General features: G+C 36.0%; 15 protein-coding genes, 1 long non-coding RNA gene and 1 pseudogene across 35 annotated transcripts in view; 8 read left to right on the forward strand and 9 right to left on the reverse strand.

Moving 5' to 3' along the window:
* The first annotated feature begins 9874 nt into the window (after positions 1–9874).
* LOC149386322 (benzoyl-CoA reductase subunit C, putative (DUF630 and DUF632)) lies at positions 9875–13839 on the forward strand. 4 transcript variants are annotated; one of them, XM_089625816.1, is made up of 6 exons: positions 9876–10030; positions 10136–11144; positions 11239–11429; positions 11717–11940; positions 12243–12573; positions 13126–13839. In XM_089625816.1, the coding sequence occupies exons 2-6, from the start codon at positions 10418–10420 to the stop codon at positions 13552–13554; spliced, it is 1902 nt and encodes a 633-aa protein (XP_089481942.1). In that variant the 5' UTR covers positions 9876–10030; positions 10136–10417; the 3' UTR covers positions 13555–13839. The 4 variants fall into 4 exon arrangements, with proteins under 4 accessions (XP_089481945.1, XP_089481942.1, XP_089481943.1 ...); XM_089625817.1 differs by having other exon boundaries at positions 10390–11144; XM_089625818.1 differs by having other exon boundaries at positions 10398–11144.
* On the reverse strand, positions 13806–22608 carry LOC149386323 (ABC transporter C family member 12-like). The gene is made up of 26 exons (XM_089625815.1): positions 22041–22608; positions 21275–21468; positions 21027–21066; positions 20144–20303; positions 19938–20052; positions 19755–19835; positions 19648–19672; positions 19468–19524; positions 19287–19352; positions 19074–19148; positions 18860–18967; positions 18649–18783; positions 18452–18558; positions 18273–18366; positions 18019–18186; positions 17783–17923; positions 17442–17645; positions 17232–17330; positions 16978–17130; positions 16541–16899; positions 16270–16450; positions 15864–16187; positions 14769–15525; positions 14576–14697; positions 14254–14499; positions 13806–14150 (listed from the first exon to the last, which is right to left on the reverse strand). The coding sequence occupies exons 1-26, from the start codon at positions 22395–22397 to the stop codon at positions 14019–14021; spliced, it is 4500 nt and encodes a 1499-aa protein (XP_089481941.1). The 5' UTR covers positions 22398–22608; the 3' UTR covers positions 13806–14018.
* A 2117-nt stretch (positions 22609–24725) lies between these two features.
* Positions 24726–34806, reverse strand: LOC149386324 (ABC transporter C family member 12-like). Its single transcript, XM_089627231.1, has 27 exons — positions 34599–34806; positions 33898–34314; positions 33112–33290; positions 32945–32984; positions 32692–32848; positions 32458–32572; positions 32269–32349; positions 32154–32178; positions 31936–31992; positions 31771–31836; positions 31568–31642; positions 31363–31470; positions 31152–31286; positions 30963–31069; positions 30792–30885; positions 30394–30702; positions 30113–30319; positions 29926–30024; positions 29678–29830; positions 29208–29593; positions 28937–29117; positions 28286–28609; positions 26900–27656; positions 26635–26756; positions 26290–26535; positions 25115–25541; positions 24726–25029 (listed from the first exon to the last, which is right to left on the reverse strand). The coding sequence occupies exons 2-27, from the start codon at positions 34228–34230 to the stop codon at positions 24932–24934; spliced, it is 4881 nt and encodes a 1626-aa protein (XP_089483357.1). The 5' UTR covers positions 34231–34314; positions 34599–34806; the 3' UTR covers positions 24726–24931.
* A 1990-nt stretch (positions 34807–36796) lies between these two features.
* LOC149386325 (ABC transporter C family member 2-like) lies at positions 36797–48515 on the reverse strand. The gene is made up of 28 exons (XM_089625878.1): positions 48375–48515; positions 47123–47517; positions 46757–46935; positions 46626–46665; positions 46291–46447; positions 45808–45922; positions 45644–45724; positions 45533–45557; positions 45211–45267; positions 45042–45107; positions 44695–44769; positions 44394–44501; positions 44146–44280; positions 43847–43953; positions 43669–43762; positions 43262–43429; positions 42644–42784; positions 42159–42359; positions 41557–41655; positions 41307–41459; positions 40404–40792; positions 40078–40258; positions 39427–39750; positions 38567–39323; positions 38272–38393; positions 37917–38162; positions 37408–37834; positions 36797–37298 (listed from the first exon to the last, which is right to left on the reverse strand). The coding sequence occupies exons 2-28, from the start codon at positions 47453–47455 to the stop codon at positions 37201–37203; spliced, it is 4878 nt and encodes a 1625-aa protein (XP_089482004.1). The 5' UTR covers positions 47456–47517; positions 48375–48515; the 3' UTR covers positions 36797–37200.
* A 2636-nt stretch (positions 48516–51151) lies between these two features.
* EDA35 (temperature sensing protein-like protein) lies at positions 51152–52569 on the forward strand. The gene has a single exon (XM_089625011.1). It carries the CDS (start codon positions 51462–51464, stop codon positions 52461–52463), a length of 1002 nt encoding a protein of 333 aa, XP_089481137.1. The 5' UTR covers positions 51152–51461; the 3' UTR covers positions 52464–52569.
* A 111-nt stretch (positions 52570–52680) lies between these two features.
* DDB1A (damaged DNA binding protein 1A) lies at positions 52681–59783 on the reverse strand. The gene is made up of 19 exons (XM_089625010.1): positions 59463–59783; positions 59005–59053; positions 58604–58663; positions 58418–58509; positions 58275–58326; positions 58064–58126; positions 57901–57950; positions 57393–57468; positions 56627–56836; positions 56431–56537; positions 56195–56303; positions 55854–56054; positions 55548–55763; positions 55293–55403; positions 54871–55146; positions 54396–54670; positions 53934–54285; positions 53553–53837; positions 52681–53474 (listed from the first exon to the last, which is right to left on the reverse strand). Exons 1-19 carry the CDS (start codon positions 59564–59566, stop codon positions 52893–52895), a joined length of 3270 nt encoding a protein of 1089 aa, XP_089481136.1. The 5' UTR covers positions 59567–59783; the 3' UTR covers positions 52681–52892.
* A 4370-nt stretch (positions 59784–64153) lies between these two features.
* Positions 64154–65095, reverse strand: PSAK (photosystem I subunit K). Its single transcript, XM_089627570.1, has 3 exons — positions 64860–65095; positions 64601–64681; positions 64154–64512 (listed from the first exon to the last, which is right to left on the reverse strand). Exons 1-3 carry the CDS (start codon positions 64941–64943, stop codon positions 64285–64287), a joined length of 393 nt encoding a protein of 130 aa, XP_089483696.1. The 5' UTR covers positions 64944–65095; the 3' UTR covers positions 64154–64284.
* A 2998-nt stretch (positions 65096–68093) lies between these two features.
* Positions 68094–71410, reverse strand: LOC149386329 (Carbohydrate-binding X8 domain superfamily protein). The gene is made up of 4 exons (XM_089626661.1): positions 71099–71410; positions 69871–70185; positions 68969–68999; positions 68094–68861 (listed from the first exon to the last, which is right to left on the reverse strand). Exons 1-4 carry the CDS (start codon positions 71157–71159, stop codon positions 68759–68761), a joined length of 510 nt encoding a protein of 169 aa, XP_089482787.1. The 5' UTR covers positions 71160–71410; the 3' UTR covers positions 68094–68758.
* A 448-nt stretch (positions 71411–71858) lies between these two features.
* Positions 71859–73543, forward strand: LOC149386330 (uncharacterized). Its single transcript, XR_016301394.1, has 3 exons — positions 71859–72471; positions 72886–73102; positions 73202–73543. It is a non-coding gene; the product is annotated as an uncharacterized LOC149386330 (long non-coding RNA).
* Positions 73544–78603: 5060 nt separating this feature from the next.
* On the forward strand, positions 78604–87797 carry LOC149386331 (uncharacterized). 16 transcript variants are annotated; one of them, XR_016301307.1, is made up of 18 exons: positions 78604–79119; positions 79180–79458; positions 79561–79643; positions 80003–80045; positions 80110–81311; positions 81382–81428; positions 81888–81971; positions 82361–82684; positions 82794–83268; positions 83876–83934; positions 84096–84191; positions 84325–84460; positions 84847–84906; positions 85005–85155; positions 85321–85647; positions 85731–85803; positions 85964–85999; positions 86238–87797. XR_016301307.1 is itself a non-coding variant. In XM_089625959.1 (3 exons), exons 1-3 carry the CDS (start codon positions 84067–84069, stop codon positions 84923–84925), a joined length of 303 nt encoding a protein of 100 aa, XP_089482085.1. In that variant the 5' UTR covers positions 83950–84066; the 3' UTR covers positions 84926–84961. The 16 variants fall into 16 exon arrangements, 1 of the variants encoding a protein (XP_089482085.1); XR_016301306.1 differs by having other exon boundaries at positions 85321–85803; XR_016301305.1 differs by having other exon boundaries at positions 85731–85999.
* A 12739-nt stretch (positions 87798–100536) lies between these two features.
* Positions 100537–103494, forward strand: PID (Protein kinase superfamily protein). Its single transcript, XM_089625918.1, has 2 exons — positions 100537–101599; positions 102154–103494. Exons 1-2 carry the CDS (start codon positions 100980–100982, stop codon positions 102914–102916), a joined length of 1383 nt encoding a protein of 460 aa, XP_089482044.1. The 5' UTR covers positions 100537–100979; the 3' UTR covers positions 102917–103494.
* Positions 103495–113107: 9613 nt separating this feature from the next.
* Positions 113108–114664, reverse strand: LOC149386333 (putative F-box/LRR-repeat protein 23). Its single transcript, XM_089625625.1, has 2 exons — positions 114221–114664; positions 113108–113831 (listed from the first exon to the last, which is right to left on the reverse strand). Exons 1-2 carry the CDS (start codon positions 114526–114528, stop codon positions 113240–113242), a joined length of 900 nt encoding a protein of 299 aa, XP_089481751.1. The 5' UTR covers positions 114529–114664; the 3' UTR covers positions 113108–113239.
* Positions 114665–117297: 2633 nt separating this feature from the next.
* Positions 117298–119420, reverse strand: LOC149386334 (putative F-box/LRR-repeat protein 23). The gene is made up of 2 exons (XM_089625624.1): positions 119028–119420; positions 117298–118109 (listed from the first exon to the last, which is right to left on the reverse strand). The coding sequence occupies exons 1-2, from the start codon at positions 119351–119353 to the stop codon at positions 117512–117514; spliced, it is 924 nt and encodes a 307-aa protein (XP_089481750.1). The 5' UTR covers positions 119354–119420; the 3' UTR covers positions 117298–117511.
* Positions 119421–123590: 4170 nt separating this feature from the next.
* LOC149386335 (cullin-1 pseudogene) lies at positions 123591–124774 on the forward strand (annotated as a pseudogene).
* A 526-nt stretch (positions 124775–125300) lies between these two features.
* Positions 125301–127186, reverse strand: LOC149386336 (F-box protein SKIP19-like). Its single transcript, XM_089625626.1, has 2 exons — positions 126797–127186; positions 125301–126677 (listed from the first exon to the last, which is right to left on the reverse strand). The coding sequence occupies exons 1-2, from the start codon at positions 127096–127098 to the stop codon at positions 126155–126157; spliced, it is 825 nt and encodes a 274-aa protein (XP_089481752.1). The 5' UTR covers positions 127099–127186; the 3' UTR covers positions 125301–126154.
* Positions 127187–128323: 1137 nt separating this feature from the next.
* On the forward strand, positions 128324–135457 carry LOC149386337 (glutamine--tRNA ligase-like). Its single transcript, XM_089625690.1, has 23 exons — positions 128324–128619; positions 129231–129281; positions 129414–129485; positions 129568–129667; positions 129830–129925; positions 130059–130120; positions 130216–130317; positions 130413–130505; positions 130858–131010; positions 131094–131149; positions 131665–131755; positions 131830–131916; positions 132242–132439; positions 132526–132624; positions 132819–132950; positions 133042–133178; positions 133278–133377; positions 133464–133559; positions 133912–134012; positions 134081–134186; positions 134297–134386; positions 134476–134605; positions 135059–135457. Exons 1-23 carry the CDS (start codon positions 128482–128484, stop codon positions 135151–135153), a joined length of 2385 nt encoding a protein of 794 aa, XP_089481816.1. The 5' UTR covers positions 128324–128481; the 3' UTR covers positions 135154–135457.
* A 1172-nt stretch (positions 135458–136629) lies between these two features.
* Positions 136630–139372, forward strand: part of RH1 (RNA helicase 1) — a 3794-nt gene continuing 1051 nt past the window's right edge. The window contains exons 1-7 of one of the 2 annotated variants that reach the window (XM_089625645.1): positions 136630–136781; positions 137170–137292; positions 137469–137703; positions 137835–138089; positions 138185–138339; positions 138804–138981; positions 139081–139268. In XM_089625645.1, coding sequence (XP_089481771.1) covers positions 137177–137292; positions 137469–137703; positions 137835–138089; positions 138185–138339; positions 138804–138981; positions 139081–139268 — 1127 coding nt within the window. In that variant the 5' untranslated portion in view covers positions 136630–136781; positions 137170–137176. Of the gene's footprint in view, positions 136782–137134; positions 137293–137468; positions 137704–137834; positions 138090–138184; positions 138340–138803; positions 138982–139080; positions 139269–139372 lie in introns of both variants that reach the window. The other variant, XM_089625647.1, reaches the window with a different exon arrangement.

Consider the following 139372-nt stretch of genomic DNA (forward strand, 5'->3'; position numbering starts at 1 on the left):
AACCATTTGAAGACCCTGTGCATTCACCTGTGCGTTGGTGTGCGGTGCACAAGCTGCCCAGAAAAGACCTATGCGACGCACAGGAAAGGGTGTGCGGCGCACAGGCCCCGATTCCAACTTATTTGTTGCGCGTTTTAATTGTAATCCAAACCGTTGGACACGATCCGACGGCTCATATGAGCTCCGAAAAACCTAGGAAAACCTACAAAAACACTTTAGTTTATTTAGAATCATATATTTGCTTTTGTTTCTAGTGTTATTTTTCATTCGGCCGCAAAAATCCCGGGAGAGAATAAGCATTCAGAGAGGATCATCGTCGCCACAATCTCGTTTTCACCATTCACAGTTTTCATCTATATTCTCTGAATCTTTGGAACTCCCGTTTTTATTAATATAATTCAGTTTTAGTCATGATTGCTTTATATTCATCGCCGTTTATTGTCTGTTCAATCATGCACTAAATTCGTTAAGGGCTATGGTGTAGCAAGTTGGGAATATGGTTATGGATTCAATCATGTCAAATTAATATTCATATGCTCTATCATGTTTGTTTATTTTAATTCTGTGTGTAATGCTTGAATTCGATTAGCTACCGTGTTCATGATATTAGAATATTGCTCGATGCTCGGAAGAGATTAGGTTAGTCGTGCACAATGATTAATTTACCGGGATACATTCCTAGGCTAGACATAGCTAGGCTGTTTCGGAGTCGTGTGAACGTTCTTGTTTTTAATGCTAGCCGTTGTTTTTAGAGGTTGAGATCGAGAGAAGATATCCCGGCATAGGTTTAGATTCTTAGATGTTCGAGAGAAATCTTAGATTACCATTATCGTGAGCGTGATTAGCAAACATAAGAGTGTGTGTTTAGTGCTTAATTTCCGAATCCAAACCATATGAATAACTTGTGAAGACGTAGTTCTTGCTTTCTCATTATCGTAATCTATCATTTTTTAATTGTTTTTAATTCTCGTTCGTTTTGACAATCATCAAATCATCGGTTCAATTCGTGCTAGTAATCTTGTCAATTTAATTAAACATTTTCCTCGTGGGATCGACTCGTACTTACGAAATCTGCTACTTGAGCGACTACGTGCACTTGCGTACGGAAAAATTGCAACATGATACTCTCGCCAAGTTACTTATTCATTAATTTTGTTCTCATCTTAGCATCATTTTAGCAAATTCATAATTGATTTTACATCTCTTGCTACAAGTAATGAGATTCTAATCAAACATGGTCCCACATAAAACAAACCTCACTCCAAATTATAACACAGAATAATGAATTAATATGTTAATAAGCCACATTCTTCAACTTATTCATGATGTATTTATTAAAATATTATCTCTAGTTTTCTTTTTGGGACCGTTCTTTTTCGAGTGAATATATATACACACGCACACACGGGCGTACTCTTTTACTAAATTATTTTACATCATTTATGTTGGCAACTGATTTATTTGTCATCATTTTTCTATAATTTTAGATTGTTTATTTGCATATTTATTTTAGATCAAATATATTATTTTTAACTTTTTCTTTCATTTGTTATTTTTATATATTAATAAAGTTAACATTCCGTTAAATAACGTGTAATATAAGATACGAGTCTAATTGCAAATCCATTAGAGAAGTCAACTACCACTTGAGTAAAATTCTTAGGTATATATCATAGATCGTGAGTGAGTAAGTGTGTTAAATAATGTAACGATACCTTTGTTTGAAGCTGGCAATTTCACACATGATTGAATGCCAAATTAGGTGAGAAGTATGTTGTCTAGGATTACGATGGATGATCAAATAAATTAGTCCTAATAGCAAGACATAATCGTAGGATTTGAGAATTTTGATATCGTATGAGCTGTTGTGTTGAATGATTAGTTATACGGTGGTGGCATCAAAGACACAGCCATTACATCACATGTAGGATTTAAAAACTGCAAAAATCCCCTTGCTAATATATGAGAGAAATCTCATGTTTTTAGCATTCAATACTTGAAGTTGTTTTCCTTTTACAAAATCTGGCTGAAATCTATTTATCTTTTATTTATTGTTATATTTTCGAATTCAAACTTTCATATACCCAGTAGAAACTTATAAAATAAAATAAACTCGTCATTAACTCGTCTTTTCCAAACTCGATTGCGCTTTGATTATTATTTTATATTTTTCACTGGATTCGACTGATTATCATTTCTAACTTGTGTTCCGGTCTCGTCTACACCGTCTATTGTATAGATAGTTGGGGCATACTAATTATATTAGGATATTGATATTGACAACTATAATATTATTTGTTGCGCATTTACCAAAAATCAATCAAAACTCAAAAATTCAAATATTGACATATTTAATAGCAAACATAATATGTAAAGACAATTATACCCTCAACTATCATTTAAACAAATTTTAAAAAATTCGCTCAATTGACTATAGTGTTCGATATAAGCTTCGGTGAAGAACCGTCATACGGCCGTATGGACGACCATAAAGGCGACGACTTGACTTGGCTCGCAGAGATTTTCGGAGTAGAAAATCCCTCCGAAAATGACTCCGATGATGTTGTCGTTTTGCGTGAGGTCAAGGCCTCGGAAAAGTCAAAGTCTTCGATACATGCGGTGAAAGACAAAGACGATTGTGTCATTTTGCTCCTATCATCGAGGAGTCGAATTCGAGAAGTGACTCCCATGAATTGCTCTTCGTCATTGACAAGGATCAGGTAAGAATCATCAATATATGTATTTTTTTTCTTTCCCTTTCTTGAGTTTTGCCTTTGGTTGAAATTTCAACGTTGAATTTGGTTTTTGTTGGACGATAAAGATCATGCTAATGGGTATTTCAAGTGGATTGTGGGACTTGAATAGGAATGAAAAAAAAAAAAAAAATGCCCATCTTTAGGGATAATTTTTTCTTCCGAACAATAAGCTATAAGCTATATACCGTACTAATCAAACTTTCTCTTGCTCTCTTGCCAATGCCCAAATTTACAGATTGAAAAAACAAGCTATGTTTTTTTTATGAGTTTGCTCGGGTTTGTGGTTATTTATTATGCCGTTTGAGTCCGCTCGGGTTTAGCGACGAGGCTGAGTAACGATACCCGAATCGGTGTCTCTTTGAAGATGCGACGACGAGGCGACTTGAGCAGGCGTGACATAGCAGACCAAGACGAGGACTCAAGCATGAAGTCGTGATCTTCGTTTTTCTATTGTTCTCTTTCTTTTCTATTATATTAACTTTAGTGTTGACTTTAATTAGTCCGGACTCAGAACCATATGCTCATCCCATAATCAGTGGAGGAAAATAAAACTTTCACTTTGCTTGCCTTGAAGCTGAAGGAAACGGTTTGTAATTTCGATGTGCTATTGGAATTAGTAAGCTATAAATTTTTTATTAGAGACAAATACGCTTCGCTGGCCATCTGAATTTTTTTAGAATAAATGACATATTTGCCCCCTATATTATGGCAGATATTTCAAGTTAGTCCCCGAATTCTGAAAACGATCATATTCATATTTGAACTTTGTTTTTGGACCCATTTAGTCCTTCCGTCAATATTTGCATAACTCTGTCAGTCAAATAGACACATTTTAATCACGTGACAATGAAACAAGGGGCAATATAGTAATGATGCATATGAATAAGGAAATTGTTTTAAGGAAATTGTTTAATAAAACGTTTTCTTAAAATAACAATTAATTAAAAAAAAAGAATACAAAAAAAAACATTGGATTGCGTGCCATTCTAATCTCTTTTTAGATCTTCTTCTCGATAATAACCTGTGTTTCGTTTTTTCCCGGGAAACAAAAAGAAATCTGAGTTCGTTTTTCCTCCGGATTAACAGAGAAATCGTTTAACTTTGAACCGAGCTTTCATGGATTCCTCGGCGGCTCAGCGTCGGATCAAAGCCATCAACGGCCATTTAGTTTCTTCAGGAGACTCTGACTCTCTTCTCGGGATTAACGTCACCGCCGGCGAGTTTGTTTCCGGTACGGACGTTCTCAGAATCGTTGAATCTGTATATATGTCTATGGATTTCGCATTAACAATCAAAGTCTCTCTGTCTCTCTAACAATCTTTTGAAACTTCGATTGAGGTGTAAACCAAAAGCTTTGTCTTTTTGAATTGGTTTTCAGTTAAGAATATGATGAATCCAATTAATTTATCAAGAATATGTTTTAGCCTTTAGAAATGACTGAGGATTCTTTGGAAAAAATAAGTATTCCTGAAATTTGAACTCGTATTTTGATATGCGAAATCTCTGTTAAGATTTTATTTTTCGTCGTTCACTTTAAAAAAAGCTCGACCCTCCAAGGTATGATATTGACTTTACAGTTATAAATAAACTTGTATTGTAAAGGATATATTTCTGGTACTTGTGTCTCTTGGGTTTGGGAGAGTAATGAAGCTGTAATTTTTATTTATTTTTGCTTGTTATATCTAATGAAGCTAAGAATGGTATTTTGTAATTTCGTATGTGTGTGTAAATATTCCCACAGATCAAGGCTACAGTGTTGTTCTTCCGGAGAAGTTGGACACCGGAAAATGGAACGTGTTGTTCAGATTTTGGTATTCTTTTTTTTAATTAATTGTTATTTTAAGAAAACGTTTTATTAAACAATTTCCTTAAAACAATTTCCTTATTCATATGCATCATTACTATATTGCCCCTTGTTTCATTGTCACGTGATTAAAATATGCCTATTTGACTGACAGAGTTATGCAAATATTGACGGAAGGACTAAATGGGTCCAAAAACAAAGTTCAAATATGAATAAGATCGTTTTCAGAATTCGGGGACTAACTTGAAATATCTGCCATAATATAGGGGGCAAATATGTCATTTATTCATTTTTTTATTACCCGTGTTATAAATTTTCTTTTTAATATTTTTTAAAGGATAAAATAGAATTCACGAACAATTTTGACTTTTTTTTTTTTAATTGTCTTGGCACTTTGCCAATCACTAATTTCACTATTATAAATTTTTGATGAAATGACGGCAAAAATACCCAAAATTTTACGTTTAATTCTACTGTTACTACTAGATTGTTAAAGTTATTACCTTTTTTTTTTTTTTTTTCAAAATATCATTTATATTTGTTTTTAAAACAAAGAAAACTTGATTTTGATTTTAAAATTAAAAAAAAATTATAAACATTCCCAAATATAAAAACTATAAAAATAAATAAATAATCGGGCTTGAAAATAATTTTTGAAAATTTATAATTAGTTTTCTAAAACATCCAGAGCGTATTTTCTTATAAGCTATATATAAATAAATATGAGTAATAAATTTTTAATTTTAAAATCAAAACCAAGTTTTCTTTGTTTTAAGAACAAATATAAATGGTATTTTTTATTAGAATATAAATAGTATTTTGTAAATTAAAAAAAACCCTTAGATACAAATAAATAAATCAATAATTGAGCTAAAAATTAAATTTTGAAAAAACTTATAATTAGTTTTCTAAAACATTCATAGAGTATTTTCCTATAAGTTATTAGTAAATAAGAATAATAATTTTTTTAATTTTAAAATAAAAACAAAATTTTTTGTTTGTTTTTAAAACAAATATAAATGGCATTAAAAAAACACCCTCTTTTATCGTGACACGTGTCATTCTTTTAACAGATTAATAGTAACGGTGGAACTAAATGTAAACGGTAGATATTCGAAAAAAAGAATAAGTAACCAAATGTATCCATCGTAAAACTTTAATTATTTTTATTGCTATTTTTATTTTCTCTAAAAAAAATTAATTGTTTAAATATCTCTGTATACCATATATTATAGATTACTTCAAGACTTTAACATGTAATACTGGTTTTACAAATTAGAAGTTCTTATATTAGTAGTGTTGAACAACTAATAAACCACCCCGCAATAGTTTTATAATTTAGTATGAGTGGCAAGACCTTATACTTGTGAGGTGATATAGCGAAAGATCAAGAGTCTAATCCCAAACAAAATATATAAAAAAAATTTATATTGAAGATTAAATGTTATTCTTTATAATTTATGATTAAATATATAATGAAGTTGGTGATGTTTTGTGTACTGATGTAAGAATAAAAATACTAAAAAAAACCTTATAGTTATGAATTAGCATTTACCAAATTTAACATTATGAAAATGATAAAAATAATCGTGTAAAATATTATCTGATTAATGAGGTCACATCATCAAATATGGATAGATTTTAAACATGTTTAAAACGCTGGATAGATTGCAAATACAACGTTTCAAGTGGTCTAGTCCGTAGATTTTCTTAAAAATATATCTCCTAATTTAAATTAATAAGAAGAAAAATAAGTAGACTTGTATTGAAAATTCCTTTTTACATAGTTAGTAAATACACCTTATACATAAATTATAATAAGCCTCATTTACTAGATAAAGAATTTATAGTTATTGAATAACGACGCCGTCTCTGACCTCCTCGCCGCCCTCGTCCTCCGCCTCGTCTCCTCCTTCGCCCACCACACAAGTCCGACCCATTGGTTAAACAGGCTAAGCAATGGCAAGGCTCCTAAAAATTGGAAGAAAAAAGGGCCAATAATTTACACTCAATGAGCCTTGAAATTGTGGCAAAATCTTATAATTTTGTTCTTCCTATTCTCTTATTTTAAGCTAGTAATTGAATTCATATAAAGCTTACACTTTTTGCAGGCCCAATGTGTTATTTCCATTAATAAAGAAAAAAAGAGCCGATTTTCTCTCTTAAACGCTGAATCAAATTGTGCGTGATCACTGACCTTTGATCTTCTTGGAATTTATCGTTAACACACTGTGCACACACACATCACAATTGCACGACTTTTTTTTTTTTTTTTTTTTTCGTATCCTTTTGCTTGCTGAAACGATTTCCTTCACAGGAGCTTCAAAGGCTTAATCTTTAAGGTAAATTTTGTTTAATAGAGTTTTATTTATTTATCTGTTATTTTCATAATCACCAAGTTGTTTTTCTCTCAAAATTAGTGATCATTTGAGAGGTTTAGAGACAAATACATTGAATCACCAAGATGGGGGAAAGCAAAACAGAGAAAGACAATCATCTATTGACTTTCAAGCAAATGTTTTCTCTCTAACTTGATTATTTTAAGCGTTGGTATTTTTAGCTTATTGCATCGAATTTAGTGTGTTTTTTTTTTTTTTTTTTTTTTTTTTTTTTTTGTGTGATTTACTTCTTAGAGCATAGAAAAATCATGTCTTGTCGAAAATATCATCCGGTTATGAAAAATTAAAAAAAAAAGATGAATAATTGGTTAACTCTAAAAAAAAAACTCTTAAAAAATTTCTAACAAAAAAGATACAGTAATGAATGAAGAAGTGTATGCGTATGAAAATGGTGAAATGATGATAGAAAAATTTAGAGATAATAATGGATAAAATAGAAAACGTCGGTGATTGTAATGAAATTGAAATCGAAGCTGAATAAGAGCATCTTTAATGGTAAGCAAATACTATATTTGCTTAACTTGCCACATAAACAATTTAAGCTACAACTAATTTAAGCAAATTTGTTCTCTATTGGTAAGCTAAATCACTCTCCTAGCTTAACTTTATCCCACATGTCAATAATTAATATTTTATTATTATTTTCTATTCAATTCCCACTTATTAAATAAAAAAAATAAAAAATTGGTCCATTTAATTTGCTAAGCTAGTAGCTTAGTTAAGCTAATAGATAAAATGCAAAATAATGGTAAGCAACTAGCTTACAACTTTTGCTAATTGCTAGCAAGTCCTCACAATTGTTAAGCTACAAACCATTAAAAATGCTCTAAGAAGTTAGCAATCATACTAATGTTAGAAATATCTTGACAGACACTATCATTTTTTTCAATTTTAAGAAGACAATGTTAAAAATAGTTGTTAAAAATTTATACTATTACTTTTGGATTTTATATTTATTTATTTTTGTAAGGGATTATTCCTAAACTATTATTTTCTCAATATTTTTTTTGACCAAAATCTAATATGTCAATATTAATCCAAAAGTATGGCTTTTTTAGACTTGTTGGTACAAAACTACCCTTAGTGAAATATCCTTTTATTTTTCTTTTATATTTCGTCTGTCTAGTTTATTCACATGATCGTCGATAATCTATATGATTTATTAAAATTCGTTTGAAGATTTATTGACATTTTATGAATGTCAATAAATCTTCAAACGAATTTCTAGATTCTTCAAACCAGTTTTGTTTTTGTTTTTGTTTTGTTTTGTTTTTTGTTTTTGTTTTTTTTTTTTTGTTTTTGTTTTTGTTTTTTTTTTTTTTTTTTTTTCAGATTTCCCAAATTTTCCAATTTTTTATTTAACTACATAGACAAAACGAAAAATGATCTCTAACTTTACTTTTGTGACCATTTAGTAAATAACAAAAGTAATAAAAAAAATGATATTTCATTAAGGGTATTTTTGTACTAATACATATAAAGAAGTCATGCTTTTGGATTATTTTTGACTTATTGGATTTTGGTCATAAAATATTGAGGATGCCATAGTTCATGAATAATTTTTTTTGTAAGGTCTCATTTTTGTATTTCGCTTAAGGCCTCGACAACAATTGGGCCTGGCCGGCCTTGCTGCCGCACCCGCACCGCCTCTCTATGCCTCATCCGCCACGACCACAGCCTTGGCGGCCATGAGGTCGTCGTCTCCTCTACCATCAATCCCCGCATATTGCGCCGTCTTCCTTCACAGAGGCGGGACGGGAGGTGGCCGAAGTCGAGGACGGCCGGAGAGTTTTTTTTGGCACCAAGACTATCGGAATTGTACCAAGGAAAAAATTATTTTCCAGCTATGGATATGGGTAATTTTGGGACACAGAAATTATTTCGTGGGGATGAGGAATTTTTAATACAATGAGAAGAATGAAGATAGGTGAATGAGAATTCAACCGGAATGGATGGGAATGGTTATTTCGTTTTTATAATGATTTTGCTTACATTATCTTCAAAACATTCATCATTCTTTTTCTTTTTTCTCCTTAAAATCATTATTTTTTTTTATTATCAATTTTCATGAATGCAAATCGATCATTGAGTAGAAATACACAGACTCAGGCATAGGAATAAATTGTGTAATATTGTTTGCAAAAGTGTAAGTACAATTATTATTTTTGACATCTAAATTTGCAATGTAGGAAGCATGTGATTGAAGTATTTATTTCCTGTTTTTAATTCATTATTCCCAAACAGGTCGCTTCTTTTTCATAAAGAGACTTTTTATCCGTGCCTACATTGACTTGTGTTCTGTTCTGTTCTGTGTGCCATGGAATAATTATTATAAAATTTGATGGAGTCACAATGAAAAAACAGCTAGTTGAAATAAAGATGCAAAACATTCAAGGCCATATTCACTCGAGACCTAGAAGCCTAATAAATTATTAGTAATAAATATTACTTATCGGTAAAGAGGTTTTTTTTTTTCATCAAAAGGCAGCAAAAATATTAAAGGGAAGTAAAAAGAAAAAAGAAACTTTTTTTGCTTTCAAAACGTTACACCAGCCATGAGTATCCACATATCACAGGTTGGCACGAGATTACTTTTCCACTAGAGTATCGTGTTTTATTTTTAAATAATTAAATATAATTGGTATCCACATAATAGGTATCAGTATTGTCTTTAATTGGGACAGTTATTATTTACTATTTCTTCAGCGAGAAAACAAAGCATTAATTTGAGGGCCTATTAATTGGACTTAGCTGAATATAAAGATGATAAATTGTTATTTAAGTCAAAGAGGGAACTTTAGGTTTAATGCCGATCTGTTCTGTACAACTACTACTACTTACTATCTAAGCAAAACATTGCTTTAGGTAGCTTAGTTAATAAGTAATATAATAATATACAGTACATAGCTCTATATATTCTTTCTTCGTATATTATGCACATAAGAAAAAAAAGGACAAAATAAGGAGTGTTTTTTTTTATGAAAAAAAAATGTACTTCTTTAGAGCTTTGGATGCTTCTCTTTGCTCTTGGGTCTCGAGCTCAAAGTTCTCTTCTGGGTTTTGCGTTTGAGGTTTGACCTCTCTCTCTCTCGACAAACTTTTTCCCTTGAGATTTTATTAACGAGAAGAAAGAATAAAAATAAAATATAAAGACAGAATCTTTTTCTCTTCTATAGCGCCATTCCCTGCTTAAGTTTCTTCTTCAGCTGTGTGGTTTCTTTGCTTCGGTCTCAGAATTTCAGCTAAATACAAAAAAAAAGTGACAACTTTAAGCTTTGTTGGAATAGAGAGACGTGGATTTGGGTCAATGGGCATGGAATATCTCAGCTTTCTTTTTCATTACCTGGAATATCTATCAAAGCCACGTTGAAAGTGAAAAACCCTTCCATTTTTTTTTTAACTACTTAGTTTCTCTGAGCACTCAATCTAGTTTGTTAGGTCTTTTGAAGAAGAAAAAAATGGGTTGCGTGGCATCGAGGATCGAAAAGGTCGAGAGAGTCCAGGTTTGCAAGCAGAGAAGGAAGGCGATGAAGCAGTTGGTAGGGTTTAGGGGAGATTTCGCCGAAGCCCAGTTAGCTTACTTGAAAGCGCTCAAGAACACCGGAGTGACTCTCCGCCAATTCACCGAGTCCGAGTCCCTGGACTTTGACAGCGTCTCCGTCTCCGCCGCCGAGACCTTCGCTCCTCCGCCGTCGCCTCCGCCGGCGTCCCCGCCGATGTCCTTGCCTCCCTGTCCGCCGCCGCCTCCGCCGCTCAGCCCCGACCCGAGAAAGACCACCGGCGAGGATACTCGGAAAGAACAAGAGGAAGAAGAAGAAGAGGGCGAGATCGAAGAGTGCGTATCTCCGCCGATGCCGGGGTCGGCGTGGGCCCCGTGGGACCCGTTTCTGTCGGAGGAGGCCGAGGACTGGGCCGAGACCAAGACGGAGTTCGAGGGCGAGGAAGAAGAAGAAGAAGAGGAAAAAGGGGTCGAGAAGAGCGAGGCGGTTTCGGAGAAGGCGAAGAGGACGGTGGTGATGTGGAGAGGAGAAGGAAGAAGAAGAAGAAAAGAGAGCTTGGAGAGCGTTGTGAAGGAGTTGGATGATCATTTCTTGAGAGCCTCGGCCGGGGTCAAAGAGATCACTGTGATCATGGACTTGAATGGGAGTCACAGGCTTCTTCCGCACGGTCTCAATCACGGCAATGGTAGTAATAATGGCGATGCCGAGTGCTTTATATTCCAATTTTTTTTTACGGTTCTGAATTTCGGTAATTTGATTTGATTCGACATGATATGCAGCAGGGAAAAAGGGAAACACGGCGAAGGTGTTTAGCGCGTTGTCGTGGAGTTGGTCTTCGAAGTCGCTTCAGTTTTCGAGAGACTCCGTTGATTCCGGCGCTGGGCTCAGTGAGCCGTGCAGGCCCGGAGCCCATTGCGTCACACTCAAGAAGTTTCTAGAAGAGGAGCAGAAACTCTACAAGGATGTTAAGGTAAAGAATATAGTATTTTTTGTTTGCAGGGACAGAGCTAGACAACATATTTAGGGGGGACTAATTTGAAGAATTCTTAGGTAAACTAATAAAAAAATGTAATCGAAAAGAATTAAGATATAAAAACAAATCCACATTTGAGGCTTGAGCCCTACACTGAATTGCCAAATGCATATAAGTAGTGCATCCGACATTGAAACTGGGTCTTGACACTGATACTATGTTAGAAGGATTAGGATTAGGTCATAATCTCTAAGATTGATTATAACCTGTGATTATTTGTGTAGGAGGAAGAGATCGTGAAACAAGAGCACGAAAGGAAATCGTCATTGCTGCAGAAACTAGATAGTGAGAACCACGACTCGACCAAAACCGAAAAGATCCGATCGACCGTCGAAACTCTAGAGGCCGACCTTATGCGTCTCCAAGAATCAATATCCAGGATTTGTTTGTCCATTTTGAATCGCATAGACGATGAACTATATCCTCAGATGGTAGCCATAACTTCCGGGTAAGTTATTGATATTCTTATTATTTTTTTTTGCATTACAACTCGGCTCCGCTATTTATTCTTGCGGTCAAATAAAAGAAGAACAGATTTATAGTGTTTCACACTCAATGCGAGAGCTACGTTCACTTTTCCGTTGCTGATTTCACTATCATAAAAAATCGGGAGTTTGTGTACAATTCTCTTTCATTCTGAGTATATAGAAAACTAGGGCGGACACAAAACAAGTATACCTGTACGATTGAACATTGATCTATTTCAAAACAAAACCGTAATTGGTATATCTTCCATTTTGGGCGTTCCAGTTTGTTGCAGATGTGGAGGACTATGCAGGAGAGTCACGAAGCCCAATACAAGATCTCACAGCTGCTGAATCATCTGAGCGATGATCAAAAGATGGACCCGAGCACGGCTTACCATCGCCAAGCGGTGGTGGAGCTCAAAGCTGAAGTCAACCGTTGGTACAACAGCTTCTGCCAGGTGGCGAGCTCTCAGAAAGACTATGTCCGAACCCTCTCTCTCTGGCTCAGACTCACCGACGGCCTCAAAGAAAACGGTCGACACAGTCTTCACTCAGCCGCGGTCGCGGGGTTGTGCGACAAGTGGCTGTCCTCTCTCGATAAATTACCCGACAAGGTACTTCTTTTCAATCTCATCACATCCCATCCTACCATAAATGAATTTTCACTTTACCTCCCTAATGAAAAAAAAAAATCGGTGAAACTACTCATCAAATAATACATTTGTGATAAATTGCAATATTTAAACATTACTTTGTGCACAAGTTTGGTAAATCGTTAATATTACGGCCCTCGAGTTACAAACTAAAGAGAATAAAAACACAAAATCATCACCAAAGTCTCAAAACTCTAAATTGTCGATATTAGATTTTTTTTTTCTTTTCTTCAGTGTCCAACTCAAACATCGATTAAATTAGCTTTAAATCACCATAATATTTATAAATATTAAAGATGTGCATTTTTATTTATTTATTATCTTTGTGTATATAGCCGGGGAAAATTTATCACGTATAATTTGAGGATCAATTTCATCGTTTTTTTTCTTCCTTAATGGGGTGAACCAGATAAGGTATAGAAATCAGGGGGAAAAAAATTACAAAATTTATTCATTTATACGATCGAATTGGCGTGTATTACATTCAAGAACTAAGTAAATAAACTCGACCAGGCAGCGTCGGAGGCCATAAAGGGCCTTTGCTCTGCGGTCCAAGCGATCGTGGTCCAGCAAGAAGAGGAACACTCGCTCCAGAGGAAATACGAGAAGGCCGAGAGAAGGCTTAACAGAGAGCTCGAGTCTCTGAAGGATATGGAGATGAAGCTCGAGGGAAGCGTGTCGGTCTCCGGGGACGAGAGCTCTGGTCTGAGCCCGAAGCACCCTCTGGTGCTGAAGCGGGCCAAAGCCGAGGCCCAGAAAGCCACGTACTTCAAGTCGGTGCAGGCCACAAAGGCCACTCTGAACGGCCTCAGGACGAGCCTCCCCGGCGTGTTCAAAGCCCTCACTGATTTCTCGAGGGGCTCGGTTGAGGCCATCGAGGCCTTGTTCACCCACGTGAAGCCCGAAGAAGAAGTCGGCTCCGAGACCCCACACACAGAGTAATAGAATTATAATTTTTTTATTTATTTAAATTGTTACTTTGGTTGGGAAGTTGTCTGCGAGTGAGCGAGCAAATTCTTATGTGTAAGTTTTGTTTATATTAGGTGAGTTAATTATATAGTTACTTTGTTCAGGCATGATATGACTAATGTTTTGACTACAAAATTTTCCACATTTCTGTTCTTCTTTGCGTTTGAAGATCCTGAAATGCATTCAGATGTGAAACTATGAATGGAGAGTGTGATTGCTATAAGTAAAGTGAAGCGAAAATCAACTAGCTTCTCACAATTGGCCGATCAAAGAAGTTGCGAGATCGCGTTCTGATTTGAACGTTCAATCGATTAGGATCGAGCTTAGTACAAATATGGTTTTCCATCTCATGATGAATTTTCTTTGTTAATGGAGGTGATTCGATTGTTTTTCATAGTAAGCGGGTTGGTTTCTTCTTCTTCTTCTTTGTCTGATTGTCAGTGGTTATTCTCTCCTAGCACTAAGCCGTGTAAGTACTCGGAATTCGCTGGCCCTGTGCTCTGAACCATTCTAGAGAATGCACTTTCTTTGTTTCGCAGTAGGTTGATTGGGGAATCGTATTCGAGAACCTGGAGAGAAGGTCAGAAGGAATTCTCATTTTCACTTTGCAGTCACAGAAAAGAACAAGTAGGGTTTGAGGAATTCAAAACGGCGCAAGTGATTCATACACACCTCGCCGGAATCGAGAAGAAGAATCCTATCTGTGTCGATGATAGTGTTCAATCTGTGAGCGACGATCAACATCGTGCGAGACTCGAACTCTTCGCGGATCGTCTTTTGGATGAGAGCGTCGGTCCCGACGTCCACAGCCGACGTGGCCTCGTCGAGAACAAGAATCTTTGATCTCCGAAGCAACGATCTCGCCAAGCTTATCAGTTGCCTTTGTCCCACGCTGAAATTCTCTCCTCGCTCCACGACCTTGAAACCCCAGCTTCATGATCAACATGGGAAGCGAAGAAGATTATATACCATTTGATTATATCATTATACATACCTTGGCGTAGAGGCCAAGAGAGTTTCTTCTGATCACATCTTGAAGATGTGCTCTCTCTAGAGCCTCCCAGACATCACCATCGCTGTGCTCTCCGAAAGGATCGAGGTTGAATCGCACGGTTCCTAAGAATCGAATGAGACTCGTGTTTAGGGTTCAAGAAACTGATTCGATTCATTCATGTTGAGCGTTTTACCTGAGAAAAGCACCGGGGACTGGGGTATAATCCCGAGGACCTTTCTCAGATCCGTGAGCCCGAACTTCGAGATATCCCGACCGTCGATCGAGATCCTTCCCTTCTCGATCTCGACGATCCGAAACAGAGCGTTGATCATGCTCGATTTCCCTGCACCGGTTCTTCCGACCACGCCGATCTTTTCGCTCGGCGAGACCGCAAACGACAAGCCGTGGAGGACCGGAGGGAGGCCGGGCCTGTAGCGGAGGACCACGTCTAGAAACTCGATCGAACCTGAGAACGGCCATCCCGGCGGGACTTGGTTCCTCTTGATCGTCTCGGGAGCCTCGGGTTCGAGCTCGATGTACGAGCCGACCCGCTCGACGGAGTTCAGGCTATTCTCGGCCAGGCTCGCCTGCCTCAGAACGCCAGCTAAGTTTATTTTGATGTTCAGGCTGTAACTGATAAGCAAGCCCATCGTGGACGCGAGCACTGCAGGGTTTTCCGACCGTCCGATCTGCAGAATCGCGGAGCTCGTGATCAGCCAGACCATGAGACTCCCCAGCGTCTGAAGCCTTATGAAGAGCCAGCCGGTGGAACTGTTGTTCGAGAGCGTGAATCTGATGTTGTTGTCCATGGCTTTCCCGTTCATCTCGGCCATCCGATCGTAGGCTTTGTAGGCGAGGATGGTCGATAAACCGTTCAGGGCTTCACTGAATTGTGCGTAAACAGGCGATCTTGTGACCGAGTCCAAGCGCTTTACTTCCCGGACTGTGCTCTGTAAAGGCAACAAATTTGATGTGAGCTTCTTTTTTTTTTCTTTTCGAGATGACCGTTAAAATGATCAAATCTTAAGGGTATGTTTGGAACTTGGAAAAAATGAGAACCCGGCAAGAAAAAATGTATAACTAAAATTGGGATTTCATGGAATAAAAAATGCCAAAGAATTTCTCATGACCCTCTTGCCATTCTCTTTGGCTCAAACTTTCCTTTGACTTCCAAAAGATTGTAGAATTTTTTCGATTTTCCTCACATTTTTCCGAAAAATCTAAATAAAATTTCATTTTCGATCGTGAAATTCGAGTTCCAAACATAGCCTTGTAGTATCGAACCAACCTGATAGTATAGATAGACAATGTAGAACAAGACCAGAAGAGGCATGATGGCCCAGAGGGACATTGTGCTCACAAACCCTATCAGAACAAAAGTCGAAAGTAGCTGCCAAACCAGTCGAAGAAAAAGGTTTATAAGGTTAGCAACGTGTCGATCAATGTCACTCAGGTCCTTCGAAAACCTATTGATTATTCGTCCGGTTGGATTAGTTTGGAAGAAAACCATAGGAGCTCTCATCACAGACTGCAACATGGTATCGTGCAATCTTTTTGCTCCGCGGAAACTGGACGCGATCAACCAAAAGGAATTCGCAAACATTATAATCACCTGAATTTCAACAGAGAGAGGGATCTCAGATCTTCTGATCAGAAACAGTTTCTATTGTGTTTAATGATTTGAATCAACACACCTGTCCAGAAGAAAGAAGTGCATATACGAGAATGTAGAAACCGGGTCGGTAATCTTTTGAATCGCTTTGGTCCGTCCAAACGCTCAACCAAGTGCTGCTAGAAATCCGAAGAGCTTCTGTGAGTGTATATAAGAGGAAGAGAATCATGACCACCCACAAGCCACCGAGCGCGTCTTTGTACCTATACAAGTATAAACAGAAACTCAGAAGTTTAGTGTGGTTTTCGAAAGATTTGACCAACCGATAGATAAGGCTTGTTGAATGCGTTTACCTAACCAGAACGTTCCAACTGACGACACCTGTTTCTCGTTCCTCTTGATTAATAAGAACAGATTTTTCGAGTGTTCTCTCTTTCTTTGCGTTGCCCGAGTCTGTGATCAGTTCATTTACCTCCCCGTCAAAAGCTTGTTTCGGATTTTTTTCGTCGTTATTGTCCATTTTCCCTGCATTTTCCATCAGTTTTTGAAACAGCTTTCCGTTCCTAGTCAGCTCTTCATAGGTTCCGTCCTCTTTGACCATGCCATCCGAGACCACGATGATTCTATCCACTTGCGGAAGAAAGTGCAACTGGTTCGTGACGAGCAATCTGCTCTTCCCTTGTAACTCTTCCTTGATACAGTTGTTGAACACCTAGAGAACGAAAACCCAATACGAATCGGAATCGAAATTTCGACAATGATGAGCTCTGTGCTGATATTGACCCGGTACCTGTTTTGCAACCCGGGCGTCCAGAGCGCTTAAAGGGTCATCGAATATGTACAAATCTGCATTGGAATAAACTGCTCTGGCCATTGAAATTCTCTGCTTTTGTCCACCGCTAATGTTCACTCCCCGTTCGCCTATCTCAGTTAGATCGCCGCCCTTATAAAATTACCACGAAAAAAAAAACAATTATGTATATGGTTAGCCGAGTCATTAACTAGAACATTCTAAAAATCATACACGTCATAAATCAGCTTAACTGGAAGCAAATCTAGATCGTGTAGTAACTCGGTAACATCGATGGCCTTCCAATATCTCGCGGGCTCGAATTCTGATCCGAATAGTATGTTTTCGCGTACCTGAGAGAACAGTTTCAAAAAATTTATGTGTATACAACATAGTTCCTGTCGGAAAGTGTGTGACCAGCCAAAAAGGTTAAAAAAGAAAAAGAAAAAAAAAATTAGACTCACTGTTGCATTGAAAATCCATGAAATTTGGGGAACATAAGAAACACTTCCTCTTACTATAACATTACTTTCGTTCGACACGACTGGAATCTCTCCCAACATTGCCGATGTGAGCGAAGTCTTTCCTTCTCCGGTTCCTCCTACAATCGCAACCAAGCTTCCAACCGATATGTCCATGTTAATATTTGATAAGGTAGGCTTATCTGTCTGAATTAAAAAAAAAAAGTAAAAGAAAAAAAAGAGAGACTAAAAACCAGTGTGGATCTGTAACCAGATTAAGCCCCTTAAACTGAAGCAATTTTTCTATTATTTTCATGCATTGTGAATATATATTGAACTTTGACCTTTGGGCCCCATGAAAAGTAGCCATTTTTTATTGAGATAGCTGGAAGTTCTGGTTGAAGAGGCGAGTTTGGTTTGAGAATCATCTCCTCGGCTATAAATAGCTCCTCTAAGCGCTGTAACGACAACTTTGCAATCACGATCTAACAAAAAAAAAAAAAAAAAACAAACAGTAACTTTAGAAAATAACTTGTGCAGCAAGTTACCCTATATATGTTTGGAAACAAATTGGCAGCACCTGATTCAAAAGATTCGGAAGCAAGCCTAAAGGGTATCGCAGCACTGCGAAGAGGGAAATAGAGGTGAACGCTCTCGCAGGTGTCAAATCTCCGCCGAGCAATGTGAACATTCCAAACGAAATCACCGTCGCAACTACTGGAATACTGTTTACTACAAAACTGTTGGACTGCAGGCATAAATGAAAGCAAATCATGTTAAAGCTATAAATATAGATACAGCTACGCGAATTTAAATTTTTTTTTTCCAGCGTACGGCCGATAATAACTGAGCACTTCGGAGCCAAGTTAGCTCTTCATGTCGTATGCTTCGAACGCGGGATTGGAAGCTTGATTCCCACGCGTAACATCTAAAGGCATTTTGAGAATAATTCAGAATTATAAAAGAAAATCGGTTGAAGATTTCATTGGTGGTGTGAATTGAAAAATTTGTACTTCACTATATCCATTGCTGTCAAGATTTCATTCATTAAACCAACTCTCTTGTCAGTCTGCATAAGCCCTTCCTTCGTCAATTTTCTCATTTTCCGAAGCACAAATGTCTGTCCACTCAACAAAGGGAAACACAAATCTTCTCCGTTATTTAAAAAAACTTTCATAGAAAGAATTTTATCTTATATTGTTTAGATTACCTGTATTGGAAGCAATAGCAATAGCACTAGAGCGCCAAAAAGAGATGAAACTCCTAATTGCTGGTAAAGAAGAATCAGCGATATGATTATCCGAATCGGAGCTGACCATACCCCGTGAAGTATTTCGCATATTTTCTGCATAGCCGTCACATATCACAAAATGCGTACGATGTTTTTTTTTTCTTTCGTTTATTTACGTCGATGTGCTTACCTGAAGCGCATCAGCGTCGATGGTAATCATGTTTGTTATTTTTCCAGTCGGAAATTTCCCGTGACCCTCATGAGTCAGTCGAAGCGATTTTCTGAAAATGGCTGCCACCTAGAAAATAGAAAAAATATAAATAAATAAAGACAATGTCCCAAAAACTAAACCTGAGAGTAATTAACATTTTGATTCATAACAGAAAAAAAGAGACTTATTTTACCAAGGTTGATCTGAGCTGGAAGCCGACTCGAAGAACATTCTGGTAATAATGAGCTTCGCATATCACCCCGGCAGACTGCAAAAATTCAAAACGGTCAACTATAAAGAAGCTTTCCAGTTACTTCTTCGCTAAGTAACTTATGTTTCTCATTCAATCTCAAACTTAAAAGCCATAACACATAATCCAAATGAAGAAGAATGTCTATGCATATACCACTCCAACAAACATAAGGAAAGCGTAAATATGACCAATCCAAGCTGGGTCGCCTCGTTGCATCGACTGCAATTCGTTAAAAAAGAAAAAAGACATTATAAAATTGCATTTGTTTAGAAGAATTATTTTAGGAAGAATTTAAAATAAATAAATTATGAAAGTTAATATAATAATATATTACCTGTAAGAGACGACTCAAAATGAGAGGTCCTACAAACTGAGAAAGATCCCATCCGAGCTACATGATTTGTGTGAAACAGCTCTTCTTGAGTCATTATATATATATATATATATATATATATATATATATATATTTAACCAACAGTGTGTATATATATATTTGTATCAATGAACATTTTACCTTAAAAACTCCTCCAAACCAAAACCTATATAAATTGAAATTTGGAAACACAGAGTTAGGCGTTGGTCATGGGAGGAATAATGCAAATAAAAAGCAATATTATTAACCTTCCTCCAAGGCTATTATTAAGTGCTCTCAAAAGATATGGTTTAGGTTTCTTAGATTCTTCAACCCAACACCTCTGGAACCTGAGAATAAATGAATCATCTCGATACCAAAAAAAAAAAGAAAGATAATATAATGAATCAAAAGAAGCAAAAAAGTAACATGAAGCTCTAATTTATGTATACTTGTTGATCAGAGTATGAGTTTGGTCTCTCTTGTCCAACTTCCAGACATCATTCTCAGTGATAGGCTCTCTGTAACCCTTTTGAATAAATGGAGTCACCCATCCGAAATAAATCTCTGTCCATCATATAATATTTCATTTTTGTCAGGACCGGTATTTGAACTACACAATGATGATGAAGCTGATATATATATAGCATTTACTTACTGGAGAATATATTAACATGTGTCTCGGGACAAACTTGTAATTCTCCACTGGGCAACGCTTCATATCGAGCATCGTGTATGGAGTCGAGTCGGGTCAAAACGTAGCCCGGATAAGGATCCAAATCAGGAAGGTGTATGAGAAGGAGAATTCCAAACAACACCTATATATGAATTAGTGGGCAAATTTGACAAACAAATTTCAGAGGGGGCATATATGAAAAAAAATATATACTTTTGGGGGTAAAAATATAAAACTAATAAAAATTTGAAGTAAAAATTATAATTTTTTTTTTAATTTTTTTTTAATTTTTTATAATTAACTTCAAGTTGATTTGTATGTTAATATTTAAAGTAAGACCAAAACATTCAAAACAAAAATTTTATACTTTCCATGTCTTTTAAGTTCAACTGGGACTCTAGAGTAGTTGGATATCCAGCGTAATTTATCTCATAATTAAAACAAAAAATTAGAAAAATAGCCAATTTAAACGTTTGATGTTGCTAAATAGCCAATGTTTGGTAAATAGCCGTAAATGATGACGTGGTTTGATATGACAGTGGCTATTTACTTGATATTTACGTTTGTAAATATATAAAAATGGCTATTTACCTAATATTTACCAAATCTTAGCTATTTAGCAATTCTCAACGTTTAACTTGGTTATTTTGCTAAATTACCCATAAGAAATTTGTTATTTACTTATGATTATTTTATTATAATAAATTTTGCAGAATGACAGAGCTTACTGTCTTCATTTGAATTTTTGAACATAACATTGATTATATAATGATATTGTTTGTTTGTAACTGTAAACCTGAAGAAAATCAAGGATACGACAAGTGAGCCTAAAATAAATAATAAAAGCTATAAGGCTGTAACAAACCTGGAAAAAAACCGACGTAATGTACAGATACAATGCATATCTGCAAAGAGTAAAAAAAAAAAAAAAAAAAAGGATAGCAATATTATATCCATTTTCAATTTCAATATACAACTCTAGTGAAAACAAACATAAATATTATTAGTTGTTTGCTTGAAAGCAAGTCTGTTTTATCACATTCACAGTTATTGATAACTAAGTTAAATATAGCTAATTTCAGTTAATATATGTATATAAAATGAGTGACTGACCCAAAAGTAGGAGCGTAGAAATGTTGATGATAAGCGGAGAGAATGAGAGAGATGAGTAGAGCGTGAGAGAGCAAAACATAAATGGTTCCAAATCTGACGTACCACCTGAATTCCCTAACGTAAACCTTCGTTTCCAATCCACTCATTACCGTTACAATCCCCCATGCTATAGCTTTCACTATCAAACAACTTATCTGCTTAATTCAAAAAAAAAAAAAACACTCATCTGCCTAAATTAAATTGAAACAATTATATTAAGTAATTGCATGGCTCTTAAATTTATCATGTCACGTTTTTTTTTTTTAATTTAATTTAAGGCCACTGCTGACATGTCATATAGTGCATATGGGCAAAGATAAAAAAAAAAAATTCTCGGAAACGTTTTTTTTCTATTTTTTACTTTTAGTTATAAGAAAATTTACTACAAATTAGCTTGGAAAATGGGTCTAAAATGTATAACGTGACGACTCCGGTTTTACCGGTGTGCATTAAGGGCTTATAATTGTTCGGATGGGTTGTAATAATTTCATAAAGATTGCGTCATTGGTAGTAAATTATATACATATATTATTGACTGCGTCTTAATTATTTATTCATTTAACGAACTTAAAATAGTCTTACCCTCAATATATATAAATTCAAGTAGTATATATATATATATATATATATATATATATATATATATATATTAGTTTCTGATTTGAATAAATAAGAAATCACACAAATGTACGAGTACATACATGAGAGACAACAAGATAAAACATACCTCAAAAGGAGCAAAACCAGTGTCATGAGCATTATTATTGTGGAAAATTGATTCACCAAGGAGAAATAATCTGAGGAGAGGCTCAATGAAGCCAATCCCAGCTAGAGCCACCAAAGCGTAGTTGTAACGGTTCGATCTGAGACGAAACCTCTGTGCTTTTGGGTCTTTTAGGATGAGCCATATTCTGTAAGAACAAACTCCGAGGAGGGCAAAATGGGAAACCGAAACCACGCCAGAGTCGATCGCACATGGCGTGTACGGACCCAAAGAATAACTGTCCACTGCTTTGCCCCAGAACTCGTTCGCTTTTGGCTCACAGTACCAATCCATTGCTGGTCGTGGATCCAAATAATCCATGGTCGATTTTCCTTTGCTCGTCGTTTTGTCAAAATGTCATGAGAAGATGATGTGTAGATATAATTATTTATGTCCGAGAGAGAGAGAGAGAGAGAGGACAAGGAATTAGGTTATTGATATTTCTGAGATAGCTTGCGACTCACACAGGAATTAGGTTCTTTAATTACTGTAAAATCACTCACTCACACAGGAATGAATTAGGTTGCTGACGTGTGGTATTTGTAAAGATGTTCTTTAATGCAATGGAATCTCTCGTGTATTACTATTCTCACCATCGTGGGCAAAATTACTACTTTAATTGGCTCGTTCTTTAATATATGGGAAATTGACATAAAGACGACGATTTTATAAAGTGTTCAATTTTATTTTTTTATTTGTATTTCAAAAGGAGACTGCAAAGTAATACATGTAATTGTGGGGTACGTATATTCCAGGGGCTTTTGGATTATATAATACTAATAGGGCGGCTGTGCGTGTTTTATTTTATTTTATTGTTGGAGTTCTGTGGTGGGTGACTGTGGGAAAGAGTGATGTTATATAGTTGAGTCAATTATTATATAATTTTTTACGGAATTGATTTTTGTCTCGATTCACGATTAGTGACGATCCACTCACGTGTTGACACGTGGCAACGAACTGCCACGTGTCAACACGTGAGTGGATCGTCACTAATCGTGAATCGAGACAAATAGTATTGCTCAATTTTTTATGAGAATTTGTGCACCTAAGATTGATGGAATCATGGAGATATTATTTGTGTCACACCTTTTTTTTTTTTAAGGGAATTTCTGTTGTGTCACATCTGTGGAGGGATTAAATCGTATGGTTTTCTATTTTTCTTTTCTTTTTTCACTGCAGTTTTTGACATATTTGTCTCATTTTAGTGGTGGTTTTTATGACTAGGCAAGCTAAAACAACATAGAACTAGTAGTCTAGTACCTCCACTGGTGGAACCCACAAAAGTTATAGAAAATAAAGTTTAGATAAAGTTAACGTGGGAGTGACAAATTCAAAGTTAGAACAAAGTTTTTGTTTAAAATACCACTACACTGCTCTCCATTTTCCAGTCTAACGTGAATATCCCTTAAGCTTATATATTAACAAAAAAAATTGATAACATAATAAAGAGCGAATACCAATCAACATTGACATAAAAGACAAAGAAAAAGAAGTACCTTTATATTCTTTGTTTTTTGTTGGCAATGGTTTAAAGCTCAAAGTTTTTGAAAGAGAAGGGAAGTTGAAAATACAGTGGCATTGGGAGAATCGAACAAATAAAAGTGGAGAGAGCAGAGTCAATTAATTAAATATTAGACTTTACTATTTTATTCTTGGGTATTAAATTCACTGCTGAGACTGATTGCTTTATTTTTTGGTTTTTTTATTATTAGGCATTAAATTCACTGTTGAGATTAATGGGGTTAAAGCCCATAATGAAATTTCAGGGGAGGTTTAAGTCCCTGTTGGGCCTTAATGGGCTCCGTCCCTGGTTGTATACTGTATTGTTTAGCCAACCGATATTGATATTGGGTATTCAATGTTTTCCCAATTTAATTTATTCATTTTTTTACATGATTTCATTTGTTTAATTTATATTTCTTTGTTTAGGTGTTAGACTTTATTTGTTTATATTTGTTCACGTTTGGTCTGTTTCATTGTTTGCTCAATTTCTTATTTTACAAAGAGTGATTTCCATTGGCAATTTTTATTTATTTATTAAAATGATATCCAAAAACATATTATTTCTTCATTACCGGTCCATTGGTGTTAGAACGTAATGGGAGATGAGCTTACTCAAAAAATGGTTCAAACGGGAAAGAATGATGTATACCCTTTGGTTTACCGACTTTTGACATTGGCTTTGGTTTTGCCCGTGGCTACTGCTGGAGTGGGACGAACATTTTCTGCTATGCATTTTTTGAAGAATAGGCTCCGCAATAAAATGGGAGCTGAGTTGATAAACAATATTTTGATTGTGTACATTGAAAAAGAAATATCTAATTCCCTTGACAATGAATGTATTATGAATCATTATCAAGGCAACTCGTGGAGGAAAATTGTAATATTTATTATTATTGTTTCAATGTTATTTTTGGTGTATTTTATATCTAGCTCCCCCGCTCGAGTCGCTGGCTCCGACCCTATATATATCAAAATATATAATCCTAGCACGAATAAGAAAACATAAATACTGTATGTTTTCAACGACAAAGAAAAAGGAACGACGTTTTATGATGTACAACCTCAAATTTCTCTTATCATTAAGTACTTAATGTTATCTACAGATTTATCACCATATATAGTTGCGTGTAACTTGTAAAAAAACGGTGACCAACTTTGATTCTCTCTTGTACATTTCCCTCTTCAAAAAACAGAACAAAAAACTTTTGTCCTGATTATTGGAGTGTGTAAGAGCTGCAATTCACATACAAGGTTGGCTGGTCCAACTCATCTATGGTAGAATTTGAACAGTCGTCAATTCTTTCAAATACCAGAATCAATGAATATAACATGTGAAACAAAAAAAAATGTAATTATATCAGAGGCTGGTCCCAATCTAAAGACGAGTCTTCAAATTCATCGTCCGTTCGGTGAACCCTGTTCTGAGAAAGCCTGCTCATCACGCCAAGACCTGAACACAAATTTAAAAGCATTAATCAAATCACAAAATAAATGCAAAGTATATTACACTCTTCGGGCACATAGATTTTACGCACCCGAAACTATTCTGTACAGAGAAGACCACCATCGATCCCTCGGAACCTGGTAACGATCCAGCGTTTCCTCGATATCACGGTCGTGCCTTCCTTCCAAAACGCCCTGCAGAGTTATCACCGCGTCCCTTGTTCTCGCGACGATGTTGGCTCCGTCATCGCCGCCGCGAAGATCGGACGGTTGAAAATCGCTGCACGAGGCGGAGAGAGAAGCGGAGAGAGTGCGGTGAGCGATGGCGTTCCACAGACTCCTCCTGCTGTCCACTTCCGTGGTCCGCTCATCGGCGGCTCGTTGTTCTTCTGCGCCGGACTTGTCGAGAACTAGACTGCGCAAGTACTCGGCGTTCGCGGGGCCCGTGCTTTGGACCATCTTCAAGAACGCGCTCTCTTGGTTCGACAATAGATTTTCTGGGGAATCATACTCGACTACCTGAAATAGAAAAATGATCGGTCAGAAAAGATGATCTGATCAAAATCAATGGAGCGAGAAAATTCAGTCTAACTTTACATGATTTTTTTAGGGTTATTAAGTTATATAGCCACACGGTTATAGTGAATTGAGATATAATCCACATTTCGTTAATTTCTTGTAAATAGCCAAGTTAACTTATTAACAGATTAGTAAAAGAATTATTTAATCCAGCCAAACATGTAAAAAATGTAGTTAATAGGCTGCCACGTATGCAAGTTGGCTATTTACAAAGTATTTACCAAAGGTTGGCTAATTTACAATTCTTATAGTTTAAGTGGGTTACGTAGCCAATTTTTTGAATTAAATTATATAAAATAGTCATTCGAAACTAATTGATTACCAAAATAGTCAAAATAACAAAGTTACATCGTCAAAATTTTTTTTTGACACTATTGTTACAAATGTTGACGTTGTATATAAGCAATTTATCAATTTTTAATAAATTTAATCGAGTAAAAAAAAATTATTAAAACATGATACTTACACATTTTTGTAAATTTTAGCTATTTCACTAAATTAAGATAAAGTTTAGTAATTTTGCTTTTATATTGACATTTCTCCTCAAGATTTCAATTATGTCTTAAACACGATCTATATTGAAAAACGAGGTGCTTGTTCGAGCTGTTTGGCTATGGTTTATATTATAAACCAATCGACAACCATAGAAATAATGACTTTGACTTTATTAGCTTGGAGGAAAAGCTACCTGGCCAGCCTCGAGAACGAGAATCCGATCACTGTCGATGATGGTGTTCAATCTGTGAGCGATGATCAACATCGTGCAAGACTTGAACTCCTCGCGGATCGTCTTCTGAATGAGAGCGTCGGTCCCAACATCAACGGCCGAGGTCGCCTCGTCCAGAACTAGAATCTTCGATCTCCGCAGCAACGATCTCGCCAGACTTATTAGTTGCCGTTGTCCCACGCTGAAATTCTCACCTCCCTCCAAAACCTTCCAAAATAAATTGTCATTTCTCTGTTACGTAAGCTTCAAGGCATAGTTAGTAATACTTGAAGGTACATATATATATATATATTAATATATCTATACCTGTGCGTCAAGTCCGAGAGGGCTTCGTCTGATCACATCCTTGAGATGAGCTCTCTCTAATGCCTCCCAAAGATCAGCGTCGTTGTGCTCGCAAAAAGGATCCAGGTTAAACCTCACAGTCCCTATAAACACAAAACCAAAATGACGATTATAACGGCTAGTTATAAACAATTCCACAAATCACAGTCCCCCAATTTTTTTTTCCATTAATATTCTTATCATTTTTTTTTCCATTAAATTTTTACATTCGAGTACAGTCTGATACCTGAGAAAAGGACCGGCGATTGTGGTATGATACTGAGAACCTTTCTCAAATCCGTGAGCCCTAACCGAGTGATATCACAGCCGTCGATCAAAACCCTCCCTTTCTCCATCTCCACGATCCGGAACAGGGCGTTGAGCATGCTCGATTTTCCGGCGCCGGTCCGCCCGACGATCCCGACCTTCTCCGTCGGAGCGATCCGGAACGAAAGGCCGTGGAGCACCGGAGGAAGCCCCGGGCGGTACCGGAGGACCACGCCGTCGAATTCGATGGCGCCGGAGGAAGGCCATCCCGGCGGCGGACGGTTGTCGTCGACGATCTCCGGCGCCTCGGAGTCGAGCTCGATGTAGTTTCCGACTCGCTCGACGGAGTTGAGGCTGTTCTCGGCTCGGCTGGCCTGCCTGAGAACGCCGCTGAGGAGGTTGGTGATGTTGAGGGTGTAGGTGAGAAGGAGACCCATGGACGACGCGAAATCGGTCTGGTTCTTCGTCCTTCCGTTCTGGAGGACTGCGAAGCTGGCCGTGAGCCAGATCATGATTCCGCCTAGGGTTTCGAGGCGGATTGAGAGCCATCGGTTGGAGCTGAAATTGGCGAGCGTGAATCTGATGTTGTTGTCCATGGATTTTCCGCTTATGGATGCCATTCGGTCGTACGCTTTGTAAGCTCGGATGGTCGAGAAACCGTTCAGAGCTTCGCCGAACTGAGCGTAGATCGGAGACCGAGTGATCGAGTCCATTCGTTTCACTTCCCTCGACGTGCTCTGCACAGCAAACGTTACACATCGGAGGTTTGATTCATTAGTCATTACACATTTTCTTTCATTTGCATTTTTATTCACAAAGTTACTAAATACATTGCTGAATAGCCAGTGTCTAAAATTAACTAAACCATCCAAACTTCGTAAAGTTCGAAAGTACAAAAAGTGTAAATAATTTAGATATATCGTATATAAATTTATACACATGATACATATTCTATTTACATTGTCAATTTTTTTAAGAACGGAAAAAGTATTGAAAGAACACAAATACCATATATATATGTATGATATATTAAAATGATTAAATAACTAAAATCAGTGATAAACATTTAAGTAAAGATTGGTTAAAATTATTCACATTATTAGTAGGATTCTTGTTTGTATATAAATAACAGCGTCAATATTATGGCTATTTTTTCTTTAAAAAAAAATTAAAACACTGACTGTTTTGCCTAAAAACTTATTATTATCATCGTTATTTTCTACTTAATTAGTTAAGAATGGTTGTTTTGTCAAGATTTTCATTCTAAAATGGCATCTTACGCTACACTCAGATAAAGCAAGAGTTACAGGATTTTTATATTTTATATATGCATGAAATAGTGAAAAAAAAAAAAAAAAAAACTTGCCTGATAGTAAAGATAGGCAATGTAAAACAAGATCATGAGTGGCATGATGGCCCAGAGAGAAATTGTGCTGACGATTCCGATGAGGGCAAAAGTGGAAAGAAGCTGCCACATCTGGTTCATGAACATGTTCATCATATTTGCCACGTTCCGGTCGATGTCTCCGAGGTCCTTTGCAAACCTGTTGATTATGCGTCCCGTCGGGTTCGTGTGGAAGAACACCATCGGAGCTCTCAGTATAGCCCTTAACATCCCGTCGTGCATTCTTTTCGCCGCTCGAAGGCTCGACGTTATCAGCCAAAATGAGTTTGCCAATGTCACACTCACCTAAGAAAAAAAAACACATTAATTATTACGAGTTTATAAATATCATTATTCGTTGAATTATGGAGCCTAATTCGTCACGTACACTATGAAATAAGGATCTTATATTGTTATTTGATGAGGGGCAATTTGGAAATTTTATGTGCATTGTTTTCGCCTTAGTTTTTTTATTATATGATTTTTAGGCTTTTTTTTTTTAAGATGTAGTGACACACAGTGGATGAAGCTCTCGCATTGAGATTTAACCACAATATATATGTGTATTGCTTTATTCTTTGCTTTAGAATTGGGTCAGATTACGTCCTTCAATCCTTAACATTCTTGACATACCTGTCCTGAAGAAAGAAGCCCGTAAACTATGATGTAGAAACCGGGTCTGTAACTTTTTGAACCGCTTTGCTTGGTCCAGAAGCTAAGCCATGTACTACTCGAAACTCGAAGAATTTCGGTTGATAAGTAGCAGAGAAAGAGAATCATGACCACCCACAGGCCTCCCAGTGCCTTTTTGTACCTGGAAAATAAATATGATTTTGAAATTAAGTGAAATTAGTTTAAGAGAAAAGAGAATCAATGATTCCTTAACTTGCGCAGCAAGTTATACCTCATCAGGACACTCCAACTCACGATTCCCGTTTCGCGCTCTTCTTGCTTGATCAAAACAGACTTTCCGAGTTTCCCTTTCTTCGCGTTCCTCGCGTCGATGATCGAATCGGCTTCCACCGCCGCCCCGTTGGAAGGCGGCGCCGAATCTTTTTCGTGGTCAAACTCAAAGTCTTGGTCTATATTTTGTTCCATTTTCCCTGCATTTTCCATGAGCTTTTGGAACACCTTTCCGTGTTTGGAAAGCTCGTCGTACGTTCCGTCCTCTTTGACTGTACCATCCGAGACCACGATGATTCTGTCCACTTGTGGAAGAAAATGTAACTGGTTTGTGACGAGTAGTCTGGTCTTTCCTTGTAACTCTTCCTTGATGCAGTTGTTGAACACCTAAAAGAGTGAAACTCGATACGAATTGGAATCGGAATCGGAATCTCGACAACGATGAGCTCTTTGCTGATAATGATCCGGTACCTGTTTTGCGACCCGTGCGTCTAGAGCGCTCAAAGGGTCGTCGAAGACGTATAAATCTGCATCGGAATAAACCGCTCGAGCCATCGAAATTCTCTGCTTTTGTCCCCCGCTGATATTCACTCCCCGTTCTCCTATCTCCGTTAGATCACGGCCCTTAAATAATTTGACAAGAGAAATGTAATCAAGATTGATAATCATAGCCCCCACAATTTTTTTTTTTTGTTTTCAAGTTCAGAAATCTACTCAACTGGAAGCGAATCTAGATCATGATGGAACTCGGTCACATCAATGGCTTTCCAATATCTCGTGGCGTCGAACTGAGATCCAAATAATATGTTCTCTCGGACCTGAAACAATTTGTATTCAAGCATCGATCAATGAACTACTGTGACTGCTAAGAAAAGAAGAAAAGTTACACGAAATAAAACGACTCACGGTTGCATTGAAAATCCATGATATCTGAGGAACATAAGCAACACATCCTCTCAACTCAACACTCGTGTGAGAGTGCGACATAGCCGGTAACTCTCCAAGCATCGCCGATATAAGCGATGTTTTTCCTTCTCCGGTTCCTCCGACAATTGCCACTAAGCTTCCCACTTGGATATCCAAATTGATATCTGACAAGGTAGGCTTATCCACCTGGGGAAAAAAAAGAGAGACAAAATTAGCACCAAAATCTCTGCTTAGGAAAAAAGATGCGGGTGAAATTCGACCTTCGGGTCCCACGAGAAGTTTCCGTTTTTAATGGAGATGGCCGGTAGCTCCGGGTCTAGAGGAGGGTTTGGTAGCAGAACTCTCTCTTCGGCTAAGAACAGCTCTTCCAAGCGTTGTAACGATATATTCGCGTTAACAACCTGACTTAGTAGATTCGGAAGCATGTTCAGCGGGAATCGGAGAATCGCGAAGAGGGAAAGTGATGTAAATGCCCTTGCCGGGGTCAAATCTCCTCCGAGCATCGTGAAAATTCCGAACGATATCACCGTCACCACAACAGGAATGCTGTTTAGTATGAAACTGTTGAACTGAAAAAAAAAAAAAAAAAAAAAAAACTCATAAGAAAAAAGTGCAAATAAAATATGTAGTAATATGCGTATATATGTATGTAACGTACAGCAGATAGTAATTGAGCTTTACGGAACCACGACAGCTCGTCGTCCCTTATGCTCTGAACCCGGGATTGGAAACTTGCTTCCCATGCATAGCATCTGAAAGATCAAACTCTTAGTTAATGTCAGCTTAAACACACACAAAATGTATCGACGGTGGTTTGATATGATCATACTTCACGGTGTCCATGGCTGACAAGATTTCATTCATGAGGCCGACTCTCTTGTCGGTGCGAACCAGTCCTTCTTTGGTAAGTTTTCGCATTCTCGAAAGCACGACTGTCTGTTTTTTTAATGGGCCACGGAGATTAGATGCTAAATAAATACTCAGTTAAAAAGAAGCTCTCTGTGTTGTGTACTTGTACCTGAAGAGGAACCATGAGAAGAAGAACTAGAGCCCCAGCAAGAGCGCCCACTCCTAATTGCTGGTAAAGGAGACCCATTGCTATGACTATGCGAAACGGAGCCGACCATAACCCATGAAGCTGTTGGCATATTTGCTGGAAAATAACATTGAAAAAATTATGATATGAACAAGTATTGAAATAAAATATCTCTGCTAAAGTGTGTATATACCTGAAGTGCATTAGCGTCTGTTGTGATCATATTTGTTATCCTTCCTGTCGGGAAATTCTTACGACCCTCGTGGGTTAGGCGTAGAGATTTTCTAAATATAGCAGCCACCTAAAAGTCAGAAGAGACCAGCTAGTTATTCTTGATCTTGATAACTTGTATCCCAATTAATTCATATCAAAAGTAGAGATTTGTTTATATTATATACCAGAGTAGATCTGAGCCGAAAGCCGACGCGCATCGCGTTTTGGAAATATTGAGCTTCTGTTAGGACTCCGAATGACTGAATCAAAATCGAACCAAACGGTCAGAGCACTTATTTACTGGATACACATTTTCAATGCAAGGTTGACATGAAGAACAGATTGTGACAGCATTGAACAAAAATAATCAGGCGAGAAAAAAGCTTACCACTCCAAAGAAAATTAAGAAGGCGTAAACGTATCCAATCCAAGCTGGATCTCCTCTTTGCATTGACTGCAGGGTTATAAAATAAAAATAAATAAAAAAGCCTAAGATTATTTCCAAGCTTCATAAAAATACAAGGCAAATAAGTGTTCGAAGAAAGGAACAAACCTGTAAGAGCTGATTCAAAATAACAGGCCCGCTGAACTGAGACAGATCAAACACAACCTACGAGAGTGTATAGAGAAAGTTTATCAAGTGATCAAACATTAAATGATATTTTTTTTCTTTTTATTCAAGTATGTATTGTATATTACAAATCCCACATGAAACGACCTTATTTTCTCACTCAAACTACAGAAACAAGGAGGAATAAATAAGCCATTTACCTTGAACAGGCCTGCATACCAGAACCTGCACAAAATTTTATTTTAAAGCATCAAATAAAATTAGAATGCAAAAACAGAATTATAGTCTATTGCACATAGTATGTAAAGTTGATACCTTCCTCCTAGGCTTTGATTCAGTGCCCTTAAAAGCCATGGTTTAGGCCTCTGTGACTCTTTTAACCAAGAACTCTGGAACCTACAAAAGTCAAAGAACTTAATTCATGAAGCAAATTGCAAAAAAAAAAAAAAAAAAAAAAAAGAAGAAGAAGAAGAAGAAAAAAAGAGAGTTATGTGAAAATCCTACTTTTTAATGAGCGTTTCGGTTTGATCCCAAGTGTCTAACTTCCAAACATCCTTTTCTGTGATGGGCTTTCTGTAGCCTCTCTGCATCAGAGGAGTCATCCAGCTAAAATATATTTCTGTGAAGATATACAGTCGGCATTAAATATAAGAAAGATAATTTATATATATACATACATTATATATAATACATTATTGGACAGAGAGTACTATTAATCCATTTCGAAAAGCCACTCACTAGACAACATGTTGACACGGCGCTCCGGACAAACTTGCTCTTCACCGGGCAGTGCTTCGTATTCAACATTATCGACAAACTCGGATTGAATAGGGATGTAACCGGGATAAGGATCCAAATTGGGAAGGTATACTATGAGAAGAAGCCCAAACAATGCCTGAATAAGATCACACACACACATATATATAGAGAGAGAGATTTCATCAGAATGGCAAAGAAGACGATTTCGAAGAGACGAAGGAACAAAGCAAACCTGGAAAAAGATCGTGATTATGTACATGTACAATGTATATCTGCAAAGAAGAAGAAGAAGAAGAAGAAGAAGAAGAAGAAGAAGAAGAAGAGAAATCTAAGTTGACTATATCATTAAGTACAAAGTAGACAATCTACGCAAGAGAAACAAGCGATGACTGTACTAACCCAACGTAGTAATCCTTGACCGAGAATAGGAGATTGAGGACGACGGCCTCTGCTACCAAGACGTAAATGACTCCGAATCTGACGTACCATCTGAACTCTCGAACGTATACCTTGGTCTCCAATCCGATCATGATCAGGACCGAACCCCAAGCAAGAAACTCGACCATCAACGAAGTTATCTGCTCAGAAGAAAATCGATAAAATCACGAGCTAATCCTCTCATGTCCACTTGGTTTTGTGATGGAACCACGCAATATACATGACATGGTATCAGAGTCCAAAATCTCAAACGATAACCTCAGTCCGACATAATAGGATGCAAGCACAAGCAAGATGAGTGACCCCAAAGAGCCACGAATATGCGACGACTTAACAAGGTTAATCTTCTCATTACCAGTTCGTTTTGAGATGGAACCAGTCAAGGACAGAGCCAGAAAGGCAAATTATGGGGGGGCTAATTTAAAATTTTTATTATAAAATGAAAGGGAAAAAAAGCAATAAAAAGTATAATACTTGGAAATGGTGTAATACTTGACATGATATCAAAACCCAAAAGCACAAACGATCACCGAGTCCAAAATAGGGATTTTGTCACAGTTTAATTCTAAATCAATGCATCTTTACAGCGGATAATTATATGTTAATGTGTGCATTACTAGGAGAAACATGAAAGGGACATAGAAGCGTATCATTGGCGGTAATCAATGTCATTTTTACTCCAAAATACAACAGAATGTGGGCTCAGATGAATGAGCTCATTTTTAGTGCAATTAATTGGAGACCGACCTCGAAAGGAGCGAAACCGGTCTGGCCATCGAGGTTGAAGATTGAAACTCCAGTCATCCATCTGAGGAACGGCTCGGCGGCGCTGAAACTAGCGAGCAGAGCCAGCATGTAGTTGTAGTAGTTGGAGCTGAGCCGAAACCTCTTCGCTCTCGGGTCCTTCTTGATGAGCCAAACCCGGTAGAGACAGAGGCACAAGAGGACCAAATGGGACCCAGAGACAACAATGGAGTCTATTGCACATGGTGTGTATGAACCCAATGAACTGTCCACTATTTCACCCCAAAGCCCATAGACTCTTGGCTCACAGTACCAACTCAGTGCCTCCAAACCCATGCTTTTGAAACAAACCGCTTCAGAGTTGAGAGAATAATAAACTTACCCACATCTGTGGGTTTTTTTTTCAATGTTTATGATATCCTGCCACAAAAAAACAAAATCAAACTTCTAAGCGTAGAAGAAACTTCTAAGCCTATGTATTTTTAACTAGCTTGGATTGAAAACCCATTAATCACGTTTAAAGAATGCCCAGAAATCGCTCCCAACAAAAAATCAAACCCAGAAAACAACAATATTATTCGTTAATCATATGATTCATGATATTAATGACATATTTTGTGTGTTCGTTTATGAATGAAAAACGTACGGGAACAAACAGTTAATGATGATCGGAGTCAGACGACGATTAATGTAAAGAAACGTACCTTCCTTATGTAAATCTTGGTGGTTGACTTTCTATTGTTATTATTTATTATTACTATGACCAAGTCTTCTCGTGGATACAACTATACAAGCTCTCGAGCTACAAAAACCCGCTCACTCACTCTCACTCAAATGCATGGGCAGTAAGATATGTTTTATAAGATTGCTGTACGAAGTACGAGCTCTCGAACAGAGGTTGAAAAAAAAACACGGGACAAAAATGGAAGATAAAAGGAGAAATATATAGGTGTTGATTAGTAAGGCCTCGCGTACGTCACGGATTACGTAAACAATTGTGAGAGCGAAAATATGATTCTAAAAAAAATATGGAATAATACTAAAAACACAGTTCTCAGATTTTGGCTGCTATATAGTGCTTCCATCTATATACGGCCAGTAATCTAGTGTTCAATTATTGTTTACTATAACGATGAAAAAAATTTAAATGAAGTGGGTTTGTATTATATAATATTTGTTTTGGTGGGATCTTATTCGTTTGTTGTTTACTTTCACTGGTCCAACGAGATCCGCAGCTATTTGGAGCCACAAGTTAATTGATGATAATACGGGGTGAATAAGATACGACTCCCGTAACTTTTAAAAAATAATCAAAATTTTATTTTATTAAAAAAAACTCATTAAACTGAAATAAACTAAATTAATTATTATCATTAATTTAATTTATTTAAGTGTAAATTAAATTAATTTTTTTAGTTAATTTAATTATTTCGATCTGGTAGACTAAATCAAATGAAATTTTTGGTTAAAATATTAAAAAAATTAAAAAATTAGTCAATTGCAACAAATTCTTCCATGAATATATTTTATAAGCCTATAATTCATTAGGTTTCAAATATGTACTATAAAGAATAATGTAGGGATTATTTGGAGGCAATTAATGCTATAGTACTTTCATAAATAAATAGTTTCAAGAACTCAATTCTACTATCATAGAAGAGATGAATTTTGCTTGTTTTTGTGTAATAAAGTAGATGCGGTTGACTATTAGAATAATTGATTAAATTCTTTACTACTTTATATGTGAGATTTTAAGTGGAATACCATTTAAGTTCACACGTGCAATAATTGCATTTACGTAACGTACTGCCCTTTTTTATTATTCCCAAAATAATATTACAAATTCTCGACATATAGTTGAATATAAAGTAGAAACTATCATCCAATTTTTTATTAATTGTAAAAAGAAAAAGAAATTAAATTCTAGAGAGACATGGATCAAATGGACTAAAATTAAAGGAAGAAAGGAAAAGGAAAGAGGAGTACATGATATATGTTCCTTTCTTGGCTCGATCGAGGAAGGAAATAATATCTTCTTTTTTTTTTTTGAAACGAGGAAATAATATATTCTTAAAAAAGACTTTTGTGTTCCCTCGTAATGCAATATAAAGACTACAAAATGACGAGGAAAAAAAATAATAAAAAAAAGTCAATACATTTGACTTACAAGTCTAATTTGCATTCCCATGCAATCTTGAGTTATGACAAGAATTAATGCCGATGAAAAAGACTTCTAAACAGACGGAACAAATTAATACAGAAAACAAAAAAGTGGCTGCAATTAATGTAATGCATAACCCAAGTCACGGGTTACGAAGGCTTCCCTTAAATTTCGATATTTATGCCAAAAAAAAAATTGAAAATAAAAACACTTCTCCATAACGAGTTCAATTAAGTAAATTACATACCTCTGAGCAAAAACAAAAAGTAAATTACATATGAGATATGGCTAATATGAATTATTTTAGGAATTTAATTGTTCAAACGTAATATATGTATAATATATGTGGACCAACAAAAAAAGAAAGAATTGAAAACTGAAAACGATAATCGCAAGAGTAGAAAAATAATAATAATCACAATGATAAAACATCTCACCTTATTACTTTTTATAAATGGCAAGGCTTTAGGTCTCTGCACAAAGGAAGCTTTTAAATTTCATTTTGGTCAATTTCCAACGTAAATAGTAAAAGAAATTTCGGACCACATAAACTCTGTAATACACCTGTTTAAGGGCGTAAAATTACTAAAAAAATCCACGCGGAAAACAACTTGATGTGCCTTTTAGTCACGTCCTAGTTAACTTACATGTTAACAAGTCAATCACGGCCTTAAAAGCCCCACACAAGCATAAGCCAAAATGGTCATCGACATTAATGTGACTCCATTTTTTATACATGAATTTCATTCAAGAAAAAGAACTTTATTAAAACGCTTTCTGTTGATGTTATCACAAGGGATCCAAGCTTTTCGATCCACAATGTTTTTTATCCGCCAAGTTACAAAGGAAAATGTGCATCTTTTTATCCTGTAATTATGAATTATCATCACAACAGTAACAGACTCGCTGAACTCCAAAAATTTCCACGCCAAAACATATAGCACATTAAACAAACCAAAAGTAACAAAAATCTACATCACATCTTCCGACTTGATCGAATAATAAATAACGCCAATACAGTTTCCGAATCCAAGGGCCGAGGTCATATTGGTCGATAATAAAAGGAAGACATCGAGCTTTACCCCGTGTCGGAAGAGCAGTCAGTCCAGAATCCAGACAAAAATGTGGCAATAAAAATCATGAGCCTACATTTCAATGCTGTCCCAGTCAATTGAACTGTCTTGGAGAGACAATTCCGAATGTTGAAGCCTGTTCCGAGCTAACCTGCCCATCACGGCAAGCCCTGAAAAAAAAAAATTAATTATCAATTAAATAAATCACATGAAAAAGGAATATTTACCCAAAAAAAAAAACTCATCGAATCAATGGAAAAAAATAATTAATAATAATACCTTCGACCACTCTGTAAAGGGAAGACCACCATCCCTCTCTGGAGATTTCGTAGCTCTCGAGAGACTCATCGATTTCTTTGGTGTGCTTTCCTTCCAAGACACTTTGCAGAGTTATCACCGCGTCCTTTGTTTTCCTGAGGATGTTTTGATCGTCTTCAATCTCGAGCCTCTGGAGGTCATTATGGGACGAGCTGAGGCTCACGCCGAGGGCGAACTGGGCCGCGGCGGTCCACCGAGAAGAAGCCATCCATTTCCTGTGCCCTTCTAACCGTTTGTACTCTTCTTTTGCACCGTGAATTTCGTGTTCCCTCTCGCGAACCAATCCCCGTAGATACTCGGCATTTGCGGCTCCGGTGCTCTGTACCATTTTCGAGAACGAACTGTCTTCCTTTGAGAGAAGTGACTCGGGGGTGTCATATTCCAGAACCTAATAAACAAAAACAAAAAAAGCGGCAGAAATTCAGAGGCAGACGACATTGAGGACGACTAGTGGAGCATCGCGGGCATACCCGGCCAGAATCGAGCAGAAGGATTCGGTCACAGTCGATGATGGTGTTGAGTCTGTGAGCGATGATGAGCATCGTGCACGATTTGAATTCCTCTCTGATGGTCTTTTGAATGAGAGAGTCGGTCCTTACATCGACGGCGGCGGTCGCTTCGTCGAGAACGAGAATCTTCGATCTTCTCAGCAGTGCTCGAGCGAGACTCAATAGTTGCCTCTGTCCAACACTGAAATTCTCCCCGGCTTCCGAAACCTGACCACTTCATGAACTTAGTCCCAACATAAAATTTCTGTAGACAATGTTTTCTACGAGATCGCCTACAAAACAATCAACGTCACGTAAATATAAGTTCAGCACATACCTCGGCTTCCAACCCAAAAGAATTTCTCCGGATCGCATCCTTCAAATGTGCTCTCTCCAATGCTTCCCAGAGGTCCGCATCATTATGCTCATTAAAGGGATCGAGGTTGAATCTCACAGTTCCTAGAAACCAAAGGAGAAGAAAAACCCTTAGTTGGAAATGATAGACAATAGCTCATAGGAATATCAATACTAGCTCAAACTTATATGAGACCCAAATGAGCAAACAGTGTATTATCAAATTCAGTCAAATGAGATCTCAAATGATCTTCTTTTTTTTATTTGGCAGAGCATACCTGAGAAAAGTACAGGTGACTGAGGAATGATACCAAGAACTTTCCGCAAATCGGATAATCCAAACTTCCCAATGTCAAAATCATCAATCAAGATTCTTCCCCGTTCCAGTTCCACAATCCGAAACAGAGCGTTAAGCATACTGGATTTCCCCGCGCCGGTCCTCCCAACAATTCCCACCTTATCACTCGGCGGGACCGAGAAAGACAACCCGTGAAGAACCGGAGGAAGTTCCGGTCTGTAACGAAGAAGGACATCCACAAACGTAACGGTCCCCGCAGAGGGCCACCCGGGAGGGGGTCGGTTACTCTCTATGATAGCAGGAGCCTCGGACGGAAGGTCGACATACGTGCCGATTCGCTCGACAGCGTTGAGACTGTTCTCCGCCAGGCTGGCGAGTCTCAACACACCAGTCAGCAAGCTTGTTATGTTTAAAGCATAGCTGAGAAGGAGACCCATAGTGGAAGCGAATTCTTGCTGGTTGATCGCCCTTCCGTTCTGCATCACAGCAAATGTTGCGGTGAACCAAATCATGAGGCCGCCCAGTACTTCAAGACGGATACCTAACCAGCGGTTACCACTCATGTTCACTAATGTGAATCTGATGTTATTGTCAACAGATTTTCCGTTAATCTCGGCCATTCGATCGTAAGCTTTGTAAGCACGGATAGTCAATAGACCATTCAGCGCTTCTCCGAATTGAGCATAAACAGGGGATCGGCTTATGGAGTCCAAACGTTTAACCTCTCGGGCCGTGCTCTGCATACAAAAATCAAATTTAAGATTAAAACTCCGGAAAAAAAAAAAAATAAATAAATAAATAAAAGTGTTTCACAATATTGCATTTCAGCGTCATAATTACCTGATAGTAGAGATATGCTGCGTAGAATAGAACCAAGAGTGGCATTATGGCCCATAAGGACATCGTGCTCACAATTCCAATCAAAATGAAAGTGGAGAGAAGCTGCGAAACTTGACCCAAAAACATGTTGACAAAGACAGCAACATTCCGATCAATGTCACTGAGATCCTTTGCAAACCTATTGATGATCCGCCCTAGGGGATTGGTGTGGAAGAACACCATTGGAGCTCTTAAAATTGAGTTCAGCATGGCTTCATGAAGCCTTCTGGCAGCATAAAGACTCGAGATAATCAGCCAGTAAGAGTTTGCCAATGACACCATAACCTGAGACCGATTAGTCGTTAGCAAGGGATACAACAAGGATTTGGAAAGATCGAATCATCACCTCGTAGAAAAGAAAAATCAAGTTCACCCACAAGTATTGAGATATTGTGAATGAGTAAGCGTTTGGAACAGTTTTATTGTCCCACATGTGCAGAAAGTAAGCATGGATTTAATAGAACCATAATTTATTTTTGAGATCATAAGGCATAGATATAAATATAAAACACAAAAATAACTAGTAAAGACTAATATTTCTGACTTTACAGAGTTGGAAGCAATGTTTCATAGAATCATAAATGATGAACCTCTCTACTTTTTTTTTCTTACCTGAAGAAATGATAAGAGCGCATAAACCATATTATAGAAACCGGGATTGTAATTCTCTAGAACCCCTTGATCAGTCCAATAGCTTAACCAAGTGCTACTTGAAATTCGCAGAACCTCAGTTGAGACATAGCAGGTCAAGAGAATAACTACCACCCACAAACCTCCTAAAGCATCCTTGTACCTGTGCTAAAAAAGAGAAGGAAAATAAACCAACAAGTTAGTTCAACAATCTATTGAATGTGAAATACAAAACTAAACTTTATGTTGCTTTTCCAATAGATAAATGTATATAAGATAATTTAAATAGGTCAATTAAGTTGTGTGACCTTGACAAAACATTCGAACTAACAACCCCTGTTTCCCGTTCCTCCTGCTTGATAAGAACAGATTTCCCTGCTTTTGGTTTATTAGTATCATCTTCATTCTTCTGTGCCCCATTTGGCATCCCATTGACAATGGGCTTCGAAGAGGTACTTTGCTCAACTGTTCCACTCTCTTGCTTTTCGTCATCATATTCCTCCATCTTCCCAGCATTTTCCATCAGCTTTTGGAAGAGCATGCCATTGTTAGAAAGTTCCTCAAATGTTCCCTCTTCTTTAATCGCCCCTTCATGGACCAGAACAATCCTATCCACTTGTGAAAGGAAATGAAGCTGATTTGTAACAAGAACTCTTGTTTTTCCTCTCAATTCTTCCCGAATGCATCTTTCGAAAACCTGTAGTCAATTAGTTGCCCGTATTAGAGCCACAATACTGTCGAAAAAAATCCTATGCCAAGTCAACAATGGTGATGATGATGACAATAGTGACAACTACAATTAATTGGTTTTCTAGGCTGGGCAGTCCTCAGATGTATTAAAACTGATAGCTAATGCATTTTTTTTCGATTCTTGGTCCATATTGTTGCTCATAAAATTCACCTTGTTTCCTGCCAATTAGAGTATACGGCCAGTTTTGTCCATATTCTATATGCATCTTTCGAATTGTTTAGTGTCAATTTTTTTTCCTTAGGAGACCTTCGTAGAGACTACTCTAGCGCGATTTCTGCGTGACCTACATTTTGTAGCTTAAATTTTTTTCACAAAGTTCTGTTTCTATAAAAAAAAATAAATAAATAAAAAAAATAAATAAAGTAGTCTTGATGTTTTTTATAGTTGGCGGGTAAATACAACAATGAGAAATGCCAATAAAACGGGCTTAAGAAGATAGTTATTTCATATATGTAATAACCTGTCGAGCAACATGAGCATCCAGAGCACTCAGCGGGTCATCAAAAATGTAGACATCAGAATCAGAATACACAGCTCTAGCCATGGAAACTCGCTGCTTCTGCCCACCACTGATGTTCACACCCCTTTCACCAATCTCAGTCAAATCACCACCCTGTACATGCAACAACAAGACAGGTTTTATCATTTAAGCACAAAGATAACAAAAAATACTTTACATGACCTCATGTCATAACTATGAGTACACTTACAGGAAGTAACTCAAGATCATGCTGTAAAGATGTAACGTCTATCGCTTTCTCGTATCTTCCGGGTACAAAGGGTGATCCAAATAAAATGTTATCACGTACCTGCAAAGATGATCATAATCTTTTAATCTTTTTAGAAGAAACTAAAGATTTCATTGATATCTCATCTCCTTAAAAAAAAAAAAAAAAAAAAAAAAAAGTTACAGATCGGGTAACTACTTCCGAGAAAACCCAAAAGCCCAAACACAAGTCCACCACGCCCGGCTGGGCCTAGTACAGGAAATGCATTCACCCAAAAAAAAGAAACAAAAATACAAGAGTGAATACAATTAAAGTGCAGATGCCCAATCCCTGCTTGTTAGTTCCAATAGTGAGTAGCTTTGAATTCGCCCCTTAAAGAGGACAGCCACAACCCGATGGCCAAAAAAGTCTACCAAATTTCTTGATGTATGAACCTTAACTCAATCAAATTTCTTGACGAATGAACCTTAAACCAATACACTTGCTATGCATGATTGGCTCTCTTAAGATTATCAGGCAACTGAAAAATCCCACCAGTCACTGAAATATAAGGCAACTTCAATGTTTATTTTCTGATCACTTACTGTTGCATTAAAGATCCATGAAACTTGTGGAACATAAGCAACTGTTCCTCTTATGACAGCACTTGAATCTCCCACTGAAGGAAGCTCCCCGAGCATTGCTGATATAAGTGATGTCTTTCCTTCTCCTGTGCTTCCAACAATCGCTACTAAGCTTCCAGCAGAAATATCCAAATTGACATCCGACAATGTGGGCGTCTCTGCCTGTAATAGAGAATATACGCTTAAAGACTGCTAGGCCATGGAAATGTCATGAAAATAACCTTAATGCTAAAAAGTGAGTCTTTACTACCTAGAGTATTTAGAGGTCCACCGGGTAAAAAGTGGACATCGTATGTAATACTAATACTTATTTCTTTCTTTGATAAAATTTATATCTTGATAGAACAAAAAAATCATCAGTTATCTACTCCATGATCTGTGTATATAGTTACTCAGGTACCAACACCCGTGCAATTGAAAAGCCACTATCAACATAAAATTTAGACCTTAGAATCCCATGAAAAGTTCCCATTTTTAATTGAGACTGCTGGTAATGCTGGATCAAGAGGTGGATTTGGCAAAAGAATTCTCTCTTCAGCTAAGAGTAGATCCTCCAGACGCTTCAAGGATACATTTGCATTAACAACCTGCAGTACTAAAGGAATATTAGAATCATAAAAGGTGTAATCAATAAACCTTATTAAGTACATTAATCTTGTATGCTTCACCAACGAAGAGCGTGTGATAAGAAAAAAAGAATTAGAGTAATATTAAACAGGCTTTCGTCAGAGTAATTATCAAGCAGATCTTAGTCATTATCATTACACAATTAAAAGGTTACAATCATGGAAAGTCTATTTATTTAATCTAAAGAGTGTAATATTAGGCTTTGAAAGGAGACGACTACACAAATTTTAAAGCTCCGAAAATACAGATTGTTCTCTTATTCTAACCTCATAGCCGATAATTTATTTCGATTTATAAACCGATCATGAAAAATATTTTGTACAGCAAAAGAACTATATCCGATTCTCTGCATTCCCAAATTTCATGTGCAAAGATGGCTGAAGATTCTAACAGAGAAAATATAAAAAAAAAATAAAAAAAAAATGTAAAGAACAGACCTGAGTTATAATATTAGGAAGCATAAATAGAGGAAAACGAAGGACTGCAAATAAAGAAAGTGACGTGAATGCACGAGCAGGCGTCAGATCTCCTCCGAGCAAAGTGAACATTCCAAAGGAAATCACAGTCACGAAAACAGGAATGCTGTTTAGCATAAATCCATTGAACTGCGAAAAAAAATTGTGGATGTGTTAAGAACAAAAAAATTAAATTGAGACTTGTAAATGTAATACATAAACCAATCCATTTTATCTTCAATATCCAGATTTATAATGCTGTTAATTACATTGACTGTAATACAGACTATGGTATTTCACAATGAGCAACAAGTCCATAAACAATATCAAGCCGTTTCTTTCAACATTCTTCAAAATATAAAACCAATTGATATTATTTGTTTCCTTACCGCTCCAAGTAGTGATGCCTTCTTAAACCAGGATAACTCATCAGTCCTAACACTTTGCACCTTAGATTGGAAACTGCTCTCCCATGCATAGCATCTGGATCATTTAAAACCATACCACAGAATAATCAATAACTGATCTCTCACTTGAAAAATCACACTATTATAAAATAGATCATACTTCACGGTATCCATCGCAGCCAAAATTTCATTCATGAGACCAATCCTCTTGTCGGTACGTTGTAACCCCTCTTTTGAATATTTCTGCATCCTGCTTATCACATATGTCTGCCCAAAGAAGAAAATGAGGATTAGAGTATTAATTTAATGAAGTTTCTTTTCACAGTAATCTATAGTATAAAAGACAAAGGTTGAGCTCAATACTTTCAAAAATAGCACAACACACATTACATGTAGAGAAAAGGAAGCTCAATATCGGGTTACTCCTAAATTAAAAATAAATAAAGGGCAACTCTTAACCTGCAAGGGGAACATAAGGACCAACATTGATGCACCAACTAACGAAGCAACTCCCAACTCGCGGTACAGAAGAACCATAGCAATCACGATACGGAACGGAGCGGACCACAATGTGTGAAGTGATTGACATATTTGCTACAAAATGGAAAGCGATATGTGTAATGTCAATGTCAGTGTCATCTTCGATCTGTTTTAAATTAAAAAGTGGTGGTCTGTAAATCCTAAGTACTAAATGATAGAATGTGTACCTGAAGAGACTCCGCATCAGTTGTCATCAAGTTGGTTATTTTCCCAGTCGCAAACTGCTTACGAGCTTCGTGTGTTAGCCTCAAGGATTTGCGAAATACGGCAGCAACCTGCAAAGTCGGGTGAAGAAATAGCAACCAAATAGAAAACATTTTCAGTCGCTATCTAAGAGTTGTTTGTTAAAGTGCAAGGTTAAAATACTTGTGCCAATGCAAAAATTATGCTTATAAACAATATTATTTTCGTGGATGAAGGAAAAAGGTGAAAATATTGACATTAGGGGAATTCAGGCAAAATCATTACCAGGGTTGATCTTAACCGAAAACCAACTCGCATGACATTCTGGAAGTATTGAGCTTCAAATAGCACCCCGAGAAACTGGAGCAGATTAAACAAGTCAGAAACTCGAATCGATTTATTGCCGCTGTTAAAACTTCATCATTGTAATAAAGATATATTTTATGTTTTCTAAGAAAAATTAATTTCAGACCACAAGGAATGAGGATGTGCCAATGCATATTTCTTTTTACTTTTTCAGTGAGGGAATAAACTTATTATAGAAAACCGTCATAGCACAGAACATAGCAACAGAGGAAATTGCAAATTTTACGAAGGCATGCATGTACAGAAAGTGAATATTTGTATCATACCACTCCGGCAAATATTGTGAAGGCATATATGTAACCAATACTTGCTGGGTCCCCGCGTTGCATAGACTACAGAACAATAAACAAATCATTTGAGTGAACTACAATACAATACAATACAATAAAATACAATACAGCAACAAGTGTTGAGAAATTACAAAGAAGAGCTAACCTGTAGGAGCTGATTCAAGATAAGAGGCCCAACGAATTGCGAAAGATCATTGCCAATCTACAATTAAAGATGTCAATTCAATGACAACGTGATTCTGGTGTCAATTCTTTCTAACGATCTTAAATTACAAAAATAGCTGCCTAAAACTACTGATTTCAAAAAGAAAATATAATAATCCATTTTCTGCAAAGAAGACCCTCCTCGTGGGAGAAACAATGTTTAAATTGGAATACATGTTATGAATTAGCCCGGCACAAACGAAGTTCAGGCAAGAGCAGATTGTAATAGGCAAATTAGTAATCTAAAAGAGTATGAACACTACCTTCCAAAAGCCTCCCCACCAAAACCTATACAAAGATTGAAGGAAAAAATAAATTAAACAAAGGCAATGGGGCAATTAACACAATTTAACATCAGCTCTGTATAAAATTACCTTCCACCAAGCGCACTGTTCAATGCTCTTAAAAGCCATGGTTTTGGCTTTTGAGATTCCTTAGCCCAGCATTTCTGGAAACTGCAAGGCGACAAAATTATGATGCAAACTTAACTGGAAAATAATTGTGTAGTAGTAGTATGCTAAGAAGCGCCAGGACATACTTAGAATTTAGTGTTTCGGTTCTATCCCAATTATCTAATTTCCACACATCTTTCTCAGTCAGAGGCCTTTGATAACCAAGCTGCATGAGGGGATTCATCCATGCAAAGAATATTTCTGGAAAGAAAGCAAAACCAAAATATGAGTCGTACATAGATCACATGAAAGGAAGACAAAGGACATCGAAGCATTATGAATACTCTCAGCACTGTGCAAATTCTACGCCTTATTAACATAAGCAACACTACAGCTACGAAAACCCTAAAACTCCTCACATATACCGTCCCTGTGAAATTTATTAGGGTTCAAAAAGAGATTTAACTGAATTTATAACAAAATGCCAACTCCCCTATATACAAGCTAATTTGATCTCTAATAAACTAAGACAAAGGTTGACTTCTCATGAATTGTCTCCTGATGGATATGAGTTTACGTTTTAGATGTTGTATATCCCAAGAAGTCGTATCAAAATGAAAAATACATACGTGAAATTATGTTGACATGCCTCTCAGGGCATATCTGCTCTCCTCCGGCAAGTTCTTCATATGCAGAATCATTGATCGAGTCGCTTCTTATTGGGGTGTAACCCGGGTAGGGATCCAAATTCGGAAGGTACACAAGCAGAAGAACTCCAAATAGGGCCTGAATCAATGCAATGGCAACACATACACAACCAAGCGCTGTTAACATTATTGCAGTAGAAACAAACAAAAAAATAAACCACTCTTAAGTAGCAAGCACGCAAGCAATCAATATCAGCAGTTGGAGATTCAGTGAATAACATTGTATGAGATGGAAAAAGATAGAGAGCCCAACAAACCTGGACAGCAACTTCACTCAGGTACAAGTAGAAAGCATATCTGTAGAAAAAAGCACAGGCATCATAATCTGAATCACTTAAATATGTACAATCATAACCATCTAATATCACGTGATTAAAGAAGAACGTACCCACTGTAAAACTCCCTCACAGACAGAATGAGATTGAGCATCACTGCTTCGCCAACTAAAGCATAGACAACTCCAAATCTCACAAACCACCGGACCTCATAGATGTAAACTTTGGTCTCCAAACCAATCATGACCAGCATGGAACACCAAGCAAATGCCTCCACTACCAGAGAGACAACCTGGCAATAGAGTAATGAAGAACTTTAGATACACACAAACAATACGAAAAAAGATAAAGAAGCTCATATGAGATGAGTGAAAATATGTTTATGAAACAAATTCGCAAGACAAGACAAACCCAAAATGAAAATAAAATTAGGGTGGTTAGCTAAGTTCACTTTATACAAAGATTGAAATCAAACTCACCTCAAAAGGAGCAAAACCAGGCAGCCCGTCCAAATTCAACATAGAAATCCCCATGACCAACCTGAACAAGGGCTCGGCAGTGCTAAACAGAGCCAATAACCCCAGAACATAGTTGTAAACTCTGGACCTTAACCGAAACCTCTGGGCATTGAAATCAGTCTTGATACGCCAAACCCGATACAGACACAACCCGAGAACGATCAGGTGCGAAAACGAGACCACCAGAGAGTCAATCGCGCATGGCGTGTACTCGCCAAAGGCATTCTCCACCGCCTTTGTCCAAACCCCATAAGCCACTGGCCGGCAATACCACTCCAAAGGCTTAAAGCCCATCTCTGTTTCTGTTCACCTCTCTTAGCCCAAGTCTTCACTCCAAGCACATCCTATAGAGACTCCTACAATAACAGAGATCCAGTTATATGTACAGTCATTCTAGGTGGTGGAAAAAAATACACCAACCATTCAAGAAACACCAACTCCAACAATTATTTATTGAAACAAAGTGGAAAGTTAAGCAACAAAAAATAAGAACATTGAATAGGTCAGTCAACTGAGCTGAGGCACATAATCAATGATTAAGTTTTTCCACTTCCTGTTATTTTTTGGCAAATCATTTCGCAATTCTCCTTGACTTGTTTGGCAATAATTTAAAATATATATATATATTCAAAACCGCTAAAAAAAGTTAACCAATTACAAAAATGTAATACGCAATTGCATACGTTAAAGAGAAAATAACAAAGTAATCATGTTTTCTTTTCTCGAGTGCTGTAGAAAATGGGATTGAGCTCTCAACTTTGTCTTCAATCAACGTACGATTCAACTTTTTGCCCAAAAAGACAAACGTTAGAATAAAGAAAAGAAACTCAATAATACTCGAAAGTGCAAATCGCAATTTAACAATCACATTCATTTCAAAACTCTTCGTATATTAACAAACCTAGAAACAGCTTTGAACAAATCAATCCATTGAGAACCAAAAAAAAAAATTAATAATAATAAAACATTTCACCAATAAAATATTCAAATAAAAACATTACACGAACACAAAACAATCTTCTCTAGCCCCAAAAAAATATACTTTCTGCGATAACATGAATCGAAGCTGAAACGCAGAGCTAAGACCGGAATCCAGAAACCGACAAAACCAAAAGTTTGAACGAATATCTTCAACCTGTTTATTCCTCTAGAAGTGTATGTAATGGTAAGCGAAACGATAAACATATGAATAAAAATGGGAATCGATTCTTACAAAGGTGAGAGAAAGTATTTCCAAGTCTAGTGGAAGAAGAGAACCAGAGAGAAAGACCAAAACTCTGGCGTCCTCGTCAATATGACAATACCCAAAACTAAAGACTACAGAGAAAAATAGAAAATCGTCTCATTTATTCGTCACCGCTTACGGTGTAATTAAAAGATAACTTTTCAATAAATAAAGAGATTTTCCTTCTTTTTTTAGTATTACCTTTTTTTTTTACAACTGTACGATTCTCTTTGTTTCTTTTTATCTTTTTTTCATTTGACGTCTACGTTCACCGTGTGCGCGTACCTTTCCATTTGTTTTGTACGATAGCAAGAATAAAAATATAAATAAATATATAGATAGGGTATTCATCATTTTCATTCATGTCCACTAAAATTAAATGAAGTGTTTGGTAGCTATCAGAACTCAGAAGTGGTTGATTTTATTTCATATTATGTACAAATTATGAAGAATAATAAAATTTGCATAAATCAATAAAGAAATATTCGTATTTGTCCGCAACGCTAGACGTGATTTCTGTCCAAATCAAAATTGTCATTCGTATATATAATACTACAATAATATTTCTGATGAACCCTGAATAATTAAGCAAATATTTGACATTTCATCGATCTGAGTTAGTTAATGATGTGTATTGTTGTATAAGAATATACCTTTTACTTAGTTTTGTTTCAGTCCACTTGATGATTAAAAAAATAATATAAGTTCGCTCCGTGCATCAATTATCTTGTTTAAGATATGTTCAAGAGGTTGACCACATTTCGTGCCCAAGTATGCATCGCATTATTAGTATCTGAATGAAAATGTGCTTTATACTTATTTCAAAAACAAATAATAATAGTAGTAATACAAAAACCTACATACACGTCCTTGAATAGATCCGTATTTATGATAAGTGTCGAAAGTGGTTGCATGCATTCTGAATTATATTATATTACTACTAAAGTGTATGGATTGTCAGGACCGAGTCAAAGAAGTTTATTGAGAGAGCTAATTTGAAAGGAAAAAAAAAATCAGAGAAGTTTATTTGTAAATTTTCATAATAAAAATATAATTTTTTAAAAAAATTGATTAAAAGTGTAAAATTTCAGAATAAAAAAATGTAAATTTTTTTAAAATTGACAAAAAAAGTAAAATATTTAAATATAGCTTCGTCAAAGTGTATTTCGGAAATTAAACAAGGATAATAATTTGAATACACCGAGTGTGTGTATTAACAAAAGAATATGTGATTATTCCACAATGCTAATTACATTTTCTGTCATTTAGTACAAGAACATTGACCATGTAGTTTTCTTCAATAAATTTTGTACCAAGTTTTCCTTTAGAATAAACATAAAACACATAGTGATCATATAATCGAATAACATCTTAAATACAACATGAACTTATAGTTCGAATAAATTTAACACTAAATATAAGTGTTAGCTCATTTGTGCAGACTAAAATCCGCTCTCATTTGGTTCTTTAGAAAAATCAAATTATTGTTAGAAAGGTATAAGCAACTACGTTCTGACATGAAGAATAATATCTGCTTATATAAATAAAATTCTAACAAGAAACTCACCCAATGTACTGACGATGATAGTGTCACCCCCTTTAATCCTGCAGCTTATCTCGTAAACACTGTACACATCGTTCCATTGTTGTTTTCTCTGACATTGCTGCCATCTTCAGCACCTCCACCGCGCGATGAACCTTGTTTGCGCAAGTGTACTAAAAGGAGCAATATTGTTCAATCTTAAGTGTATTAAAATATATTTTTAGTCTTATCGTTAGTTTTCATTTGCTATAATTTAATGTAATACAAAATTTACGTTTAAAAGTGGATACTTTTCCATGAGTTCTTAATGCAATATGAAAACTATATGTTGGTTTCCATGAGTTCTAAAAAATTGAATGTTTACAACTATTTTCAGTATTTTTTATATATATTTGATGAATATTTACTATTTAGTTTCAATATTTTATACTAGCAAGTCTATACCTTTATTACTACTCACAATTTAAGATTGAATATTTACATCTTCAAAATAAATATTAAACAAATTAAGAAAAAAAAAATATAATCTGAAGTATAAATAAAACATAAATATATTAGGGACTTGGACGTGAATATTGTTAAATTGATTTTTTTTTTTTTACAAAATCAAGGAAAAGTATAATTAAAACAAAATATTAGTAAAATTTCGAGAGAAGAATATTCATGTATAGTTTACCCTTGCATTTTTTTCTATCACATCTCTCCATTCTCTTGAAATATTAGTTTTATTTTTATCTCTCCTCTCATCCGACTATATATGTGTCGTCTCTCGTCGACCCCTCACACTCTCCTGCTGGCATACTAAGATTAGTGTTTTACATGGCAATTTTTTGTTTTTGAAAAATTGAATTTTCAAACAAGCCTAAATTTGTTAATTTGTTTGAATATTTGTTGACTTGTATGTCAATAAAATTGAGTTTGTTTGAAGATTTAATGATATATACAAAACGGGAAGATCATAAACTCTACAAAAGGGTACTCATGGAAACAAGAAAGACAAAATCGAGATAGGGTTTTAAGTGTCGCCCAATCGCTGAAGGTTTCAGGAGCGTCGACAATGCCTTTCACGGTGGGTCCGAAGTGAAAGAGATCCCGACCGTCGACTTCGCAGACTGGCAGAAGAACACGGGACGACGAAGGACTTCAGCCAACCAAAAAAAAAAGGGAAATAAAAAAGTGATATTTAAATAAAATTGAAAGATAATATGGATATTACGTGAACAAGAATTCACAATTCCCTTCTTTTCTTATCTTACATTACTTGATTTTATTTTTTATTACTAAAATAAAAAAAGTAAAGACTCTTCATGTCCAAATACCATATTTTAGGAACAAAATCAAACATTTGAAATGGGCTAGTCGAAGGAGATCGTTATAATTGGGCTTTCGTACCAACAAGCCCACCCAAAATTATCCGGTTTCTACTCAGACGAAGCCCTACGCTTTCACTATTTTCACCACCAAGTCCTTTGGGGAATTTTCAGAGACCCTGACCGCGTGTACACAGCCAAACAATCAAACTGATCAGCAGAATGAAGGAAGAAGAAGTGAATCGTTGCCAAATTCAAGAATGGTACCCCAAATTCAAGACCCACACTATTAGAACCCGATTCCACCGCTTGCCTGAACTCTTCGTCGACTATCTCCTCGATGACTCCAAGCCGTTTCTCCTTCCCGTCTCCGTCGCCGACGACGACGCTCTTCCCAATAGAGTCCGCAACCCCGGTGTAGATAGCGACTGCCAGCTCTCCGACGGCTCTGACGACGACGAAGACGGACCGGAACCGCCGTCGTTTCCGGAGCTCGAGCTTGCCGTGAAGGCCTCGGTCGAGGCTCTCGGCGGCGCGGCGTTTCCGAAGCTGAACTGGAGCGCGCCGAAGGACGCGGCGTGGATCGCCACCACCGGGAATCTCCGGTGCACGTCGCTCAGCGAGATCGCTCTCCTCCTCCGATCGTCTGACTCGGTCGTCCACGACCTATGCCACGCGTACGACTCCTGCTCCGGCGACGGAGAAGCTCAACCGCGGCGGACGCCGGAGATCGTCCTGGCGCTGCGGAAATGGTACTGTTTGGAGCCGGAGATGGAGTTCCGCTGCTTCGTGAAGGATCGGAGCCTGATCGGCGTCTCGCAGCGAGAGACGACGACGTTCTACACCGCGACGGCGGCGAAGAAGGCCGGTCTCCGAGCGGCGATCGCGGCGTTCTTCGCGGAGGCCGTGAGGGAGCGATTCGAGTCGGAGAATTACACGTTCGATGTGTACGTGACGAAACGGGAGGGCGTGAAGCTCGTGGATTTCAACACGTGGCGTGGATCCACTCTGCCATTGCTGTTTAGCTGGGATGAACTCGATGAGATGAGGAGCGGCGAAATGGAGATGAGGATCGTGGAGAGCCGGCAAGAGGTGAGGCCGGGGCTGAAGACCGCCGTGCCGTACGATTACCTGGACACGAGCGCTGGGAGTGGCTGGGACCAGCTTCTGAAGAACGCCGATCAGGAGCTCCGACGTCAGTCATCGGAGGAGGCCGGTGGTTAGGACTATAGAAAACTTGTATAATGTAATATTGTTGTTTTTAGTCCAATTATGTTGTTCGATTCTTTCCTTCTTTTTTTAATTAAGAACCCTAAAATCTGTTTTTTGAGATTTCCAATGTCAAAGCGTCTTTCACACCAAATCATACTTCATAAATTTGCAAAAATAAAGAGGTTATTTGAGTTCACTGGTATATCACATCACACACCATATAAACATGGGAAGAAAATGAAGGAATCGTAACCGCTCTATTATGTGATAGATATTGAAGATCCAAAACGACACATTTCAAACTTGTTCAAACGTACACAAAATTAACCACCAAAATGTACAATACTACGAAAGCCGGTTTTCTTAGGACTTGGGACACACGAAAGAAGGAAAGACAGAGAAATTGACGAGTAAACAAAACCATTTGAATCTCTCGGCGACTCAATGCAACCTGGTGAGTTCCTCAACTCTCTTGCTCAGCTCCTCAACCGAGACGCCGACGTGCTTCGAGATCTCGTCCATCTTTCCGCGGCTGAGGTCGAGGAAGGACTCGATCAAGTCTCCGTCGAGGAAGTTCTTGGCCTCGACAGTCCGCTTCTCGTTGTTGAAGGATCTCCACTGGTCGTGGCTCAGCCCTCCCACGCCTTTGATCACTTTCCTCAAGCTCGACTGAAGCTTCTCGAGGAACATGTACTGGTCGTTCGGGAGGGACGCGATCACGCCGATCACGCCATTGACCGACCCGAATATCACCGTCGGAATCTGGCCCACCTCCGAGTCCGGGAGCCTCATCACAAGCGAGCCGTGCCTGAACCTGTTCACAAACTCCCCGAGATGGTACTCGCCCACCACGTCAAGCCGGCCCCGCTCCTCGTCGGTCGCGCCCTCGCTGTTCTTCCTCACCGTGAAGAGGTTGAAGCTGTTCTCGGCTCCGAGGTACACGTCGTCGTCGAGAATCTCCACCGCCGACATCCAGTTCGCGTTGTAGTCCCGGGCCCGCTCCTCAATCGCCCCTTCCTCGTGCTGAAACGCGTGTCAATCGATTGGTACGGCATTTGTTTGAAGCGAAAGAAGCTTTGTTTAGATTTTGATGGGGTTTACCTTGTAGATCAGTAGAGAGATCGACTTCATCAAATCACCGACCACAATAAAATCTCCTCGGGTCTGGATGTAGAGAGCGAGGATGTGACCATGATGACCACATTCGGACTGTAACTCGCGGGACCCATCGTCCCGGAGCATCCACTTGTACAGCTGTATCTTCTGGTTAATTGCGGCCAATAACTTCCCATTAAATGCATTTAACGAGTAAACAGCCCCTTTTGTCTCCTTCTCGGCTATGAGCTGTAACTTTCCGTCTTCCACTGTGAAGACCAGGATCCGCCCCTGCAATAAAATCCCAGGTAAACATAACAACCAAAAACAAAAAATAAAGGGAAGAGAAAAAGGACTGAAGACATTAAGAGCACCATCAAAACTTACCTTGGTTGGCTCGCTTTCTTCTGGCAGAACGAAGGCAGTTCCGACACAATAATACACACTATTATCATCGGAGAACGAGCAGCTGAGTATTGAGCAGCCGTTTTCAAAAGTTTCCAGCGGGTAAGTGGATATGAAGTCAAAGGTTTGGTCATCTAAAAGGCGAACAAAGTTCATTTCGGAATCGTCACCGCTAGACTGGCTGAATTTAACACTGCAGATGGCAAAGGTCCTGGATTGCTCCTGATGGCATATACGCCGTGCCTGTTCCCCAAGCAGGATAGAGCGGATGTGAAGCTTCTGGATATCATCGATGGTGCCAATAGTGAGTTCACCTTCTTTTGCAATTGCAAGACTGCAACACAAAAAGTAACAAAGGAAAGAAAACTAATCAATTTCAATGTCCTAAAACTTGAGATGGCCAGGAGCAAAAACTTGAGAAGGCAGATAAAACCATAAACATACCTATCCGGAAATGCTGCAGAGTTGAAAGGGCACATATGGCTGACTTCTTTCAGATTAACATTGCTGTAAAGGAGTTTCTTGTTGCTGCTGTAGATAACTGTTGGCCGATCCGAAGCAGCGAAAACGTGCGTTGTATTCTTGGACGAGAAAGTGCGGAGTGTTATGGGCTGTGTCCCCAGAGAGATCTTTTTCCTATCGGTTAACGCACCAGTACTCGTATTCAACAAAAAGTTCAACAGGTGTCCATCTCCCAAGGCACATAGTAAGTAGGATATCTGTAGGAAAAAAATGTTCCAATGAGGGTTAGGAACTAAAAGGATAACCAGACAGATTATGTCTTTGGGAAGTGGATGCGAAAACAAACTTTGATGAAAAACGCAAACATTACAAGTCCATATACACGATAACCAAAAGATCCGAAAAAATAGAAAGAAAGAAAAACAAATACTAACAAAGAAGCTTCAGAACGACATACCCCTTCAAAAGCACAAAGAAGAACAGACCGAGGAATTATTTCTCCCCCTAAAGGCTCCTTAGTGACGAGGTTGAGGTCGGGCAGAGAAAATATTCTGACACTAATATCTGTCCACATTCCAACAACAGCTAGCTGGCTACAATTCGGATCATAACCAATTGGATTTATGTCCAGGCATGAGACATCATGCTCCAACTGCGCATGCTTGACCTCAGTCAAAACCCCATCACCAATTTCCAAGTATACCAAATGACCCCCTCCAGTGGCCAATAACACCTGCCATATATAAACATACATTATTCAGGGTTTGATAAGCTAAGATTACCAGCAATATGTAGATTATACACATCAGAACATTCTAAGATGTGATTCTATTGCTCCACGAGTACTCATTAGTAGAGAAACGGGGTGGAAAAGAAAACCTGGGTGGCATTAGCAGTTGCTACATTGATAGAATATCCTTCAGGAGCATGCCACTCATTCCTTTGTTCTCTAGTAATAGAGCTAACAAGTTTCACGGAGCTTGATGTGACCTGACAATTTGATTAGCCAACAGTAAAACATTAGACGCAACACAGAACGGGAGATTTAGAAACCTAGTTGCTTAAGCTATGGATGGGAAAAAAAATGAATACTATAGCTTACTTATATTTTTTTTTTTTTTAAGTATAGCTTACTTGGACGAGCTGATTATAAACAGCATCATGGCAAAACAAAGTTTGAACTTGAGACGCAAAACCTTCAATCTCGGTCTCTTCCAACTCATCTTCCATATTCATTGCCAATATACGTGTCTCGCTAATGAAGCTCACAACAAGAAATGTGTCATAAGGATCTTCAGTAGAAGACCTCAGTGACCACATTCCTTTAATACCTTGAAGTTCAACTGATGCCTGAAAAAAAAAATGAGTTTGTCAGATGCCAAGAATAGAAGAATCCCAAAACCACCAAAAAACTAGCTTGCTAAATAAGTTAAGATGTACCTGTTCATTGATTCCTATTCCATTTCGGACCACACGAAGCGAACCATCCTTGAATGCTCCGGAGCAAGTGACAACTTGACCTTGGCCTTGCCTCTCAAGATCAACAACACAGAAATCTACAATTGGCCCCAAATTGACATACCTTTCGATAACGTCTACATATGATCCTTTTACATCAGGTTGCATTTGAAGCTTTATAAGCTGTTTTTACACAATAAGATTCATCATTACAAACAGAATTTCAAAAGTATTAAAGTTTAAAAATATGTACTCATCTCAATAAATAAAATTGCTATTCGATATTAAAAAACAGTTCACAAAATGTCTGCGCAAAACTAAACCTGCGAGTCACCGTAGCTTGACCCGATGAAGACGACTGCATTGTCAAGATATGAGATGGTGGATGCAATTGATGTCTCACCCAAGAGCTCAATTTTGAGTCCCGTCACCCTACAGTATGTGAAAGTGTCAGATTATCAAATTGACAAGAGCCTCAACATTAGACAGCACTTGCACTGATATGAAGAAATAATTTAAAAAAAAAAAATCAGCAGCAAAAAAAGGATAAGCTTAGTACTTGTCTTTCTCGTGGGTGATAACAAGCAGGTGAAGCAACCCACTGTAGTCGCCAAGTAAATACCGAGACCCATCGGCGTCAACTCTTCCATAGGCTTTCGTGATGCACTGCAGATTCACATATGTAGATCAAAACAATACAATTCAGAGAGAATTTGAAGCGAGATCATCATTAATGTAAACATCATGTGACCTACAGGCTTGATCGGTATTGCTTTAAATGCATTGGCACTGCAGTAGACTATTGTTTCTTCTCCAATGATGAGAACCCCACAGAGAGGGGGAGGGACTGGAATAAGCATAGCAGCCCCATTGTCAAGGTTGTTCTGTGACCAAGGTCCCTCAACAAAATCTTTATCCTTCAAAGAAACTTCATATGTTTTGACATGGCGGGCGTCTTTGTTATCCTGCATTGCAATGGTAGCAAGTATGAAACAATCATCTCTAACAAATCCCTCTCCTTTTTACATTGACATACAAAAAAGAGCAAGTGCGGTTCCATATTGAAAAGATAACAGTGCTAGGCCTCTAACATACAAGGCCTTTTTAACTATATAACCCCTAGATTAGAAAAAAAAAAACCAGTAGGAGACTTTTGATCCTTCAAAAGCAACAAATGTAATACGTCGAGGTTTAAAAGAATGTTCTAACTCTGTACATATAAACAATACAATCAACATCGTGATGAACATTTCTACAGCCATTTTCAATGTTGGGCCAAAATATATTAAGTGTACCGTGGACACGTATGCATTAATGTATAGCAAAAAGATCCTTAAAAGGCATGTAATACATCAAGGCTTAAAAGAATGTTCTAACTCTGTACATGTAAACAATACAATCAACATCGTGATGAACATTTCTACAGTCATTTTCAATGTTGGGCCAAAATATATTAAGTGTACCATGGACACGTATGCATTAATGAATAGCAAAAAGATCCTTAAAAAGCATGATCTGCACCTGGTAAAGAACTACAATTGTGGGTTTAGAACAGCCATAGAGAAACTTTATATCCAGAACTTGTAGCTCCTCGAGCCTGTAAATAAAATTAAAAGGTAGGTGCTGTAAGTTTAGTAATGGAAAGTAATATTAATAAACAAATTAACGAAACAGAGACCAAGTTAATGCCAATATGATATGACGCCTTAAACAATTCGCATCAAGTGCAAATTCATAAGCACGAGTTATCATTAAGATTGCACATTTTTTTATGGTCTATATTGATCACCTATCCCTGGTTTCGCCACCATTGACGATGGGTAAAGTCCCACCAGCTAGAAGAAAGACTCCTCCCACAAAGGCACAAACTACTAATTATAATTCCCAATTCCTGACAATGTTCAGTAATAGTTCATTGCAGAAAATGTACAATTGTATGAGTTTCGTAGAATCTGTCTCCCGATCAATTTTTTCGATAATTAACACAGTTTGCATGGGATAACACATAAAGATGTACAAATTCTGGTACCTGATGTTAAATGCTTCTTTGAGCTGCCCTTTATTGTCAAAAGGAATAACCTAGAACAGAAACAAGTGAAACAAAATAAATATCTAATCTTTACAAATGATAGAGCAAATCTAAATGTTCACTTCCCATGGAGACATACGAGTGAACTGGTTTATCTTCGTACCTTAAACAACCCATCGTATAGGTGAAGTCCAATCAATCTGCAGTCTGGATCAATAATTCCAATCTGCAGATATAAAGAAAGGAAAATTGCAACAGTAAATAAGGCTGATATTCTCACAACACTAGAAATGACAGATATTTTCATCACTTCTATAAAATGGGGAGAAAATATCACATAAGTTTATGCCACCGAATTATCAAAAACACAATACCTGGCCATTGTCTGTTGGACGACCTATACGATCTGAGACATCCCCCATTGCTCTACATGAAAATAACTTTTTAGTGAACAAGATTAACAAAATGATAGTCACCATATATATATATATATATATATATATATATATATGATCACCTTGTAACAAGCTCTGATGTCTCAGCATCCCATTGCAGAACGCAGAACTTGTATCTTTCAGTTGATATAAATAGAAGGTCCTGTGCTTCTCCCTATTCCATTATATAATACATGGGCAAAAGAGAAACCCTCAAGACCAGAAAAATCATACTGCTAAATCCCAAAGTATGTAAAAATGCTACTCACATGAGGGCGGAAAAGCTCAAGCGTCGCAATCCTTCCATATATAGGAACATCCAGCAGTGGCTGCAATAAAAAGGATAGAGTTCGAATGATATGTAAGACCTTCAAAAATTTCTTGAGAACGCTGAACGACTAAGCAAATGAGCGAGAATCTTCTGTTACGTTTATACCAAATACAGCAACATATCTACTTTACAGAACATAGTAAGTCTTCGAAAACAAAAGGTTAAGAATTTACAATTTGATTGTGCCTTTAATTATATCAAGTCCAAAGGAACTCAAAAACACAAGAACTTCATTTCACTTTAATCAGTTTGCTGGATATCTAACACAAGTAATTTAAAATATATATATATATATATATGTATATGTATATACATATATATGTATATAACTATACTTACCTGCAATCCTTGAGCAGTAAGTAGATGGATTTCAATACGAGTGCACTTCCTGGAAAAATAAAAAAATCAATTTAAACAAAGTGTACTCAATCAAGACAGAGTGTTCTTGATACTAATTGAACAAATATATGTTATTTTTAATGGAAATATTATAACAGCTAAATCCTTGGCCGTAATGAATGTTACCCTGCATCAGAAACCCCAAAGAACAACAAAAACTTTAACACAAACATTAAAAATAAAATATATCCGTATATTAGCACGATAAGCTCTGATCCTCCGAAGGAATGAGTGACATTGACTTCCCGGAGAATAACAAATACAGGCTAAAAACCCTAAGCCAAGAAGCCAACAAGCCTAATGAAACAAATCAAGAACCTAACTTCGCTTCTCGACATTCAATCGCAGTATGATATAAACGAAGACCTAATTCGGCAAAAGAAGAAGGAAAAACTCACGCAATGATGAGGTTGAGCTCCTGAGGACCGGTGAAATTGCCTACACATGAGTGAGTGACATTGGTAGGCTTGTGAGCCGTGACGACGTAGTTCCACGTGCTCATTTCGGCGAATCGCGTCGACTTTTGCCCTAACTAAGCTTTCGCTCTCTAACGCTCTCTCTCTCTCTGGTGTTCTGTGTATATTTGTTTTCTCTATCACACTCCTGATTTTCGCTTCGCAAAAGCCGCGGGAGCAGTGGAGTGGAGGTGTGGTCGTGGGCACCGGATACTTTACGAAATTTGGCGCAGTGAAGGGGTGTGAGGGATTATATTTGATTTGGGGAGAGTGAAATGAATCGTCTACGTGTTATCGCTCAATTTTAGACAAATGTTGTTGTAAGTTGTAACGTCTGTCTATACATTTTATTTTCGTATATATATATATATATATATATATATATATATATATATATATATATATATATCATAATCATCTATTTAGTGCTATATTATCTTATTATACATTTTATCAAAATTGTAAAATTTTCCCCTAATTAATAGGGCATTAATTAATATGGCAGTGTAGCAAAATAACCAAAATGAAACTATGAAATTTGTTTTTAGCCTATATTTAACATTTTTTAGGGAAATAGCCAACAACTTTATGTGACAATAATTAAGGTTTAATTTGCCTTTATTTATTAATAAATTCGTCATTTTCTCTCTCTTATTTTTTTCCTACACTTTTTTTACATAAAAACTTCAAAAAACCATCTCTATCTCATATGAACTCGAAATTGAGTGATTCAAAATCCTACGGATTCGTGACGCCGAGATCTTAAAAAATAGATCCATTGTGTTTGATGAAAAATCATGTTTAATACCGTGGATATATAAAAATCACGTTATTATCTTAAATATGGAAATAACTGAAATTTTTTGAAATTATCAACATAAATATAATTTTTCATCAAACACGATAGGTCTATTTTTTAAGATCTCAACGCCACGTATTTGTAGAATCTGAAATCTCTCAATTTCGAGTTCGTATGATAAAGATACGAATTTTTGAAGTTTTGATGCAAAAAAAAATATTTGAAAAAAATAGGAGAGAGAAGGTGACGAATTTGTTAATAAATAAGGGCAAATCAGACCTTAATTATTGCCACATAAGTCATTTGGCTATATCCCTAAAAATTGCCAAACATATGCTAGATCCAAAATCACATGTTTAAAGTGGCATAATTAGTTACAAATCTCTAATTAATATTTTGCAATAATTTATCAAAATGAAAGTATTAGAAATAGATAACATAATAAGTATAAGGATCCAAACTAATAAGTACAACATAAACTAATATGATTATATATATTATTATTATACTTATGAGTGGTGTGTGCAATACTTCAACTCTTTGATAAAATATCAACTTGACTTGCATTAAGAGATCCAACCCACTTAGTTAGAAGGGTTTTATTCGGACAGGCGAGCTCATCAGTTTGCGGGCCCATACGAGTCTCGGTTCAACTCGGATCAAACACAAGAAGAGTTGGTTTCGCGTAAGACTCGGCTCATCTGTTGAAGGCCAATTCAAACTTCACCAACATATCGGGTCGAACTAGACGCGTTGTGTGAACTGACGAGCACATGAACAATGCAACGAAGATGTGTCTCCTATACATTCAAGAGCTCGTTGATTGGTCTTTTTAGTATAAATACTCCTTTGTAACGCATCCAATTCTTTATGCCCGTGAATATGCTTTTCATTTATATTATTCTTGTAAGCATAAGCTCTCACTGATAAAAATGTAAACAATCCATCAATCTTACATTTTTCATGTATTATTATTCCATACATTTTTTCGTATTTCATATCTTAGTTAATTTGAATCTTAACAACGAGAATTTGGATTCCATAAATTACAAATCTAAATCACATATTTTTTGTAATTAAAAATTCATGGTTGTTTTGCAGGTGGATATTCATGCACTAGGACAAAATACGTTATCCGGTGCGACGAATGTCGCACCTAATGCTTCGAATGTCGCACCTAAAAGTTTATTAGGTGCGACATTAGGTGCGACCGCGTCGCACCGGATAACCCGTCGCAGAAGGTATCGGGTGCGACATGTCGCACCTAATAAGTACACCTTTAGGTGCGACACTTTCAGGTGCGACATGTCGCACCTAAAGTCGCACCTATTTTCCTGCCAAAAGCAAAAAAAAACCTTCAAACCCTAGAACACACAGATTCGGCCAAATCAATTCCAAACTCAGAATTGAGAGCGAGAGAGAGAGAGAGAGAGAGACGTACGTCACGGTGCCGGGGAGGTCACGGCGGCAGAGAGACGCACGGGCGGCGGGGAGGTCACGGGCGGCGCGGGGAGGTCACGGGCGGCGGGGGACGACCGGGCTGAGCTGAGGTGCTCACGGGCGGCGGGGAAGACCGGGCTGAGCTGAGGTGGTCACGGGCGGCGCGGGGGACCTGCAAGTCGGAGAGTCAGAGAATAAGAGAGAAAGAGAGATAGATAGAGAGATCGAGAGAGAGATAGATAGATAGAGAGAGAGATAGAGAGACGTACCTTGGTCCGGGCGGCGCGGGGAGGTCACGGCGGCGGGGGGAGGTCACGGCGGCGGCGGAGGAAGATAGATAGATAGAGAGAGAGTGTTAGATAGAGAGAGGCGCACAGTTTAGGCGAGAGAAAGAAGACGCTCGGTATTTAAAATACCCTAAACTATTAGGTGCGACATTAGGTGCGACATGTCGCACCCAATATGACTATTAGGTGCGACATGTCGCACCTAATGTGAAATTCAAGAACCAAAAATTTTTGGGGGGAATTTCTGACCGTTTTAAATTTTTTAACCCATTAGGTGCGACACGAGTCGCACCCAATGTTATTCGGTGCGACATATGTCGCACCCAATAGTATCCGATGCGACAATTTCATATCAGGTGCGAAAAAGTCGCACCGGATAGCCATAATCATCAGCGAAAATTTTAGGCGCTTGGAAGACTATCTGGTGCGACATGTCGCACCTAATATGTTCTTAGGTGCGACATTTAGGTGCGACATGTCGCACCTAATACCCTTCCGCACCTAATATGCTAATTTGTAGTAGTGATGTCAACACTTACTTTGGTTAATTAGCAAGCAAAAATCAAATGAAAATTTTGTTTCCCTGATTTTAATTGCTATAATTATGCTTAGCTTGATCAACCAAGACATAAAAAATATTTAAAATGTTGATTAAGATATGTATTTGTAACATCAATAGATATAAGGGATGTTGTAACACAAGATAAAAAAATAATAATAATAATTGAGGGTATGACTATGGGATGTTCTTTTTTTTTATTCTATGCTTGAAAATATTTTGCGACTTTGATTTTAGTCTTTAAATTATTCAAAATTAAAAATGCTATTGAAAAATCAATTACGATCGTATTTATAATGATGTCATGGTTAAACCTTTTTGTGTCTATAAGCTCGATGATGAGTGGGCTTATCCTCGTAGTGAGAGGGCACATCGAAGTGAGTTTTTTTCGTGTGATTGTTGACAACATCTTCGTGATGGGGATGGCTTATAGATGAGGTTTAAAACGTTTGCAACAACGATGAAGATCAGTCCTAGGCATTTGTGACAAGACGAGCGAGACAGAGACTCGAAAGAGCATTGATAAGAAAGATTTGGCTACATATTTGCTAGTGAAAAAGGTTAAGCCATGTAAATGTGCGATTTCACGTAGGCTAGAATTATGATTTTGACTGCATGCATTGTATTTGCAATAGTTTAACTGCAGGCAAAGTCCTCTATCTTTATGTCGTTTTCGATATTCACTCTTCGATTAAGTGCCATTTTATAGTTTTTGATATAATTTTCATGTTTATTTATTTCGTATCAAAGTTTTTTGATGTCACGAGTATCTTCAAGTCGAGGCAAAATGTGTATAAGGTGCACTTGTATAAATTTGTTTATAAAGATTAACAACGTTTTTTTTTTGTTTGGAGGATGGACTTCGGCTACTTGAATCTATTTATCAATCAACAATAAAATTATCCCAAACTCGAAAAGTCATTGGATTGTACGACGAAACAGTGCTCCTAGAGTCCTAGTGTTATATCCATTCTGATTTAAAGTTTATCATGCATTGAAAGTTTGAAACAATATGTATAAAATCTGTATATTTTATGCACTCATTTTAAAATAAATCATATCTGAAATATCCCTACATGTAACCATTGTACTAATTGTTAAAACACCAATTTCTACGTTCTGAATTAAAACTTTAAGAGCGAAGTTTTAATTAATCACCGATAATATCTAATCTCTTAATTAAATTTTCGATATTTTGTTTTTGGTCTAAATTTTCATGTAGTCCATTTAATCGTTAGCTCGTATATCTATTTTATTTTGATATTTTAGTCTAATTTCTCACGTAGTCCATTTGATCGTTAGCTCGCATATCTATTTTATACTTGATTGATAGAGCAATGCTATTTGGCACTAATCACTACTTTGAACTATCAACTCAACTGTTGACACGTAGACAAATCTGTCCACGTGTCAACACTTGAGTGAGTAGTTCAAAGTAGTGAATACTGATGTAAACTGTCCACGTGTCAACACTTAAGTGAGTAGTTCAAAGCAGTGACTAGTGATGTAAAACATTTCCCTGATTTGATATCATACCACGTTTTGGAGATAAAAGAACAAAACGGCGTAGCATAAGACACAGTAGATAAAGAGAATAAGTTTTATACAAAAAAAAAAAAAAAGAAAAGAAAAATAAGGCATTTAGTATCGGTGGGAGATAGAAATCAAGTGCGGTTGAGTTCACAGTGCACCGGTGTTCTTGAGGCCAAGAACAACACCAACACCAATGATGTGGCCCACAGTGCCACATGCCAACGTGTCAGCGAGAGTGAACCCGGCTGGGTCGCCAGTTTGAAGCCCAGAGTCCCTCGCTTCAAGCTTCAACCCAGCTGTCGCCTTCCTATTCGCCGACGGAGCGAGCCCGAACCGACCTGCGAACAACATCAGGGTCGTGCTTGCCACCATGATCTACACACAACCATACACGATAAATCCCCAATTTATTTAGTCAATTAATTATAATTAGGACATAAAAGTCACATTATTAGAAGCCTACCAAGTTCGTCGAAGAGCCAATGAAATCGCAGCGAGCTCCGAGAGCGCTTTGGCCCTTACGCCTCATCGGCTGCACAACTGCCTATATATAAATAAATTAATTAAAATAATAAAAACTAGACATAATCATAATAAATTGGATATATAAATATAATGTTCTTACTTAACGTGTAATGTAAACAATACTTGAGTTATTTTTGTCATAAGATACTTACATTGATAAAATAGTTATAATAATCTTGCAAAATAATAATATTTACCATGCTTCTTAAGGGAGTAGAAGTGAACTGTTGGGGTTTAAGCCCATTGAATTGAGGGAGTGACGTGGCTACTGTGCTTGCCATTTGTTGATGTTCTTACAATTTGAGTTCTGGTCTCTCTTTCCCTCGTTTGATCTCCGATTGATTGAATGTGAAGAAGAAGAAAAAATGGCAAATAATTTTTAGAGTGTAAATGATTATAAGGTAGTGAGTGAGCAAATCGGCACAACAGCCACATGACTAATTTGTGGCTTCAGGGTGTTAGATTTGGATACACTCGGATACTTGTTGCTTATGTGGCACTTCCCCATTGGATTTGCACAACTGGATAAGGTTTTCGGGTGGGTTGATAAATTTTTTATTTGGATGTGATTTCTTTAGTGGGCTTAGTCGATATCATCTGGGCTTGGACCATAACGGGCCTATGATATAATTTATTCGAAGAAATTCTACAAATATCTCGATTGTAATTCTAAGAGCACTTCACATTTTTAAACCTTTCATAGATACCCCATTTTTAATTTTCAGATCATTTTTCTATTGTTCTAAATCATATTTTTTTTTTTAATTATGGTTTTGCTTCACTTATTTTGCTACTGTTTAGATTTTTCATTTAACTTTTTCTTTATTGTTTACAGTTTTATTTAAAATAAGGACAAAATCGTCTGAAATATATAAAGAGATATTTGTGAAAGCTTTTACAAATTGAGATATTTAGATAATCAGTATTTTCGAAAAATATATTTGTGTAACTCTTATTATTACCATTAATGGCAGTAAAAAACCAACACATTTGGAACTAGTCTTTCTAGTTTTATATCATCTCCAAATGTTTGATGAAAAAAAAAAGAAAGATAAATGGAGAGTAAAAGTTGGTTGTGTAATACTCTTTAGAGTGTCATATCTTTTGTAAAGAAGTTTCAAATCATACTTTAATTAGTACAATACAATTCTACCGGATCTGTATTAGATGATTGGTATTTGCAAGTGAGGTGGGGTCTATGTCTCGTGTCTAGACGACAAAGAAAAATTGTGTATTAGTGAGAGATAGAGACTTAGAGATATTATAAAATTTCTCCAAGTTTAGAGAACCAACTTAAAATTTGTATGATAATGGATTTTGACCATATTTGTATTAGACGATTGGTAATATAGCAAGCGAGGTGTGGTCTAAATCTCGTGTCTAGATTACAAAGAAAAATTGTGTTTAGTGAGAGAAAGTGAGATGGAGATATAGAAAGTTTCTCCAAATTTAGAGAACTCACCTAAAATGTGTATGATAATGGATTTTGACCAGATTTGTATTAGATGATTGGTAATAGTAAGTGAGGTGGGGTCTAAGTCTCATGTCTAGAGTACAAAGAAAAATCGTATTTAGTGAGAGAAAGTGAGATGGAGATATGAAAAGTTTCTCCAAATTTAGAGAGCTTACTTGAAATTTGTATGATAATGGATATACGAGGCTTGAATGACTTGGAGGAAACTAGGGCCTACGAGAGGCAAAGTTGGGTGTTTAGCCTCCTTTGGGGATTGGCGACACTTGCGAAGGAATGCAAGCAAGGAATATGCTTGTATTTTGAGCATACAAGAAGGAAGATTGGACAAGTCTTGGTGTTTTAGGCAATGAGCTTCATGGCCGAGGTGGACTAGCGCCGATGGGAGAGATTGCGACGCTACTTGGATAAGTGTTCACAACATAGACGCCACGACTTGGAGGCCATGATATTTGGCTCGTGGTCTCGACGGAGTAAAGGGCAAAGACTTGGTCGCGTGTTACTTGGCCAGGGATTCAGATGCCACACATGCTCATGTCGTGAGCTCCTCGGCGCGAGGCATGGGATTTGGCTCGTGTGCTCATCGCGACAAGGAGGGATATTAGGCAGGGCCGGCCCTGACCTAAGGCGGACAAAGCTTGTGACTTGAGCCCCCAATTGGGCCGGGCCCCAAAAAAAATTATTTTATACTTTTTGCCTATTTTTAAGAAAATTTATATTTTTTTACCTTAAAAATTTACACTTTTGGCCCATTTTCTAAAAAATTTACATTTTTTCCCCTGAAAATTTAAATTTTTAGTAGTATTATAGGGCCCCAAAATATTGAATCCCCTAGAGTTCCCGATGAGTTTGGGCCGGCCCTGATATTAGGTTATGGCCTGTGGGCACATCACAACGCGGAGGTGCTCGGTGACAAAGAGTGTCGTTTCGCAGACTTCACTTATTCATATTTTCCGTGTGTGTGACATCATGTGCAAGGGTTGTCGCGAGGATATATGTTGTGGAGATGTCGTGAAGGGCCGGTTGCTGGGAATGGTGTCACCGCACAACAAGGTTGGTGCATACTTTGTCATGGACATTGAGGTCCGAATTTGACTGGCTGACACGTTGTCTTGGATACTTGGCCTTGGACCCTTTTTGATGGATTTAAGATAAGTTTTGAGACATCCTTGGGTTAGTGATTTTATCTATGGACTAGCGTTCATCGGCTTTGGGTCAATAACATGATTTTTTTTCTTTTTAATACTAAGATTTTCGTTTGTTCATGATGGAAAAACAATGCCATACGAAGTCTCTTTGTTTACTTTGGAGCACATACATGAAATATAATTAAAAAAATTCAAGCGCTATGAGATTTTCATATTTCAGTTTTAGTATAAATTATAGAATTAATTACAATTAAGATGGTAGCTAAAATGGTAAATGGGAGCAATACAAATGAATTGTTTTTATTTATATCAGATATTAGGGTTTGAGGTTGGATTCCTCTTGTTCTGTCAGTACTCGGTAGCATAATTGCTGTAGTGAATCAGAGCCAGGGTGACCAAAGACCGACTAGACGAGAAAGAAATTTTTTTATTTATTGAAATTTAATATACTTTTACCAAAATGTAACACTTTCTTGTAGGTGTGTACGTCGCTCTCGCTCTTTATAATAAGCAAAAAGCGACTGAAAAAGCAACTCTCACTCTCTGCATGATTTGATTTGCCCTGTAAACATAATCTTCTTGTGATTTGAAAATCCTCAAGCATTTACTCACTCTGCCCAGATTTGCCATCATCATCACTGGCTTCCCACTCTTTTGGCCGAGTAATTAAAGTTAAATCCGGACACTTTGGTCTACTAATCAAAGATCAATTTCTTATAAACAAATTCATTATTCACACACGTAGTATTAGCAAAGCCGCAATTGACAATGAAAAGAATAATGAAAGAATGTTTTATTCTTCTTCTTTGTTCTTTTTGCTTACAACAAACCAACCTCGTAAAGGCCTTTTCTCATTTCTTTGGTAGTTGTTCACTTCACTTCACATAATTGACATGATTACCCTCTTTTAAGGGGGGTAAAAAGGGTAATTTGGGGTGTAAAGAGGAAGGCTATAAAAGAAAAGAGTCAAAGGACAAAGATAATCCACAAAGGTACTACGGTGGGCCACACCCCCCTAGATTTCTTCTGTATCGTCAAGTCAACAATTTCTCGCCGGAAATCTCAAAATCTCCGCATACGAGAATATCAAATACTTTTGTCTTTTCCTTTCCACTAGCTCTTGGCAATCGAAAATTAATCCGAATTTAATGATCAATTAAACGAGGATTATACAGCATATAGGTAATAAAATGCATTCCAAACATCAACACTATTTAAAACAAATTTTGCACCAAAATAAGTCTAAGAGACAATTGTTTTAGTAATCATATATATTAATACGAACTTAAAGGTAACACTAGATCGAGGAGACAAAAGGTGAGATAAAGAGCAAAGGCATCGATAATAATAACACAAAATGAGGAAATGATGACAAAAGATAGATTTGCATGGCTATACTTAAGATTCCTAACCCAACAATAAAGACAGGGATAACTTAACAAAACCTAGTACCAATTTTCATATTATTATCTTTTTCTCACCTTCCCAAATACAAAAGCAGAAGAATCCAACCAAGTCCGTTCCACATATTAGAGCTTGCAAAGTGCTTGAACCGTCGTGTTGCCAAAGAGTGCACAGATCTATGAAAAAAAAAATACAAATAAAATAAACGATATCAATTACTTTGATTATTATGTTGTTCGCTAGTACAAAACATTATATTCAAAACTTGTTAATTGACACTTACCCTGGCGACGAGAACATGCATTTTTCATAACCTGTAACACCACGAGAACGAGCTTCTATTATCAGAAACGAACTCTTTTCTCATTTTACCCTTTTTTATTTATACAAAGATTTATAATTGGAATCATCTAATTTTGATGACAGCGTTTATTTTTTCAATATCTGAAATAAATCAGCAAATGACTACTCTTTAATTTATTGAAAGATAGCCGCTTAGAACTTATTGATTAGCAAAGTAGTAAAAATTAAAATTAAGTTTTCATTTTTTTTTAATACTATGATTAAATTTTTCGATGACTTATATAAGTAATTAATCATTTTCGGACCACATGGTCATTTTTTTTTTTTGAAACCTGATAATTGTATATTTTAACTACTATTTCACAAATTTAAGACAAACATAAACTATTTCGCAAATCTATTATTTTCACACTTTCGATCGGGTATTTAGCTCTAACAAATTGCTAAGGAAACTCTTTTTTTTTTTTTTTTTTTTTTTAGCTTCTATAACCTATTTCTTAGTTCAAAATCCCTTCTTACTAACAGAAATCAAATAATTAATAAATCTAAACTAGGGTTACGAACTTATAATCAATAATCTGAAGATCGATTATAAGTTCATTTCAAACCGAATATATATAGCTAGGCAGCGACGCATCTACATAGGGCCATGTGACCCCCCCTCAATTTTATTTTTTTTGACATTTTTAGCCCATTTTTTAAAAAATTGCCCAAAAAATTTACAAATTAGCCCCACTTGAGATTTATTTTTTTCAAATTGCCCCCCCCCCCCCCGATTTTTTTTCAAATTTGCCCCCCCGATAAGTTTTTCTAGATCCGTCACTGTAGCTAGGGTACCCCATAATTAACGATCTGTAAAAGAGGTACGATCGAATCACGTACTCGGGTCGTGTTTGGTCAAAATGGCGGTGCCGCCGAAGTTGCATGCGACGTCGGAGTTGCCGTTCTGCTGGTAGTAGTTGTTGAAGGCGAAGGAGGCGTGGGCCACGAGGTTGTTGGGCTGGAAACACGGCCCACCGTCTTGGATGGGCCGGCAATCAGCCGATCCGAGCCCACACGCCCAGTCCAGCGCGTTCTGAAGGTCGATTTGGGCCACCCCCGCGTGGGCCACGCACCACGTCGTGCCCCCCAGAAACGTCGTGTTTCCCTCCGGCGGCGAAAGCGTCGTCACCGGAATCGCCGCCTCTTCCGACCTCACTAATCAAACATTTAACAAATAATAAGGAATTAGTCATAATAAATAATTATGAGCCATTTAAGGTAGTCATTATGACACAATTATTTTTTTTATTTTTTTTTTTTTTTTTTGTGGGGTGTTGTACTTTTGTGATGCCTAACGTGTGAAGAAGCCAGAATGTTAAGTTTGGGTTTTCAATTAGCATTTAGAACCAATTGAGTAATTAGCAAGTAAAGTGTGGTTTAACTTTAATTTCTAATTACCAATGGGAATGTCTATAGTTAAACGAAAAAAAATTAAAATAAATAAATAAAAACTTTCAGCTAAACACAAGTACCATGGAGACATTATACTCCATGCATGTCATGTACGACCAAATGAATCAACAAGTCGATTAATATTCCTACGCATTTCATTTTGTGGGGTTTTTTTTTTTTTTTTTTTTTTTTTTTTTTTTTTTGCTGAAACCCAACTTAACAATGTAAAGAAGACTGGCCAAGTATTTAAAAAAAAAAAAAATTGTGCTTGTTTTCATTTAATTATCCACAAGACCGAGCATGACTAAAGTTCCGCTTGAAGGAAATCTCTCCTTTTTCTAGGTATACAAAAGATCCTAATGAGCAACTAATAGTATTTCACCTAATAACTAAAGATCTATATATATATATATATATTTTTTTTTTCTTTTTAGTAATTAAAGATCTGTACACAGCAATCAAACAGATTAACACACACAAATAGACATAGCAAAAAAGAAAAGAATCTCTATTCCCTGAAGTTATAGGTTCTATGAACATTCACAAAAAAAAATTGTCCACTTTAAATAAAATGCACACAACAAGAGTTCATTATGTAAAAATACGATAACAAAAACTATATGTATATATATATATAGAGAGAGAGAGAGAGAGAGAAAGAGAGAGAGAGAGATACCCAGGTAGTATTTCATCAACAAAAGACAGTGCAAAAAACATAGAATGTACTCCTTTCTCATTTTCTTTTGACTCCCCCGAACTACTGGCAAAGAAAAGAAATGCCTTTAAACGAGCTATATGTTTAGCGCCAAAATAACACAGCTTCACTTAGCTCTGAGCAATAAACTTAATGATATCTCCTTCTTTTTGCACTCTTTCTAGAGAGAGACAAGTCACTAATGATGTTTATATAAACGGAAAAAAGAAAGAGCTTGCGTTTTCAGGAATCTGAAGTTCCTTCAAGGGTAATAATGTGTCTTTTCTTTTTTCTTTTTTTTTAGAGTTCAAGGCAGGGTTGTATGGTGAAGAAGCTGAAAGATCACTTTGTCACAGTTTCTTTATATATATTCAGTTTTGTTTTTGTTCTCTTTATATTTGTTTTATATGTCGCAATTTCTCGATTTTTTTCTCCGTCAAATTATCGCGCTATTTTGAAACTCGCCATCTCATTTCGTTTTTTGTATTTTAATATAAACAATTTTTTTAGCTAACGTATTATTTAGTAGAATTAATGACATTTTTGGCCCTTCGTTTATGGCATCTTTAACACCTTGGTACCTGATGAAAAAAACCTGCAGTCTTGGTCCATTATGATCAGGCAATTTTTATATTTGGTACTTTTGTTAATTATTCTGTCAAAATTGACGGATACTCTCGTCACGTGACTTGCACGTGTGCGAATTGTTGAGGGTAATTATGTAATCCCGTTCCTTTTCTTCCTTCTTCTTCCTTATTCTTCTTTTTTCTTCTTTACCTGAGCATGTCCACGCTGAGCAGAGCTTGGAGGATCGTGTAGTCCTCTCCTCTCGCCGGCGGACGAAATGCCGTCAGAAAACACGATCTCTCCTTCTCCTTCTTCTCGTCTAGGGTTAGGGTTAGGGCTGGGGATTCAATTTGGGACTTTTCGATCGTCGGCGCGGCGGGGACGGGGAACGGGACTTTCCAGAGGAGAAGCTCTTCGCGGATGGAGATCAAGAGAGGGCGCAGACGGCGGTGGCGGTGGCGGCGGCGGCGTAAGCGGAGTGAGAGAACGAGATCTTCTTCTGAGCACGAACTCATCGCCTCGCGAAATCGACCTCGTCCTCGACGTCCTCCTCCGCCGGAGAAACAACGCCGCGATCGTCGTCGCCGATCATCACCCGATCCAGAGCCTGATCGTCGATCTCGCCGCGAAGCTCGAGCTGACGTGGCGGATCTGAGGCGGAGCGTGGAGGCCGGTCTGGAGGCCGGGCTCGGAGTGGTGGTTTACGTCGAGGCGCACAAGGCTCGAGTCGGAGTCCTGTCAAGTCGCGCAGAGTGGTGGTTTACGTCGAGGCGCACAAACTGTCAGCAGTAAGTTTACGAAAATAAAATAAAAATGGAAGCTTGGTGTTACAGTTTGCAATATCTGAATCAGTGACGGAGCCAGACAAGCAAACCAGGGGGGGCTAATTTGAAAAAAAAATTTCAGGGGGGGCTTGATTGTAAAAATTTTATAAAAATTGGGCTAAAAGTATAAATTTTTAAGTAAGTTTTTTAAAAAAAGGGCAAAAAATGCAAAAAAAAAAATTTTGAGGGGGGGCTTAAGCCCCCCCTGGGCCTATAGTGGCTCCGTCACTGATCTGAATAGTTGAGTGTATGAAATATTAGTGTATGACAATGAACCAGATACACTAACTGTGAGCTGTAAGTTAATGAAAATAAAATAAAAATGGAAGCTTGGTGTTACAATTTTAAGGTGAATCTGGAATTTTGTTGTGGGTGTAGGAATTTGCAGGGCAAGCCAAGTGGCGGCGGAGTTGTTCCCGAGCGTGTCTCCGGAGGAGATTGTGGTTCGTGAAGCGAGTGTGGGTCAACGGTGAGGCTCGACCGGTCAATGGTGAGGCTCGACCGGTCAACGGTGTCACTCATGGACAGCGAGTGTGGGTCCACTAGCACTGTTCTCACCAATGCCAACTATTGCAGATCTCTCGTTGCCTTTGATGTCAGTATTCTTATTATTCATTATGATTACGTTTTATTTATGACTTTTGTTTGTTTGTTTCTGAATTGCTCTGTTCTTGTTGGTTCTTCTTCAATGCAGATTCATGGAAATAGGTACTGATTGTCGGAGACAGAGATGTGACAAAATATGGAGGTTGATGATGTGTATGTGAAAATGGATTTTCTGACTTCAAGGCTTTTTTTATTTTTATTTTATTTTTTATGTAGAGTTTTTTTTTCCCCTTCTATATTTTTATTTCGTGACTGAAGAAAAAGAGAAAGAAGATTTTATTTTTATTTATTTTTATTTTATTACTTTTAATTGTAATATGATTTGTTTTTTAATTTATTATTAAATTACGATTTTGTCCTCATTTAAAAGGCACGTGATACGCACATGATCCATTTTTCATCTGTTTTGACGGTTTTTTTAACAGAAGTACCAAATATGAAAATTGTCTGATCATAATGGGCCAAGACTGCAGACTTTTTTCATCAGGGACCAAGGTGTTAAAGAGTTCAAAGACGAGGGGCCAAAAATGTCATTAATTCTATTTAGTATTACTAATTTGTTTGTATTACGTCCGCACGACTATAACTAATATGTAATAAATAATAGACATTATATAAATCTATATTAATATATATATATATATATATATATACACACACATATTGAGCTACTAAATAAACATAGTTTAAAGTGGTTTATTTAAAATAAAATAAAATGGTTTAAAGTTTAAACAAAATTAGTAGACAATATGATCATCGTAGAAGTTTGTTAATGACAACAAATAGATCAACACTTAGAGTTGCGTGTGTGGCTTGATATAAAATTGACAATAAAATTATACTTCAACGAAACAATTTGTCTAAAAAAGGTGGATTTATATATATATATATATATATATATATATATATATATATATATATATATATATACTAGTTTCAACAATGTGCAACGCGTGAGTTAACAAAATTATTATTGTTTTTAAATAAAAAGTGAAGAATAAAAATAAGGAAAATAGAGTAAGTTGAAGACTTTTAATTTTATTAAATTAAATTTAGCAAAATCGTTGTCAATGATTTTTAAAAAGTAACAAAATATAGAAAAAAAAACTCTTTTATGATTCAAAGTTTTTCAAAATATTGCATGTTTTCCTATCTATCATATTTCTTATAAGTATTATGGACAAACAAAATTTAGGTAAATAAAAAGTGAAGTTAAATTTTGATAATAGAAGTTTTAAAAAAATATAGAGAAATAGAAAGTAAGAAAAGTTTCCTATATTTATATTAATAATATATATTGTTATGTTAAATTGCAAAATTGTATTATATATCAAACAATAACATTATAAAATCTACGTGTAATATTAATACCACATAGTTTTTCCAAGAATATATATATATATATATATAATAACATATACTCAAAATAATGTATGTTATTGATGTAATATAGTATAATATTAGTAATTCTTATTATAATATACACAACAAAAATTATACAAAATATATTGATAATTAGGTTTACTAATATTGATTCATATCAAGGAAAAAAATGCCGTTTTCGTTGCCGTTTCGAGCCTCCTGATTTACGGAAATTCGTCATGCCGATGGAATTTCCAACGGAAAAATTGTGGAAATGGGCAAGTAAAATGCCGTTTTCAAATGCCGATTTTCATGGAAATTCGACGTGCCGACGGAAAACCGAACGGAAATAATGTGGCCAATACACATATTATATAAATATATATATATATATATATATAAATATGTGTATATAAATATATTTCTACCCGACACATATTTGTAGTTTTTTTAGTTTTATTTATTTACGTGTATGTATAGTTTATTTTTTTGTAAAAAAAAGTTATCAAGTTCATAATGATATTGGTGTGTACGTAAATATTTTATATAAGAAGTGGAGCAATAGAGTTAATACATTCATTGAACGTTCAAACCAATGAAGATTGTTATACCTTTAAAATAAAAGAGTACACTTATGAAGTTAATAAGTTCATTAATAGCCCACTTTTTCTTTTTCATTTAGTTCATTTGGGCAAAAATATTTAGCCCACGTTTTCATTCAGCCCAGCCCACTAGGGCAGTAATACTCAAGTCCTTCTCCAGATGCAAGTCACGCATCAAGGACAACGCCGCTTAAACAAAAAAAAAACTGGAAAGCAACGCAACCAAGACCAGAGCTCCCATTTCTCTCACTCTTCAGTCTCATCTCCGAGGACTCTCGCCGGCGTCCAAAAGCTTTTTGTCGCTTCTCCGAGGACGACGAAAATCGTTAATCTCCGCCGTTTTCTCCGGAAATTCGCCGATTATTTGTGGAATTTGAACTGAGACGAGACGATTTAAAGGAATTTCGTCGATTGTCTGGGAAATTCGCCGGTGTCTTCACCTTCTTCTTCGTTGAATCTAAGTCGTTTTTTTTCTTCTTTTCTCTGGAAATTCGTCGACATTCGTGGAATATATACAGGTTTTAAACTACAAGCTAAACGAAATCAACCGGTCGTTTACAATGGAAACGGCATGTCGTTTCCCCGATTTTCCAACGACATAAAACGGGAAAACGACACAAAAGCTTGTCGCCGGCCGTTGAACCACCGAAATGGAATTTCCAGGCGAATTTCCTGGAAATTCGGCGACATTTTATTCCTTGATTCATATATTATATATGTTATACAATATGGTAAAAATATATTTTAAAAAATTTCTCTTTATTATCTATGTTATATATATTTTAAAAATATATTTTAAAGCCGCCACGTGTCGCAGCCTGACGAAATCACGTGGCGACCTGTGGATGAAAGTGAGGAGAAAAGTTCTCTTTATTATCTATGTTATATATATATATATATATATATATATATATATATATATATATATATATATGTGTGTGTGAACTAAGAGGGCCCATATGCGCATTTTGATGCTCATTAGTTCGTAGATTTAAGTGGTGTGAAATTTAAGTATTTGTATATAAAGTATAAAGAAAAACGTATTTTTCTAATGCGACAGAACGAGAGGTGAGAAAGAGAGAAATATTTTTTAAAATTAAGTATTTGTTTATTGTCCGCTTTGAGCCTAAACCCGCATCATTTTGTTTTTGGATTACTTCCCAAAAAGCTTCATACTAATGAAGTTGGTGGAACACTTATATCTAAGACAATCTTTACTTATTCTTCCAATGTGTGACTTGGATTGTTACCTCAAAACCTCTTCTTTCCCGAATCTCATTGGAGGATAGTTTAGGTATGTATATATCTCCGTATATATGTTTAAATTTACTGTTTAGTTAATAATTTGCTGCAGGTTTAGTTGATATTTTTGTAATAAAATGAAATTTGAGTTAATTTTTAAAAAGAAAATGAACTATTGAGCTACTGATCTAATTACCTTATGATAAATTGCGAAACAAATGTGTCTCTGAAAATTGCGGTGACAAGCAAAAATTACGGTGGCCGATGAAAATAATGTTGTATAAATTAATAAGTTTCAAAATTCAAACAAACGTAATAATTTCCAAAATTCAAACACATAATAACTAATAAATTTAAAGCACACACGATAAATTCATAACACACATTATAAATTGTAAACAAATTATGTTTCATATACACAATATAAATTATAACTTCAATGGTAACTTGAGCGAAGACCAAGTCAGTAGTAAATTTAGGTGCCTTTTCATTGTCTTGTTTTCAGCTCCAACTTTGAAAGAGCCAAAAAATTGGTTAGTTAAAAAGTTTCAAAACCCTAAACTAAGTTTCAATAGAAACTTAAATACTTACGATAAAAACTTAAATAATGGTTTGCAATCAACATAACCATATCAAAAACTCAATTTTTTTTTAAAACATTTATCTTCACCATTCAGTTGTCCGCGTCATTACCTTAAAAAAGATCTATCATCATGGCGCTGCATGCGTTGTCGACTTAGCGTTATTTTTCGGTCATAATCGACTTAGCATGTATTTTTATATTTTATATATTTAATTATTAAGGGTAAAGAAATCATGAAAGTCTATTATTAATATCGTTGAAGTATTGGGTCTTTGACTGTTATTAGACCACTAAAAAAGTCCGTATAGTTGAAAATGGTCAAACAAAATTCCAACCTCTTTGAAATATTTATAGCAAAATCATATACGGATAAAACGACCAATTAAACAAAGTTATCAATGATTTAAGAGCACAACGTACTTAAAAATACGCAATAATGTAAAATGTCAGCTGTCAATAGCATAAATATGATAATGATTTTTTTAATTATGAGTTATGATACAGTGAACGTTGCGCTGATCGTTGATACACTAATACAAGTGAGATTTATCTGATATGTGGCACCGCCATTTCTCTCACATCAGCGTCCACTAATAAAAATCATTTTTCCTAAACTTATTTATTTTAGAGATTTGTAAGTAACTAGGCCACTTTAAACATGTGATTTTGGATCTAGCCTATGTTTGACAATTTTTAGGGATATAGCCAAATGGCTTATGTGGCAATAATTAAGATCTAATTTGCCCTTATTTATTAACAAATTCGTCACTTTCTCTCTCCTATTTTTTTTCAAATAATTTTTTTTGCATCAAAACTTCAAAAATTTGTATCTTTCTCATACGAACTCGAAATTGAGTGATTTCAGATCCTACAAATTCGTGGCGTCGAGATCTTCAAAAATAGACTCATTGTGTTTGATGAAAAATTATGTTTAATGCATCATAATTACGTTTCCATTTATTTTTTTGATAATTTCAAAAATTTCAAGTTATTTTCATATTTAAGGCAGTAATGTGATTTTTCTACATCTATAGTATTAAACATGATTTTTCATCAAACACAATGGATCTATTTTTGAAGATCTCGGCGTCACGAATCCGTAGGATTTGGAATCACTCAATTTCGAGTTCATATGAGATATATATGGTTTTTTAAAGTTTTTATGTAAAAAAAAAAGTGTAGGAAAAAAGTAAGAGAGAGAAAGTGACGAATTTGTTAATAAATAAGGGTAAATCAGACCTTAATTATTGCCACATAAATCTGTTGGCTATTTCCCTAAAAGTTGTGAAACATAGGCTAAAAACAAATTTTATAGTTTCATTTTGGTTATTTCGCTACACTGCCCTTTATTTTATGCAAATATCCAATAGCTAACCACAAAAACAAAGGCAAAATTGCTATATTAAATAAACTCAAGCAAAGAAATGAAGGTGTGTGAAGATTGAATAATTGGTTAACAGTAACACAGAAGAGCAATAGGACAACGAACAGATTAGACGTACATCGAGTCCACAATTTAATCACCGAAATAAATGCATAGTCAGACTAGGGATTACAATGACTGTGCAAAGGTTGCAACTTGGAGGCGAAGCAATTTCATTAGATTTTATATAGTAATTGATTTATGTGAAACAAAATAGGAAACAAGCTAGGAAAGAGGTTGTATAAAAAAAGATTTGCAACGGTTAAGAGTTTATGGCGAGATTTTTATATCCGTTGGACAGCTGTTAAACCAGCTCAGCTAATTGTCGTCAAAATTTTCACTATATATTCATGCGCGGGACTTTCTTCTTCACTTCTCTCTCTCTCTCGGCGCGTTTCCTTTCTTCTCCGATCTAGGGTTTGATATCTTCATACGCATTTTCTTTCTTCTTCTATTCTCTCTTTTCAGTTCGTATGGCGATTTAGGGTTTGGATGAAATAGCCGTCTCAGCTCGTTCGCTCCCAGCGAGTCCGTCTTTGCCTCGCCCCGACGCCGTCGCCGATCGTCAGCGCCGACATCGTCTTGAAGATCTCTCGGTCCTCCGTGCTCGGAGGCCAAGTCGCGCCACCAGGTCTCAACCCCTCCGGCTGACTGGATCGGAGAGCTTCTTCCGGGGAAGGAGACGCCGGAGAACTCTGCGGCGGTGATCGGGTTAAAAGCGCGGGCGGAGAGCGATATTCGCTGCTGTAGAAAGAAACAAGTCCCGTCGCGTCCATCCAAGAACGAGAATTTCGGTAAAAACCCTAGAAAGCCAAACGAAAACCCCGTCCCGTCTCTAACTCTGTTTTTTTTAGGGTTTCTTTTCGGCTCCACCGTCGGCCCGCCGTCGCACTCTCCTGGAAGCCGTGACGCCGTCGCCGGGGTCTCGCGGCCGATCGATAGCGCCGCCCCCTCTCAGAAGTTCGCGCGAGTGACGGTGACGCCAAGAGAACCGCGATGGAGTGACAGTTAACCGGCAAGAGCGTGGGTCGGGTGGAGAAGAGAGACCCTTTTCTTTCCTTTTGCCCTGTTTTTGGTTTTTGCTTAATTAAGGCGAATGATTTCAATTACGGTCGGAGCGAGCCCTAAAATAGGTATAAAAAAATTAATTCCCTTCTATTCACATCGTTATTCCGAAAATGGATATTGCTGTGTTTGAGTTTCTTTTCTTCTTCGTGGATGCTCTTATTTTGCAGAGGCTGTGTATACGGTTGCAACAATGATGCTAAGACGTTTGGTTTCTTTTGCCACGGCGCTCTCGAGTTTCTACTCCTAAGTGGTTTCTTGATCCCTCTACTCTTCACTCTTTTAATTTGCTTGAATGTTAAAGAATTTCCTAATGCTCAGTTCTAAATCGGGTGTCTGTTCTTTTTAGAAAATTTGTTGAAATTCATATTTTTTTTTGTTGTCAAAATATCAAGATTATTCTTGCTGTTTGGCTTATGATTTGCTGTTATCTCAATCTTAGTTATATATAATAGATTTTTAAAATATGAAGTGGATGAGATACATTCTGTTACAGGTCCTTTTATTATTTTAAATTTGTTACTCACTAGCAGAAAATGACACAGTTTTGATGATATAGAGATAGGGAATATTAAATCATACACACATTGATATATCTCTTTCTGTGTGTAGATATGTTTCTATCTTCATTACCCCGGTAGCTACACTATAGTTGGTACGTAAATCTTTGCCTTGTTTTGACACACTACTGTAGCTAATTAATCATGTTTCTGGTGCAGGTATTCCTTTTAAAATTCTATATGGTACACCACATCCACTTCCGAGTTCTTGAGCCAGGACAATGTACTAGTCCAAAAACCAAGGTGGTCTGTCCCTTATTTTTCATTTACTTGAACTTATACGTAGTGGTTGTTGGTCTATTATCTCCTCCCAGGAGTTGGTTGAGAACTTGAGATCAGAGGGAAGGTTGTTGACATTTGCTGTTGGCCAAGCCACGCCGGTGTGGTATGTATATATGTATGTAAAGGGTTCGAAGGTAGAGAGTATAGCAATGACGAAACTTAAATCACGAGATGTCAATGTGCATTGCTTAAAAGGTGAAGAGCAGAGAGGATGGGCTGGGAATATAATTTTCAAGTGTCAGAGTTTCTCTCATTCCCGTTATTTTCATTTCGTGCCTATACCTTTTTTAAAAAAAAAAAATAATAAAACAATTTTTATTTATTAATGGCTTAAAGGTGTGTGGAAATTGCTGAGAACACTTTTTTTTACATGGAGAGTGAGCAGGGTTATGTCGTTCATATACCGAGTCATAAGTTTCTTTCCCTTGTGGCTTCATGTTTCTCTATGAGTTGTGTAAGCCAGATTTAATATAGAATAAGATAATAAGGGGAGAATGGGAGAAAGTTTTTGAGATATCTGAATTGGCCGTATCGAACTTGTAAATTGTTGGTACACTTTTTCTTGTTGGTATTTTGGTCTTTCTTCTTTCCTTGATAATTTACCTTTGCAACAACGATGCTAAGACGTTTGGTTTCTTTCGCCACGCCGCTCTCAAGTTTCTTCTCCAAAGTGGTTTCTTGATCTCTATACTCTTTACTCTTTTAATTTGTTTGAATGCCAAGAATTTCCCAATAATCAGTTCTAAACCTTGTCTTTGTTTGTTTAGAATTTTTGTTGAATTTCGTAAATTATTTTTGCTAAATCATGATCTTTTTTTTTCTATTCGTGGTTCTGATTCGCTGTTATCTCAATTTTTTTTTTTTTTTTTGCAATAAAAAAGGGAGTGGTTATACATTTAATAGGTCTATAAATGACAGTTCTGATAACATAGAGTTTTGATATATCAAATCACATACAAACATGAAGATCACATATTGTCAATACGCACATACATTGAATATATCCCTTTCTGTGTTTGTAGATATGTTGCTATCTTCGTTCAAAGTTCAGTAATTGATTTTCCGGTACCTACACCATGGTCGGTACATAAGTCTTTTCCTTGTTTTTTGACACACTAGTGTAGCTAATTAATTATGTTTCTGTTGCAGGAGTTACATACATTCAGTCAGGACAATGTACTTGTCCAAAAACCAAGGTAGTTTGTCTCTTCTTTTTAATTTACTTGAACTTATACTAAATTGTTTAGAAAATTTGTTGAAATTCATAAATTTTTTTTTGCTAATTTTTTTCTTTCTATGTGTGGTTCTGACTGTCTGTTATCTAGCTATACATTTAATAGGTCTATTTATTTAAAGTGGATGAGATATATTCAGTTACAGGTCCTTTCATTATTTTAAATTTGTTACTCACTAGCAGAAAATGACACAGTTCTGATAAAAAAAGAGTATTAATATATCAAATCACATACAAACATGAATATCACGTATAGCCAATACGCACACACATTGATATATCCCTTTCTGTGTCTGAAGATATGTTGTTCATTCCAAGTTCAGAGTTTGATTTTCCAGTACCTACACCATAGGCAGTAGGGAAGTCTTTGCCTTATTTTTTGACACACCGGTGTAGCTAATTAATTATGTTTCTGTTGCAGGAATTCCTTGTAAAATTCCATATGGTACACCACATCCATTTCTGGGCTCTTCAGTCCGGACAATGTACTTGTCCAAAAACCAAGGTGCTTTGTCTCTTCTTTTTCAATTACTCGAGTTTATACCGAATTGTTGTGTATTATCCCTTTCCAGGAGTTGTTTTAGATCAGAGGCAAAGGTTGTTGACATTTTCTGTTGGCCAAGCCACGCCGGTGTGGTCTGTATTTATGTAAATGGTTCGAGGGTAGAAAGTATATAGGTATGAGGTATGCATGTATGTAATAGTTCGGGGGTAGAGAGTAGATAGATAGATGAACACTGACACATGTATGTAGGTATTATATGGTGAAAGAACGTGATATGGTCCAAAAAGTCCTCTCAACATATATATATATATATATATATATATATATATGTGTGTGTGTGTGTGTGTGTGTGTGTTTTCAGATTGAGGTAAGAGATGTTCTTGTTGCAGGAACTTCAATATGTTGCTTAGAGATTTGACATAGCATATTGAGAAGTTGGAATTATGGACGTCGTGCAATCGTGGATTCAGTTCAGGCAGATCGTTCTATTGCAGTGAATAGCCCTAGCCTTGCCCAATGGCCTACCGTTGCAACACAGTCAACTTTTCATCACCGGCCCTCATTTTTATCCGGTCGTCAGAGAAGAAGTCCGAGACCCTCATAAGATCTGAAACTTTAATCTAAATCAAGGCATAAGAAATTTCTCAAAAGCCACCCTATTTCTTCCTGCGGAGGGCGTCAGCAAGATGAACCACAAGCCCACAAAGCTATAGGTATTGGTTGGTTTGGTTTGTTGGTTTACGATTCGATGAGATGCATTTAATTTTTTTATTTTTATTTTTATTTTTATTTTTTTATATCATTTATACTCTTCTTTCTTAGGTCTAATAAAGTTCAGGGGTGTAGGGAGGTTCAAGGGAAAGAATAGTGGGGCTTTTGCGGCAACTCCTTAGGGGCTTTATGTAATTACTGGAGATTGATTACTTCTTCTCATGCTGCTTTTTTGGTGGGGATTAGATGATTCGGAACGTGGTTTTCAATAGATCAATCTGAATGATATCTATTTTTTTTTTCTTCTCTTTTCCTTGAATTAATCTTCGGTTGATATTTTTAAAATTTTAGAAGAATTTTCTCCAGCTGATTTTTAATCTTCTGTTTTTTCCTATTTCCTTTTCAAGTGAAAGAATAATGTTCTTCTAAATTTTCTCAGTACACTGATCATCATGCTCCAGTAGTCTCGGTCAGAAGTCTGTCATCACTCATAATCTCAGCAGGGTCTCAATATATTAGACTTTTTGTCGGAGTGTGATGATTTTGGCGTCGTTGGTTGCGAGATGGGAGACTCGTCATAGAGTGGGTATGAAGTCATTCTATCCCGTTTCTGTATAAAATTTTTTTTCTTTTCAACTTGCTATTATGCATTTTTTCTGCCTAGTTCTAATCTCTTGTCTTCTGTATAATGTAATTTGCTGCAAATTTGTTTAAGAGAGCGTCTAGGTGTTCAACCACCTGTGCGTTGTCCATGACTGGAGATTTTGTAGAAACAATTTTTCTTATTCTTGTGCTTATGTCTTCAGCAACGAAGATTTCTATCACAGATTCAATGTATGTGCAGAGTCAAATATAATAAAATTTGGAAATACAATCTAAAGAGGGTAAACCATAAAATTTAAAATCAGTTTTTAGAATTTGTTTTAATTACTCAATCTGTTACTAAACAAAAAATAGTAGAAATAAAAAATGAAATTTTGTTAAGAAAGTAGGATAATTAAGAAGATTATAGTTAATTTATCATGTAATTTTTTTTTAATCCCTTTTTTTTATCATCTAAACTGACTCAGACAAAAAATTGATAAAGTCGAGCCCCCCCCAAATACTTGGAAATCTAGTGTGTCGCTGTCAGCCTAATAATCTAATATTTTTTTGGTTGTGCTGGTGGTGGTTTTTTTGTGTCCTCTTTTCAGGTTTGCGTGTTTGTTTGCGTCCGGTCTGATTTTTGGCCAAAACGCAACTTTCCTTCGATGTATATCTCCCTCCATTTATTAATAATATCTTACTGTTTCTTTTTTAGTAAAAAAAAAAAAATAAGAACAAATTTTTTTGCCTACGAAAGTGTTATATGGGTTGAAGGCCCAAGTTACTGTCTATTTTCGAAATGAGGAGGATCATCAAACAGTTTGGCAGGGACCAAAATGGGAAGAAGAAAGCGAAGATTGCTTCCGAAACGTTTGAAGGAATAGGAGGTTTATCTGTTTTCCTTTTATTCTCCTTTCTTGTGCTGTAAGTTTCTTACACGATTTTCCCAAGCCATAGCCAATGGCTTTCCTTTACACGGCAGTTAATTTCCGTACCATCGCCAATTTTGGGAATAATCAATGTCCTCTTTTCCTGATTATCTATGCCCTCTCTTCAGATCCGAAACCAGCATCTAGTTCAAGGTGCAGGCAAGGTTTCATGGTCCGAGGTGTTTCACCATGCCTAGTTCCACCGTTGAAGCCGCCTTATTTCTTTCAGACAACAAAAGGAACCATATGCTCACAAAGATTTAGGTATGTGTTTGGTATGTTTTGTGCGGTTTACAATTTGATGAGACGCATCTATTTTTTATATTTATTTATTCTTATTGCTTATTGTTTGGACTGCTTTTTTTAAGACTAATTAAATTCGAGGGTGCTTGGAGCTTCAAGGGAAAAATACTGGAGTTTTTAAAGAAATTCTTTACTAGGCTTCTTCTAATTATTGAGAATGGATTACTTTTTATCCTATTTCGTATAGAACAATTTGAATCTTTAAATTTATTTTCTTGTTCTCTTCAACTCCAGTCCAGTTGTTACTCACTAGTTTGCTTGTTTCTAAACTCTTTAATGCCAGAAAAATTCCCAGGAACTTTTTTTGAATGATTTTTTTTCTTTCTTTCTGTCAACATTGTGTTTAGAAAAGATGAACTAGAGGTGGTGGTGGGAAAGCCAGACCCTGGCAGATACCAAGTTGTTTGGTTGTTGACCTTCTCTTAATTCTGTTCATATATTTCCCTTTCAATTGAAAAAAACATGTAAATTTGAATTGTATTTCCTTTGGCTTTTATCTTTTCAGAAGTACACTCTGGTGCTCCAAGGCATGACATGTCAATGCACAATTATCTCTTTTTGGGCTGTGAAGCTCAATATTTATTCTTTTCACTTCCACGTTCATCGCTCAAAAGGCAAAGAGCATACCAATGATGAGTCTCGAATAAAATTCATAAGTAAGTTTCTCTCGTTTCCTTTTGTTACGGCGTACATATAATCTATTTTTTAAGAAACTATTTTATTTTATTTTTATTTTATTTTATCAATGGTTAAAAGGTGTGAGCTAATTTTTTTTTTTTAATATCGTCTGTCATTATGGTCTAATGGGTTGCCAACATCAGCCAAGAAGGTCTATAGACGACGAGTGAACATGCTTCTAGGAAATCAGATACTTCACTTTCTTTTATAATGTTTGTTGTGCTCTCTACTCTATCTTTCTTATGTAATATACTTCTCAGTTTGATGGAGTCATTTGGATCATTATATGTGTCTATATCTATCTATATGATAAAAGCAGCGCTGTGATTTGCCGATATCCTGACTGGAGAATAATTCCTGGAGTGGGAGGGTCTAATCCCTGGGAAAAGGTGTCCTTCGTACGATCTGAAACACGAATTATCAAGGCAGCGGAAATTTCTCGAGTCCCCATGTCAACAAGAAAAGTTCTGGTATGCGTTCGATTGATTGGTTTTTGGCGATTTAAGGATATATAAAATTGATGTTTCCGTTTTTTTATTAGTGTATTATTCAGACTATTTTTTGTAGGGCTAATGTTATTGACCTCGCCGAGAGGTTAAGCATTGCAGAGTTATACATCCAGTTAGGTCTTAATTTTTCTTTGCTTGACTTGCGTTTCTGGTCGTTTTTAAAAGAATCTGAATGTGGTCTGGTATGGAAAAATAAATTTGAATGTCTTTCAATCAATGGCCTTTTTGTTTTGCATGATTGGGATACTCTGGATGCCGAAATTCTCTCATCTTTTAGTTGTGTTTCTGGAGACAGTCGACATCTTTTGTTGAGGTATAATATGCTGTTACCTCTCCTCTGATCAGTCCCACAGACATACGTTCATGTTTATACTATTGTTGGTTTTATAGTGTCTATTGATGGATATATACTAGTGTTTGTATTAATGGATATGAACCAAGTATAAATGGAACTGAATTCATATTGCTCAATTGGAGAATTTTGAAGATCTGAGTTGTTTTTTTGTCTGAATTTTTCTAAAACTATTTGCTGCTTTTTCATCGATGCGCAGGTATCTCGATTTCTCTCCTTGCAACTATTGTTTCTGCTGTCTGTGAGTTGTGTCAGCAGGTTTTGGATTCGAGACATCTTTCTTTTTTTTTTTTCTTTTTTTTTTTTTTTTCCCGTGTGATGTTGTCCAAATAAAATAAAGATGAATGTCTTTCATCCGAACGCACTCGCTCCATATGCTGATTCTGGTTTCATGCCTTGTCTTGCTGATGATTCCACCGCTCATGAACCGTCTGTATTTCATTCGCATTTCCATGGGCTCTATATCAGGTAATACACTTGCATTTGTTCATTTTTGTTCTCTCACACGTTGTGTGGTCCTACGATATGTATGTATGCAGTCTGTGAGACCCTCTTCTCATTTTGTTTTGTGTTTTGCTTCAGATTCTTTATTTTTGTTAGTGGTCTTACCAAGTACTTGCCATTTTACTAACTCTAATTATTTGGCGATTTGTGGTTTGCATCACCTGTTTGTGCCCTGTAGCTTCAGATATGCCTACTCAATGACGAACATGTTTCTTGAGTATGCAAGTTAAGTTTATATGTTTTGCTACAATAACTAGTTCTTTCTAAGCATTTTCTTTATAGTTTTACTTCTTTTGACTCCGCGCCGACATTATTTGTCATTTTGTTATCTCTTACATTTATTCTTTTTTGGGAAAATTCAATAGCTATTGGAGCTCTATTCCAAGGTGGTCGCAATGATTGTGACTGCTATAACTGAAGTACAATCGCTAATTAACAAGGTTGTAATGACTTGTTTGTCGTTGGCTTAGAAAATTCTCTCTTTTCAGTGCCATAGTATCCTGTGCTCTACTCTCACAGCCATATTAAGTGTATATGTCGAAGCGTTGTTTTTGCAAGATTATCTTTTTTATATGATCTTGTAGTTTTGTTTGAATACTGCTTGTTCAAAACCCTTTTTAACTTTGTCCTGTTATTAGTCTTCTGAAATTGCTGATATGCCACTTTCAAGGCATCAATATCTGCGTTTAATTATTGCTCTCTCGTGTCCTGGCTAACTTTTCAATATTCGGCCACCTTCATTCACTCATTTATTATCAGCAATTCTTCATTCGTCTTTGAAGTTCAGTGATTGTAGATTTGTAGAAATAAATTTTCTTTTTTGCTCAGAAAGTTTAGAAATAAATTTAGTTCATTATTGTTGTACTTATGCTATCAGACAGCTTATTTTTCCAACTTAATTTCGTGTTTAGAGTACGCCGTGTTTTCTTAATCGGGACTGATAGTTAGATTTTATGGTTTTGTTAGGAGTGTCTCGGTCAGAAAGGGTATATCTAACTTTAATCTTCCCATACTAACATATTTTGTGCATTTTCTTACATATAGCACATTGAAAAAACGTGTATTTTTCTTGACAGAATTTTACTACTGGACTAAGTTGATTTTGTTATGTTCATCCTAATAATCATATTGTTGAGGTTTTTAGTAAGCATTTGCTTGGTTCCGGATGTAATTACATAAGTTAGACTTAATATTGTCTCTACTATGCTTCTGAGAAAGAACTAGGTACTAAAGAGATACTGAGAATATGTGTGGTCCAGTTTTGTTTTGTTTTTTTTTTTTTTGTTTTTTTTTTTAACTTTGGCAAAATCATGCATGAAACATCATTTTGCTTCACCAATATTTTCTCTTATTGAGACGTGTAATACACGAGGTTTATCTCAAAGTCAATTGAGTCATTGACAATTAGAGTAACTAATAATCCTACAAAGTTTATTAAGTTCCTTCATTGGAATGATGTGGGATCGTTAACAAGGTGATCTCATTTTTTTTTAAAATAAATATAAATAGTACTGTGATAATTTTGAGCTGCTAATCTGCATAGTATTATACATATAACATAACCTGATTCCTAGACGGAAAAAAAAGAACAAGTCGTTCATGATCACCGTGGCTGGGTTGGTAGTCCGGTAGGTTTTGCGGTGGTTCTCACTTCTCAGCTATTTTCGGCTGTGTTTATGCGCCAATATGAATATCGTTTTTGACTCATTATTAACTCAGTGTATGAAATATCTCGAGGTTTTTTTTTGTCATAACTACAATGCGGGATCAAAGCATGAGGATCTCAATTTTTTTTTTTTTTTTTTTTTTTAACTAAATAGTATCAACTTGAGTTTTCTGAGTTGCTATTTGCACAGGTTATATTCGTAGAACAAAATCAATTTTGTAGAGAAAAAATAGGTCAAATTCAATTATAAGTCGTTAATGATAAAAGTATCGGAGCAGAGCAGAGCTTGTAGTGTGGTCACATTGTGGTAGTAGAGATTTTTATTTTTATTTTTTAAATGGTGATAAATATAATTTTGTTATAGCTATCCGGCTGCTAGATTATACAAATATATATACACCTTTATCTACGAATCATATGATTAGAAACCAAATGTGACAGCAATGATTTAAAGTTTTAAACTTCATTCCCTAATTGATGTTTGTGATTTACGTTAACCATTTAATGTAGACTACCTTAAAGATACAATGTTGAATCATGTCGAGAAAGAAAACAAAAGACTTTTCTTTGAATACAAATTAATATAATTTTTTTTTATGAGTGACATTTACAATAATGAATATGTGACCCAGGTTCCAACCTTGTTCCCCCTTTATTTGTCCAGCTGAAACAAATAATTTCTTTTCTGTCTATTCCTTGTCTAAAATCTAAATAAATAAAAGTTATCCTACCTATGAAATCAATTAAAAATTTATCCTACGTGTTTTTTTTTTCAGTTTGAATATTATCGGACCTTTTTTCTTTGTCAATATGAATGATTTAGATACCCTTTTTTCTAACAAGGAATAAAGCAGCTTCAAACCTTTATTTGGCTTCTTAAACAAACTACATGGATTAGTAGCCTAATTAATTTTTTGTTATTAATTTTTTTTTTCTTTCATCCCAATTATATTAAATTGATCAGCGGTCACCGTCTTTCAAGGAAAATTTACATTTTACTATTTAAATTTTAAACTGTACTGAAAGTTTAGGAATGAGGAGAATAGTATGTATCAAGTAATATATATGAAGTAAAATCGTCTATATTGTATGCACTAAGCTTGCATAACATAGGTAGCATAATTTCGATAACTTAGTTAGATGCACATAGATAAATTTGCAGCAATGGTTAATAATTAAACTAAGAACAAACAAGTGAATTTAAAGATGTATTTTGAATGATTAAAGTGTTTTTTGTAGATTTTTTTAGTTGACGTTCTTGGTCCCTTGTCGTCGTATAGTTTCCCAATTTATTTACGCTTGGTATTTTTAAATAAGCATTTTCATATAATATACCAAACTTGATCATAATATGCACGCAACAGAAAAAGGAAAAAAAAAAAAAAAACAGAGACGTCTTTTAGATACACACTTACATGCATGTGTGTAACATATTAAATTTAAGCAACTGTACTATTGGGAATAATTATTAAATGCTGAGAGAGGAATATAATGCTCTTAAAATTTACATTCCAATCAGATGCGATTCATTTGGTCGATGATACGAATATGAAAATGAATAGATATATTAATTATTTATACTAAAACTTGTTTTGAACAAGTGTATCTATTATTATTATTAGCCTAGTGCATGGAATATTGGAACGGAATAGAGCTGTTATTAATATTGTTAGCCTAGCCTAGTGTACGTTTCATATATATTATTTTGTTTTTTCTACATATAAGATAGTCTTTCCATTAGCAAAAAATGATTGGTTTTGAAAAATTATACAGTAAAACACATTACAAGACCCTTGATTATCATTATCAACACTAGATCTTTGACAAGATTCTATCTACTAATTCGTGTATGAATCCAAACAACCGAGAGGTTGGATAACATCTTTTTTAGATTAGGTCTAACTTTTACTATTCCTCAAGCTCGTCAATTGGTTTACTATAGACATATTTTAGTTATTAATGGTGGTATAGTTGATATACCAAGTTATCGCCGCAAATCTCGCAATATAATTATTGTGAGATAACAAACATATAAGTCTCTAGTTCAAAAATTTATTGATTAAATCCTCCCGTGTTTTTTTGAACATGCTTCCAAAAAGAAAATATATTTGATTGATGAAACAAAAAACAATTGATAGTTCAAGCGATATTAGAAATAAGAAAGAGTATGCAAATTGAGTTATGGTCGTGTGAGCTATTTCGCTAAGAAAAATGGTGCACTTAATCTTATTAGTTGATAAGGACCTAACAAAGTAGTTCGTAATGGGACACTGAATGGCATCGAGATCGAATTTATGAATATTTGAAATCATAGTGCAAAATTGTATATGAAACATTTGAAAAACATGAAAGTAAAAATAAAAGACTTCCTAAATTCGGAGACAAAGGTGAAGAATACGCCACAAAACAATTGACACGAGGATGATAGTCATTTTGCGCCGCAGAGATATACAATCTCGAATAGGACCTCACACCAAGAGAAGAGAGAAGAGCCTATGTATGAAAACATTTGTGTTTGAAATGTATAAATAAACTTCAAACGGGTAGAGTATACCGGATTAGTGGGGACGTACGATATGAAACCCCGTTTAAGAATAAACCACTAAAAAAGACCATGTTTCCCAAATAATTGAATTAGGCATATATACTCATTTATCCGCTTACAAAAATTAATATCCTACCTTTTATATAAATTAAAAAGAATAAAAATGAATATCATGAACCATTGTGAGCTCTTGATCCCAATCTTAAATTAATGTTACACGAGAACAAGTTTTCTTATTTATGCTTTTTTTTTTTTTTTGCGATATTCATTTTAATTACGCAGACAACAATATGTTTGATATATGTCCTAAGTCCTACTAATCAATAATATATGACTTTCTCAAAATTTCAATTACATTCTCCAAGGTTATTAAATAACCATTATTATTTTTATTCTATTAAATCACGACTCGCAATATATAAGAATATAATATGCACATATAGTGATGGTTATATATGCATATAATCAAAGGCGGAGCCAGGTGGGGGCCAGGGTGGGCCAATGCCCCCCCTCAATTTTTGAAAATTATTTTTTAGACTCAAATTTTTATATTTTTTTATAATTTTACCTCTAAATTTTACTAATAATTATGTTTTTGACTCAAATTTGTAAGTTTTTTTTTCAATAATGCCCCTCCTCAAAAATATTTCTCAAATTTGCTCCCCCTTAATTGAAATCCTGGCTCCGCCACTGCATATAATGTAATCGGCATTCTTAGTCAATGTGTCAGGATTCTTATATTGCAGCACGCATATGAGAACAAATCTCTGCACAATATAACGTCATTGTGATTATTTGTCCAAAAATTAATAATAATAATAAAGACTAGCACATAACTATAAGATCAAATATCGTATTTAATTCGTAAAATGAGACCAAATCTAGCAGTTAGATGAGAAACCACTCACTCCTGTACACCAAAACCAAAGCAGGAACTGAAACTTCGGAAACACCATTCATAAATAATATATATCCGATATTATAAACCCAAGAAATCTGTATAGAAGTAAATAAATAAACAGGAAATCTGATTCCATAAATATTGTTTAATATTATCGATTCCCATTTGATATTTTTTTTTTCCATTTCGGGTTGTTGCTGATACATCCCGTTACATCTATACACATACAAATTTGTTTAGTATTAGGGTACAACGTACGTGTTAGTGACTTATTAATTAGGGTTATCTTTTTAAATATCATTTAACTTCGGTGTCATATAGTTCTCAACTAATACCTTCCTTTGTTTGTGATACATTGAGAAAGAATTGCCTAAATGTGACATATTTTGTCCCTTTGTCGGCCTATCAAACAGCGGGAATATTGCTGAGTTGTTTATACTTAACCCATGCTTTATCTTTCAAACAATTAATCTAAATATCTGCAACTATATACTTATTCCTTGTTTCGATACTGGTCAATATTAATTAGTTCTAGTGAATCTCATTGCTTTGCCCAGTACACCATTCCAGGCAATGAATAAATAAAACTAGTTGCTCGATCGTCATCTTGCTACGTCGATGCAATTTAATTGTTTTGTGTGGATAAATTGCAGTTTTTTTTTAACATTTCATTCGTCATGCATGACTCAAAGATCTTTGTAACCTAGATATATATAAATGTATATATATATATATATATATATATATATTAATATGATTGAATATAGTATAAGGAATACAATCTTACTGCGTCTGTCGCTGTGTGTGTATTTTCATGGTTAGTATTTAAATATATAATGCAATATGGACTCCCACTATGAAATTTAAGATCGTTTTTCTTTTTATTTTATTTACGTTGTAAGATATACATGTATCGAGTTTCGGACAGTCAGCACAATTATTTATCTAGTAACTTGGCTGTAAAAAAAAATTGCACTCCAAACAGAATTCTGATGTCCGTGTGAGTTAAATATTCATATATGAATATGATACGTTGTACTTGTACATTACCAATTATTTCATGCATAGTGCATTTACACTAGAACGAAAAAAAGCTCGTCATTGACGTTGCTCAAAATACGTCCTTCAAATCTTTGAATGTAGATGCTCAAAAGATTGGTCGTCAAATTAAATAGAGATACGGAAGACTTTGGACGTCGCTTGACACTATTTTGTGACGTCTAAACAAATTAATATTAAAAAATCAGGTTAGTTCTCTAAACAAAATCTCCATAGATCAAACAAAATCAGTATTAAAAAAATAATTTGGACGTAGCTTTTCTCTCGAAATCGATGTTTAAATCTACTTTTTGTAGTAATGTTATAGACATGGATTGATTTATCCATACATCACTGAATTATGAAGGAAAATAATGTTATGACTGTCAGACAACATATGGCGCACTGGTATTTTGGATTTTTATGGTCTTAAAATAGTATTACCAGTATGCCTGATATTAAGTTAGCTACTATTTGAATATAAATTATAAAGTGCTAAAAAGAAAGATTATAATAGTGGTACATATAAATTTGTGTTTAGGTATATATATATATATATATATATATATATATATATATATATTAAAATTAATAATGTTTCTGACCATCTTTTACAGATGCTAAGCTGGCTTTATTAACGAATATATCTTTGTTTGTGATCTCACTCATTTAATGCTGAAGACTAAACAGAGCTCATATATTATAAAGGTTGTCTTATTTCATAAACATCTCAGAAGAAAAGACACAGCTAGTTAATTAATTAATAATTGATTAGAAAATAGTCACTTAAAGCAATATCATGAATGAGTGAAAGTTGTCACGAAACATCTTTACTAATTTAAAGCAAAGTGATCAGAATTTGGCATATTCACGTGTTGCATAATTTTTTTTTATAGCAGAAATCAACATGTGATGTAATGTCAGTGCTATATATATATATATATATATATATATATATATATATATATATATATATATATTTTTTTTTTTTTTTTTTTTTATACCTCTCCTTATGGGTCTGGTTTCTCAGGAGATACTCTCTTCCTTCTCTTCCTGATATTATTTATCAACTCAATCACCATATATATTTGTCAACTTCTAATATCCCTTGATATAATAGGACACATGAGGAAATGCTAAAACGCATAGAGAAAGTATAGGACAAGTTATTCCATTGATTCCCCCAAAATTTATCTGATTGGTCATCAATTTGCAATGACTGGGTTTTGATTTCATGTCTGATTAGGTTCTTCAAATTATATCCTCATAAAATTCTATGGTTTTAGAAATTTGTGTCAAAAAAAATATTTGTATTCCTCCAAAAAATCATATATCCCACCAAATAGATCATATTGTCTACTCAACAGTGTGCTCATATCTTCCCAATTCAATTATTAAAAAAATTCTCTAACCTTGAGGGCATGGCCTAGTTTTCCTCAAAATAAATTTGAACCACATTCTGTTTTGGCTGTATAGAATATGACTTGCTACCAAGCTATCCAGCTATATATTTGTCTCCAATCGAAAAGATTCCCCCCAAAAAAATTATATTAAATTAAATTTACCATGGTACGTACTTCCACCATGAGACGAATAATTTTATCACACGAATTATATAGCTTTCTTATTTGCAAGTAAGTAGTAAATAAAAACTTAGGAAATCATTTCTTTGGTTGTTCAAGCTCATTATTTTGCCTCATGTACAAACAAAGACCTATCTTAATATTTTTTTATTTATAAAAAGTATGTATAAAATATATATGTGGGGTGGTATTGGCTCTCACTTTTTGAGAAATGTCAAGGCTCAAATACACACCAATTCCCACTTGAGCTACGCTTTTTGTTGGCCTTTTGCACAGCACTATTTTCATAACATAGACCATCATGGGTCCCTTGAGTTTCTCTCATCATCAATTTATTTCTTTCTAAAACAAATTGGTGTGAAGTATAATATATGATGAGGGGTATATATTATTCATATATAATTCATGAGAAAATAATACTTCAATAATGATCTGAAATATCAATTTATAAGGCGTTCAAATTATTAGGAATACGTCCCGGTCCCATGCAAATTTCTTTCAATCAATATCACGTCCAACTATTTCACTCCCACTCTCGTGTTCCCAAACTTGCTGGCACGTCATGCATGGTGTTTTTTTTTTTTCAGTTCTGGGTCACGTGGATTTTAATATCAATCTAATCTGTCTCCTTCTCTGTTTTTCTTTGCCCTATTACCGTTTGGTATATTTTAATTCCACAAAATAGTTTGAGCTTATTTGCATAATAATACAATACCAGAAGAACATATATAGCATATATTAATGTGTGTGTGTGTGTGTATATATATATCATATATTAATGTGTGTGTGTGTGTGTGTATATATATATGCATAATAATACAATACCAGAAGAAAAGCTAGCTATCAGATCAAAGAGAATTTTATTTATGCTTTTTTAATGAATATTCTAGTTGTTTTCCTTCCCATGGATAAAATACACAATACATATAAAATAACAAAACAGTAGTGGTTGATGTAACAAATGTATATATCAAGTGCGTGTGACTCTATTATATACTCAATTTTCAGACACATGTTGCAAAGCAAATAGCTTGTAATCAATTCTATGGAAAAGAAGAAAACAAGAAAGAAAAAGATAAAATATTCAATTGTTAATAAAATAATAGGCTTAACCTTTTAAGTTAGTCATTCATTGAGCCATTAACTAGACTAGTACACCTTTTTTTATATATTATAAGTTTGAAAAATATATTGAGCATCAATAGAATGTGATTTCTTAATTAATCCATTACCAACTGTGCGAATATCTGCATTGATTTGTTATTAGAATTGTTTGTGATTGTTTTTTTACTTTGAATTTTGCCTTGTGTGTCTTTTTTTTTTTTTTTTTTAATTTCATGATCGTGTATGTTATAAGGGGAAAATTTGGCTTATACCCTGTAGGTTAAGGTATATATGCCGAGTAGCCACATAAGAATACCGAGTATAAAAAATGATCATATTGAATGAGAAACGACTAGGAGCATAAGTTGAGATTCGAAAACCCCCTGAACATAACAAGAAGGTTGAAAAAGTTAGCGATTACAATTAGACTAATCAAAATCGAATGCTTACAATATGACTCATAACACCAAATAACAACCAATGGTCAACGAAGGCATGATGTGATCAAAATAATACCCACACGCAGTTATTAGCATAATTGTCTGAACGTGGATATGATCAACCACCGTTCTAAACAATCAAGCACTATAAAAGGCAAACAAGAAGATGGAAATGGGGAAGAATCACACTCACTATGCTTCACACCTATCACAGTTGTCCAAATTGGCCTACTATCCCCACTTTTGAACTGATTTTAGCTTTAGTCGGTAGTTTTCAGTTTTGCAATTTTCGATGGGTCCCTCGTGAATGTAATAGGGTAGCACATGGACTTAGTCAATAGGCGAGAAACCCGGGTGCTAATGATTTTTATAATCTAAGGGACGTCCGACCCCTTGTGCGGGTCATTTTGGAGGCGGAAGCCACAAGTTAATGAAATGCTTGGGCTCCTTTAAGACCCTCTTTAAAAAAACATCTATCATGAGCACTCTTATACCTAGATTCGTCACGGATAATCTGGCCTAAACACTTCATGTAGTCTGCATGTTCTACTCGACATTTTCTAGTTGGCGTGTCATGTACATCATATATGAATTTGTTGTGAGACAAATATTGTAGCAAATTTTTTCCATTAACCAACGTGTATATGTATATATGTATAGCACAATAAAAAATATATATATATTAATGTGGTGTGTAAATGAAGTGAAAGATAATAAATTTATATACACTATGCGAATTCGCGATTTTCTCATCTTATTTCCGCTTTCTGTTTTTGTTTATTTCTCGTGTTCTTTTAGTCCTTCGTTCGGTTTAGGTTATAAAATATTCACCTTTAAGTTAATATATATTAATTATGGAGGTTAATAAATAATAATCATAGAAGTTAGCTAGTTGAATTTCATTTTTATAAATAAAATATTTACCTTGTGTACAATTTTTTATATTTTATTTATAAAAAAGAAATTCGTCTAGCTAACTTCTATAATTATTATTTAATTGTCTAGGCGACACTTAATAATTTCACTATTTCTCGCAGTAGAATATCGTATTTAAATATAAACTTTACGTATCGATGTACTTGTGTTGTGTGTACCGTATAGTGCTATTATGGGATCGACATGCCTAATCCATAATTGCTAATTAGAACGTTACAAATTGAATATTGTACATGATGTACCCACTATATAATGGCCTATATAGTGTATATATATAGCTAGCTGATTTTATTTCATATATGGGACAACGACAAGGACATCCATCGATGAATTAATTTGTGTGCCTGGTCATTTCTTCGCAACGGTCTCCTAAACAGAGAGAGATATATTAATTACTCTCGAATAATGACACTAATCAGCTAACTATCATGATGAAATGCGACAAAAACAAATAAATTTGGTTTATTTTCGTAACGGTTTGGCATGAACGTAACTCATTAGGAATTTTTATTATTGCTAAGTACGTCCAAATGACTTAAATATTACAGTTACGCTTAAATAGCGAATTGATTGATGTATAATGCATACTAGTAGAACCGTTTATAACCTAAATAAAGACTCAACTGAAAAAGAGAGAGCTAAGAAATATTAAAAAAAGCATCGTCAGAATTCATTGCTCAAGTCGTTGGAAGTCATTTTCAAGCATAGCAATCTCAATTATTCTTACTTTATTTGTCTGTAGGAAAAAAATAAAATATATAAAATAAAGCTGAAAATCCAATTTATACGTTTTGTTGCGACATCAATAAATACTATTACTAAGCAGTGTTCGAATAGTTGAGGGAATATGAATGGAAAATTGTTATATACTTCGCGTTGTAGGCCATATGTCATATTGACTGGAATACGTATTTTCTCCGTGTTATATATATATATATATATATATATATATATATATATATATATATATATATATATATATATATATATATATATATATATATTAGGAGAATTTCAACAGCTCGCAAAATCTAGCTCGAAAACTTTAATTTCCAGCTACTAACAAAAATAAGACACATTAAATAAAAAAAAAATAGTTTTAGGACGTTGGGTTGCGATCGTGTAAATGGCTTTATTTCTTTAAATAATACGGAAATTGTTAAATACCCACGTGAATGTGTATGTCCCTCGTGATGGCAAAGCTGAAATCGATTTTTGTAATTTCCCTGGAAACAAAATAATTGTGCATAGATTATTAATGTTCATTTTTGCATGGAAATTAAATTATGGATAGAATTTGATACACATATTCGATCACTAGTTTATTCGCGATGCTATATGTCGAAGATAAGATTCATGTCAATAATCTTGGATTTAAATAACAACCCTGCGTAATTTTAATATAATACAAAGACAAACACCAACTTTGATTTATTAATTTATTCAAGAATTAAGATGTTTTTGGGTTTCAACCTAGTACAAAGGTTCAATGAATGCTTAAACAAGCTTTCATAAAGAGGTCAAATGTTTCCGTTAGGAAGTTGATCCAATGAACATGACTCGAGAAATATATCAGAACCACACATGCAAACAAATACAACAATTTCACGACGAAATTCAGCAAATTTAGTGTATTATGAACAATGTATACAATCTTATATATTCTTCATGGATCCACTACAAAGAACAAAAAAAACTCAGCAACAAGTACTTTTCCATAAGAATATTTCTCACTCTTTGTGCCTAATTTGATCATTCGGAAATTATTACAATTGAAACCATCTTTTTTTTACTGACCGAGTATAATTGCTCAAGTCTTTTAGTATATAACCTAAACCGTAAAAGAGAACACAAGTAAGATCCACTTAAGTTACTTTGTTATTTTATTTTTTGAAAAGGAAGTTACTTTGTTACTACTTGCAACAAGAAAATATTAATTTATCATATAGAGAGGAGAATAAATTTTATACTCGGATACATTGTACATATAATTTTCTCCCATCATCCAAAGCTACTGTAACAACATTTATAGTAATAAAAAATTATTTATGAATATTGTGTTTCTAGCTAGATTATTCTCAAACACTTAATATTTATTTATTTATTTGCTGAGGGAACTTGATAACTTAATTAGCTAGGTGAACATCCACCAACAAACAAGATTGATGTAATTTTTTGTATACTGAGTTCAATAAAATATTTTTTTAATAACAAAAATACACATAAACACTTACATTGAATAGAGAATTTTTTAATTTTTTTAATTAATGTGACTCCAGAAAAACAAACAACAACTACACCATCTCTCGTTGCCTGGAAAGTATATATATATATATATATGTGTAGTCTTAATAATGTCTCTGCAAAAAGTGCCTCAATAAATTTAAATAATCATTATTTTTCTTCGAGCATTTATGGTACATATCACTGAAATGGATTCTCTTTCCATCCGTTGAGTTGAATAAAAGAGTGATGTTGTATACAGAAAGAGTATTTAATTCATTTTGGACGTCTTATTGCCAAATAGAGAGTGATTTTTTTTTTTTTTGGCATTTATTGTACCTGATAAGATAAGAAGATTAATTCATAACGAGTAACTAAAAAAAGTAGAAAATATTCATTGCAAGCTAACATAAAAGACAAGCTTTAATCATAACAGCAAAACTCTGTTATAGCTATTGGTAATCAATGAAAGCCTGCTTTCAACGAGTCAAATGATATTCAACAAACCTTTGCCAACCAATTAATGTATTATTTTTCATTACATGAAAATAATATGCATTACTTTAATATGTGTGATGTTTGAAAGTAGTTTACTTTGACCGAGATGTAAGATAAGACTCATAGCTTAAGTGTAACTTTAATTTGTGTTGATCCTGGTGTCAATGAAATCTTTCGATTGATATTCAATTAGCTTTATTAATTTGGCATTTCACTAGACAAAAACAAACCATAGTGAGTGTAGATTTTGCTCATAAATAACGGGATTCTAAGGTACCCAAAAAGAAGAAGATACAGCCAAAAGGCCCAAAACATTTGTGATATTATTCCCAATATCTCAAATCACCTTTTTAATTTTTCAAAAATAGCCTGTAAAAGTAAAGTTAGGGACAAATTATCACTGTTGTCATTTCAGTAACAAACATGTTTTAAATCATTACAATTATTTCCTCCTTTTTTAGACATAATTGGGTAAATGATTAATGATCCTATTCTTGAACGTCATATACAGTAAGTAAGTAAATAAAATAAAATATTAGAGAGAAAGTAGTCACCGTGTCAAATTTACTTTTACCTTTCCGTGGATAAAATTGATCAATCATGCACACAATTATTTAGTTCATCATCATACCCAACACAACAAAACGGCGTATCACCGTTGACCGTAAATAAAGTAATCAACGATGGAAGATAATTTCCATGCAAGGGTAATTCTGACAATTCACAACATCAAGTAAAATTGCACGCGTAATAGTCGACGATCACGTCAGATTCAGAACAGTACGCAACACAATACACGTGGCAACACGACAGAGGCAAAAGAGACGCCGTTACCCACACGTACCGCTCAGCCGTTTAATTTTCTCAAACTCACGTGCGGATAAATTAACCGCGGGGTTAAAAATTAAAAGTGTTAAACAAAAAGAAATACAGATCATTCATCATAGTCGTTATAATCAAATTAGGTACTAACCAAAGCACCTTAATTATATTTCCGTACAGTTCTAGGTATAAATACACCTCAACTACCTCTTCAACTTTTCCATAACCCCCTCTCTCTCTCTCTCTCTCTCTCTCTCTCTCTACTCGCAGAGAAAGACCTAAATTAAAGCTCATTTCTTCTGGGTACGAACTTTGAAAAGCCTGTTTCTGCAACATTCAAAGCGTTTCTTTCTCGCTTCAGAGCTTTTCTTTAATGGCGGTTCTGTCGTGAAATAACTGAGGCACATCGTCGCTCCATAAATCCTTAAAATACCTGAGAAAAAGAAAACTCTTTTCTACTTCGCTTTCAGAATTGTTCCAGCTAAAGCTTGGACCTTCTTGCTAGGCTTTGAAAAATCGCTATTATCACTCGAATCCGATTCGAAATTTTTTCTCCGCTTTGATTTCTTCATTATTATTTCCGGATTCGTTCTTTGACTAAATCTTTAAAAGCATACAAGATTGTATGTGTACTGATAGCAAAAAAGCTAGGGTTTGTCTTCTGATTTTCGCCGGAGAGAAATGTTAGAGGTTGGATTTGGGCGCGAAGACTCAGACTGCGATATAAGCTTGGGAAGTGCGAATTCCAGCTCGATGAGCAGCGAGAGTTGTAGCAGCTTTGGCCGCCTCTCGTTCGAGCCTCCGACGACCTCGTCCACGTCATCATCCGCCGGAAACGACAACAAAACGAACCGAAACGACGAGACGATCACCAAAAGCCTCTCGACGAAGCCTCACCGGTCGTCGGACTCGGCGTACTCCGCCATCCCCGGCTGCGAAGGCCTCACGTTCCGCGACTTCCGGCTGGTGAGGCGCGTCGGCTCCGGCGACATCGGCACGGTGTATCTCTGCCGGCTGAAGAGCTCCGGCGGAGAGGAAAACGACGAGTGCTGCGATCCGAAGGCGATGTACGCGATGAAGGTCGTCGATAAGGAGGCTCTTGCGGCGAAGAAGAAAGTCCAGAGAGCGGAGATGGAGAGGAAGGTGTTGAAGATGGTGGACCATCCTTTCTTGCCGACTCTCTACGCCGAGTTTGAGGCATCTAATTTCTCGTGCTTTGTCATGGAGTTTTGCTCCGGCGGAGATTTGCATTCGCTCCGCCATAGATACCCTAACAAACGCTTCTCGCTCAACTCAGCCAGGTCATTATATTTTCCACTGCTCTTTTAATTTTAAATGATTAAAAAATAAAAATCGATGAACTCGGATTTAGACATTTATTTGGTTTTTTCTTTGCATCGTTTTGAAACTTGCTGAGTAAGTATAGTACTTCGTCAAGAGTGCGATTGAAACGTTGCTTTCTTGTCTGATTTCGCTCTGTGAATAGTCATTTCCAGGGAGAGAGAGAGAACGCAGAATATTCTTCCCTCTCTCTCCTTCTACAGTGTATAGTTTATTTTCCATTTTTTTTTTTTTTTATCCCTAGTCTTTGTTTCTTTCCTTCCCAGAAACAAACAACGATACTCGAACGCTTTTTTCAAAGCCTTTCTTTATTGATCCTGTCTTTTACCATGCAGCTAAGATTTGCTCCGATCATCATAACCCCTTTTGATTCGCCTATAAACAAAAAAAAACACAACAAATCCATTGTCGAGTAAAAAATATTCAAATATCATTACAAATCATAGTTATAAAACTCGTGAGCCCTGACCGAGTCAACTCAGTCTAATAATCTTCTTCTTCGTGTTGTTCTCAGATTTTACGCGGCGGAGGTTCTAGTGGCTCTTGAATACCTACACATGTTGGGAATCATCTACAGAGACCTCAAGCCCGAGAACGTTCTCGTCCGATCCGACGGCCACATAATGCTCTCCGACTTCGACCTCTGTCTCTGCTCCGACTCCGTCGCCGCCGTGGAATCCCCGGGCTCTCCGCTCACCCCTCCGACCGATCCGCCGACGAAATCCCGGTCGCGTTCCGTCAAAGCGGCTCTCTCCTGCTTCGGAATCCCCAATCGGTTCTTCCGTTCTCGCCGGGTCCAGAACTCCACGGCGGCGAGCCGGCTTTTCGTCGCCGAGCCGGTGGACGCGCGGTCGTGTTCTTTCGTCGGAACGCACGAGTACGTCTCTCCCGAAGTCGCCGCCGGTGGGTCCCACGGCAGCGCGGTTGACTGGTGGGCCTTCGGGGTGTTCCTCTACGAGATGATCTACGGCAGGACGCCCTTCGCCGCCCAATCGAACGACGCCACGCTGGCAAATATAGTCAAGAAGCCGCTGGCGTTCCCGACCCACGCGCCGAGCTCGACGCTTGAGCACCACGCGCGGGGGCTGATCTCCGGCCTGCTGGAGAAGGACCCGGCGAGACGGCTCGGCTCAAAGCGCGGCTCGGCTGAGGTGAAGAGCCACGCTTTCTTCAGAAGCCTCAACTTCGCATTGATACGCTCCTCAACTCCGCCGCAGATTCCGGGGCTTAGGCGGGTCAGAACCACCGGCGCGACGACGTCGTTTGACCTGTTTTAAGCGTTCGACGGCGGATTTCTTTTTTTGGACAGTTGTCGTTTTTTCTGTATATTCGAGCTGTCTCGTCGACGAGTCTTTTTGATAAGCTTAGAGTCTTTTTTTTTTTTACTCGTTGACGTATATGTTTACGTAAATATTGATCTTCTAGGAAAATGAGTAAAAAAAAAAGAATATGTAATGGTTAGACTTACACGTAGGTTTCGGTAATAGTGAGAGATGATATGTTATTGAGATTTGATATGTCGATATGAAAACAGTGATGAATCTTAGAGAACCCCACTTGAGAAGCGAAGGGAGGATAATAGAAGAATAGAGCGAAATGAGGATCGTATTCTACTTTTTCGACGTTTTCGATAAAATAAAAATAAAATTTAAAAAAAATGCCAAAAAAGTTCGATCAAATTGGTCGGTCTGTCATTGGAAAAATAACTGTAATGCCTCCATTATTTTCATTTACTCGAGGTTTCCACGTTATCCTAAGTTAAATGTATACAAATTTAGTATCGGGTTCTTTGTGTTTATTTGACTTTTGAGATAGTATAATACATATATATTTACCTTGGGTGGTAAATATGTTTTCACACAAATGCTATGGATTCTCACATAAACTTCTTATTAGTACGAGATTCAAATAACAATTGATTCTGTTTCCTTTTAGGTTATGACATCAGTTTGTTTAAAATTATAATAATTAGGTCTAACAGTAATATATGTTTAATATATCAACTCCTGATTTCTAAATAATACAAGCAGGATTTTCGTATTCAATTTACTCTAATAGATATGTCACTATTACTTTTGTTTTTAAAATGTTGTTTTGCGCAGGAATCAGGATCTTGTATATATACTTATAGTGATTAGTTATAAGGCTTGAATTGATAACTCGGTATTTACTATTTTTCCACCGGCTTAATTTTTCCCCGATTTACCTAGCAGGCGTTGATATTAAAATGAAATTTGTCGAAATCAATTTATAGCCATTTAGTGTTACTGCAAATATTGCATAAAAATATTTTCACAATTTTATAATATCTCTAGATAGCCTGTTCACTATTTCATTTAGTTAGAAAATTATAGATAAGAATATACATACTGACATACATATATATATATATATATATATATATATATATATATATATATATCATGGGTGGATGTTTCCATCTATAGAATAATTAGTAATTTAAAATGTATATGGAGTATGGACGGCTCCTTTGTTCGCGACACATCATTATAATATTATATACAAATATGTATGATGGTTGCAATAAATAATTCGGAATCTGCAAGGTTTTCAGAAGGAGCATCTTTATGGCTTTGATCGATCAACTATTGTCGAGCCTTGAGCAACTAGTTATAAAATTTAGATATTTTCTGTCATATGATATCAATATTACAGATATATATATTTTGTCCTGCCATAAAATACTATTATATCAATACCTTTTTTTCTTTTTAATTGCATAATTTTTTAAAAAATATTATAGTATATAGATATGCAAATTATATGGCTTCTTAACAACAATATTCTAAGAACATTTATAAACCAATATTTGCAATGTGAGCTTGTCCCACTTTTGTTCAAGGAAATATGACAAAAAAAAAGTATTCATGAGCTAATCAAACAACTATGAGAACCTTAACAAACGTAACTAGTCTACCTTAGCTCTAGCTGCCATATTTCACTTTACTTTATGTCATAGATAAGTTTTTGTGATGGCATTTTAATAGTTTGTTTTTTCTTTCTTAATAGTTGTTATTTTTAGGTTTTGTGACTTAATAGACTAGGTAGAGAATTCCAAGACCTACTTTCATCTCGCAAGTACAATAATTGAGAAATTATTTTTTACATGTGTTCTGAGCTAAAATTAATAAATGAAAAATTCGGCTAATTCTTTGTTATTAATATTCCCTCATCTACCATGTTGGGTTCCACAACTGCCACAGATCAAGGAATGAAAAAGAATAAGGAAAATAAGAAGTCTTTAATTAATTCTCAAATACAGTAAAACAAAATGATACACAATTATTTAATTGATTTCAATGCAAGTCGATTCTTGTCTTTACCAACTTATTACCATGTAATTATAAAGATGGGTGAAATTGAATCAGTTCGTTTTGACAAATAATCGGACTGGTTTAGTTTACAATCTGATTTCGGTTATCTAGTGGCATCATAATCAATACTGTTATCGGTGAAAACCTAATATCATTAGCAATATAATAATAACAAGACAAATTGACCCAGCAATAACCAATGTTGTAATCATCAATAAAATTGTGAACAAGCTTTAATTTATAGACTTTATCAACTTAGCAATATAAACATTAAAGATATGTATGGGTCTATTTACTCACTGTTATTAAGCTAATATTTCCAGTGACAGAAAATGGCAAGACCCATAAACAAAAACCCACAAAAAAGGCATCGGCCACTGATCCAGGTCAAACCAGGTCTGACTTCAACCATTGACCCGATGACGGGTCAGGTCTCGACTAACCAGACTTCGACCATGACCATGACAAAGCCATATCTCGGTCAACAACAGCAAATCTATGGTCAGAAGCGCAATACGCGTGATAACTAGCCCTACATGTTTCTCAACACTTATAAATATAGATCTTGTCTCCAAATTCAAGTAACAAATTCTTAGCTCCCGAAACTCTACAATAATCACTTTGTGCATGTCTCGATTGTCAAACACATAAAAAAAAAACCTTCATCTCAGCCCTACTAATGTTGAGCGTCAGAACGCACACTAGAGGTAATGCTTATGCGCCCTAATAGATCAATTTATCGTCATCTTATTTCAAGATTGTGCAACCAACAAAATTCTACGCTCCTCAAATTAAGGAATTTGGAGTTTTAGAGTTCGACGCACCTTGACTCAAGTGCAGTTATAGGATCAGGCCCCTGATCAAACCACCACTTGAGTACCTCAATGTTGTCCAAAAAATGAGTGACATCACTCGCTAACATACACAACGTAGTGGAAAGACAACATATACAGAGACAAGGAGTGAGAACAGATTTTGTCTAGTCAAAAGATGATGAACAAGAAAAGAAGAAAGCGCCTTAATACATGAAAAAATGCCTGATGTATTAAAGTGGTATTTTTGTAATGTAGATTTTATCTAATTTGAATGAAAAAATTGTAAATACGTTTAAACAAATTAGAAAGGAATATTTCCTCTAGTACTCTACAAATAACAACTCCCTTCGCATTAAAGAAAATGTTTTTCCATCATCGGAAAATACATATATAGTTTGTATTTTTCTTTTGTATTAAAGAGATTATGAGGGAAAGTTGAGTACCCAAAATCAAATATCTCATTAATATTATGCACAAACAATATCTCATCAGAGTCATAGAATTGCATATACTATAAACTTTATTGCAAATAAAATCATGAATGAAACGTAAATTTAAGGTGGGCGTTCAGTTAGACTGTAAATTTCATTAAGACAAAACATAAATTTTTATCTTTAATGACCAGAACGTTCAATTATTAGCAGTGTAAAATTCAGGTCAAAACAGAAATATAATACTTCTTTCCAATTAGGGACGGAGCCAATATAAGTTCAGAAGGGGCTCAAACCCCCCTCAAAATTGAAGTCTCGGTACGATAACAGTAATGATCAGACGAACTTTGGTTTGTAGAAGCTGAAGTCGATTTTGAGTAAATTGTGATAATTAATTTTAAATCACTTAACAAAAATAAATGCGTATTCAACACGCCCCAGTAGTAGTGGGTCGTTTGTTATGTCACCGACGTTTAAACAGTGAAGAATCTGGGAGTGAAACAAAATAATAGGTATGTATTTATTTTGTTAATTTATTTATGTTAATAATAAAATATAATAGGGTTGACAACACATGGGCTTTGTCCATGTGACCACCTGCCAACCAGGCAGCCCAAGCAGCTCTCTTTAAGGCACTGTCCCCTTCCTGTCTGACCCCCTACCCCACAACTCGAGGGGACCCTATGCATGTCCAATCAAAACCTTCCACGTTGCACTCAACGTTTGCCATGTGTGCATTCCGATTTTAACCCAAATGATGCATTCATCAAACTTTTTTTCTTTCTTTCCATTTAACTTATGTGGCTTGTGCCAACTGCCAAAGTGGTAGTGGAGTGGTGGTATATCATTAGAGAGAGAGAGAGAGAGAGAGAGAGAGAGAGAGAGAGAGAGAGAGAGAGAGCAAATATAGAAAAATAAAAGATAGAAAAATAAAAGGGTTGATAAACAAAGTTACTTGTTATCACTAAAAATTGAAATCTCACGAGATGAGGGTATCTCGCGCAAGATCTCGTTTCTCGCACCTCTGCGAGAGCGAGATGAATATATCTCGTGGTATGTATTAAATCTCGCCGTTTCGCGCAATTTTTCGCACTTTCCGCAGGAGAAAATGAATATCTCGCGAAAAGACTTAAAATATGTTAAAAAAATATTTAGACTGTTTTGGGTATGCCAAAGTCATTTCAAACAGCACAAGATGCGAGATACCCATTTAGTACCTGCTAGCTGCGTAATTGCCACAAACACAAGATGTTTTTTTTCCACACCCTCTCACAGTGCATATGGTATTGTATTAGATTTTAACTTCTATCATATGTTATATAGTCTTGATTTGTGCTTTGTACTATGTTTGGTAATGTAATTTGTACTTTTTTTTTACAATTTGCAAATTAATATCTAAGTGATATCAAAATTAATTTCGTGAAAGTACAATATTTATAAATCAATATCAAAATTACTCTAAAAATTCTAATTTACAAATTAATATCAAAATTACTTTCTAAGTGTAATATGTTTAAAATGATATTAAATGATTTTTAACATACTAATAATATTTATAAGTATCAAAATTCATTAGGAGAAAATCAAACAATTTTTATTAGTATGCTAAATCCATTCATTTCACTTGCAACATATGTATATATTGTAATTTTTTTTAAAAAATTACTTATTGTCCAAATACCCCGCGGAATACCATTTTTTTTGCGATATACCTCGCGGAATGCGAGTTATCATGCGGTACGAGATACCCTCAACGTTCGTCAAATACCGCAGAATACCTTGGTACGAGACGAGATACCCTCAAAATTTAAAGTGCGGTAAAGTTGCGAGATTTCAATCCTTGGTTTAGATATGATTATTTACTTTATCCAAAGAAGGGCAAAGAGAAAGCTAAGGTAACTTCACATGGAAATAAAATATATATTATGATGATGTTTATATTCGGGCATGTCTTCTCGTATGTGAAATTGTGAATAAGTGATCTTTGGGTATGAATATGACTTACTTTGGGTTAGCATTGGGAATTTGGGACTCTCCTAATGAAAAAATCAATCGTCATGTTTTTGTTGACTTTCATAAGAGGTGTGTTTATTATATGTTTTGTTGTCAGCATATTCTTCACGTATTGCTAATATAATGGGAAATAAGCGTGTTGGGCAAAGAGAGTTAAATAAGACTTTAGAAATTAGAACACAATGACACTTAATACGTTCTTGTATAATGTGAAATTTGATTGTTTTACAATTTACATATAACAATGTGCCAGCTAACTGTGTCAGACTTGTTTCAACATCTTTACCTAACATTGTAATTAAACAAATGTGCCAGCAACGGAAGTGTCTAAGGGATTACCTTGTCATTGATTATGGTCGGTTGGCTTTCACCCAAATTACGTTTTTTTAATGGAATTTACTTATTTATTAATTGTATTTGTATCTTAACAAGAAGCTTCTTAATTGACTTACGTTGTTGCAAGCATGAGCTTAAAGTCAATACCAAAGTGTGAATTCAGTTCAATTTTGGCGACAGTCTTAAAACTGTATTAAATTAAGCATACGGTATATGTGTTGAAAAAATCGGATAATACTATCATTAAATATCGGAAATCTAGGTCAAATATAGTTAGGGGAAGTGCTGAAAAAATTACCAAAAAATTACCTTTTCATATAGTCATAATACAGTATTTTTTATCCATATATTTAATGAATCAATTTTTACCAATATATATATATATATATATATATATATATATATATATATATATATATATATATATACAGCCTTTTTAATCCCGTTTTTAAATTATGAGTTTTATATAACTTAAACATTTTAATACGTTGAGTACATATACAAATTATTTGAACACTATACGTTTCCTAGAATCATCAACTTTTTTTCTTTTTATATTTTCAATTGTGTATTATAGTACCTCATTAATAATATTGAACATTTAACCACTGCAAGGACTATCAAACTTCAACAAGAAATATTTTTCACCTCGTAAATCTTAGAACTTAGACCTAATCCATGGAGTGTCTTAAATATTAACTTGTTAGACTACTAGAATGTCCTTCATTACATTACATAAAATATCATTCAATCACCCGTGATTTAAAACGAAACAGAACTATTATAATATCGTTGTTTGATATAATCATACTTATGGATAACGTTAGTTAAACTAGTTTTTTCCCTCTTTGATTAAATGGTCTACAATGTTGCTTATAGTTATAGCCTATATAGGGAGATATAAATAAACTTTAATACGAACGGTTGGAACTTGAAACAACCTAATAAACAGCACCCAATAATATATCGAGCATGACGAACAAAAGCAAACATGGAAAAAAAAATTGACATCACACGAACTTCTTTTCCCTAAAAATCGCAAGGATAATATAATAATGTCGAGCTTGCACTAACGCCAACAATAATACATTATAGTTTTTCAGTTCATGCTCATCTATTCCTATCCAAGTCTAACACAATAAATTATTTGATAACGTATTCCAAACAAATACTCTGATTATTCTATTATCAGAAGAATGAGAGCATGATTCATTTATATCTTGACAAAGATCACATCAGAACAAACCGAATGAAATATATATATATATATATATATATATATATATATAATCGGTATTTAGTTATATTATATCATGCAAGTCTTTTTTTCAGTTGGTCAATTCATTATTTAAAAGGATGTTATATTTAATAAAATAAAATTAATTATTAAAAAACATTAAATTAACGTATTATTTTATTAAAATTAAATGCCAAACGAGTTAAGAGAAAAATTCTATATATGATACTAAAACAATATTGATTTGCTAACAGAATAAAAGGAACTTCAACAACCAAACGAGATCTTTTGTATTGCATGTCATATTTGTTACGATATTATCAACGTAATTAATCTCCCGAACTAGAGTTATTTCTTAAATAAAAATATACTATAGACTACTAGAGTACTAGACTAGATTCCAGCTTCCAAGTTACATGGTTTCACTTTCACTCTCTTATACAGTTATCCAATGGCAAATAAAACGTCAACGGCGAGTATTACACGTGGCGAGATTTAATTAGATAGGAAAAAGCCCAGAAGCATCATGATCTCCAAAAATACGAGAGTGAGCCATCAAGTCAAAATTTGAAAGGATATGATGATGACTGTACACGTCAGACGCCAGTGGGTCCCACCTCTAGCGTACCCCACGCTCACTCCTCAGGCACTGTCCTAAACGGCGTGGCACGTGACTGTGTTCGTCCATATTTTCGTGATTAGCAGAGAGACGAGAGAGAGAGAGTTCGTTTTGGGAACAAGAAGCAGTGAGGGTCACGTGAGCTGAGCGTGTTCCCGTAACTTGTGCCTAGAGAGAGAACGAGAGATCGAAGATTGCATGGCCTATATACTAGTCTTACGTGGCCCATTATTGCTTTTCTTGTTTATTTCTGATTAGTTATAAACAATATGTGTTTATTATTAAATTGTATAGTCATCCCTCATCTGTAGCTTTTTTATAGCCTGGCTCTATAGGCCTATTGCATTGGGTGGTCTGAAATTGATTTTTTATGTGTACGTAATCAATGTGGCTACTTTTTCCATATAAATGTGTAATTTTTTTTTTTTTTTTTTGGTAATGCTTGTTCATGTTTGGACTTTGGACTTGGAAGAAGAACCGTATATTAAATAAGGTAAAAATGTTTTGTTTGATTTTTGTTGTGGGTTTTTGTGCTCGAGGTTTTGGTTTCAATTTCCTGATGAAGAGTGTAGCTTACTCCATCGTCCTGGTTTTTTTTTACTTCAAATTTTTGAGACTTGAACGACTCAGACAAGTCTATCTTTAGCTTCTTTTTTTTTTTTTTTTTTTAAATAAACCTTGGGGAAATACTAAACAGGAACGATAGACTTTTATTTTATTTTTTCCGAATATTTCCATCTTTTACGATAATATAGATTAAATTACTAGAAATAACTTGTAGGCCTCAAACATGAAAACTTTATTATACATTGTGGAGTTTGAATCCTAATTTTTGCCCTTCAAAAAGAACAAACTAATATATCCTTGGCATTTAGTTATCAAAGTAGACATGCCTGATATTTAAAAAATGGTAAAAATTAAATTAAAAAGTAAAAGATAATTTTTGCCCAGTTAATATGTTGTCGAAATCGATAATGTCATATTTGCTTCGACCTTAATTAAACGAGAGAAATTAGTTAGTATAAGATTGTGCTTTTCTCTGTGTTATGTGTGTGAGTGAAGAGTGTCTTGCTTAAGACATTGTTGATGATCTCATCGCATTGACTTACAAATTTGCATTTTAGTTCAAATCAATATTTATTATTGTTAATATTGAAAAATGAATTATCACTTAGAACTGAATGCAGTTCGATCTAAAGTGAAACCTTATAATCTCGCGTGGGCTAAACGACAGTGAAATCATCTAACTTATTTGCCTTTGTCTCGTCAGAGGAATTTTCAACTCCTCGTCACCAGAGAAAACAGAGAGAAGTGAACTAGAATGGAGCGGAGAATTTTTCCATGGCGCGATCTCCGACGCTCAAATATGCGAGGTGAGGTGGGGGGTTTTCTATCTCTCGAGTGTTTTCAGAGAGAGAAGTGTGAGGTGAGAGAGAAACATAATTTTATCAAGTTGAGAGAAACTTATCATTCCGTGATATTTTTTTTTTCGTATCTTCTGTTTTATCTTTGAGTATTTCCGCTCATAGCAATTAATTAACCATAAGTTTATGATCATAGATACAATTTTTTTTATGTTTGCAAAACAACAATCCTTTAGGATCATACCTCGTAAATATGCACGTACATATTTAAGCTCGACCAAAGAACAAATTTAAAACTGCCTAAACAACCTTGTTGAAAATGGGATTCTCTCCAAGAGCCCCTGGTACTTTGGATTTTCCAGAATGTATTAGAAACTGCTTACCGCTTATTTTAAGGAAATTTGCGTCAATGTCACAAATTCGTCGGTTTTTTGCATTTGTGTCACAAAGTTGTCAAAATTGTATTTGTGTCACGTATTTACATTCGTGTCACATGTGCAAATTTCAAATTACTCTCTCATCATTTAATCTTTTTATTAGTTATTCCATGTCTTCTGAATTTTTACAATACCTCATTAAAAATCACTTCATCTTCCTCTAAAACTTTCTAAAATTTTTGCGTGACTTATTTGCAATTGGATTGCCAATTTGTGACATAAGATGCAAATACCACCTTATTTTAAACAATGCCCAATGAGGCCTAATGAAAAAAAAAAAAAAAAAAAAAAAAAAAAAAAGCATTGCTGAACCATACAGTAGATTTTTTCATCTTGTATAAACTAGGGAGCATAGTTGGTTGGCTCTCAAATTGCTTCGGAAAATAGGTCTCAACAGGAGTAAATCTAAACCCATGGATTCGTAGCGCTATCAAAATACTTGCCACAACAATAGTTTTCCTTGTGGAGTCCACTCCATCGGAAAGCAAATTGCCGTCACTGCGTTCTTCGTAGTGAACCGAATCAATGAGAAAAACATGCTCGCCTAAAGATTAAGTGTCGTGATCTTCATCGTGTGTCGTCAACCATATCGAAAGCCCAGACACTCCTTTGAAATCAGTGATAACGCTCTCAATGACTGGCCAGGAGAGACATCACCGAGAACAATAAGATGAGATCATCCACCGAATTCAGTCGACCACTCTTAACTGAGTTACCATAAAATGTGAAGACAAGTTTGTTAATGTTTTTTCTTACCAGATCGCGATTTAGCAGGGCCGTGCAGCTGGAACATCCCCGAAGCTGAGACCTAAGATAGATTTGGAGATCCTTAAGTTTGGCATATCTCATCTTCTTGGAGATAATTCCAAAACCGTATAAAATTAGACGATCAAAAGGTCTAAATATATAAAAATAAACACGATGAGCAAACTATTAATTATCCAAACATATCCTCCAGAAACAGTTTGGGATACTACTGGCAATAAAGCTAAACAGAAATGATTCACAAGAAGTCAGTTGTAAGCTTGAAATTGGTCAAGATAATCACCAGAGCCTTCACAATCATAACTATCAGAGTCGAAGCCAGAACCGGACCCACCATCTCTGGCCGTTCTATACGGGTAGTCCTCGGTCGAATCCCGAGGAAGACGCAACCGCTTAACCCGCTTGACACACGTATCCCACACTTTCCCTTCCAAGCAGACATTGAGACACTCGCGAAGGTCCAGAGACTCGAGCTCGGGACAGCCGTCGAGGATCGCTCCCAAGCCCCTGTTGGTCAGAGAGTTCCCGATGATCTGGAGGCTTTTCAGCTCCGTCATGTTCCTCCCGATCGCGACCGCCTCTTCGTTGAAAGAGCGGTCATCTTCGTAATCGCAGAACTCATCGAAAGCCCTGAACTCGTCCGAGTTCAGCTTGAATGCTTTCAGAGAAGGGCATTTCCGACCGATGGCTTCGACAGTCTTTCTGGTATCATCCCAGCAGCCTAGTGTGAGCTCGAGTTCTTCCAGCGCCGGAAGCTTTTCGACAGCCGCGATCAACCCCTCGTCTGAGAGGTCAAGCGACGAGCAATCGATGAGTCTGAGGCGTTTGATCTGGGGACATCTGTTTAGCAAAGCAGGAACAAGAAAGCAACACAAGTCACACTGCCAATTTAACAGCACATATTGTTCAAAGTTCAAACTCAAGTTGATTACACAATGCAGATTATTATCAATATATTTTTTTTTTTTGGTTCATTTTTCCAAATAAAGACAACATCAAAAGCAAAGAGTCGATTTCATCGACACTTTACTTAGATCTATACCTTACTGCGTAAAAGAAAATATCAACAATGATTAATATTTTACTGAAGAATATCCCTCTTTTGAAAGAGAGGATTTTGATTTGAAAAAACCCAATAAATAACACATGAACTTAAAGTATCGACTTTTTTAGCCACAGTTTCGTACGAAAGACTGAAATTTTGAAATCTTTGAGAGAGAAAAGAATACCTGTTGGCAACGTCACGGAGAAGCTCGTCGTCAGCGAAGTGCTCGATGCAGATATCGACGGCTTGGCCACAGCTCCGATTAACGGCGTCGCGAAACAGCTTGTCGTAATAGATTCCATATTCGCCGCTGTTGTGCATATCGATTCTCTTCCATACGAAAGGGTCTTTTGAGACCTCGAGCCACCATTTGCACACCATCTGAGCGCTGGTCAGAGTGTCAACCGCCGGAAGACGAGAAAGAATCGACGCCGTCGCTCCCCGCGGAAGATCCGCCCAGTTCCGCCGCTCCTCATTTTCCGGAGAGGCCATTCACGATTGGATTTGAAAATGACGAATTAGGGTTAAGTTCCGAGGGTTTCAGAGTTTGTCATGAGCAGCGGGGAAGAGGAAACGGTTCGGGAAGTGGATTCATGCCACGTGTTGTTTTATTTGACGGTTGGGGAGTTGAACCGAGAATCTATACTGAAAGAAATCATGTTATATTCATTTTTAGTTGAAAACGACAAGTCGTCGAGAATAAAAACGACGCGACGACGAAAAACGACAAATGATTTATTCTCGTTTTCATTTATGCCATAACGGCAACATAGTATTGCATTGACTTATCAAAGAAGAATGGCCCTATGAGAACACCACATATATACGACGTAGAAGTCAACAGTTTTATATAACGACACCAGATAAATTAGCTGGTGAAATATTTCTGTGTTATATTTCTATCAACGGTGCTATACGTACTTCTGTTAAATCTCTACGCGCAAGGATAACAACATCGAGGGTTCACGGTGAAGGTAATCACTCGAGCTAAACAAATAAACGGCCATTTCTGCGATTACAAATTATTCTATAATCCATAGCTTTTAGGGGCCTGAAAATTGTCTTCTTAGAATGAGATTACAATGTTCTTCGGTGTTGGAAACGGAAGCGATGCGAGCTTGGAACTTAGTCCAAAACTGTTTTTACTTTTGGTTTGTTAAAAAACAGAAAAAAGATAAAGAGAGACTATAAGCCAAGTGTATGAGAGGCTGAAATTTATAACTAGTAAAGATGGGCTCATAATCCATCTTTAATGGAAATACTTGATCTCCAGTACAAACGGACTAGTTATACAACCATCACTTTTGGGTTCTACTAGCAGTAAAGAAAAGATAAACAGAGAACGTATCACATATATAATTCCCCAGGATGAGATTTGTGTTATAAAAACAGGAAGCTCAGATCAAGAATCTGGAACAGCTGCAAACTTCTGTAATTTCGATTGTTGGATCATATTATTGGTTGCTTAGGTAGCAAGCTATGCCGGAATTAGTGTTCCTTGTAGCTATAAATAGCTATTGCTTGTTTAGTTGAAAAACAAGAGACAAACAGAGAAAATATACAACAATGAGAGCTGGGTAACACTTGAGAGAATTGAATTTGGTAATTCGGGATGAGTTAACATATCAGAACTTCAATTCTAAAACTGGATGTACGTGATAGTACTGAGCCAAGATAAAATTATTTGCCTTTGTTCTTATTCAATAGTTTCGAGTTAGCTTAGGAAACAAGTAACCGAATCTTGTTGGATCCAAAACTTGATTTAACAAGGGGTTAATATAGTTCTCCTTTTTAGATCAAAGATCAGTAACTTGCTTGTACTACTCAGCTCTTGAGCCGAGTCGATTAGAAGCCAAAATTCTACTATGATCTGGGTTGTTCTTTAGGAAAGAAGAAGATAACAATTACAGTTGATCTTGGATACGAGCTACATATAACTACACAGTGACAGTGTTCTATATCTACTTTAGAAAAACTAAATGAGATGGCCAAACTAGGAAATAAATAACACCAAAGGAAAGATCGAGATAGCTATGAGGCACGCAGGAATAGTTGTATGTCAGAGAAGTCTGTCGGTATAGTCGTATTCCTTGGAACCCAAGAAAAGCTCTCAAATCAATATGCCGCGATGTTTAAGATCGTGAACAAACAGGTGGTGGTACCGGTGCGCCGAGGTCGAAATGACTTTACTTCTTGACCTGCTTCGTACACCTTTTCCACACTTTTCCTTCAAGGTCAATGTCGAGGCATGCACGCATGTCGAGCGACTCGAGCTCGAGGATCACTTCCAATCCCTCGTTGCTCATATAGCTCACCATCAGCGTGAGGTTGTGAAGAATTAAAGTTCGTTCGTTAATTATCTTAGAGGTAATGTAGTGGAGTAAGGGATCGATGATAGCGTCACTGTCGATGATGATCTCGACAAGTACAGTCGTAGCTCTACAAGTGGGCATTCTGGCACGTTTCCTTCTCCAAATCGAGCTCGTATGACTAGAAACAGCCATTCCACTGGAAACTATAATTTAGATTTTAGAGTCCTACAAGAAAAAGTGAAGGAAAAAAACCCAAGATTATTTCCTAGGCGACATCGACCAAATTCCAAAACCGGTGAGAAAAGACTAGTAATACCAACACAGCTTGGGATATAATTCAATTCGCCGGAGGTTATCATAAGTACCATCACCAGAGTAACAATGAGAACCAAACCGAATCAAATGTCGAATAATCGGGAAGATATAGCCGCTTGACCCACCTGACTCACATTTCTTTTCCTACTTATTCCTCCAACTTTCCTCTCTACTCAACCTCTTTCAAGCATGTTTAAATTAGCCTCGATTTACTTAAATGAAAATTTTGGCTAAAATTCAGTTTGGATCTCCAACCGGTTAGAAGGCACACCATTACATTGAAATCATTTATTTTAATTAGATGTAGGCGAACCGCCTAAAATATATCTTGCATCGTTGTAATTTTCTGTTCTCATTTTAATTGGCTTAGTCACTAATGGTTAACCACAAATTCCAGATGCTTATTGACCGAAATTTTTTAACGTATAAAAAAATATTAGAATCAAGGGGTTAGTCTAATGGTAAGTGTGATTCTCGGGACCTTGTATGTCTTCAATTCTTGGATGCAATAATTAGGACCCCTAGGGTAGCCTCTCAGTGTCGATAATACCAGATAATACCAGCGCTTCTTGGATTTTAGTCGGGTCTAACCCAGACACCACCGCTATTAAATAAAGAAAAACAAAATAAAAAATATTGAATCTTCGCGAATTTATAAAATTGTTGTTAGTAGTTCGAGTATCAAAGTCGGAGTGGTAATATTATATTTTTAGTATATATACATCATATGCTTCTCTAGATGGCAACAACCATCGTCCAAAACTCAAAAGATCTGTAAAACTAACCTAACATATCCTCCAAAGTGCAATTAGGATACTAGTATAGTAAAGGCCAAATCATTATCCTCATCATTCTTCATCAGTGTCATCGTAGTCATCATAGTAATCGCCACCATCATCATCACCATCACCATCACCATCGATCCTGTACGTCAAGGTATTATTGCGAGCGTGGGAACCGGTACCCGTGAAATCAATCTCGGGTCCGTTCGGAAACAGTTTTCCAGTGGCGGAATCACGAGGAAGAAGCAAATGCTTGACCCTCTCGACGCACCGTTCCCACGCTTTCCCTTCGAGCCTGATGTTGATACACCCGCGCAGGTCCAGAGACTCGAGCCCGGGACAGCCGTCGAGAATCGCTCCCAGGCCCTTGTTGGTCATGTAGTTCCCGATGAGGTGGAGCGTTTTCAGCCCCGGCATGTACTTCCCGATCGCCACGGCCTCTCTGTCGCAGACCTTCTCGAGCCACATGTACGACACGGAGTTCAGCTTGAACGATTTCAGAAGCGGGCATTTCCGTCCCAGGAGTTTCAGGACCTTCGCGTTGAAGCAGCAGAGCGTGAGTTCGATCTCCTCCAGCAACGGAAGATTTTTAACGGCCATGACCAGTCCTTCGCCGGAGATCTGATAGCAGCGCACGAGCCGGAGCAGTTTGATCCATTTTGATCTGTTTATAAGAAAAGCTACACAAGTCGGAAGTTTTTTTTTTTTTTTTTTTTGTGGCCAATATAAACTTTTCTCACTAGATCAACACCTCTCAAGTAGACCCCATAGTTTTTTCACACTCATGTTGATTACAGAATGAAATAATTGCCTGAATTTTGCAATTCATTGTTCATACCAAGTCTGAGAAAGTCCGTGACGCAAATAGTCATTACCATGGACAGTGTTTGTTAGCTATTCATCAACAGTAATCATCAACATCATTGATTAGTGTTCGATTTCTTTTTTAATTAGCGTTCGAATCTAACAATCAACTCTCTTAACTGCAGGTCATTCATAGAGGTCTGTATTAATATACTGGTATACTTATTAACTATCAGTAAAGTTCATATATACACAAATCTTCCTCTTAATTTAAGGGCTCAAATACTGTAACTTAATAATTCCGGACTATTTGAGTTCAAAGACTTTTTGTTTCCTTTTATAATTATCAAGTGATCATATAAGAAAAAGACTAGAAAACAAGGCACTCATACTCGACTCGTTTTACAGGTTAGTCCTCTCGGACATTGATAATATTAGATCACGAAAAATTACAACTAAACAGAGACATTTAAAGAAAATATATAATCACGTTGTACTGCAAATACCTAAGTCCACTTAATCTTTCTCTCTCGTTTCTTGGTTTCTTCTTCCTCTTTCTCAATCGCAGTTCATAGCAGATTTTCAAAAATAAATAAATAAATCACAGTTCGTAGCTTTCTCAGTCTCTGCATTATTGTTCGATAGTATTCTTACTGCTATAAAAAAAAACATGATTTTTTTCTTATCAAACAAAGATAATTTTTTATAAAAAATTAAACGATCCAGTTCCATTTCCACAACATATACTAGAACTTTGACGTTTTATAAAAAAAAGTACCTGTCGGCAATATACACGAGATCATCATCGTCACCGAAGTTCTCGAGTCTGATTTCGACCGCTTGGCCACAACTCCTATCGACGGCATGGTAACAGATCTCGTAGAAGTTGAACTCAGCGTCTCCGTCGTCGTCGTCGACGACGTCTCTGTACATATCGATTTTCTTCCAGGCGAGAGGATCTTTCGAGACCTCGAGCCACGCCTTGCATACGAATTGAGCGCTCGTCAGCGTATCCACCGCTGTCAGCCGCGAGAAGATCTCCGCCGTCACTTCCCGTGGAAGCCCCGACCAGTCCCGCCGCTTCACTTCCGCCGGAGACGCCATGAACAATAAGTTGTGAGCTTCTTTTTTAGGGAAATAAACTTTGATGAGTTGGGAGCTTTTAAATTCAAGAGTTTTGTAATAAGGGGAAACAGAACGACCTTCTGTATATTACAAAAAAAAAAAAAAAAAAAAAAAAGAACGACCTTCTGTCCAGTGCAACAGTCATTATCTGCCACGTGTTGACGATACAGGAATACCGAGGGAAATTACTGTTCAAAAAGTCTACTGTGTTTTGCTAATTTAAAGTTATCAAGACCAAAAAAAAAACGAAATTTATATGCGACAAAAATTTGCAAATGCACCTCAATTTTCAACTCAATTTTATATATATATATATATATATATATATAAAATAAAAATAACAAGACCCTTCTAGATTTCTCTAGCTTCGTCTTTGCTATTGGAACGAAGTGCCTCTTCATTTCCAATAAATTATCTTATTGATAGTAGCACTTCCGTTAGACAAAATAGTGTTTTTTATTTCTTAACGGAAGTAAAATTTCTATTAGACTTAATGGAAATATGGAATTCCGTTAAGTTCTATTAAATAATTAAAAAAAAAAATTAAATTTAAATGGTGAATGAAATAGACTAAACTGTTAAAATTTTTTAAAAAAATGTACTAATATCAAATTGAAAAAGTTAAAAATAAGAAGAATATAAAAATGATGGGTAAAAAATAGTTAAATATTAAACATATTAATAAGAAAATAAAAGAAAATCTATACAAAATCTGAACTTTTCTTTGTAGACATCAGTAATACAGAGAATGTGAGATCCAACATTTAATTCACATCTTAAAATATGCATTAATATCAGATAATGCCCAAGTGGGTCTAAGACACAATAAAATAGAGAAGGGAATAAAGTAGAAGAATTGTTTTGACTTGAAAAAAGTCGTTTATATATTGCCTTAATTAAAAAAATAGAAACCTCACCGCCTCAACTCTCTCTCTCTCTCTCTCTCTCTCTCTCTCTCTCTCTCTCTCTCTCTCTACAACTATTTTCATCTACGCCATTAAATCTGAAAAACCTCACCTTTCACAAATATAGCTAAACACAAACCAGTCCACTGTAAGCATAATTTAAACGATCCTAATTAGCCAAGATCTTAGAATTAGATGATTTTCACATAACATTAGGGATTGAGAAAAACCTACCTCGATTCATGACGAGAGCGACGGTGACGGCAGCGGATAATCACCGGAATTGGTTTCTCTCTCTTGACCTCTTTAGACTTCAGAGCTTTCTTTTGATGGCAGAGGAAAACTACGTAATAGGTTGAGAGAGGACCAATCCCTAGGGTTACTCTTTATATAGACCCACCATCAGGGTACAATATGAATTTACCTTTTAATTAATTAACCAATCGGATTTATCAATATTCTATTAAACTAATGACTTGATATTTCATATACACGTGGGCCACATAATATCCCACGTTCAAGACCCACTAATGGGCTTTGGGATAAATGAGGTCCAACATTCTCCCACTTGGCTCATGTTTCATACCATATAGTTTAATAGCAAAACATAAGTGCGCATATCATAAGATAAATCCGTCATAAAATTGGTTACATCATAAAGTCTCTATTAAGTATGAAAACTAATAAGGATCATAGCGGTTGTACGTCAATTTATCGACATAGTCCCTTCCATGTATCACAATACTAGCTTCACACCTAACATGACACGTACTAAGGTATTCATAATGGTCCGAATCTTGATCATATAATGCATTCATGTATATACTAATCATAACATAAAACAAGATTCATTACTTCATACCAGAAACAAGATAAACGAGCTCAAAGTGTCAATCACATAAAACATAAAAAAAAATAACATCAACGATAAACGAGCTCAAAGTGTCAATCATAACAAAAGAAGACTGCTGCTGAATTATCACAGTAAATTTTCAGCGGCTTAGCGATGGTGTCGACAATTCCAAGCCCCGAAATAAAGTTCCGCAGCCATAATCCATGAACCGTAGCCTCAAAGCATGCTACGAACTCAGCTTCCATAATGGATGCTGTCGGTGGATCGAGCGCGCATCGGACACGAACGATCGCTCCGATGCGACTTGTTTGAGATGATTCCTCCATATAACCATATTAATGCGGAAAAATAATTAATTACGCTGATCATAAGCTAATTAAATTATGGTTATAATTAACAAGATCTAGTTATGTTTAATTAATTTAATTCACGTGAGCATATAAGTCAAGCAACCGATATAAGAGTAAACGAGTACTTACATTGATTTTCGGTTCAGCTACAGAACGCTCCAATCCAATCGCTACTCCTTGCGTCGTCTTGATGAAGGACTCGAGGATGACACTTTAGTCTTCCGAAACGTAATCTCCGAGACGAATAAGAAAGATGAGTGGGCACAGTCTTTATCTCACTCGATCACGAAACTAGGTGTTTCGAGATCTATCTCTTATTTTACTAAGAATGGAAACGAATTTCCGAGGGGAGGGAGAGAAAATTTCGCACGGCCAAGGGAGAGCCACGAAATTATTAGGTTAAAATCCTTAATTTTTGCCTTCTCATGAACCCCTATTTATAGTAGTAAAAAAGAGATATTCATGGAATCTTCCAGAATATTTTATTTCCTTTTATTGTGTTCACACTGGTGGATTAAATCTAGGCCATTGGATCTCAACAAGTGAATCATACTTTTTCTCTCATCCATCAGATCAATATCTATGGGATAATATTCTCTATTTAAATAGAGAATATTTTATTTAGTGAGAAAATAAAAGAGAATATATTATTCTCCTAAATATTCTCCTAAATACTTTCCTTTAAATAAGGAGAAAATATATGACAATATCTTATATTTTTCTCTCTCCTTTATTTAAACAACTAAAGAGAAAATATTGGTAAATACCAATATTATAAATTTCGAATTTTAGGCACACGGCCAAGGGGGGATTTGCGCAAACCTTTGTGCCAAAAATTCCCAAATCCGATTTTCATATTTTGTGCAAGGCCCAATTGCTTAAAACCCAATTAATTATTTATTTACTTGGTCCAACAATAAACAAATAATTAATAATTGTTTATTTACTTGATCAAACAATAAATAAACAATTCTACCATAAATATTTATTTAATTATGCGAATACCCGTTTTCCAGAATTAATGCTGTCAATCACAATTACAGCAAGTGAGATTAATAATGATAAACATTATTATACGAAAGTTCTTATCCGCCTTTATCAGAGCCGAATCGGGGACTATGGACCTAGTAATAGGAGCTTAACAAATCCGATGAAAAAGACGAAATAGTCCTTTCTCTTTTATCCATCAATTCGTCTAATCTTGGTCAAATACTCCACCTTGTAAGCCAAGACTGAACTCTCCTTTATACTAGAATTATATTTACTTATTGTGACGAGTGTCCACTGATATAGTCAGTTCGTGATCAAGATCCTCCAGGTTCAACCCGTGTCAAGAGAAGTCAATTTTTCCGTTATACTTCTCTTTATTGGACCAAAATTTTTAAAACAAAATATTCGAATTCAGATATATAAAATGCCTAAAACCGAACCGAGCCGAACCAATCTAATTTAGCCTATTAAATAATCATCTAACGAATGTTTACAAAACAATTTACGTAATAGTTTTTATTTATTATAAATTACTTAATAGTTTTAAATTATGCTTTCTCCTGCGTAATTTATTTTTAAAAGAAAAAACTTTTGTTTAAGTGTTTTTTTTTTAGTAATAAAACTTTTGTTGATTCAGTGTAGTGTTTTTTTGTTTTTTATTTTTAATTTTTTTTTTTGCTTAGATTCAGCCTAATCCACATTGATAAAAAGAGGAAGATAAGAATTCAATAAAATATGATGGTTGATACAATAATTCTTTATTATAATTTCGGGTATGAATGTGCCGTTTACTACAAAATTTGTGGCTGATCTTCAAACATCGATTTTGTTGCGATGAAATTCGATCTCCACGGTTTCAACGCAACTTTTTCTTTGGAGCTGACGTAACAAATTACGCAAAAGGTCTTTTGTAGTCTTTTTTTCACAACCACTGTTAACTATTTATAGACAATCTTTTAATTACTTTTTACTGTGCAGCAAACTATTTTTATTTTACATATATATATATATATATTAATATATATAATAATAATATGTTCAATAATGTAAGCTAAACTACAACTTAATTGATTTTTTTTAAAGATTTTTTTGTTAAAGCTGACTATATAATAGCTTCAATGACGTAAATATAATAGACTATATACAAAGTCCTTATTAGCACATCAAAAACCGCAGCTCTTTTAAAAAAAAAAAAAAACGACAGTGAGAGACGAAAAACGAGTAAAAACGACGATACTTTATTTATTTTGACTTTGAATTTTGCGTATGACTTGTATTTTATATTCTTAGTCGGGAATTAAGATCTAATCCGACTAGGAATACAAGTACAACACACGTCAAGGACAAGGATCTCTTCGTCGAAAGGCACCGGAATAACCTCTCGAACCGGCTTCTCTCCGATCAAAGAAAGAACGGCGACTCCGAGAACAGCCGCGACAAGTTCTTGGTCGGGAAGATGAAGAAGAGGATCGGAGATTGGTGCACGCACAAGCTCGAAGGGAAGTTGAACGACGTGAGGATAAGCAGAGAGAACGAGGCCGACTTCTTTAAATACATGTCCGACGAGTCCTTATCCATTGGCGCGAGCCTCTCCGTCTCGGTCCTCACCGCTCACCGATGGCCCGTCCCTTTCAAGGCCGAGAAGCTCTCCGTTCCTGCCGATATGGCGAACTGCATCGACGGCTTCACCGGATTCTACGCCACCAAGTTCGAGTCGCGGAGGCTCACCTTCGTGTACTCGCTCGGGAGCTGCCACGTGCTAGGCAACTTCGGATCCAGAAGCTTCAAGATGGTCGTGACGCCGTACAAGGCGATCGTGACGATGCTCTTCAACGACAGCGACGAGCTTTCTTACTCGGAGATCTCTGAGGAGTCCAAGATCGACGACGAGGCTGTCCTCAAAGCCACGCTCAATCCCCTCTCCTGTGCCAAGTACAACGTCCTCACGAAGAGCAGCGGCGACGACGACGTGTTTCGGTTCAATACGGGCTTCAAGAGTAGAGCGAGCCGGTTCAAGATTCCGGCCCCGAAGATCGTGGAGAAGGAGAAGGAGGCGGAGAAGAGGATTGGGGTCGAGATAAACAACAACAGGCGGTTCTGCATCGACGCGGCGATCGTGAGAATCATGAAGAGCAGGAAAGAGTTGGGATATCAGCAACTGCTCGCCCAATGCATCGACCAACTCAGGTCGATTTTCGTGCCGGACGTTAAGGACATGAAGAAGAGAATCGAGACGCTGATCGAGAGAGACTTCATCGAGAGAGACGAGGGAGATGCTAATCTCTTGCATTACATTGCTTAGCTATCTTATTTATTCCGGCCTGTTATTTGTACGAATTTCTTTCATGTGTGTTTTCCATTCCATGACAATATATATATATATATATATTTTTTTTTTTTTCTAGATGTAAGTTGTAAATGGTAACTTATTATACCTGATAAAAGAGCACAATAGTATTCTGGTACGTAATCAAATGTGTACAATATTTATAATTTCCAAATTCACTGTCAATTAAAGGTTCTTGCTAAGTGCTAATAGATTCTTCTGCTCACTCTACTCACAGCTCCATATATGTCTAAGAGATTTTATTTTTATATTTTATTTTCTTATTAATAACAGGGAATAACGTTTTGTTTTATGTAAAGGGTTGAATGATGGAATGAAAAATATCAAATGGTCAGTCCAGTGGACTAACGTCTCTTTTTTGGTGTGTTACTTTCCCGCCAAATGATTTATGAGTGATTCACATAAAGATACAGATTTGCATTCTCTTGTAAAAAAAAAAAAAAGTCAAAAGCAGAAAGGTCAATCACAGGAAGAGTTGATGGAAAACAAAACATAGCTTAGTTGTCTTTATTCAAAACCAAACTTGTCCGCGATCAATGTTTCAGCTAACTATCCCCTTTTGTGTTATGTATTCAACATATAGTTTGTTTTAGGCGTCATACAAACATATATAATGAAACTTGGAAATTCATACCTAGTTCTCATAGCGTTCGAGGTAGTACCATTGCAAGCACTTCATGAACGGACAGATCTTATGCTCGATCTTCATTGTTTTTCGAAGTTTAATGTGGACCGTTGCGACGATGAAAACATATTCTGTTGGAAATCCTATCCAGATCAACATTTTCAGATACAGCGGTTCTGCTAGCAGCAAAGAAAAGCAAATTGGCAATGGCTTCCATCTTTAGTGAAGTAATCTCGTACAGAGAGAACATTTCTTCGTGCTTTAAAGTTTTAAATCTTCAGAGGCACAACTCTTGCCTTGTGGATTGGAAAACAAAGACGCCCGAAACCAATCCAAATTTTGCACGATCTGATTATGATCGTCCTTTGGGAGCGCCATTGCATCGAACTCTAAATTGTGAGCTGTGACGATCGCTCCTTTTGCGTCTTTGGATTCAATGAGCTCTGGTAAAGTTCAGATCTTCAAACTCCAAACTCAGTAATTTGACAGAAATGGTAGCAAATTGCGAGATTGATCCAAGACTTTGGATGCCAACAAAGACAAAGCTTCAAACACCATAGAACTTACTCTAATACCATGATAAAACTAAAGCAAAAATATGAGAGAGAGAGAGATATGCTTCTCTGACTTTTTAAGTTGCGTGATTGATAAAAATGACAAAATCTTAAGGCCTAAATGATGGCACTCTCTAACCAAAGTCTGTAAGCGAGTCAACCCTGTTGGCGACCCCGAAGCATCAGCTCTCTTGTTGGAGCAAGAGGAATCTGTGGCAGGCGAACTCGCGGGTGACGTGGCAGCCTCTGCCAGGGACCACGAACGCGTTTGACCCGAGCCGCGCAAGTTTTCCACATTGGGGTATCGAGTTTCAAGCCGGCGCAGCCACGCAGGTCGAGCCACTCGAGACCAAGACAGCCAGCGAGGATGGCCTTCAGGCCCGCGTTGGTCATCGTGTTTCTCACCAGTCCCAGGCGGCGCAGCCCCGCCATGTTCTTGCCGATCGAGATCGCCTCACCGTCGAGGTCCAAGAAGCCCAGCCTCTGCGATTGGTAGTTGAGCTTCAACGACCTCAGATTGGGACACCAACGCCCAACGGCTTCAACGAACTCCACCGAGAACGGGAAGCGAGTCAGGTCAAGCTCCTCCAGCGACGGGAGTTTCGCCATCACACCGATCATTCTCTCCGGCGATAGCTCGACGCAGCTTGCAACTCGAAGCCGCTTCAGCTCTTTTGACCTGATCAAACAAGCGAGACTCCGCAAAGTTGGAATCTTTGAAACGAAAGTCTCTACTCTGCGTAGGACGAATCTCTTGAAACCCTAACCAAGGTGGACAAGAGAATATTTTATTTTTACCTGTCGGCGATGTACTCGAGAAGATCGTCGTCTCCGAAGTTGTCGATGCTGATGTCGGCGAGCATGACGGAGCTCCGGTCGACGGCACGGCGGCAGATAGCAGCCAAGTCGATCCCTGGATAAAGGTCGCCGATATCGTACATGTCGATCCTCCGCCAGATGAGAGGTTCCTTGGAGATCTCAAGCCACAACTTGCACACGAACTGAACGTTCATCAGGATATCGACCGTCCCCAGCCGGGACATTATCGACGCCGTCACTTCCTGAGGAAGCTCCAGCCAGTTCCGCCGAGAGGAAGACATCGACGCCTGAGATTGTCGGGTAATTTGGGATTTTCGTTTCAGATGATTCTAGGGTTTTGAATGTGATTTGTGAAAGAGCAATTTGGTTATGTCCATTTAGATTTCGCGCCTTGACATTTTAGTCCATGTAATAATTAAGAAAATAATTTATTTTAGGTGATAATTATTCAAATAGTTCAAATTAACATAAAATGATATACTTAAACTTAAGCAAAAAAATTTGGTACTTAGCATGGTCTAATTAGTAAATCTACTGTCTACACAACCTCTAAAATGGAGGAGGTCGTGAACCGTCCTTAAAAAAAAGAAAAATTATATGGACTAAGCCACTTGAAACGTGAAAATTGCAATCTAACCAACGTTTCAGTTAAGTTTCAAACATAGTCACAATTGATGACGTGACTTTTATTAGTCATTTAACAATTTACATGTTTATCCTTTGTTTGAAAGTCGACTGAATATCTCGCCTATTTATTTTGGTTTATTTTCGTTTATTTATGAAACGCATAAATAAAAATTAACGAAAATTTATTAACGAGTTACTTATTTTAATCAATATTTATTTTGTTTCTTATAATATATTCATTAATGATTTTCCTTTTAAATATTCAAATTTGAATCCAATCGTGTACTGAGCCTGATGATGTTGTTGACTTTCTTATTAGTAGGACTCAAACGTTGGCTACTTATTTTCACTAATTTAAATCATACAAGGGTATATTCGATATTTTATAGTCGTAAATTTCAGTAAATAGCTATATTTCAAAAATATCAAACATCTCACTTTAATTTAATATAAATGACACATAATTTTTCATCAAACACAATAAGTCTATCTGAAATCACTCAATTTCGAGTTCGTATGAGAAAAATATGAATTTTTGAAGTTTTGATGAAAAAAATAAGAGATAAAAAGTGACGAATTTGTTAATAAATAAGGGTAAATAAGAACTTAATTATTGCCACATAAATCATTTGGTTATATCCTTAAAAATTATCAAACATAGACTAGATCTAAAATCACATGTTTAAAAGTCTTCGATTAGCTACAAATCTTTTTAATTATTTGTTGAATTGCAACGGGTGATACCCGTTATCACTTTTTAAACGGGCATTACCCGAACTGTTAAATCTTTATGGGCTGCCCTTTTACTTTGTTCTTTTTCCAACTATCAAGGCTTTAATAATTTTTTTTTGGGTGCCAGATTTTAGGAAGAATTATAAGAAAATCTAACGAAATTGGATTTTTTGGGTCCAAATTAGCTATATCGTCAGGAAAATATTTGTGTTTTTATATAACCCAAACGCTAGAAAAGAGTTAAAAGAGTTCGGACAGAAGCTATAAAGCAATATTTAGCGAGCAAGATAATTCCAGTCAGAAAGATGCCGGCGAAAGAGAGCAGCGCGGAGAAGGAGAAGAGCGTCGAGCTCTTCCTCAGCATCGGACTCGACGAGAGAACCGCTCGCAACACCGTCGCCAACAACAAGGTCACAGCCAATCTCACCGCCGTCATTCTCGAGGTACTCTCTCTCTCCCTCTCTTACTGGCCTAGGGTTTCTGGACGAGTATTGGATTGATATTTTCGTCTTGATTTGACAACGATGACGAAGAAAAAGAGGAAATGAATTTTTATCCCTGTGTTTTTCCTTTTTCTGATTTTTTTTATTTATTTATTTTTTTGGCGAGAAACTGAAGGAAATGACATGGTTGCAACGAGTGTTAATCTGACGTGTTATAGAGGGATTGGTAATAGAGGTTTGATAAAACTGATTGAAGTTTTTGTTTTGAGGAACAAAAAAAAAAGACATGTCGTTGATGTGAAGTGGAGATGAGTTCTATTGCTGTTTGTTTGCCGAGAAAGTGAAAACGAGTAGAAATCAAATTTTCAACATCATGTTACAAAGATTGAGTAAAACTATGGAAAAGAAAAGACTGATTTTCATATTAACTTAACATGATAAGAGCTGGAAGTATGATAGTCCCTTTTTACAGAGCCTGATTACATAAACATAAACTCTGGTGAAGTGCTATCTGAACATTCAAATATGTGGATTTGCAAGTGAATGCGATATATCCTGTTTGGCTTTTATTTATAATTTTTTAAAAAATAATTTTGGTGTTTGCTTTTCAGGCTGGTTTAACTGATGGATGCAATAGGACTGTTGGAAATCTTCTATACACGGTAATCGAATTTCGTATTGTATAATTTAGTCTTGATTATATCATTCTTGAATGACTCCCGGAATAATGTTTTCGTTCATCGAGTGTTGTTTTATCATCAAGATTTATAAGAATGGTTCTATTATTCTGCTAGGTTGCCACAAAGTACCCAATGAACGCTCTTGTGCATCGACCGACCTTGGTAGCGTACGTTGTTTCTTCGAAGGTTGGTACAAAAATTCATAAAGTACGGTTTGATTATGGTGTTTAAATCCAGCTATTTTTCTCACTCATTATATGTTTTCCAGATCAAATCTCCGGCTCAGTTAGAAGCGGCGTTTTCGTTTTTCTCAGCCACGGGCTCAGAGCAATTCAAGTTGAATGAATTTGAAGAGGCGTGCGGTGTCGGTATGATTTATTATCTCGTTTTTATCTCACCTTACTTCATCGTTGCATGAATTCAATAAGTAGTGTAGAATAACGGCTAGGAGTGAGTTTTTATTCTTATAGCTTTATTGTTATAAATTTATACTAAGTTAGCGAATAACACCTCTCTGCACTTGTGAGCAGGCGTTGAGGTTTCAGCAGAAGAAACTGAAAAAACTGTCAATGATGTCTTTGAAGAGAAGAAGGATGCCATTTTAGCAGAACGTTATCAAACAAATGGTACTCCCTGTCTCTCCCTTTCGAAATCTATGTATTTTCCTATGAAGGATGTTGTGAATTATATATATCCCATGGCAGTTGAATATTCATTTTATACTTTTCTTGAACCCATTGAAATTTTGCTACTGCTCAGTTGGTGATTTATTTGCACATCTTCGGAAGAGGCTTCCTTGGGCTGACCCAAAGCTTGTCAAGGTAAATATATTTTACTTTGCTTTTAGTTTATTGAATATTAATATTATTGGTGTTTTGATCTTTTGATTTTCTTGCCTTGTCTTTTTTCACTGCAGGAACTCGTACAGAAAAAAATGATTGAATTACTTGGGGAAAGAACTGCAGCAGATGACGAGAAGGCTGTAAAAAAGAAGAAAGAGAAGCCTACTAAAGTTAAGGTGGGGTAATTGTTTTTTCTTCCCCTTATCATTTTGTCTAGAACCATTTGACATAAGACTAACAACTCTCTCTATCTCTCTCTCAAACTACGTAGGAAAAAAACACTGTTTCTGTTGCTTCTGAACAACCATCGGAAGAAGATGTCAATCCGTATTTAATATTCCCGCAACCGGCGGAGAACTTTAAGGTAATCGCTTTTTAAAACTCAGAATGCAGAACATTTCAAACTGTATTTAATTATGAATCGAATCACCCCAACCCGTTTAGTAACTGGAATGAAATGCCTAGTTTAGATTAGCTGCTCGTACATTTCAATGTTGCTAATATGGTATGGTATTTTTCACTTAATGTAATGGTGGATATTGTTTTGTCATTTTTTTTTCTTATGTGATGTAATTGATAAAAGAAGGGAAGGTTATTTCTCGTCTGTTAAGAGCTTCAATTAGTATGTATAATGAGGCGCACGAGCAAACATGCACGGTCGCCTTAGCTTCATATTAATGCCTTTTATTTTTAATATCGTCATTTTCTTGAATCAGGTTCACACTGAGATTTTCTTCAGCAACGGTTCTATTCTGAGGTGTTGCAATTCAAAGGATAAGCTTGAAGAACATTTAAAATGCACCGGAGGAAAAGTTTTGACTCGATTTCCTCCTGAACCAAATGGTTATCTGCATATTGGTCATGCAAAGGTTTGTTAATACCTTCAGCATCTCATATTTATAGTATCATGGTTTCATAATCTGTCATGTTATAACAGTGTATTTTTATTTAGGCAATGTTTGTTGACTTTGGACTGGCAAAAGAGAGAGGTGGAGGCTGCTATTTAAGGTGTTGACCCACTCTTCTATAGCAGTATAATATATATATATATATATATATATATATATATATATATCTGTGTGTGTGTGTGTTCCTTATTATGCACAGAAAGGGGAGGAAACAAAAGTGAACAAAATTATGGGAAGCTTTATCCTGTAAAAATTACTGACTACCAAAATAAAAGACGATCAATGATCTACCCAAGAAGATAGAGAATCCTATCTTGCTACAATTATATTATGGAGCTATGTATAATTTAATTTATGATTGTTTAAGATCCAATACTGAAAGAATTTTTATAATATTCTTGACAAAGTCATGCCGAGGTAATGAATGTTGAAATTTTAGTGATCCAATTGTTAATATAATTATATGGTCATAAATGCAGCTGAATTATATTAGGGGAACTTGTAATTACTTGCTATGTTTTTAACTTCAGTCAATATGCTTTTGATTATTTTTTAGGCTTTCTGGAAATTAAGATCCGAGTATAGGTCTGGCGTCTGAGCTTTTTTATTGTATAGGTTTGATGATACAAACCCTGAAGCTGAAAAGAAAGAATATATTGATCATATTCAAGAAATTGTTAAGTGGATGGGTTGGGAACCCTTCAAGGTATGATTTGGAAACCATATTAATAGATTGTATTTTTCTCTCTTTATACATACTTCTAGTGATTTTGTTTTCAGGTCACTTACACCAGTGATTACTTTCAAGATTTGTATGAATTAGCTGTGAAGCTCATACAAAGAGGACATGCATATGTTGATCACCAGGTTATATTCTATATTTTTTATTTTTTTATAAAACACGCGAGCAACCTTTTGCCTGAAATCTTCTAGATTAAGAATTTAGTATAAGGTTGAACTTTTCTCTAGATTTAGAACTTCTCCAAACCGTCGTCTGTGTGAAAATCAGAATATTATTCAGTTGTTGAGTAACATGGTTCGCATTCATGTGCGTACGTGGAAAGAGAGTTTCGCTCGTATGATCATGCTGATATTTCCTCCCTTCATGATTGGTTAAATGTGTATTTGCTTGTTTTATTTGCACCCAATTTGAACTACATGAGAAATTTACCCATTTAAATATTGGTCACAGACGCCAGATGAGATTAAGGAGTATAGAGAAAAGAAGATGAACAGCCCTTGGAGAGACAGACCCATTGATGAATCATTGAAACTCTTCGAGGACATGAGGCTTGGTCTCATCGAAGAAGGAAAGGCAACACTTAGAATGAAGCAAGACATGCAGAGCGATAACTTTAACATGTACGACCTTATTGCCTATCGAATCAAGGTAATAAGAAGATCCCTAGAAATGATTTCATTGTCATGCAATAGAAACTTCCATTATGACTTTCAACGCGAGTTTTATTTCTCCAGTTTACTCCTCATCCACATGCCGGAGACAAGTGGTGTATCTATCCAAGTTATGATTATGCTCACTGCATTGTTGATTCTCTAGAGAACATCACACACTCGGTATGTCTATTAAATTTTATTGGTGCTTCTTCCAAAGATATATTTCTGTTTATCATGTCTGAAGTGCTTACTGTTATAACCGCTTCGTCGCTGCCGTTTTGCTTCTGTAATCCATGCGCTCAGACTAGTAAGTGATGAGTGATTTCCTTCTCCAACGTTTTTTAAACTTGGATTTTGTTGTATATATATTGCAGCTTTGTACGCTTGAATTCGAGACACGGCGTGCTTCATATTATTGGTTATTACACTCATTGGGCCTTTACCAACCATATGTGTGGGAATATTCAAGATTGAATATCAGTAACACAGTAATGTCTAAGCGCAAGGTTGGCAAACTTATGAAGTTTATTTCGAAGTTAGGCCTTAGAATTACCATCAGATTGTTCTCATTTTCTTCCACTTGCTATGCCATTGTAGTTGAACCGACTCGTGACGGAAAAGTGGGTTGATGGCTGGGACGACCCTCGCCTCTTGACACTTGCTGGCTTACGACGTAGAGGTGTTACTTCCACTGCAATAAATACTTTTGTTAGAGGAATCGGAATCACTAGAAGGTAAGTCACATGTTTTAGGTATAGGTTACTAATATAGAAGATCAATCACCATTCCTTGGTTTCTCTTGGTTCATGATTTTGGTTGCTTGTGCTGTACAGTGATTGTAGCATGATTCGCGTGGATCGCCTAGAATACCATGTGAGAGAAGAGCTAAACAAAACAGCTTCTCGAGCAATGGCTGTCCTGAACCCTCTTAAAGTGTGTTCATTTTAACCTGTACTTGTTTAGATTCAACCTCCTTTTTGAAGTTTGTGCTAATCTGATTATATTATTTGTTTTGTTAGGTTGTGATTACCAACTTAGAAGCTGACACTACAATAGATCTTGATGCCAGAAAGTGGCCCGATGCTCAGGCCGATGATGCTTCTGGTTATTACAAGGTGAAATCATACTTTAAAATAAGACATCCTAGCATTCTTGTGGCTTCATAAACTAATTGGCTCTGTGTTTGTTTATCTGGTGATCTTCGGTTCAATTCAAATTATAAAGTATGAATAATAACTGTGAGAATTTGATTGTTTCTTTCAAAAAAGAAATGTGAGAATTTTTACCACATGTTTTTACTGGTCAAATTATTAACAAGGTAGTTCTGACATCATATTCCAGATTTTATTCATATATTTATTCTTTAATATGAAAAAGTGGTAATGTGTGTCAGTGTCAGTAATAAAGTTTAGGTGGTGTTAAGTTGATGATTTTGCAATCACATTTCTTTATTTTCTTTCTTTTCAGGTTCCATTTTCTAAAGTGGTATACATTGAACAATCTGATTTTCGGATGAAAGATTCAAAAGATTATTATGGGCTTGCACCGGGAAAATCTGTCCTACTCAGGTACACAAGCTTTAGATGCTGACTCAATCCGAAATTATAGGCTGACATTCTCCATTACACGAGTGCAGATATGCTTTTCCGATTAAGTGCACTGATGTTATATTGGGTGAAGATAATGAAACTGTGCTTGAAATTCGGGCAGAGTACGATCCTAACAAGAACACTAAACCCAAGGTCTCTCCCATACGAAAAAAAAAACAAAATTAAGTTTTATCAGTCACAAAAGCAAGCGGGTTCTTATCAAGTTTGCTCTCTTTCTCTCTCTAATTTCATGTGTAATACAGGGAGTCCTTCATTGGGTAGCAGAATCTTCCCCGGGAGTTGATCCACTAAAGGTCGAAGTTAGGCTGTTCGACAAGCTGTTTGTTTCCGAGGTCTAAAATTCTTACTAAGCTTCTCTTTTCTTTTTACGGCACTCTTTGTTCCGATTTTTGGTCTAATTTTTTCAACTCCTCTGGATTAGAATCCCGGTGAGCTCGAGGATTGGCTACGCGATTTGAACCCTCAATCTAAAGTGATTGTATCCAACGCATTTGCTGTATCCGCAGTTAGAAATGCAAATATTGGTGACAGTTTTCAGTTTGAAAGGCTCGGTATGTGTTTCAGCTCAAATCTCACATTCGTTAGCTCATTCCTAATTATCAGTTTCGTGGTTCAAATTCCTATAATACATACATCCAGCTTTATTGTAGTTTCAACTATAATTTGCGGTGTTTTTTTTTTTTTTTTTTTTTTTTTTTTTTTTTTTTTATAAAAGACTGAATTGGACAGTGTTTGTTACAAAACAATTAATTCATACCAAATAGATGTACATATATTTTCCTGGTGGTCTAAAAGTTGTTTTACAAGTGTAAAAAAAAAAAAATTACGTCATGGGAATCTTTTTGTACAAATGCGTAATTTTTGGTTCTTTCAGTAATATATATTTATACATATATATATACATATATATTTTTTTTCGAATATAAAAGACGTGCAGTGTGTGGAAAATACGTTAAATTTTTCCAAAACCTTAATCCGGCGTAATGGATAAATTTGTTTTCTAGGTTATTTTTCTGTTGACAAGGATTCAACTCCGGAAAAGCTGGTATTCAATCGGACGGTCACACTGCGGGACAGCTATGGCAAAGCGGGAAAATAGGTCGAACAAGGATATTTTTAGTTTTGAGGGTCTGATATTGTGTATATACTTGTCCATTTATACACCAATTTTATGCCAAAACTTGCATCTTTTTCCTTTGATCATATAGGGAGTGACAAAATTTTGAAGTTAATTTTGTTTTTGAAAAGCTTAGTTATGAAAGGTATTTAGTGTTGATTTTCATTTGTAGTCTGGTTTGTTTGGCCGCTTTGTCGTTGTACCTCGTTAAGTTATAGTGTATTTTCTTTACCAATTAAGGTAAGTAAAACTTTCACGCGAAACTAATTATATTTTGGTCTACATATTTTTTGTCAAGGCTACGCCCATCAATGCATACTGTAATATTCGTAAAATAGTGATCCATACAGGTAAAAGATGAATATTATTACGGGTCAATTAAGAAAATAATTCAACTTAAATGTTTGATATTGTTAAATCACTAACGTTTCATAAATTTTAGGTAAATAGTCATGTTTGACGTAAATCTTAGAAAAATAGCTACTTTCATATACCAAACATTGATTATGTATCTAAGATTTACGTGTAAAAGTGATTATTTATTTAAACTTATCAAACGTTAGTTATTTAACAATATCAAACGTTCAAATAGATTAATTTTTTTTATTAAATTTTATGTATCATTGAAGCTATCGGTACTTTGCACTTGCACGAGCACAAAATTGTCTCTAGTTTCGCTTTCGCAATATTCAAGTGCATCGATAATACGTATTCTAATTGAAAGTGTAAACCCTGAATAGAACTTGGGGATATTAGGAAAGAACATATTATTAATGAAGCAAATATACTTTTTGTTCTCAATCTTGCCTCCCCCATGGAAAAGGTAACACGTTCCTGGGCTAAGGTGGGCTAGGCCCAGGCCTAGGGCCCCATACGTGGGATGGACCCCAAAAAATTTACACTTTTTGCTTATTTTTAAGAAAATTTACATTTTTTTACCCTAAAAATTTACACTTTTGGCCAATTTTTTAAAAAATTTACATTTTTACCCTGAAAATTTAAATTTTTATTAGTATTATAGGGCCCCAAAATATTGAATCGCCTAGAGCCCCCGGTGAGTTTGGGTCGGCCCTGAATACATGTATGGTGTATTTTTTACCTCCCCCAGTCTTGCCGTCATAAAAAAAATAAAAATTCAAATATATTTATAAACGGTAAAGATTTTTGTCCCGACTCACGACTCCAGTAATAAAAAGCCTAAAAACTGTTTAAAATTGTACACGTGTCAGGCAGTGTATAGATAGTAAAAAATCGTGAGTTGTGTCAGATACCAACCCTCATTTATAAAAACTTGAGAGAGAGTAGACCCCTAGTGTAATAAGTAATAACTTAGAAGTTAGACTATCCAACAATACTTTCATTTAAAAAAAAAAAAAAAAAAGTCTCTCTTGCTTGATGAAATGGAAAAAAAATCCAACTACTACTGAAACCCTAACTCAAAAAAAAAAAAAAAAAAAAAAAAAAAAAAAAAAAAACCCTACTCCCTAATAAATATATCTAAAGTTAAAAAAAAAAACAGGAAGACTCGTCTTCCTCAGTGCTTTCTTAATTCTGTCGTTGTTTCTCTTTCTCTAGCTCGCTCCTTGTCTCTCCGCACACCGCCGTCACCGGTAACCTCTCTTAGACCACCAACAAGCCTGTGATTTTGTCTTTTTCTACTAAAGGCTTTTCCCAAATGTGATTACGCTGTGATAGTGTATTTTTTTTTAATCACTGACCAGAACAATTTCTTGTTCCTCTCTTTATGGACCATTATTGATCAACGATTCTTCAATGAGATGGCACATTAGATTTCCGCACAAACATATTTCAATTTTTTATTTTATTTTATTAAACCGTATAATGCTGATCCTGAAGGGTTTACGATAAATTTTTTTTTTTTTTTAATTTTAAATTACTTTCTTAAAAAAACTACTATAACAGTTTTAATTTTTAATTTTAATTTTAAATTACTTTTGTTTAGGTTATCACTAAAAAAGTCTAAAACCCTATTCACAGAGTGATAATGGAAGAGCCAAAGAAGGAGAACAAGGTTCCCGTACTTCCATGGATGCGAAGCCCTGTCGACGTCACACATTTCGAGGAATGCCCTCTCACTCTCGTTCCTTGCCTCGATCGCAGGTTTGCTTTTGAACCCGTATTAATACCACGTAGCAATACTCTCAACGTTTGGGCACCTTTCATTCAAATTACCCGAGACGAATTCAGTATCAAGAAAGTATGAATTTTTTTAGCTCCTTCTGATTATAGTGTTGAGAAACAAGACTTTTGTTTTCGGTTTGTGCGTGTTGTACAAGGTTAAAGGCGGCTTTGGAGGACATGGGCTTCACTTCGCTCTTCCCCGTCCAAGTGGCGGTCTGGCAAGAGACCGTGGGGCCCGGATCGTTCGAGCGAGACGTGTGTGTCAATTCGCCAACGGGAAGCGGAAAGACTTTGGCTTATGCTTTGCCGATAGTACAAGCGCTCTCGGACCGCTCCGTCAATTGTCTGCGAGCTCTGGTTGTGTTGCCCACTCGTGATTTAGCCCTTCAGGTTTGGTGACATGATATCGATGTGTCCTTGTTGCAGTAAAAAAAACAAAGAAAAGAAAAAGATTTACATTGAAGAATTTCGATTTGAAGATTCATACCCTTTTCTTGCTTCTTTTCGCTGTTGCGATTCAGGTGAAGGAGGTATTTTCTGCGGTTGCGCCGGCCGTGGGCTTGACTGTTGGTCTGGCAGTTGGACAATCTTCCATTGCAAATGAAATTTCGCAGCTTGTCAAGAGACCAAAGCTCGAGGCAGGAATTTGCTATGACCCAGAAGACTTTTCGTTAGGCTTACAGAGCTCGGTGGACATATTGGTGGCGACCCCTGGAAGACTTATGGACCATATTAATTCCACCGAGGGTTTTACGCTTGAGCATCTCCGATATCTTGTAAGCACCGAATCCGAGAGTTTTGTGTGATAGTGAAGAATCTTTGTGTTTGCTCTTTTTTCTTTTTTTAATTATAAATTTTAACTCTTTCTTAGGTGGTTGATGAGACAGATCGATTGCTCAGAGAGGCATATCAATCGTGGCTGCCTACTGTGCTCCAACTGACTAGGTTCAACAATGACGGTTCTTTTCCTAGCGCTCACACTTTTCTACCTTCTTCACTTGGTTCCTTAAAAACCGTTAGAAGATCGTGAGTTCTATGTCCAATTTTATCCTTTTTTTAAAAAAATTTGCGTGTATGTCTGATATCTTGGAATGACGTGCTTGTTCTGTTATAAATTGTGATTATGCTGCCGTGATATCAATTTCTATTTTCTTCATCGCTTAGGATATAATTAATGTTCCTAATAATGTAGTTAAAATTTTGGAATCTTCGTGATCACGGACTTGGTTACCTGGAATCCTTCTGAGAAATTAGAGGCAACATATGTAACGTAGACCATTAAGGTAGGGCAGCTCAGAGTTGTATTTAGGTGATTTGTGGCAGTCGTTTGGAAGAATTACTTGGTATGTTTTGTATGATCTTAGGAGAAAAGGGTAAAATAAGGTTTCACGTCTTATTTCCATTTTAGTTGCGAACTTGGCTATTATGACATAGGGATCTTTTTTTCATTTTATTTTAATTTATATAGTAATCACTCGATTATGTTTCAGGGGTATTGAGAGAGGATTTAAGGGTAAACCGTACCCGAGGCTTGTAAAGATTGCTCTTTCCGCTACACTGACCCAAGATCCAAGCAAGCTTTCCCAGCTTGATCTCCATTATCCTCTGCTCCTAACAACCGGAAAAAGGCGTTACCAACTTCCACAGAAATTAGAATCGTACAAATTGGTATGAAACGGTCTCTTGCATCTCTGATAGGATTCCTGATCCCAAATTCTCAGAAAATTCTGTTTATCTAATTGTGCTGCTTCAAATTATTCTCCACAGATCTGCGAAACGAAGCTGAAACCACTGTATCTGGTGGCTCTTCTGCAAAAATTGGGAGGAGAGAAGTGCATCGTCTTCACATCATCCGTCGAGTCAACTCACCGTCTATGCACCTTATTGAATTTCTTTGAAGATCTTCCGTTCCAGATTAAGGAGTATTCTGGCCTCCAACGCCAATCCCTAAGAAGGTATAGCATTCAAAACGTTTTTATTTATTTATTTATTTTTTTTTATTATCAAACTTGGGTTTTTAGTGTGTGATTTTATGAGTGACGAAGGTTTTTATTTTTTT

This window comes from Urtica dioica, chromosome 9 (genome assembly GCF_054948205.1).
Source record: "Urtica dioica subsp. dioica isolate 48M chromosome 9, U.dioica_male_clone48M_v1_H2, whole genome shotgun sequence".
Taxonomy (NCBI): Eukaryota; Viridiplantae; Streptophyta; class Magnoliopsida; order Rosales; family Urticaceae; genus Urtica; species Urtica dioica.

What these genes read in the sequence shown, in the direction of transcription:
- LOC149386322 (XM_089625816.1), top strand. Translation starts at nt 10,418, where the DNA reads ATGGGTTGCGTGGCATCGAGGATCGAAAAGGTCGAGAGAGTCCAGGTT. An exon ending in CGGTCTCAATCACGGCAATG is followed by an intron (nt 11,145 to 11,238) that starts GTAGTAATAATG and finishes CATGATATGCAG; the next exon opens with CAGGGAAAAAGGGAAACACG. An exon ending in TCGATAAATTACCCGACAAG is followed by an intron (nt 12,574 to 13,125) that starts GTACTTCTTTTC and finishes AAACTCGACCAG; the next exon opens with GCAGCGTCGGAGGCCATAAA.
- LOC149386323 (XM_089625815.1), bottom strand. Translation starts at nt 22,397, where the DNA reads ATGGATTATTTGGATCCACGACCAGCAATGGATTGGTACTGTGAGCCA. An exon ending in TTCTACGCTCCTACTTTTGG is followed by an intron (nt 21,067 to 21,274) that starts GTCAGTCACTCA and finishes TACTCTTTGCAG; the next exon opens with ATATGCATTGTATCTGTACA. An exon ending in ACGCCCGGGTTGCAAAACAG is followed by an intron (nt 16,900 to 16,977) that starts GTACCGGGTCAA and finishes TTCGTTCTCTAG; the next exon opens with GTGTTCAACAACTGTATCAA.
- LOC149386324 (XM_089627231.1), bottom strand. Translation starts at nt 34,230, where the DNA reads ATGGGTTTGGAGGCACTGAGTTGGTACTGTGAGCCAAGAGTCTATGGG. An exon ending in ACTTCTCGTGGGACCCGAAG is followed by an intron (nt 30,320 to 30,393) that starts GTCGAATTTCAC and finishes TTTTTTCCCCAG; the next exon opens with GTGGATAAGCCTACCTTGTC. An exon ending in CTCTCGGACTTGACGCACAG is followed by an intron (nt 26,536 to 26,634) that starts GTATAGATATAT and finishes TTATTTTGGAAG; the next exon opens with GTTTTGGAGGGAGGTGAGAA.
- LOC149386325 (XM_089625878.1), bottom strand. Translation starts at nt 47,455, where the DNA reads ATGGGCTTTAAGCCTTTGGAGTGGTATTGCCGGCCAGTGGCTTATGGG. An exon ending in GGTGGGGAGGCTTTTGGAAG is followed by an intron (nt 45,268 to 45,532) that starts GTAGTGTTCATA and finishes CTTTAATTGTAG; the next exon opens with ATTGGCAATGATCTTTCGCA. An exon ending in CTGATGCGGAGTCTCTTCAG is followed by an intron (nt 44,281 to 44,393) that starts GTACACATTCTA and finishes TCCATTTTGTAG; the next exon opens with CAAATATGTCAATCACTTCA.
- EDA35 (XM_089625011.1), top strand. Translation starts at nt 51,462, where the DNA reads ATGAAGGAAGAAGAAGTGAATCGTTGCCAAATTCAAGAATGGTACCCC.
- DDB1A (XM_089625010.1), bottom strand. Translation starts at nt 59,566, where the DNA reads ATGAGCACGTGGAACTACGTCGTCACGGCTCACAAGCCTACCAATGTC. An exon ending in ACATCAGAGCTTGTTACAAG is followed by an intron (nt 58,327 to 58,417) that starts GTGATCATATAT and finishes ATTTTCATGTAG; the next exon opens with AGCAATGGGGGATGTCTCAG. An exon ending in CAACTGCTAATGCCACCCAG is followed by an intron (nt 55,147 to 55,292) that starts GTTTTCTTTTCC and finishes TATATATGGCAG; the next exon opens with GTGTTATTGGCCACTGGAGG.
- PSAK (XM_089627570.1), bottom strand. Translation starts at nt 64,943, where the DNA reads ATGGCAAGCACAGTAGCCACGTCACTCCCTCAATTCAATGGGCTTAAA. An exon ending in CTACTCCCTTAAGAAGCATG is followed by an intron (nt 64,682 to 64,859) that starts GTAAATATTATT and finishes ATTTATATATAG; the next exon opens with GCAGTTGTGCAGCCGATGAG. An exon ending in TTGGCTCTTCGACGAACTTG is followed by an intron (nt 64,513 to 64,600) that starts GTAGGCTTCTAA and finishes GGTTGTGTGTAG; the next exon opens with ATCATGGTGGCAAGCACGAC.
- LOC149386329 (XM_089626661.1), bottom strand. Translation starts at nt 71,159, where the DNA reads ATGAGAAAGGAGTACATTCTATGTTTTTTGCACTGTCTTTTGTTGATG. An exon ending in TTTGACCAAACACGACCCGA is followed by an intron (nt 69,000 to 69,870) that starts GTACGTGATTCG and finishes GTGGTGTTACAG; the next exon opens with GTTATGAAAAATGCATGTTC. An exon ending in TGCATGTTCTCGTCGCCAGG is followed by an intron (nt 68,862 to 68,968) that starts GTAAGTGTCAAT and finishes TTTTTTTCATAG; the next exon opens with ATCTGTGCACTCTTTGGCAA.
- LOC149386331 (XM_089625959.1), top strand. Translation starts at nt 84,067, where the DNA reads ATGAGGAGGATCATCAAACAGTTTGGCAGGGACCAAAATGGGAAGAAG. An exon ending in AACGTTTGAAGGAATAGGAG is followed by an intron (nt 84,155 to 84,324) that starts GTTTATCTGTTT and finishes CCCTCTCTTCAG; the next exon opens with ATCCGAAACCAGCATCTAGT. An exon ending in ATATGCTCACAAAGATTTAG is followed by an intron (nt 84,461 to 84,846) that starts GTATGTGTTTGG and finishes CATTGTGTTTAG; the next exon opens with AAAAGATGAACTAGAGGTGG.
- PID (XM_089625918.1), top strand. Translation starts at nt 100,980, where the DNA reads ATGTTAGAGGTTGGATTTGGGCGCGAAGACTCAGACTGCGATATAAGC. An exon ending in TTCTCGCTCAACTCAGCCAG is followed by an intron (nt 101,600 to 102,153) that starts GTCATTATATTT and finishes TGTTGTTCTCAG; the next exon opens with ATTTTACGCGGCGGAGGTTC.
- LOC149386333 (XM_089625625.1), bottom strand. Translation starts at nt 114,528, where the DNA reads ATGGCCTCTCCGGAAAATGAGGAGCGGCGGAACTGGGCGGATCTTCCG. An exon ending in CTCCGTGACGTTGCCAACAG is followed by an intron (nt 113,832 to 114,220) that starts GTATTCTTTTCT and finishes TTTGCTAAACAG; the next exon opens with ATGTCCCCAGATCAAACGCC.
- LOC149386334 (XM_089625624.1), bottom strand. Translation starts at nt 119,353, where the DNA reads ATGGCGTCTCCGGCGGAAGTGAAGCGGCGGGACTGGTCGGGGCTTCCA. An exon ending in CTCGTGTATATTGCCGACAG is followed by an intron (nt 118,110 to 119,027) that starts GTACTTTTTTTT and finishes TCTTATAAACAG; the next exon opens with ATCAAAATGGATCAAACTGC.
- LOC149386336 (XM_089625626.1), bottom strand. Translation starts at nt 127,098, where the DNA reads ATGTCTTCCTCTCGGCGGAACTGGCTGGAGCTTCCTCAGGAAGTGACG. An exon ending in CTCGAGTACATCGCCGACAG is followed by an intron (nt 126,678 to 126,796) that starts GTAAAAATAAAA and finishes TTGTTTGATCAG; the next exon opens with GTCAAAAGAGCTGAAGCGGC.
- LOC149386337 (XM_089625690.1), top strand. Translation starts at nt 128,482, where the DNA reads ATGCCGGCGAAAGAGAGCAGCGCGGAGAAGGAGAAGAGCGTCGAGCTC. An exon ending in TTGGAAATCTTCTATACACG is followed by an intron (nt 129,282 to 129,413) that starts GTAATCGAATTT and finishes TTATTCTGCTAG; the next exon opens with GTTGCCACAAAGTACCCAAT. An exon ending in GGTGGAGGCTGCTATTTAAG is followed by an intron (nt 131,150 to 131,664) that starts GTGTTGACCCAC and finishes TTTATTGTATAG; the next exon opens with GTTTGATGATACAAACCCTG.